Source organism: Bufo bufo, chromosome 1, assembly GCF_905171765.1.
Source record: "Bufo bufo chromosome 1, aBufBuf1.1, whole genome shotgun sequence".
NCBI lineage: Eukaryota > Metazoa > Chordata > Amphibia > Anura > Bufonidae > Bufo > Bufo bufo.
Window position 1 is genome coordinate 253420024 of NC_053389.1, and position 144179 is coordinate 253564202.

At 45.4% G+C, this 144179-nt stretch overlaps 5 protein-coding genes across 6 annotated transcripts in view; 3 read left to right on the forward strand and 2 right to left on the reverse strand.

The window, feature by feature from the left end:
- LOC121005778 (E3 ubiquitin/ISG15 ligase TRIM25-like) overlaps positions 1–14469 on the forward strand; it is a 965623-nt gene extending 951154 nt beyond the window's left edge. The window contains exon 3 of the transcript XR_005779960.1: positions 14129–14469. The gene's annotated coding sequence lies outside the window, so the exon portion shown is untranslated. The remainder of the gene's footprint in view (positions 1–14128) is intronic.
- On the forward strand, positions 12111–13894 carry LOC121005793 (E3 ubiquitin-protein ligase TRIM11-like). Its single transcript, XM_040438560.1, has 2 exons — positions 12111–13813; positions 13850–13894. The coding sequence occupies exon 1, from the start codon at positions 12138–12140 to the stop codon at positions 13728–13730; it is 1593 nt and encodes a 530-aa protein (XP_040294494.1). The 5' UTR covers positions 12111–12137; the 3' UTR covers positions 13731–13813; positions 13850–13894.
- Positions 14470–39293: 24824 nt separating the features above from the next.
- Positions 39294–49859, reverse strand: NDUFB2 (NADH:ubiquinone oxidoreductase subunit B2). The gene is made up of 4 exons (XM_040438710.1): positions 49717–49859; positions 45985–46129; positions 45273–45358; positions 39294–39358 (listed from the first exon to the last, which is right to left on the reverse strand). Exons 1-3 carry the CDS (start codon positions 49803–49805, stop codon positions 45284–45286), a joined length of 309 nt encoding a protein of 102 aa, XP_040294644.1. The 5' UTR covers positions 49806–49859; the 3' UTR covers positions 39294–39358; positions 45273–45283.
- A 303-nt stretch (positions 49860–50162) lies between these two features.
- Positions 50163–102835, forward strand: LOC121005888. The gene is made up of 12 exons (XM_040438699.1): positions 50163–50231; positions 63301–63518; positions 65409–65735; positions 68551–68648; positions 69676–69841; positions 69956–70184; positions 72349–72830; positions 74211–74292; positions 78790–78953; positions 83792–83952; positions 84674–84923; positions 102236–102835. The coding sequence occupies exons 2-12, from the start codon at positions 63318–63320 to the stop codon at positions 102452–102454; spliced, it is 2379 nt and encodes a 792-aa protein (XP_040294633.1). The 5' UTR covers positions 50163–50231; positions 63301–63317; the 3' UTR covers positions 102455–102835.
- A 17431-nt stretch (positions 102836–120266) lies between these two features.
- LOC121005902 (E3 ubiquitin-protein ligase TRIM11-like) lies at positions 120267–122241 on the reverse strand. Of its 2 annotated transcripts, none has more exons than XM_040438731.1 (2): positions 120861–122241; positions 120267–120609 (listed from the first exon to the last, which is right to left on the reverse strand). In XM_040438731.1, exons 1-2 carry the CDS (start codon positions 122239–122241, stop codon positions 120395–120397), a joined length of 1596 nt encoding a protein of 531 aa, XP_040294665.1. In that variant the 3' UTR covers positions 120267–120394. The 2 variants fall into 2 exon arrangements, with proteins under 2 accessions (XP_040294665.1, XP_040294655.1); XM_040438721.1 differs by having other exon boundaries at positions 120267–120597; positions 120849–122241.
- Positions 122242–144179: the final 21938 nt, after the last annotated feature.

Here is a 144179-nt window from a genome sequence, read left to right on the forward strand (position 1 = left end):
TCTCACGCATGGCTTCTCCCTTTTAGTGTTACATATGACTCCGCCATTAGTGTCTCTCACGTATGGCGTGTCCCTTTTTAGTGTTACATTTGACTCCGCCATTAGAGTCTCTCACGCATGGCGTCCCCCCTTTTTAGTGTTACTCATGACTACGCCATTAGAGTCTCTCACGCATGGCTTTGCCATTTAGAGTCTCTCACGCATGGCTTCCCCCTTTTTAGTGTTACATATGACTCCGCCATTAGAGTCTCTCACGTATGGCTTTGCCATTTGAGTCTCTCACGGATGGCTTCCCCCTTTTTAGTGTTACGTATGACTCCGCCATTAGAGTCTCTCACGTATGGCTTTGCCATTTGAGTCTCTCCCGTATGGCTTCCCCCTTTTAGTGTTACGTATGACTCCGCCATTAGAGTCTCTCATGCATGGCTTTGCCATTAGAGCCTCTCACGTATGGCTTCCCCCTTGTTAGTGTACATATGACTTCGCCATTAGAGTCTCTCATGCATGGCTTATCCCTAGGGTCACATATGACTCCGCCATTAGAGTCTCACGCATGCCTTCTCCGGTTTAGTTTTTCACTTATGACTCTGCCTTTAGTCTCGCATGCATGGCTTCTCCGTTTTAGTATTGCACATATGTCTCCGCCATTAGTCTCTCACGCATGGCTTCTCCGTTTTAGGGTTACACATGTCTCTGCCATTAGAGTCTCTCACGCATGGCTTCTCCATTTTAGTCTTACACGTATGACTCCACCATTAGTCTCCCACGCATGGCTTCTTCGTTTTAGTGTTACACATATGTCTCCGCCATTAGTCTCTCACGCATGGCTTCTCCGTTTTAGTTTTTACACATATGACTCCGCCATTAGTCTCAAGCATGGCTTCTCCCTTTTAGTGTTACACATGTTTTGCCATTGGAGTCTCTCACGCATGGCTTCGCCATTTGAGTCTCTCACGTATGGCTTCTCCGTTTTAAAATTTACACACAACAAACGCCAGTCGATGCCGGCTGCGTGGTCCTACAACAAGTAGTTCCATGTTGTTTCTGTCCTCAGACCCGCCCGCATGGCTCGGTCATCTGTGGCTCGCACGTGTGACTTGTGCCATTAGAGTCTCACTCATGTTATTGTTTTCTCTGACTTTTATTTTCTAGGTTGTTGGGTCTTCATGGTTTTCATTATAAGCAGTCATCCCAAGCCTGCCTTTGCGGGCATCATCTTCTCCCAGGCATGCTTTCGTCAACTACAAACTCGGGCTGAGGGTGTTGGTGTCCGGCCTAAGTCCTGGGTGTCGGTCCATCTTCCAGTAGGAGGTACAGTAATAAGGCGCAAGTTTACGAAGTCTGTCGTGTCTTCGGACACGGCAGGGCCTATCACGATTATAGGCGCAGCATATATAGTTTATCACGACCTTAAGCATTTTCTGTCACAAATGCAGGTATTGGGGCACGTTCTGTCCTTATTACAGGCACATTAGCTTGTTAATCTTAATAGCCATGTATTCCTGTGGATGGTTCCCCAGGCCTGGTGGGTTTACTCTTCACTGAATTTACTACTACGGTAAGACGGCAGATACCATGTTCTGACTTTTTGGCCCTTAATAGGAAGTGTGGCCTGGGGAATAAGTAGAGGTAAGTATTTTGCCACCAGGAACAGTTGGTGCCCGATCAGGGCCCTTGGCGGATGGTTGGGGTTCATCGGGGCCGGGGGTCTCGGGCTGCGGCCCTCCGGCCAGTGCGGGGCTGCGGCTCCCGCGGTGCCCGGACAGCCTGCAGGTATCAGCCTGCAGCAGGGCGTTGTGGGGGTTGTGGTTGCGGTGGCTGGGGGGGCCGCGGTTTGGGATGCCTGTTTTAGGCACTTCCAACAGATTCACTATTGTTTGTTTCAATCTGCAGCTCTCAGGATTCAGACCTTCTCGTAGTATGGTCATATGTTAGTCAACACAGGAATAAATCGTTCCTGGTTCCAGACACTTTTCAATTGCATCAGCATTTAACCATCTCCAAGAACGATGTGGCGGTACGAATGACAAGGAGGTAAGGTAGATGGAAGTCACTGTGATATAGACGGTATATTCCGCACCTCCATCGTGAAGGGTCTTGTCGTTCAAAAACGGGTGTCGTAACGGTATGTATAAATTTGCTCTAAACAGGGTCTGCTCCACTCCTTTCGTGTTGGAGCGGCATCTAGGCACCAGATGCCTCCTCAGGTTATCAGGTGCATGGGACGTTGGAGGTAGTCGTATTGTTTCTAGATGTGTTCCAAGTCCTCAATCAGAGATCCGTGATGCTTTCTGTTCACTTGCCCTGTAACGGTGCAAAAAGTGTTGACGGTATGGTTGGGTCTCCTTTTTGGCCCCTTTTAGGCCTATCCTCGCTACGGGCTCCCGGCATTTCCCAGCCAGAGGTTAGCTCTAGTTCCTACGTCCAGGGGCCGTCGCCCTGACCACAAGTAGGTAAGGCTGCCGTGCAGCCTGTATTTGTGGGAGGGGCAGAGGCCACGCCCCTTGGATATATCAACCCCACGAAGTTCAAGGGACGGGACGTGCGGCCAGGTACCCCTCCCTTTCTTCCCTTTTCTTAGCTCTTCCTTAAGGATAGGCCCCCTTTTAGGCTTATCCTCGCTACGGGCTCCCGGCATTTCCCAGCCAGAGGTTAGCTCTAGTTCCTACGTCCAGGGGCCGTCGCCCTGACCACAAATATATATATAATTATATATACACACACAGATATAGATTAGCAGTGCAGAGAAGGATGGTGGGGGTGGGAGAGTGATACAGCAGGTGGGCAGACTTAGTGGTGTGGCAGGGCGAGGCTTACTGGCGCAGTGGGCAGGCCAAATTGATTTGACAAGTCTGTAAAAAAACGGAAAAAGGCGTCAAGGGCGAATTCATTGAATTGTTTTGATTAATTGCCTAGCCATAACTCGACATGCAAAAAAAAGTCATCCTTTTCACCCAGGAGAACAATGTTAAGCAGAAAATTGTTGGCAACTTTTTTAAAGAGGACCTTTCACCGATTCTTACCCTATGAACTAAGTATACATACATGTGGAGCGGCGCCCGGGGATCTCTCTGCACTTACTATTATCCCCGGGCGCCGCTCCGTTCTCCTGCTATGCCCTCCGGTATCTCCGTTCCCTAAGTTATGGTAGGCGGAGTCTGCCCTAGCGCTGGCCAATCGCATTGCAGAGCTCACAGCCTGGGAGAAAATAACCTCCCAGGCTGTGAGCTCTGCGCTGCGATTGGCCAGCGCTAGGGCAGACTCCGCCTACCATAACTTAGGGACTGGTATCTCCGCCTACTATAACTTAGTGAGCGGAGATACCGGAGGACATAGCAGGAGAACGGAGCGGCACCCGGGGATAATAGTAAGTGCAGTGAGATCCCCGGGCGCCGCTCTACATATCTGTATAGTTAGTTCATAGGGTAAGAATCGGTGAAAGGTCCTCTTTAAAGGGGTTGTCTCACTTCAGAAAATGGTATTTATCATGTAGGCAAAGTAATTACTAGGCACTTACTAATGTATTGTGATCATCCATATTGCATACTTACCAACATTTCAGTTGGTCCAATCAGGGCATATAAGCCACTTATGGGTGGGGGTTGCTTTAGCCCCACTTATTTTTTGCTCGGGACATCTTGAATTTGCCAGGAGTGTCTCTTTTGCAACTATGATATTGCATCCTTGCTGGCTTGATTCATTTTCCCATCACATTATACACTGCTCACTTCCACATTTACGACCCTGTAATCCAGCAGCAGTGGCCGTGCTTGCACACTATAAGAAAGGGCACCAGTCCCTCTGGTGGCCATAACTGCAGGAGTGCACTTAGACAATCACAATACATTAGTAAGTGCCCTGTATTAACTTTCTGTACATGATAAAGGCCATTTTCTGAAGTGAGACAACCCTTTTAAGCCTGTAAATACCATCTGAAAGAGGTAATTACAAAATGTGATACATAGTAGCCAAATAGTATACTATAAAATATCTTGCTTCCCAAGAGTAGGATTGAGATAATAAATTGGTGCATCAATACTGTCATAAAATACATTCCAACAACTAAACAAGACATTTAACATCTAAGACTTTATAGTGTGTCTGCATTTAGCATTCATGAGTGTCCGTATATGTAGACATGCAGGTTATTTTAATTGATTGCAGTATCTTTGGTTCTCAATCCATTATATTCTATTATATTTTATTATTGTTTTATCCGCATTATATATTGTACACAGCCTGTGCATGGATTGTCTCAACTCTCTCTCCATAAAATAACATAGCATTAAAGTACCCAGCTCTGGGGTATTGTAGATGCTGCAATGTGTGTCCTACCTTTATATTGTTGGTTATATAGTGTATATACAGTTTAGGGTAGTCTGTAAAACCTATATTATTATTATTCACAATCTTTTTTAACCTGTGAGTTTAGTAGTCATTTGTGATATGTAGGGGTAAACTAGGATCGGCTTTAAGCAATCTCTTGATCTTTCCTTCATATCTTCCTATTTCGTGTTTCCTCAGTCTCACATATTACGTCATTTCTATATTAGGGTATTTTCACACTTGCATTGCTGGAATCCGGCAGGCAGTTCCGTCGCTCTGTCTGCAAACGGATCCCATTTGTAGACGGATCCAGATGCGGATCTGTCTCACAAATACATTGCAATACCAGATCCGTCACTTCGGTGTCATCCGGAAAAACGGATACAGTATTTATTATTTTCGCATTTTTAAAGGTCTGCGCATGCGCAAACCGGAAGAATGGATCCATCAATACGGCAATTTTAATGGCACTAATACATTTAAATGGAAATTAATGCCGGATCCGGCATTCCGGCACGTGTTCCATAATTTTGGTCGGAGAGAAAAATGCAGCATGCTGCAGTTTTTTCTCCGTCTAAATACCGTGAAAGGACTGAACTGAAGACATCCTGATGCATACTGAACGTAATGCTTTCCATTCAGAATGCATTAGGATAAAACTGAGACCCGAGGACGGAACTCAATACCGGAAAACTTTAACGCAAGTGTGAAAGTACCCTTACATCTCAAAAACAATTAGTTCTGACAAATATGCATAAATATAAGAAAGCAGGAAAACCAGTTTCTAGCTAGTTAGGATTTCATACTGGAATGGCCCTATGCCTGTTAAAGTAACCATTGCCTCTGACCTTGCTGACATCAGCCCTGCCCATGGCAGCCATATTTTCTCATAGTTCCGCAGCACATCTTATCCTACTGACATCCAAACTATTGGCATCCCTGTTACATTCAGCATACCTCCCAAATAACCAAGATCTGGCGGGAAGTCCTAGATTTCAGTCAGTGTCCCATGGTTCCAAGACATCTGAGGTATGTCCTGCTCTCAACTGTCTCTGTGTCCTTAGGAGACAGTTGATTGCAAGGGTGAAGCAGGGAGCTGTCTGCCCCCTGCTTCACTTTTCATCTCAACTGCCAGCGCTCCCCAGCAGACACGATACGGTCACACATCACACCTGCTAGGCTGTGTAGGAGGAGAGTACAGGCCTGGGAATCAGCTGGTGTGCTTCTCCTACACAGCCTAGCAGGTGCGTTGTGTAAACGTATCATGGCTGCTGGAGAGCACAGGGTGTGCTCCGATCATCGGGTGAACGCCTAGGTGAGTATTTAGTGTTTTTTTTATTTTATTAACAGTACAGGAGGCCAGTACTGAAAGGGGGGCATAACTGCTGTGAAAGGGGCACAATGTGGGCACAACTACTGTGAAGAGGGCACATATCTTAATATAACTACTGTGAAGGGGAACAATGTGGGCCTTATTAACCACCTCAGGACCGCCGTACGCAGGATTGCGTCTTTGCGGCGGCCCTGCTCTTCTGGGTGGACGCGCCGGTGCGTCCTCTCGCGAGACGCGAGATTTCCTGTGAACGCGCGCACACAGGCGCGCGCGCTCACAGGAACGGAAGGTAAGAGAGTTGATCTCCAGCCTGCCAGCGGCGATCGTTCGCTGGCAGGCTGGAGATGTGTTTTTTTTAACCCCTAACAGGTATATTAGACGCTGTTTTGATAACAGCGTCTAATATACCTGCTACCTGGTCCTCTGGTGGTCCCCTTTGTTTGGATCGACCACCAGAGGACACAGGTAGCTCAGTAAAGTCCCACCAAGCACCACTACACTACACTACACCCCCCCCCCCGTCACTTATTAACCCCTTATTAGCCCCTGATCACCCCATATAGACTCCCTGATCACCCCCCTGTCATTGATTACACCCCTGTCATTGATCAACCCCCTGTAAAGCTCCATTCAGATGTCCGCATGATTTTTACGGATCCACTGATGGATGGATCGGATCCGCAAAACGCATACGGGCGTCTGAATGAAGCCTTACAGGGGCGTGATCAATGACTGTGGTGATCACCCCATATAGACTCCCTGATCACCCCCCTGTCATTGATTACCCCCCTGTCATTGATCACCCCCCCCTGTCATTGATCACCCCCTGTAAAGCTCCATTCAGATGTCCGCATGATTTTTACGGATGCACTGATAGATGGATCGGATCCGCAAAATGCATCCGGACGTCTGAATGAAGCCTTACAGGGGCATGATCAATGACTGTGGTTATCACCCCATATAGACTCCCTGATCACCCCCCTGTCATTGATCACCCCCCTGTAAAGCTCCATTCAGATGTCCGCATGATTTTTACGGATGCACTGATAGATGGATCGGATCCGCAAAACGCATCCGGACGTCTGAATGAAGCCTTACAGGGGCGTGATCAATGACTGTGGTGATCACCCCATATAGACTCCCTGATCACCCCCCTGTCATTGATTACACCCCTGTCATTGATCACCCCCCTGTAAAGCTCCATTCAGACGTCCGCATGATTTTTACGGATCCACTGATAGATGGATCGGATCCGCAAAACGCATCCGGACGTCTGAATGAAGCCTTACAGGGGCATGATCAATGACTGTGGTGATCACCCCATATAGACTCCCTGATCACCCCCCTGTCATTGATTACCCCCCTGTAAAGCTCCATTCAGATGTCCGCATGATTTTTACGGATGCACTGATAGATGGATCGGATCCGCAAAACGCATCCGGACGTCTGAATGAAGCCTTACAGGGGCGTGATCAATGACTGTGGTGATCACCCCATATAGACTCCCTGATCACCCCCCTGTCATTGATTACACCCCTGTCATTGATCACCCCCCTGTAAAGCTCCATTCAGACGTCCGCATGATTTTTACGGATCCACTGATAGATGGATCGGATCCGCAAAACGCATCCGGACGTCTGAATGAAGCCTTACAGGGGCGTGATCAATGACTGTGGTGATCACCCCATATAGACTCCCTGATCACCCCCCTGTCATTGATTACACCCCTGTCATTGATCACCCCCCTGTAAAGCTCCATTCAGACGTCCGCATGATTTTTACGGATCCACTGATAGATGGATCGGATCCGCAAAACGCATCCGGACGTCTGAATGAAGCCTTACAGGGGCATGATCAATGACTGTGGTGATCACCCCATATAGACTCCCTGATCACCCCCCTGTCATTGATTACCCCCCTGTAAAGCTCCATTCAGATGTCCGCATGATTTTTACGGATGCACTGATAGATGGATCGGATCCGCAAAACGCATCCGGACGTCTGAATGAAGCCTTACAGGGGCGTGATCAATGACTGTGGTGATCACCCCATATAGACTCCCTGATCACCCCCCTGTCATTGATTACACCCCTGTCATTGATCACCCCCCTGTAAAGCTCCATTCAGACGTCCGCATGATTTTTACGGATCCACTGATAGATGGATCGGATCCGCAAAACGCATCCGGACGTCTGAATGAAGCCTTACAGGGGCATGATCAATGACTGTGGTGATCACCCCATATAGACTCCCTGATCACCCCCCTGTCATTGATCACCCCCCTGTCATTGATCACCCCTCTGTAAGGCTCCATTCAGACATTTTTTTGGCCCAAGTTAGCGGAATTTTTATTTATTTTTCTTACAAAGTCTCATATTCCACTAACTTGTGTCAAAAAATAAAATCTCACATGAACTCACCATACCCCTCACGGAATCCAAATGCGTAAAATTTTTTAGACATGTATATTCCAGACTTCTTCTCACGCTTTAGGGCCCCTAGAATGCCAGGGCAGTATAAATACGCCACATGTGACCCCATTTCGGAAAGAAGACACCCCCAGGTATTCCGTGAGGGGCATATTGAGTCCATGAAAGATTGAAATTTTTGTCCCAAGTTAGCGGAACGGGAGACTTTGTGAGAAAAAAATAAAAAATATCAATTTCCGCTAACTTGTGCCAAAAAAAAAAAATTTCTATGAACTCGCCATGCCCCTCATTGAATACCTTGGGGTGTCTTCTTTCCAAAATGGGGTCACATGTGGGGTATTTATACTGCCCTGGCATTCTAGGGGCCCCAAAGCGTGAGAAGAAGTCTGGTATCCAAATGTCTAAAAATGCCCTCATAAAATGAATGTGGGCCCCTTTGCGCATCTAGGCTGCAAAAAAGTGTCACACATGTGGTATCGCCGTACTCAGGAGAAGTTGGGGAATGTGTTTTGGGGTGTCATTTTACATATACCCATGCTGGGTGAGAGAAATATCTTGGTCAAATGCCAACTTTGTATAAAAAAATGGGAAAAGTTGTCTTTTGCCAAGATATTTCTCTCACCCAGCAAGGGTATATGTAAAATGACACCCCAAAACACATTCCCCAACTTCTCCTGAATACGGCGATACCACATGTGTGACACTTTTTTGCAGCCTAGGTGGGCAAAGGGGCCCATATTCCAAAGAGCACCTTTAGGATTTCACAGGTCATTTACCTACCTAACACACATTAGGGCCCCTGGAAAATGCCAGGGCAGTATAACTACCACACAAGTGACCCCATTTTGGAAAGAAGACACCCCAAGGTATTCCGTGAGGGGCATGGCGAGTTCCTAGAATTTTTTATTTTTTGTCACAAGTTAGTGGAAAATGCTGATTTTTTTTTTTTTTTTTTTTTTATACAAAGTCTCATATTCCACTAACTTGTGACAAAAAATAAAAACTTCCATGAACTCACTATGCCCATCAGCGAATACCTTGGGGTCTCTTCTTTCCAAAATGGGGTCACTTGTGGGGTAGTTATACTGCCCTGGCATTCTAGGGGCCCAAATGTGTGGTAAGGAGTTTGAAATCAAATTCTGTAAAAAATGACAAGTGAAATCCGAAAGGTGCTCTTTGGAATATGGGCCCCTTTGCCCACCTAGGCTGCAAAAAAGTGTCACACATCTGGTATCTCCGTACTCAGGAGAAGGTGGGGAATGTGTTTTGGGGTGTCATTTTATATATACCCATGCTGGGTGAGAGAAATATCTTGGCAAACGACAACTTTTCCCATTTTTTTATACAAAGTTGGCATTTGACCAAGATATTTATCTCACCCAGCATGGGTATATGTAAAAAGACACCCCAAAACACATTCCTCAACTTCTCCTGAATACAGAGATACCAGATGTGTGACACTTTTTTGCAGCCTAGGTGGGCAAAGGGGCCCATATGCCAAAGAGCACCTTTCGGATTTCACAGGTCAATTTTTACAGAATTTGATTTCAAACTCCTTACCACACATTTGGGCCCCTAGAATGCCAGGGCAGTATAACTACCCCACAAGTGACCCCATTTTGGAAAGAAGAGACCCCAAGGTATTCGCTGATGGGCATAGTGAGTTCATGGAAGTTTTTATTTTTTGTCACAAGTTAGTGGAATATGAGACTTTGTATGAAAAAAAAAAAAAAAAAAAAAATCATCATTTTCCACTAACTTGTGACAAAAAATAAAAAATTCTAGGAACTCGCCATGCCCCTCACGGAATACCTTGGGGTGTCTTCTTTCCAAAATGGGGTCACTTGTGGGGTAGTTATACTGCCCTGGCATTCTAGGGGCCCAAATGTGTGGTAAGGAGTTTGAAATCAAATTCAGTAAAAAATGACAAGTGAAATCCGAAAGGTGCTCTTTGGAATATGGGCCCCTTTGCCCACCTAGGCTGCAAAAAAGTGTCACACATCTGGTATCTCCGTACTCAGGAGAAGGTGGGGAATGTGTTTTGGGGTGTCATTTTATATATACCCATGCTGGGTGAGAGAAATATCTTGGCAAAAGACAACTTTTCCCATTTTTTTATACAAAGTTGTCATTTGACCAAGATATTTATCTCACCCAGCATGGGTATATGTAAAAAGACACCCCAAAACACATTCCTCAACTTCTCCTGAGTACGGGGATACCAGATGTGTGACACTTTTTTGCAGCCTAGGTGGGCAAAGGGGCCCATATTCCAAAGAGCACCTTTCGGATTTCACAGGTCATTTTTTACTGAATTTGATTTCAAACTCCTTACCACACATTTGGGCCCCTAGAATGCCAGGGCAGTATAACTACCCCACAAGTGACCCCATTTTGGAAAGAAGAGACCCCAAGGTATTCGCTGATGGGCATAGTGAGTTCATAGAACTTTTTATTTTTTGTCACAAGTTAGTGGAATATGAGACTTTGTAAGAAAAAAAAAAAAAAAAAAAAAAATCATCATTTTCCGCTAACTTGTGACAAAAAATAAAAAGTTCTATGAACTCACTATGCCCATCAGCGAATACCTTAGGGTGTGTACTTTCAGAAATGGGGTCATTTGTGGGGTGTTTGTACTGTCTGGGCATTGTAGAACCTCAGGAAACATGACAGGTGCTCAGAAAGTCAGAGCTGCTGCAAAAAGCGGAAATTCACATTTTTGTACCATAGTTTGTAAACGCTATAACTTTTACCCAAACCATTTTTTTTCTACCCAAACATTTTTTTTTTATCAAAGACATGTAGAACTATAAATTTAGAGCAAAATTTCTATATGGATGTCGTTTTTTTTGCAAAATTTTACAACTGAAAGTGAAAAATGTCATTTTTTTGCAAAAAAATCGTTAAATTTCGATTAATAACAAAAAAAGTAAAAATGTCAGCAGCAATGAAATACCACCAAATGAAAGCTCTATTAGTGAGAAGAAAAGGAGGTAAAATTCATTTGGGTGGTAAGTTGCATGACCGAGCAATAAACGGTGAAAGTAGTGTAGGTCAGAAGTGTAAAAAGTGGCCTGGTCTTTCAGGGTGTTTAAGCACTGGGGGCTGAGGTGGTTAATGTGAGGGGCACATTATGGGCGTAACTATGAAAGGGGCACAATGTGGGCATAACTAACTACTGTGTAGGGCAGAAAAGGAGAATAATTACCATTTAGGGTCACTAAGGGGACAGAGTCCAATTGGATATGTATAAATAGACATTAGGCGGAGTTAGAGACGTGGCTTAGTATTTTTTTAAAAATGCACACTGTTGCTATTGTCCATTTTTTTGCTATTCAAAAGTTGGGAGGTATGCATTCAGAACATTAGCTAACCTTGCAGAATTATATATTCATGCATGTTCATATGCTGTATGGAATGTATCCTATATTTCACGCTCATGTTGCACTGTAATACATTACCCCCCTGACTTAGACCTCTCATCCAGTTAAGCCAGTACTCTCTGCTCTGCACTGATGAGGGGCAATCACCCCGAAACAGCTGTCTGCAGATGAGATGCTGGCTTATTTAATATCCGAGTCATGTCTCTGGTTCTATTTAAAGGGTCGAGCATTGACTTATAGGATAGCTGCCTTACATCAGGTAGCATCAAAGGCAGAGCTTGTTAAGAGCTCATTTGCATCCCTTTCTTTACTGCATATTGCCATGTGCTCATTCACTACAGTAAGTGCATTCTTTCATTTCTTTCTATTTCTCAGTTTCACCCTATCCTTATAATAAAAGTTGAAGCTGGATTTACTGCAGTGTAAATGAATTATTGGAAGGGAGATTAGTTACCCGTCTACTATATATTTTTCACATATAGTTGATTTGTCCAATCAGAAGTTCTTATACAAATGAAGAAAACCTGCTAATTGGAAAAATCTGTTCTGTCATCTCTATAACATACCTAACGTTCAGCCGCACCCTGAGTATAAGTATTTAAACCCACCCTGTGGAATTTGAACCTCAGGGAACTGAAGTTTTGTTTCTGTCTTCCTCTGTCAGCCATGGCGTCTGCTGATCTGAGAGCTGAGCTGGACTGCTCCATCTGTCTGGACACCTATACAGATCCTGTAATGCTGAGATGTGGACACAACTTCTGCCGGGTCTGTATTGATCGTGTACTGGATACACAGGACGAGTCTGGAGTCTATACCTGTCCTGAATGCAGAGAAGAGTTTCAGGAGCGGCCTGCACTGATGAGATGCTTAGCTCTGTGTAACATTACGGAGAATTTATTGGTTACTCAACATAAAGAGACGGAAACTGTGATCTTCTGCACTTACTGTGTGGACTCTCCTGTACCTGCTGTTAAATCCTGTCTGATGTGTGAGGCTTCTCTGTGTGAGAAACACCTGAGAGTTCACAGCAAGTCATCAGAACACCTCTTATCTGACACCAGCACTTCCCTGGAGAACAGGAAATGTTCTGTCCATAAGAAGATCCTGGAGTATTACTGCACCGAGGACTCTGCTTTTATCTGTGTGTCCTGCAGTTTGGCTGGAGAACATCAAGGACACCGGGTGGAGATGCTGGACGAGGCCTCTGAGAAGAAAAAGAAGAAACTACGACATGTTCTCAGGAAACTGACTGCAAAAAGACAGAAGACTGAGAAAAGAGTCCAGAACCTGGAGGAACGCTGGAGAAAAGCACAAGAAAAAGCATCTGGAGAAGCAGAGAGAGTCACTGCCCTGTTTACAGACATCAGGAGACAACTGGACGACCTGGAGAAGAGGGTCCTGAGTGAGATCTCCAGGCAGGAAAAGGAAGAATCACTTTCATTCTCTTCTCTGATCCAGAAGCTGGAAGAAAAGAAGGACGAGCTGTCCAGGAGGATGAGACACATTGAGGAGATGTGTAACATGACTGATCCACTGACTGTCTTACAGGAACCAGATACAGGTGACCTGTGTGATCCTGAGGAGGAAGGAGGTGATGAAGACATAAATAGATGTCTCCATGATGAAGATGATCTGGATGTGGCTGTGATCTCAGACAAATTACACACATTATTTGACATAATAACAGATATAAGGAGAGGGATCTATGTGGAGGGTCCTGGAGACATATTACTGGATGTAAACACAGCTGCTAATGACATCCTTATATCAGTCGACCTGAAAACTGCATCCCGTACAATATATAATCAGTATCATCCAGAATCAGCAGAGAGATTCCTGAATAATCAGGTGATGAGCAGCAGGGGATTTTCCTCAGGGCGACATTACTGGGATGTGGAGGGCAGTAGATCAGGGGATTGGATGGTGGGGATGTGTTATTCCAGTACAGACAGGAGGGGAGAACGGTCATACATTGGGGATAATAACAAGTCCTGGAGTTTGATGAGGTATAGTAATAATCAGTATTCAGTGAGACATGACTGTAAAGAGATCCGATTATATGACGAGATCTCCAGTGATAGATTCAGGATATGTCTGGACTATGAGGCCGGGCAGCTGTCCTTTTATGAGCTGTGTGACCCCATCAGACACTTACACACCTTCACTGCCACCTTCACCGAGCCCCTTCATGCTGCATTATTAATATGGAGCGGTTCTGTAAAGATATTAGGGAAAAGCCGCTACTGGGAGAAACCATAATCTATTAAGTCTGTCTAGAGACTGGTGATGTTATGGAGAGCTCCATGATAAGGATAGACAGTGATGGTCAGTTCGCAGTGTTCGCCAACGAACACATGCGGGCTGCCATCTTGACTCACCCGTCCGGCGATGCACAGGTAAGCCCTTACCTGTGCCGCAAGCCGATCTGAAATCAAATGCGGTCACCGGGAGCAAGGCAGTTCTGAGAACAGCCCAATGAAGGCCCCGGCGGCTGTTCTCGGAACTGCCTGCTCCCGGTGACCACATTTGATTTCAGACCGGTTCCCGGCACAGGCACAGGTAAGGGCTTACCTGTGCATCGCCGGACGGATGAGTCAAGATGGCAGCCCGCATGTGTTCGTTGGCGAACACTGCGAACTGACCATCACTGAGTATAGATAGGATAAATGACCAGGTCAGGTTACATCTGGGCTTTCTCAGTTTTACACCTGATATAAATGTTTTCTGGGATTACACATAATAACCAATGTACAGTCTATAAGGGTCGCTACACACAGGAATTTGCAAAGGTGTGTTTTTACCACAAACAAAACTCCATAGACACCGGCTATATTTCTTACCATAATGTATGTGGGGGTTTTTTCAGGTGTTTTTTTTTTTTGTAAATGACTGCATGAGCCAAGTTTTTCCCCAATAGAGATATCCAGAAAAAACAGCAAAGGCTTCCGCATGGTGGATTTTTCAAAAAACACCAGAGAGCCAAAACACGGCACCTAATTAATATAAATGGCAGGAGCAAAAAAACTTTTTATAGTATAACCTGCATTTCATAGTTTCCATAGACCTTCAGCTCACAATAGAGATATCCAGAAAAAACAGCAAAGGCTTCCGCATGGTGCATTTTTCAAAAAACACCAGAGAGCCAAAACACGGCACCTAATTAATATAAATGGCAGGAGCAAAAAAAACTTTTTATAGTATAACCTGCATTTCATAGTTTCCATAGACCTTCAGCTCACATTTGAAGCTGTAAAAAAAAAAACAGCAAGTCATTATCATATACAGAGGGCTAATGAAAGACTGAATCTATAAAATACCCAATGCTGGGAGTTGAAGTCCACAGTTTATAATTCTGGTTTATGCTTCTGGCTTTAGCTTCAAAAACCAGAATAGGGTCAGGGCCGTCTTTAACAAGGGGCAAAAGGGGCAGCTGCCCCGGGCCCAGTTGCTCCTGGGGGGCCCAAGGCAGCTGCCTCTTGAGCCCTGCTAGCCACTGCCCCGGGTGTCAGGCTGTCAGCTACACAGGGGGTGCTGCTATGCCATGCCTGCCAGCACTCCAGGTAGCGTGCTGTGATTCTCTAGGACCTAAGAAGACATCATCATCATGTGACCAGTAACCTAGCAATATTACTGGTCACGTGGCTATGAGGTCATCAAAGGTCCTACCAGGAGTGTTGCTGTAGAAGTTTGCCTTAATTGTGGAGCTTTTTTTGTGAAGATTACATCAGAAAAAGGTGACAGGGGCTGTTATGCTAATATACTGTAAACTACTGTATAGTGGGGTGCTGTATAGTGTTGGGGCCTGTATACGGTGGGGGGCTGTATACTGTGGGTGCTGTATATTGTGGAGTACTATACTGCTGTACTGTATACTGTGGGGGGCTGTATACTGTGGGTGCTGTATATTGTGGAGTGCTATACTGCTGTACTGTATACTGTGGGTGCTGTATATTGTGGAGTGCTATACTGCTGTACTGTATAGTGTGGGGTGCTGTATCGTGTATAGTTTGGGGTGCTGTATACGGTGAGGTGCTATACTGCTCTACTGTATACTGTGAGGTGTTGTATACTGTGGGGTGCTGTATACTGTGGGCTGCTATACTGCTCTACTATATACTGTGGGGTACTGTATAGTGTGTGGTGCTGTATACTATAGGGTGCTATACTGGATACTGTGGGTTGCTGTATACTATTGGGTGCTACAGGGAGTGCAGAATTATTAGGCAAGTTGTATTTTTGCGGATTAATTTTATTATTGAACAACAACCATGTTCTATATGAACCCAAAAAACTCATTAATATCAAAGCTGAATATTTTTGGAAGTAGTTTTTAGTTTGTTTTTAGTTTTAGCTATTTTAGGGGGATATCTGTGTGTGCAGGTGACTATTACTGTGCATAATTATTAGGCAACTTAACAAAAAACAAATATATACCCATTTCAATTATTTATTTTTACCAGTGAAACCAATATAACATCTCAACATTCACAAATATACATTTCTGACATTCAAAAACAAAACAAAAACAAATCAGTGACCAATATAGCCACCTTTCTTTGCAAGGACACTCAAAAGCCTGCCATCCATGGATTCTGTCAGTGTTTTGATCTGTTCACCATCAACATTGTGTGCAGCAGCAACCACAGCCTCCCAGACACTGTTCAGAGAGGTGTACTGTTTTCCCTCCTTGTAAATCTCACATTTGATGATGGACCACAGGTTCTCAATGGAGTTCAGATCAGGTGAACAAGGAGGCCATGTCATTAGATTTTCTTCTTTTATACCCTTTCTTGCCAGCCACGCTGTGGAGTACTTGGACGCGTGTGATGGAGCATTGTCCTGCATGAAAATCATGTTTTTCTTGAAGGATGCAGACTTCTTCCTGTACCACTGCTTGAAGAAGGTGTCTTCCAGAAACTGGCAGTAGGACTGGGAGTTGAGCTTGACTCCATCCTCAACCCGAAAAGGCCCCACAAGCTCATCTTTGATGATACCAGCCCAAACCAGTACTCCACCTCCACCTTGCTGGCGTCTGAGTCGGACTTGGGCTCTCTGCCCTTTACCAATCCAGCCACGGGCCCATCCATCTGGCCCATCAAGACTCACTCTCATTTCATCAGTCCATAAAACCTTAGAAAAATCAGTCTTGAGATATTTCTTGGCCCAGTCTTGACGTTTCAGCTTGTGTGTCTTGTTCAGTGGTGGTCGTCTTTCAGCCTTTCTTACCTTGGCCATGTCTCTGAGTATTGCACACCTTGTGCTTTTGGGCACTCCAGTGATGTTGCAGCTCTGAAATATGGCCAAACTGGTGGCAAGTGGCATCTTGGCAGCTGCACGCTTGACTTTTCTCAGTTCATGGGCAGTTATTTTGCGCCTTGGTTTTTCCACACACTTCTTGCGACCCTGTTTACTATTTTGAATGAAACGCTTGATTGTTCGATGATCACGCTTCAGAAGCTTTGCAATTTTAAGAGTGCTGCATCCCTCTGCAAGATATTTCACTATTTTTGACTTTTCTGAGCCTGTCAAGTCCTTCTTTTGACCCATTTTGCCAAAGGAAAGGAAGTTGCCTAATAATTATGCACACCTGATATAGGGTGTTGATGTCATTAGACCACACCCCTTCTCATTACAGAGATGCACATCACCTAATATGCTTAATTGGTAGTAGGCTTTCAAGCCTATACAGCTTGGAGTAAGACAACATGCATAAAGAGGATGATGTGGTCAAAATACTCATTTGCCTAATAATTCTGCACTCCCTGTATACTGCAAACTGTGAAGTGCTGCGGTGCACTGTAACACTAGGGTGAGCCGAGCCCTGGTCTCCTTCCTGCAGAGCAGTGCCCACTTCCAGCCTGAGCCCAGCTGCCCAAAGCACTGATCCTGAGCCGCTGGACTCTTCAGAACTGGAAGTATTTACAGTCATTCACTGTACTCTACCAGATGTGTGGATGTTTTGTGTGTGTGTGTGTTGTGGTGGAGGCGTGATTGCCTGCTAAGGTGTGGGAAGGCGGGATCCAGGGGGCCCAAGTAAATTTTTGCCCAGGGTCCAATCAATATTAAAGACGGCCCTGAATAGGGTAATCCAGCCTGAGGCTAGTTTCAGAAGAGCGTGTTCGGCCTGGGAAGCATTGTCCATGTGACCAGACTGACCAGGGCTAATCTGACCAAACTTTCGGCATCATAGTGATTTATGATGCTGTGAGTTACAGGCCACACACAGGTCTACTATGCCATTCTCACTGAATCTTTTGAACACAGACCAGTAGCCCCTCAGGCTAGAATTCACAGTGAAATAGATCACTATGATGCAGTGAATTTGGCTCAGACAAATCGAGGTTGGTCTGGGAAATGTGGCTGTCAATCGGACGGTGTTTCACACACTGTCTGTAACCGGCCTTACGTAGTGACATAGTCGATAAGGTTAAAAAAAAAAGACACAGGTCCATCAAGTGTATTCTGTAATACTACTATGTTGATCCAGAGGAAGGCAATAAAAATAAAAAAAAAAGCCTCATGTGGTGAATGCCAATTGCCTCATGGCAAACATGGCAATCAGAATAAATCTATCTATGACAATAGCAAACCTTCTTCCCTGTAGGCATATAGGGGATGCCCTCTTGTCATGGTTCTAAGCCTAGGTGTAACTAGATTAGAAAGATCTCCACACTGTCCATTCATATATTTGCACACTTTAATTGAGTGTCACTTCTAAAGGTACCTTTACATAAGGCGATTATCGGGTAAATTATCGATAAATCAAGCGAAACTGCACAATTATGAAGCAGTGTAAACGCAATGAACGATAGAGCAACAACCAACAATCGGTAGATTTCTCATTGGTTCGATAGTTTGTGTGGGCACAAAAATTATCGTTGGATGTTAACGATTTCATACGTAAACAGGAATCGTTCACTGCACGCACTATTACAGACGATTACACCGTAGTTGTGATTAAACACAAGTTATCGCTTTGTGTAAATGCAACTGTCTGCTTTACAAACGATGGAATATGTGATCAAAATTAAAATTTTGTGAACGATAATCGGCGCCTATAAAGGGTCATTGTTGAAACGTTCACTACACCAAGAAACAACTCGTTCGTCATTCAATCGTTCCGATCATCTACTCGTGTAAAGGTATCTTTAGCTGTCTTTTTTCCAAACGGAAAAACCCCAAGTCTTTTTACTGCAATCCACTTTTTTCCTTAAAGGGGTTGGCCACTTTCCTATAAATATAATGCATGAGATGTACATTGTACAACCATTGAGGTATACTAATTTAATATTGCACCCATAACATAGATCTTACTAAACTATAAGTCAATGTAAAGAGAACTATTATATACTACCTTAGAGGTCCCAAATCTTTTGTTTGTCACGAGCCAAAATATGAACGGACAGTGTTGAGCCACCATAGGTGTTAAAAAGGGAAGGCATGGTAAGGCTCAGTTCACACCTCAGTTATTTCCATCAGTTATTGTCAGCGGGACAAAAACACAGAACAGGAGCAGATCTTTCCATATTAGCCTATCTCTGTGTAGACCTTACTCCTGGTTTTGGCTCACAATCATTAATGGAAATAACTGACCAAATAACTGGTGTGAATTTAGCCTTATGTCGCTCTTAACCCAATGGTATCTACTAGTTTTGATGCTAATATTAAAGGCTATAGTCACATTTGGAGCCATTTTTTATTATTGACCTAGATATATTAGGAGCTAAAAATATTTATGATAGATTTTTATTAGACATTTTGCTTCATTTGGATCCTGTAGCTTCTATGTTTCACAGTACATAGTACCTGCAAACAGTCGTTCAGTAGAAGGACTGAAGACCAAGCTGTCAGTTTTACAGATTTAACAGCATTCTGAAGCTTGCTTGTGTACTGTGAAACATAGAAGATGCAATAACCTAATAAAGCAAAATGTCTAGAAAAAAAAACATTTTACAATGTTTTAGCCCAATATATATATATATATATATATATATATATATAAATAAGACAAAAGATCGGACTGCACTCCAAGCATTTCTTCAAAGAAGTTAGTTTTTATTCACCCATAAGGTGGCAAAAGCGACGTTTCGGCTCAAGCATGAGCCTTCCTCAAGCATTGGTGAACAGTGAATAGCAGGTATATAAAGGTGTGCCAATACATACAATCAAATAACATAATTGGTACTTTAAAAATAATACATGTATACAATGTGCAAAAACCGCATAATGGTCATGATTATTAAAGTGACTAATGCATTCCATACAGTAAATCTCCAAAATACAACAAATTACATGTAAAAACACCATAGGACATATAATTGGTTACATCTGTAACTCATCAATACATCATTCATGCATCAACTGTAATAGTGCACATGGGCAAATAAGGAAGACTAATGAATTACTACCTGGGGGAGTGATGGCGCCCACATATACAATAGCGCTGATCCGCGCGTCCTCAGGAGACCAGCGCGCATGTCCCAATCGTTTCATGTCATCATGGGAGACCGACCGATGCATAACAGTGCCGCCTACTGATGACATCAGCGGCGCACCCGATAGCATGTCTCCGCCTTCTCCCATCGATGACTCCACATAGCGGCGCATGCGCAATAGTTCCGGCAAGCTGTTTTCCGCCATATTGGATAAGGGAATCAGAGCAAAGAAATGATCATACACCCGTCGCTTACTGCCCTATTCGTTCTGCATATTCAGTTATTGTGGTTGAATGCCACCATGCTGCAGGGTGAATGAGTGACCATCTTTTCCAAAATGGTACACTCAAATCCACTCGTCACCCCAATACCAGCGGCACGTCAGTGTCGTCAGCATTGTAGGATCATATCCTGCTTCAATATACAACTGTGAGGGTACTCCTCATTGTAACAGAACGATTAAAGACAAGCGACAGTGTACACTAGAAAAAAAGGTATAAGATACTCAGTGTCAGCTACAGCAAGGAAAATATAAATCGCTCATTCCCAATTTTTTGTAAATTCATCTTGACGGGACATACGCATGGAATCCAGAGAAAAGAATATCTCAACACAATTATTTTTTCATGGGCTCATCATCCACCAATCAGGTTCATCAGTTTTCTGAGGTGCCATCTGTGCAGGTGTATCTGGAAAGATAATACAAAAGTGTCAGTGTCATAAATTAGTAAGATTACCCATTACATTTATGTTAAAATCAATTTGTTACTCATAATTATGTGTTTACATTTTTTCTTTTTCTTTTTTTAAAACCAATGAATCTGTCAACCACAGGAGGTGTTGTGGAGCCCACACCAATGAAACACAGGGGCAAAATAACCTCCTCACAGACCTCCACCATATCTATAGTCTATATTTAAGCCTTTGGGGTGCAGACTTTGTAGTGTCTGGATCCAATGCATTTCTCTTTTTTTGAGTAGAGATACTCGATCTCCACCCCTCCGTGGCATTGGAACTTGATCCAGGATCCAACATCTAAGATCTTTTTCTTTATGTCCCAGTAACCCAAAATGTCTGGGCACTGGCAAATCTTTGCGTCCCTTTCTGATTGTGTAACGGTGATTATTCAGCCTAGTCTTGAAATCTGTGGAAGTTTCTTCTACATACAGAAGTTGGCATGGACAGGATAGGACATAGACCACAAAAGGAGGAATCACACGTTAAGTGAAACTTAATGGGGTAAATTTGTCCCGTGTCAGGATGTGTGAATGTCCTAGATCTACAGATCAGGCTACAGTTGACACAATGCAGGCACGGGAAACAACCCGTGCCAGATGGTGCCAACATTGTCTGCCTGACAATGGACCCAGGTCCCACATCCGCTCTCACCAGTTGGTCTCTTATATTTTTACACCTACGGTAGGCACATAGGGGAGATGTTCTAAATTCTGGTACCGTTTTTAAGCAGCTACCAAGTATTGTCCAGTGTCTTTTCAGGATCTTATTGATCGCGCCGCTGTGTTCTGAATAGGTGAATACAAACGTAATTCTTTTTTGCGTCTTCCTGTTATCCTTACCCTGCAATAGGGAATCCCTATCCACAGCCAGCGCTTTTTGTCTCTGCTCCATGAGCAGTTTCTCCGGATATCCCCGTTGTTTAAACTTAACAACCATGCTATCAACCGTATTTTCCAGGGCTTCATTGTCAGCTACAATTCGCCTAGCTCTTAGAAATTGTGAGTAGGGCAAATGCTTTACCATGCTGCGTGGATGGCAGCTCTCAAACCTCAGCATCACATTCCTGTCAGTGGGTTTAGTGTATAGTGATGTAGATAGCATTCCATTCGTAACCACGACATTAGTATCAAGGAACTGAACTGAGGTATCTGAGTAAGTCACCGTGAACTGTAGCTCACTATCCGCACCATTAAGGTAACCGTGAAAATCCAACAACTGTTGTTCAGTTCCTGTCCAGATGAGGAAGATGTCGTCTATGTATCGCCACCATCCCAAGATGTATTGGGCATGGCGGGACACATAGACGACATCTTCCTCAAAGCTGCGCATAAAGATATTGGCGTACGCCTCACCCCATTACCCCAGTAATTTATGTGTTGCCAAAGGTGCATAAGACAATGGTGGACCCACCAAGGCGCCCCATTGTCTCCGGCACCGACTCAGTGTTTTGTCACATTTCCATTTTTTTGGACAAAGTGTTACGGGATTTTTCTACAGGGGGATTATCTTACATCAAAGATACGTCAGATTTCTTGACAAAATTAAGTAAAGTCAATTTTGAGGATGTGGGTAAGATCACATTGGTTTCGTTTGATGTCATATCCTTATATACCTCTATTGATCACAAAAAGGGTATAGCTGCTGTACAAGGTATGTTGGATATGTCATCAATGACACCTGAGGCTTGCACCTTTGTTATCTCGCTTCTTACCATTGTATTGGAATACAACTATTTCCTTTTCCAAGACACATACTATGTCCAGAAACGTGGCGATGGGGTCCAATGTGGCCCCAACGTACGCCAATATCTTTATGCGCAGGTTTGAGGAGGATGTCGTCTATGTGTCCCGCCATGCCCAATACATCTTGGGATGGTGGCGATACATAGACGACATCTTCCTCATCTGGACAGGAACTGAACAACAGTTGTTGGATTTTCACGGTTACCTTAATGGTGCGGACAGTGAGCTACAGTTCACGGTGACTTACTCAAATACCTCAGTTCAGTTCCTTGATACTAATGTCGTGGTTACGAATGGAATGCTATCTACATCACTATACACTAAACCCACTGACAGGAATGTGATGCTGAGGTTTGAGAGCTGCCATCCACGCAGCATGGTAAAGCATTTGCCCTACTCACAATTTCTAAGAGCTAGGCGAATTGTAGCTGACAATGAAGCCCTGGAAAATATGGTTGATAGCATGGTTGTTAAGTTTAAACAACGGGGATATCCGGAGAAACTGCTCATGGAGCAGAGACAAAAAGCGCTGGCTGTGGATAGGGATTCCCTATTGCAGGGTAAGGATAACAGGAAGACGCAAAAAAGAATTACGTTTGTATCCACCTATTCAGAACACAGCGGCGCGATCAATAAGATCCTGAAAAGACACTGGCCAATACTTGGTAGCTGCTTAAAAACGGTACCAGAATTTAGAACATCTCCCCTATGTGCCTACCGTAGGTGTAAAAATATAAGAGACCAACTGGTGAGAGCGGATGTGGGACCTGGGTCCATTGTCAGGCAGACAATGTTGGCACCATCTGGCACGGGTTGTTTCCCGTGCCTGCATTGTGTCAACTGTAGCCTGATCTGTAGATCTAGGACATTCACACATCCTGACACGGGACAAATTTACCCCATTAAGTTTCACTTAACGTGTGATTCCTCATTTGTGGTCTATGTCCTATCCTGTCCATGCCAACTTCTGTATGTAGGCGAAACTTCCACAGATTTTAAGACTAGGCTGAATAATCACCGTTACACAATCAGAAAGGGACGCAAAGATTTGCCAGTGCCCAGACATTTTGGGTTACTGGGACATAAAGAAAAAGATCTTAGATGTTGGATCCTGGATCAAGTTCCAATGCCACGGAGGGGTGGAGATCGAGTATCTCTACTCAAAAAAAGAGAAATGCATTGGATCCAGACACTACAAAGTCTGCACCCCAAAGGCTTAAATATAGACTATAGATATGGTGGAGGTCTGTGAGGAGGTTATTTTGCCCCTGTGTTTCATTGGTGTGGGCTCCACAACACCTCCTGTGGTTGACAGATTCATTGGTTTTAAAAAAAGAAAAAGAAAAAATGTAAACACATAATTATGAGTAACAAATTGATTTTAACATAAATGTAATGGGTAATCTTACTAATTTATGACACTGACACTTTTGTATTATCTTTCCAGATACACCTGCACAGATGGCACCTCAGAAAACTGATGAACCTGATTGGTGGATGATGAGCCCATGAAAAAATAATTGTGTTGAGATATTCTTTTCTCTGGATTCCATGCGTATGTCCCGTCAAGATGAGTTTACAAAAAATTGGGAATGAGCGATTTATATTTTCCTTGCTGTAGCTGACACTGAGTATCTTATACCTTTTTTTCTAGTGTACACTGTCGCTTGTCTTTAATCGTTCTGTTACAATGAGGAGTACCCTCACAGTTGTATATTGAAGCAGGATATGATCCTACAATGCTGACGACACTGACGTGCCGCTGGTATTGGGGTGACGAGTGGATTTGAGTGTACCATTTTGGAAAAGATGGTCACTCATTCACCCTGCAGCATGGTGGCATTCAACCACAATAACTGAATATGCAGAACGAATAGGGCAGTAAGCGACGGGTGTATGATCATTTCTTTGCTCTGATTCCCTTATCCAATATGGCGGAAAACAGCTTGCCGGAACTATTGCGCATGCGCCGCTATGTGGAGTCATCGATGGGAGAAGGCGGAGACATGCTATCGGGTGTGCCGCTGATGTCATCAGTAGGCGGCACTGTTATGCATCGGTCGGTCTCCCATGAGGACGTGAAACGATTGGGACATGCGCGCTGGTCTCCTGAGGACGCGCGGATCAGCGCTATTGTATATGTGAGCGCCATCACTCCCCCAGGTAGTAATTCATTAGTCTTCCTTATTTGCACATGTGCACTATTACAGTTGATGCATGAATGATGTATTGATGAGTTACAGATGTAACCAATTATATGTCCTATGGTGTTTTTACATGTAATTTGTTGTATTTTGGAGATTTACTGTATGGAATGCATTAGTCACTTTAATAATCATGACCATTATACGGTTTTTGCACATATTTGTACATTGTATACATGTATTATTTTTAAAGTACCAATTATGTTATTTGATTGTATGTATTGGCACACCTTTATATACCTGCTATTCACTGTTCACCAATGCTTGAGGAAGGCTCATGCTTGAGCCGAAACGTCGCTTTTGCCACCTTATGGGTGAATAAAAACTAACTTCTTTGAAGAAATGCTTGGAGTGCAGTCCGATTTTTTGTCTTCTATAAGTGGGTAAGCACCTTTTATCGTACTTGGACATTGCACCCGTCTATTTTTCCTTACTACCCAGGGTGGTGCTGCCAGTGTTTTTTTTGCTATATCTATATATATATATATATATATATATATATAGCAATGATAAAAAAGACTCCAAATGTGTCCCTAGCCTTTAGTACAAGAGTCAAAACCATAACGCTGGCAGTAACCACTGGGGTAAGAGCCATAAGAAAGAAAAGGTGTCTATAGATTAGACTGACATCCCTGGTGTCACTTGAGCTAAATGTGTTATGTAGCTGCCAGGTTAGGGGCCACATGCTGGGGGTCTGAGAACCATATGTGCCTCCCAACCTACTGGTTGGGAAACACTATTACAGGGATATAACCTGGACTTTTGTTTCATGTTTCTTCCTGGGTTTCATCCTCAGAGTTCTTCAGTGTCAAGTGTCCTTTCATATACAATATACAGAAGTGTCAGTATCCAGTGACTAATCTTTAGAACTCATCAAAGATCCTCCTCCATGTTGTTTTCGTGTCTTAGTTCTCACATATGTCCATCTGCCCTATTGAGGTATATAGATGTAATAGAGATAGCTAAGGACCTCCGCTATTAGCCAGAAAGAAGAGACAGTCATCTAAATGTCCACCAGGTTTTACCACATTTCCCCTGTATCAGCCTCTGCCGAGGAAATGTAAGGCAGACAGCATATTCTCCCCAACAAAATCATCTGTTTGCTGGGTGCGCTGAGAGCCACTGGCTCCAATCTGTAAGGGGTTGTAGATTGGACAACTTTTGTATTCATGGTATCACTGCTTTATTCCAATGTCTATGTTAAGCCTTAAGCCTCATTCACACATCAGTGTTTCCATCAGTGATTTTGAGCCAAAACCAGGAGTGGAGGCTACACAGACATAAGGTATGAAGGAAAGATCTGCACCTGTTCTGTATTTAGAGCCACCCCTGGTTTTGGCTCACAATCACTGATAGAAATCACTGACCAAACACCTACGTGTGAATGAGGCCTTAAAGAGGACCTTTCACTAGAATAACAAATCTAAACTAAGTATACAGACATGTAGAGCGGCGCCCAGGGATCTCCCTGCACTTACTATTATCCCTGGGCGCCGCTCCGTTCTCCCGGTATAGGTTCCGGTATATTCATATGTTCGGCTCCACCCAGTTGAGCCTGCCAGCGTCTCCTTCTCCCATGCTGTAGCGCTTTTTTTTCTCTCTCAGGCTATGAGCTAAGCGCTGCGATTGGCCAGCACTCCAGCCTGGGAGAAGGAGACGCCGGCAGGTTCCACCCAGTTGAGCTGAACATATGAAGCTACCAGAGCCTATACCGGGAGAACGGAGCGGCACCCAGGGATAATAGTAAGTGCAGGGAGATCCCTGAGCGCCGCTCTCCATGTCTGTATACTTAGTTTAGATTTTTTATTCTAGTGAAAGGTCCTCTTTAATGTAACAATTTAAGAAATCAGAAGAATGCACAATTCTGACCAGAAAGAATAACTTGGTTTCTAATTATATTAATGGACAATGGTTGAAGTGGCAAAGATCTGGTCCAAACAAAACAGTATTCACCTGAAGGAGGCCTGGTGTAATCTCAGCTTCTTTCATGAGTTCAAATAGCTCCTATTATATGTACATGGACACCTGAATAATACCAGGGAATCAGAACCTCCAAACAGGGGTGTAGCTAGAGGGTGGTTAGAGTGGAATGTGGGTGCCAGAGGGTGCTAATGAGCCATTCTGTCTTGGCCACAATACTTTGATATAGGACTGGAGCAGCAAACTGGATCTTCAGCCTCAGGTGACTGGTCCCATGAGGATAAGCTGATCATAGGGTGTACATTTTGCAGGAGTCCAGTAGTCCTCTAGGACAAGAGATGTTCTTTATAACCATGAATAGCTCACGATAACCGATGACATGTGAATGAATATATACTATATAAACATGACATGATTACATGTGAACAAATATGTATTATATGAATATGCTGTAATGATATATATATATATATCTTGAGAAAGGCTGAATCTGAAACATTGAAATTTCAGTTTGGCCTAATAAAATTGATTGCATGGTGAGCTGATGTCTCTTCTTGTTGTATAATGGACAGATCTTATTTGACAAAAATCAATACAATTTATAACATTATTTATGAATATTGGTGAATAGCGTTAAAATAATACAAGACAAAAACTGTGGCAGAACTTTTATTAATTCTTCCCATATCATGAATTAATATCACTCACATTACAGCTCGGCCCAGCCATAATAGGGCTTCCATAGGTATCTATGGAACTCTCTGTACCAAATTCACCTACAGCATAGTGTAGTTTTCTCTGTTGGATTCTGTGAGACTCTGTGAGAAAAAACTCATGGCATCTAAGTGAGAATGTCTCTGTGTGCCACCATACCAATTTCTGTACATGGCTATGGCGTATGCAGTAGGCCTTATTCTGTGTCCGGTACAGAATATGGTACCTGACCCCTTTGTGCATTTTTTCCACACTAGGCCATGCCTCTAACAAAACATAACTATACACCTAATCCCGCCCAGTCCCCTTTATGCCCCCACATAGTAATTATTCTCCCTTCATGCCACCGCACAATATTTATGCCCACAGTGTGTCTTAACAGAATTATGCCCAGATGTGCCCCCAGTAATATGCCCAGCTGTGCCCCCCAGTAATATGACCACATTGTGCCCCTCAAAGAAAAAAAATAAAAACGCCACATACTAACCTTCTTCCAAGCAGCAGCAAGACATCGGCTGCTCTAGTCTGTGAAGGAGGCGGAGCCGAGGCTGCCAGCCCCGCCCCCCACACAGACCAGAGGCAGGGGGGAGGAATGATGGAGCCGATGCCAGCTCTCTACTTCATCATAATACAGGCAGCTGTCTCTATGGAGGCAGAGACAGCCGACAGAAAGCGGGAGACACCTCCCCCGTACCGGGACAGCCACTGCAATCTGGGACTGTCCCGCCGGATTCGGGACGGTTGGGAGGTATGTAATTTTACATAAGTGATACAGAACGTTCAATTTCTGTCAGGCCTTAGGCCTTCACACAGTGGAGTTTGACAATCCACCTCCAAAATCAGGGTGGATTCCAAGCTTTTTTGGCGCCTTTTTTAACCAACGGATGTTTACTGCATTTTCCGTTTGCGGTTTTTGCACGGACCTGCTCCAAAAACCAAGCTCCAAAGATTGTTCCCATTCATTTCAAGGGGAGTTTCAGCGAGGTAGGCCATGCTGCTTCTTTTTTCCAGCACAGTTTGAATCTCACCGGGAAAGAAAGCCAATGCTATATCCCATTGAAATGAATGGGAGGCTGTTTGAAGTTGTTTTTTGGCGCCGATTCTGACGTGGAAATCAATGTTTGTGAGCCAAAACCAGGACTGGAGTCTACACAGAGACAGGGTATGATGGAAAGATTTGCTCCTGTTCTGTGCTTTTGACCTTGGTTTTTGCTCACAATCGCTGATGGAAATCACTGACATCAATTAGGGCTCATGCACTTGACCATATCTGTTTTGTGGTCATCAAAACACAGATCCTGGCCGTCTGCATGTCACCATTTTTTTTTCAAAATTCTGTAGAAATGACCTATTCTTGCAGACAAGAATAAGACATGTTCTATCTTTTTGGAGGTGCTGCAGAGCAGACATATGGATGCGGACAGCACATGGCACCTTATGTGGCCCCATTGAAATTAACAGGTATGTAAGCAATGAGCTAATCACAGCTTCAAGTTTACACCTCCCTCAGTTCGACTCCCAATCCCTAATCTACAGGGTGGGCCATTTATATGGATACACCTTAATAAAATGGGAATGGTTGGTGATATTAACTTCCTGTTTGTTCTACATTAGTATATGTGAGGGGGGGGGAAACTTTTCAAGATGGGTGGTGACCATGGCGGCCATTTTGAAGTTGGCCATTTTCAATCCAACTTTTGTTTTTTCAATAGGAAGAGGGTCATGTGACACATCAAACTTATTGGGAATTTCACAAGAAAAACAATGGTTTTAACGTAACTTTATTATTTCATGAGTTATTTCCAAGTTTCTGACCACTTATAAAATGTGTTCAATGTGCTGCCCATTGTGTTGGATTGTCAATGCAACCCTCTTCTCCCACTCTTCACACACTGATAGCAACACTTCAGGAGAAATGCTAGCACAGGCTTCCAGTATCCGTAGTTTCAGGTGCTGCACATCTCGTATCATCTGAAGGCAATCGTCTATGCTGTGAAGATACGAGATGTGCAGCACCTGAAACTACGGATACTGGAAGCCTGTGCTAGCATTTCTCCTGCGGTGTTGCTATCAGTGTGTGAAGAGTGGGAGAAAAGGGTTGCATTGACAATCCAACACAATGGGCAGCACATTGAACACATTTTGTAAGTGGTCAAAAACTTGTAAATAACTCATGAAATAATAAAGTTACGTTAAAACCAAGCACACCATTGTTTTTCTTGTGAAATTCCCAATAAGTTTGATGTGTCACATGACCCTCTTCCTATTGAAAAAATAAAAGTTGGATTTAAAATGGCCGACTTCAAAATGGCCGCCATGGTCACCACCCATCTTGAAAAGTTTCCCCCCTCACATATACTAATGTGCCACAAACAGGAAGTTAATATCACCAACCATTCCCATTTTATTAAGGTGTATCCATATAAATGGCCCACCCTGTACATTGGCTCCGCTCACCATGTCCACTTGTTGCTCTGCCTGATCTTAATTATGGATCCCCCCATGTACATGTTTTGCCGTAACATCCTATGAGTGTTGTGCTTGTCTTTCATCTGTAATCCAGCCTGAGGAAGGAGCCTTTGTGCCCTGAAAGCTTGCAATATGGATGTTTCTGGTTAGTGTCTCACTCCCAATACTTTTGTATTTATTAATGCAAAAGTATTCAACGTCACACCTATTGTACCAGAAGATGGACAGAGCCTAAATCATGTCAGCACTAGCAAGTAGTGCTGAAAATACAGCAGAGTCATCACAACTAGGCTTGAGCGAACCAAGCTTCGGATCATAGATTGGCAGTCGATTTGTTCAAAAACCTCATTTTTTTATGTTGTTTTCGTACAGCTTAAAAATGTATTGGCTTAGTGGAGCCAAAGTTCACATCGCCCAAAGTTGCGCGAGACTTCGGTATTCCTATCTGCATCTTTAAAAACATTTTAAAATAGGAATCTCAAGAGGGCTTTGTTACAGAGGTACCAGCTAGTACCAAAGCCCACTTTGGATTCCTATTTTAAAATGTTTTTAAAGATGCAGATAGGAATACCGTAGTAATTCACCAAAGTCTTACATGACTTTGGAAATAAGACCTCTGGCTCCACGGAGCCAATACATTTTAATGATGTACAGAAACAGCATTAAAAACGGTGTTTGAACAAATCGACTTTGGATCTATGATCATATCATAGATCCGAAGCTCGATTCGCTCAAGCCTAATCACAACGGATTAGGGCAGCGATCCATGCGACTGCCAGGATGGACAGACAGACTGCAACCCCCCCCCCCCCCCTCCTCCCAGTACAATATGTTGGGAATGTGGGAAACATATGGAAAACAATTCAAGTGTACCTGAACTTTCATATAACTTTCTTTAAATTTATTCCAAATGGCCTAGAAATCATTTCTGTAAAGCAGATCATTCGTTAATTAATTTTACCTTCATCTTGCAAAAATAGTACCCTGAAGTTCCAGCCAAAGCTTTTTTTCCACCCAGATGCACACTTTTATGTTGCCATGTATGTAGCGTATGGATTCCAGTCTCTCAGAGTATGAAGGGGAAGCACCAGTTAAATGCACAGCTTGTAGAGAAATAGACGCCATGATCAGCTCGGTACTGGCATGAGCACACAGCGCTGCTCCTGTCTATGCCCGCTATGCTGCACTAAAGGCCCAGAACATAGGTGAAGTAGAATTAGTAATTCTCATGCACACAAAACTGTTGCGAGCATGAAATGCTGCTCCTGCCTGTGCCTGTTACTCTCCACTAACAGCATGGCATAGCACATTGGTGAGGGAGATTTAGTGATCCGCCTGCACTCAGTTCTGGAGTAAGAAGTCGGCGCTGCTCCTGCCTGTGCCCGCTATGCTGCACTAAAGGCCCAGCACATCGGTGCAGTAAAATTTGTAATTCTCATGCACCCGAAACTGGTGCAAGCATACAGCGCTGCTCCTGCCTGTGCCCGTTACTCTGGAGTGAGAAGTACTGGAGTGAGAAGTCGGCGCTGCTCCTGTCTGTGCCCGCTATGCTCCACTAAAAGCCCAGAATAGCACGTTAGTGGAGGAGATTTTTCCTGCACCATGTGCTACACAGCACTTTTAATGGAGCGTAAACCTCTACATCACTGCTGCAGCCTTATACACAGGTGGATGACTGGGGCTCTGCGGCTGGAAACAGTGGGGGAGAAATAGGGGAGTATAGGCTGATTATTTCATGACATTTGGTGCCTTTTGTGAAGTTTTTAACTCTGACAAAGCCTTTATTCAATGCGGGATAGTGGAGTGAAGCCAAGATCCAGCTAAGATTCTAGCAGCTGATAATGTGAAGCTTCAGTTTTATTTTCCAGCGGCTGATGCAGTAGATGCTACATCAAAAGGACTAAGCTATCCTGGAGATCTTGAGCGCATACAGACCTCCCTTCAGATAATAAGGAGGTCGTTCTTATTGTATCATTGTACTCATATGTACTTTTGCTAACTGTAAAGTGCTATGAAATTATCCTACTGTATAAATCATAATCTGGACCGTCTCATAATAATCATAAGAATACTCATACCTGTCATCTAGATGGTTAGTGACAATTATGGAAGGGAATTCGTCAAGCCAGACTTGTTCAGCTTATTTGTGCAAAACTTTTACCACATTTTGCACTTTTACACCATTTACTCCAACTGCAACGTCTTAAAAAGTTGCAAATATTGTTGCGATCTTACTCCGGTACAGCGGTGGCATAGAAAAGGGAGTAACATCTCAAGATAGAAAGAAGTGTTAGATTTTAGTCGCACAACAGCTGACGCTGCCAAAATTGCAGTGGGCTCAATCGAATTTTGCAGTTCTAGGGTCACAGTCACTGGACATGTGCGAGTCGTGCTGCAACCTCATTCATCTCTATGGTGGCACTGCTACACTGCGGCCCTTGGCTACGACAGCTGTTGAGCGACCAAGATCGCTGTGTAGATGTGCCCTAGAGAGACACTTCTATTAGAAAGGGATATTTTTTTCTAAACTGAACACCATCTCTATACTTAGGTAATCCATTGTCAGTTTACTGCTGCTGTGCAGTGAAGATGTTATCTACTAAGTCCACAAGATAATAGTAGGCGTAGAATTGGTATAACAGTTCTATTGTTCTCGAAAGGTGTATAGATGCCCACAGGAGAGTACTGCACTTATCAGTGTAATGTGTGATGCCCTAATTGAGTCACTCACCTGCTTCCTTCTCTGGCTAGTGAATGGTCTAACTGAAAATCTGAGACACCCCCTCTGTGCTAAAAGTCCAAAGAAAGAGGAAGATAAAGGTCTATTTTGGTTGTTAAACATTATGCACTATCCACAAATAGCCGAGCGCTGTACTTGGCCGTCCCTCCCCGATTTTATAACTATCCCCTATTTTGTTGATAGGGGCTAACCTTTAATAACTGGAATAACCCTTTAAAGGGCCATGATAGGAACTATAAAGTAACCTACACTGAATGACTTCAAAAGTTTATATCATTCACCTATATATATATATTTTTTTTATTCATTAAGTATTCATATAAAGGGGATTTCAGAGACTTCTCTACTGATGACCTAGTCTCTGGATAGATCATCAGTACATGATAAGTGATGGTGGTGGTGGGGAGTCTGACACATGGGAACCCTGTCGATCAGCAGTTTGAGAAGACACCGATGCTTGCAGTAGCATCACAGCCTTCTCACATCTTTCCCTAGGCCAAGTGATGACATCTTTATCGGTCACATGGCCTAGCTTAGCCCCATAGAAGTGAATGGGGCCGAGCACGATACCATGCACAGCCGCTATACAATATATGGCCCCTGTACTTAGTGAGCAGAGAGAAGGCCAAGGCACTCAAACGATTTATATGTAAAAATATTTTTGCTTGTTCAGCTACTAGTCCTAGAACCATCTACTGATCCTTACAGTTAATGCATCACTAACTTTGTCAGAGAACTATCAAAAGTTTTGGTTTCTTGGTGGTGTGAGTGCAGAGACCCCCACAATCTCTATAATGAGGGGAGAGAAGTGCAAGCATATAGCGCTCTCTCTCTCTTTGCTGCTCAGGACACAATTGAGACAGGCCTGTCTTGTGCAGCAATGAGAGAGAGCACAATATGCATGCACTTCTCTACCCCTCATTATAGAGAATGTGGGGGTCTTAGAACTCAGACCCCAGTGATCAATACTTTTGAAAAATTTCTTTTTGACATATCAAAAGTTTTTTTTTTTAAAGTTAGTGACCCTTTATGTTTTTCCTACACCAGATGGCTGTACAGTGCCTGGCGTACAGAATGTAAAACACCAGCTATGTGCAGACACTGAACAAAGAGGAAATGCAAAACGGTAGCTCTTGCAGCCATTACTGTTCTAGAACTTGCCATGTCAGACCTGATGTCTAATTTGCCACACATTAGCAGTTGGATTACGGTCACAAATCTTGGCCCCACTGCAGGTCTAATGACCAGAACCAATATCACTATAAAGATTTATGATGCTGTTAGTTCTGCCTATGGGCAAGAATATGTGGCAACAGTATAGATACTAAAATGAAGATACATTATGGCCATCTAATTGAGATCCAAGAGGTGGGAACTGTGAAATTTCAAAAACCAATACATATAGATAGTACTGCCTGTCCCTATAAACGATGTAGGAACATGTAGTCTATGTATATAATGTAGGTGAGACAGTACTACCTCTCTATATATAATGATGGTATAGATAGTACCACCTCATTGTATACAATGAGGTGGTACTGAGTACTGCATCCCTGTACGTAAAGTAACAAATAGTTAAGGCTGCGTGCAGCCTGTAATTGTGGGTGGAGCGACCTCCCCTATTTAAACCCCCTAGTACAAGCAGGAGGGCGCCCGTTTCTTGCCTTAGCATCACCTGCGCCTGACGTCACTTCCGGTCGCATCTTCAGACGTGTCTTCAGTCCTCATCTCGGTTCGTGCAGCCAGCCGCATCGCCTCCCGCGAGTTTCACCGCTCTGCGGCCGGGCAGACGCGCCTGCCACGGGCACCTCGTGTTCCCCCGATTCACAGCCCGGCCAGAAGCTCCACGCTGGCTCCCGGCCTCATGACTGCTACCGGAGCATGCATCACCCAGACGCCTCCCCCCTCCAGCTTCCGGGGCCCTCCGGCGCACGCGCCGCAAGTTGGTGCGGCGCGGCTCGGGAGAGAGGGGGGCAGGCGCGGACGGCGCCGCAGGTATGAATGATGAGGCTGTGGTTCTAGGCGCTATCCGGCGACACCTTGCAGACGCCTGCAAACAAACTAAGTACCTTGAGTGCAACACAGTAATTTAAGTCATCTGTTGGCCAGTTCTGGGTGGTGGCTGCAAGGGAAGGTTAGCACCGTGACGTTCATGCCGTCTTCCTGCCTATGTTGCTCAGTGCGGGGGTCCGAGCGGCAGGACCAGCAGCACAGCCGCCCTATCTGCAGGGGGCTCCGCTCCTCCGTGCGGGCGAGTCGCCGCCTGGCTGTTGGCCTGCTGCCTCTTTTAACCCCCGCACTGCTGTAATAATAAAAAAAAATTTTAAAAAGGGGAAATTGTGCATTAATACCAGGTGCAGGCCCCGGTCACCCCGGGCTCCTAGGCCAAATCACGCTATTACGTTGTCAATACTCACCCCCTGGGTGGCTGTGGTATTCCGTGAATTCAGGGGTCAGGTTCCTGAACCTCTCAGGCGTTACGGCTGCCCTTAAATCGCCCAGGGTCCCGTCTTCACTGAATCGCTCAGGTTACGTCATTCCTGATACCGCTCAGGTGTCATTTGTTCCCCGATCCGCTCAGATGTTAGGTCGTCCCTGTAACCACCTGGTGTCATATGTTCCCTGAATCGCTCAGGTGTAATGTCTTCCCTGTATCGCTCAGGTGTAATGTCTTCCCTGAATCGCTCGGGTGTAATGTCTTCCCTGAATCGCTCGGGTGTAATGTCTTCCCTGAATCGCTCGGGTGTGATGTCTTCCCTGAATCGCTCGGGTGTGATGTCTTCCCTGAATCGCTCGGGTGTGATGTCTTCCCTGAATCGCTCGGGTGTGATGTCTTCCCTGAATCGCTCGGGTGTGATGTCTTCCCTGAATCGCTCGGGTGTGATGTCTTCCCTGAATCGCTCGGGTGTGATGTCTTCCCTGAATCGCTCGGGTGTGATGTCTTCCCTGAATCGCTCGGGTGTGATGTCTTCCCTGAATCGCTCGGGGGTAATGTCTTCCCTGAATCGCTCGGGGGTAATGTCGTCCCTGAATCGTTCGGGGGTAATGTCGTCCCTGAATTGCTCGGGGGTAATGTCGTCCCTGAGTCGCTCGGGGGTAATGTCTTCCCTGAATCGCTCAGGTGCAATGTCTCCCCGAATCACTCAAGTGTCATGTTTTTCCCTGAATCACTCAGGTATTGTGTCTTCCCGGATCCCTGAATCGCTCAGGTGTCATGTTTTCCTCAGATCGCAGGGGTCATGTTCCCGGAATCACAGGTGTCATATCTTCCCTGAATCATTCAGGTTTTGTCTTCCCTGATTCGCTCAGGCGTCGTGTTTTTCTCCAAATTGCAGGTGTCATTTTACCCAAGAACCGCATGTGTCATGTCTTCCCTGAATCGCTCAGGGTTATGTTTTCTCCAATTCACAGGTGTCATGTTCCCAAAATCGCATGTGTCATTTCTTCCCTAAGTGACTCAGGGGTCAGGTCCCTGAATCGCTCTGGTGTTATGCCTCCCTTAGTCACTTAGGGGTAAGGTTCCCTGAATCGCTCAGGTGTGGTGTGTTCCCTGAATCGCTCAGGTGTGGTGTGTTCCCTGAATCGCTCAGGTGTGGTGTGTTCCCTGAATCGCTCAGGTGTGGTGTGTTCCCTGAATCGCTCAGGTGTGGTGTGTTCCCTGAATCGCTCAGGTGTGGTGTGTTCCCTGAATCGCTCAGGTGTGGTGTGTTCCCTGAATCGCTCAGGTGTGGTGTGTTCCCTGAATCGCTCAGGTGTAGTGTGTTCCCTGAATCGCTCGGGGGTGGTGTGTCCCTGATTCGCTCAGGTGTCATGTTCTCCCTGATTCGGGTTTTGTTTTCCTTCCTCTTCCAGGTCGGTTGTTCCCAGGTTGCATATTTTCCTGAACAGTCTGGTTATGTATTCCCCTGATTCACGCAGGTCAGGTTGGCCTGATTCGCTCAGGCTTCTGTTTTTCCCTGCTCTCCCAGGGAGTAGGTAGTGGCCAGGTCCAACCAGATTCAAGGTACTGCCTCACCCTCCCAGATGTCCGTCATCTTCATGAAGATGCATGTAATTGCCTGCGTTGCTTAGGATTCCATGTCGCCTGAACCGCTCAGGAGTCAGTGCATCGCCCGAATTACGCAGGTTCCATGCATCAGCCTGTAACGCTCAGGGATTTGTTCAGCAACGTCCGGCTGGTTCCTGGTTACCCGATTCGTGTCCTGTGTGTCTGGATTTCTGTTTCCGCAGGTTTGTTGCATGCGACGCGACTTCGGGCTCTGATGCTGGCTGTCCAGGGTCACCCAGCAGTTGGCCATGACGCCCAGGCTGCATCCCGGTTCTCCATCGCCTCTTTCCAGTGCCACCAGATCGCACCTCTCTCCGGGTCTCGTACCGACGCAAGCTTATTTTTTCTTGTAAGCAGGGCCTCAGGCCACCGGGATGTCGATCCATCCTCAGTTATATCGCAGGGCTCCTCCATGCCCGGTCACTCCACGGTGCCGGGTTTCAGGTAAGTTCCAGCCGAGTGGCGGCGTGACGCTTCTCCGCAGCTCAGAGCCTTCCTTCATTTATCACGAGCCACCATTCCTAGGTCTTCAGTATCACCGGAGAGTTGGCAGCGCTGTCCGTTGATTCGGTTAGGTTGCGATCCTTTCTATACCATGTTCATTTCTGTTTCCTTCTGAAACTCAGGTTTCATGTATTTCCCGGATTAGCTCAAAATTCACGTTTTTGCCCATTCACCCAGGTCTAATTCCCGGAGTCGCGCGGGTTTACGTGTTTCCTGGATCGCTCGGGTCCATGCATTTCCCTGGGTCGCTCGAGTTCATGTATTTACCTGAGTTCCTCGGGTTTATGTTTCCAGAATCGCCCGGGTTCATGTTTTCTGGGTCGCTCGGGTTATGTATGTGCCCAAGTCACTCAGGTTTTACATTTCCCTGAATCGATCAGGTTTAGGTATTTCCCTGAATCGCTCAGGTTTTGTATTTTCCTGTCTTTCAGGTTGCCGGTATCTCCAGGTGGTATGTTTTCCTGATTCACCCAGGTTACGTATTTTCCGGAATCACTCAGGTTTTGTTTCCTCTCTTCAGGTTGGCGGTATTTCCAGGTTGTGTGTTTTTCTTGATTCACTCAGGTTACATATTCCCTGAATCGCTCAGGTCTTTTTTCCCACAGGTGGTTCGCATTTGCCTGAATCGCTCAGGTCTTTTGTCCCACAGGTATTACGCAGTTGCCTGAATCGCTCAGGATCCGATATATTTGCCTGGAACGCTCAGGGTTTTTCCAGCAGTATCCAGTGGCTTTCATAGCCCATTGCCACACGCACCGCTACCTGTCATTTGACACCATCAAGCTGTATTGGCCGGCATTCAACACCATCGGATGCTCGGCGAGCCCTCTGCCAAATCCATTTTCGTATCAGGCCATTAAAGCCACCCTGAGGGTTAGCGCGGCGGTCCAGGTGCGTAGACAACCAGTGTCAGGCGAGCTTTTCCGCAGATTGGCCGTAGCCCTAGACGGTCTCCCTTTGGGCACTCAGCAAGCATCATCACCAAAGCAGCCATGTACCAAGGGGTTCTATGGGCTCTTAGACCCGGGGAGTTCACCTGCGGCACGGTCAACCGAGCGACCCTGCTCAGGCGACCCTGCTCCACTTCATACGGTCCATCCTAGCCACCGAGTCCAATCAGGCTGGTCCTCCCACCGAGGTAGAGTTCTTCCCTACGGCCAACTGTTGGTGTCCCGTCAAGGCGCTCCAAGAGCTTCTGGCCTCACTCCAGTCTCCCGCGTTAGACGACCCGTTGCTCCCAATTAACGGTAGGCCCCCCTTCTTCGGCCCAGTTTGTCTCCAATGTCCGCACCCTGACGGCAGGGTTGGGGTTCAACCCTAGCATGGTATCCGGGCACTCCTCTCGCGTAGGGGCCGCTTCCGCGGCATCCAGTAATCAGGTACCGGCGCACGTCACCCGGAAGGGGGGTCGTTAGCGGTCGTCCTGCTACGCAAGGTACATTCACAATCCGCGAGTTGAGATTGTCAGAGCCTTTCGTTCTTTGGGCTTTATGGGTTCCATGATGCTCCAATAAATACTTTGCACCCTACTCCGGGCCGGTTCTCTTTGCCCACTTATCTAGGCCTTACCTCGTCACTGGCACCGGGCACACTCCAGCCAGTTGGTTCAGGGCAGTACATAGGCATGCCTACTCTGTTCCTCGATTAGCTCCTACCACAAATAGTTAAGGCTGCGTGCAGCCTGTAATTGTGGGTGGAGCGACCTCCCCTATTTAAACCCCCTAGTACAAGCAGGAGGGCGCCCGTTTCTTGCCCCTCCCTCCCATCCCCTTTTTCATTCACTCCTCCTGGGTGGCCCACTTATCTAGGCCTTACCTCGTCACTGGCACCGGGCACACTCCAGCCAGTTGGTTCAGGGCAGTACATAGGCATTCCTACTCTGTTCCTCGATTAGCTCCTACCACAAATAGTACTGCCTCCGCCGTTTCCTATACATGATATAAGCACAGATAGTACCGTCTGCCTGTATTTAATGTAGGCACAGATAGTACCTCCTCTCCAGACCCGCACCTATCAGACAATGGGGGCATATCCTAGCGATATGCCCCCATTGTATGTGATGGGAATAACACTTTAAGGCACAGAACACCCATATTTCTGGTGAAACAAGCCTAGGTCACCCTAGGATTCTCTATGGTGATGTAGGCTGGGAACCACAGTGGGGTCTGGATTTTGCACCTGTAATATATGGGCATATTACAGCAGACTGAATCCAAATGTTGCTATTGAGACGGCAATATCCTACTTCAAGTATTTCAAGAGGATTAGAAGATTTTCTTATGGAATAAAAAATAATCCACAGGATACATAAATAGATTTCACCTTTATTTACAAGCATCTCGAAAAACACATTATAGGGAAGACCCAGCATACCTGCAAAAGAGAAGAAACGTGTTACGACACACACATGGGCATATCTACAATTCCCATGTTCTAGGCATTACCACCATACCCCAGTCATACCTGGTGCAAATTCGGATACAAAGGTGCCGTAATAACGACCACTGTAAGCAATGGGCACAAGGCAAACACACACACAGATGGAGATTTATCAAACTGGTGTAGAGTAGAACTGGCTTAGTTGCCCATAGCAACCAGATTCCATCTTTCATTTTCCAAAGGAGCTGTGAAAAATGAAAGGTGGAATCTGATTGGTTGCTATGGGCAACTAAGCCAGTTCTACTTTACATCAGTTTGATAAATCTCCCCACGGTATGAAGGGGCCTTAAAGCTTATACTAGTACCCAAAATCAGAAACTGGAAAGGGGGATAAAATTATGGAAAACAAGAAATTTTAAAAGGGGTAGTCCAGGATTTTGATCTATGATGGGTGGGGGTCCAACACCCTGCAGCCTTGCCAATCAGCTGTTACCTCAGCTGATCAGCCTGGCTGACAGGTGTTAGACCACCGCTGCTCTGATATTGAGGGCCTGTCCTGAGGATACGCCATCAATACCAAAATCCTGGACATCCCCTTCAAAAGCTTTACGCAACCCTTAGCTATAGGCTGTATGTATATGGATATTACAGAGGGCATTCCATTCCCACATACAGTTAAGTCCATATATATTTGGACACTGACACTATTTTTTATTTTTTTTTACCAGTTTACTAAAACAGATTCAAGTTATAGTTATATAATGGACATGGACATAAAGTCCAGACTTCTAGCTTTCATTTGAGGGTATCCACATTAAAATTGGATGAAGGTTTTCAGAGTTTCAGCTCCTTTACATGTGGCAGTTTTTAAAGGGACCAAGAGTAATTGGACAATTGACTCAAAGGCTGTTTCATGGGCAGGTGTGGGCAATTCCTTCATTATTCTCAATTAAGCACATAAAAGGCCTGGAGTTGATTTGAGGTGTGGTGCTTGCATTTTCAAGATTTTGCTGAGAAGTAAACATGCGCCTGAAAGGAGCTCTCCATGCAGGTGAAACAAGCCATTCTTCATCTGCGAAAACAGAAACAAACCCATCCGAGAAATTGCTACACTATTAGGGGTGGCAAAATCTACAGTTTGGTACATCCTGAGAAAGAAAGAAAGCACTGGTGACCTCAACAATGCAAAAAGACCTGGACGCCCAAGGAAGACAACAGTGGTGGATGATCGCAGAATAATTACCATGGTGAAGAGAAGCCCCTTTACAACAGCCAACCAAGTGAACACCACTCTCCAGGATATAGGCGTATCAATATCCAAATCTACCATAAAGAGAAGACTACATGAAAGTAAATACAGAGGGTTCGCTGCACGGTGCAAGCCACTCATAAGCCCCAAGAATAAGAAGGCTAGATTGGACTTTGCTAAAACCAGCACACTTCTGGAAGAACATTCTTTGGACAGATGAAACCAAGATCAATCTCTACCAGAATGATGGAAAGAAAAAAGTATGGAGAAGGCATGGTACAGCTCATGATCCAAAGCATACCACGTCATCTATAAAACACGGCGGAGGCAGTGTGATGGCTTGGGCATGCATGGCTGCCAGTGGCACTGGGTCCCTAGTGTTTATTGATGATGTGACACAAGACAGAAGCAGCCGGATGAATTCTGGGGTTTTCAGAGACATACTGTGTGCTCACATCCAGCCAAACTGATTGGTCAGCGTTTCATAATACAGATGGACAATGACCCAAAACATAAAGCCAAAGCAACCCAGAAGTGTATTAAAGTAAAGAAGTGGAATATTATTGAATGGCCAAGTCAGTCACCTGATCTGAACCCAATATAGCATTTCACTAAACTTCAGCCAGAAAGACCCACAAACAAACAGCAACTGAAAACCACTGCACTAAAGGCCTGGCAGAGCGTTAAAAAGGAGGAAACTCAGCGTCTGGAGATGTCCATGAGTTCAAGACTTCAGGCAGTCAGTGCCAACAAAGGGTTTTCAACCAAGTATTAGAAATTAACAATTATTTACAATTATTTAATTTGTCCAGTTACTTTGGAGCCCCTGAAATGAAGGGATTGAGTTTAAAAAATGCTTCAGTTCCTCACATTTTTATGCAATCATTTTGTTTAACCCACTGAAGTAAAGCTGAAAGTCTGAACTTGAGCTGCATCTGAATTGTTCTGTTCAAAATCCATTGTGGTAATGTACAGAACAGAAATTAGAAAAATGTTGTCTCTGTCCAAATATACATCGACCTTACTATCTGTACACTACACGGACAATCCATTCATATAAATGGGCATTGTGTAATGCCAAGGGTCACCCTATACATTCAGCCTTCATTTCTGACCCCGAGTGCTACGCTAAAGGAGTATTCTACCGATGGGACTCCCACTGATCTGTTGCTCCACTGATCTCTATGGGGGTTCCAGAAACAGAAGAACACTGTACTCTGCTGCAGAGGTCGTGCTATATTTTTGTGGGAAGAGTAAAAATACTCCTCTTACCATTTTTGAGGAGTATTTTTAGCTATGAGTACGAAAGTTACAGTAATTCAAATAGTTAATACGAAGTCCTACATAACATTAAGGGGTTGCTATTTATGCATGAAAACCATTACTAGTATCTAGAACTGTCTTCCATGCATAAATAGCAAATTTAGACAATTTTAAATTTAGCTGACATATACTAAACATAAGACCACTGCCACCAGTTCTTGCCGGTATAGATGCGAACAGTAGACTATTTATTAGGCGTTGAAGGAATGACTAAAGCTGGGGACACTGTTAGGGTCCATTCACATGTCCGCAAGTGTTTTGCGGTCCGCAAATTGGAACTTTAAATAGAAATGCCTTTTCTTGTCCGTGTCTGCGGCCCCATTAAAAAAGAATGGGTCCGGATCCGTTCCGCAACGTTGTGGAACGGATCCAGACCCATTTTGCGGACGTGTGAATGGACCCTTACACTCAGCGGAAATGGAGTTTAGGGGCAACTTGTTACAAAGCACCGCGCTCATGAGAGCTTCCCCCTCTGCAGTGGTCTCAGATTGGATGCTAATGCTATGTAGTCTTAGGATGGCATAGAGAGCTCTGCAGGGTCAGGTTGGCACAGTATGAGGCTATGTAGGCTTAGGGTGGCACAGAGAGCTCTGCAGGGTCTGGGTGGTAGGCTTAGGGTAGCACAGTGTGGTAATGTACTGTATGTAGTGCACATAGAGGGATGTAGTGTGATAGTGTACCGTTATAGTGTGATAGTGTACCATTATAGTGTACTGTTATACTGTACATAATGTGATAGTGTACTGTTATAGTTTTATAGTTTACATAGTGTGATAATGTACTGTATATATTTTTATAGTGTGATAATGTACTGTATAGTAGCTAATAATGTACTAGTAGCATCCGTGTAGCGGGTGGACAGATAGAGGAGCCTGGCTGCAGCATTTAGGACAGACTGAAGGGGGGAGAGTTTAGTGAGAAGGAGACCGATTAGTAATGCGTTGCAGTAGTCAAGACGAGAATGAATCAAGGCAACAACAAGAGTTTTTGCCGTTTCTACCGTAAGAAAAGGGCAGATTATGGCGATCGGATTGCACAACGGCTTCAAGGACTGAAACAGAGGAACCTAAGTATACTTTTCATCCATTAGTGTACTGTTATACTGTGATAATGTACTGTTATAGTGTGATAATAATAAAAATTTATTTATATAGCGCCACAATATTCCGCAGCGCTTTACAAGTTCATAGGGTTCATATACAAAACAAAAGTAACTGGATAATATGCAACTGAAACACTAGGAGTCAGGGCCCTGCTCGCAAGAGCTTACAATCTATGAGGAATTGGGGGTGACACATAAGGTAGTCGATTGTGATAAGTAGGATTTGAGCCATTATTGAACTGAAAGGAGTGGTGCCGGCCGATATGCTTTGGGTTTGGGACTACTAGAGGATCGAGTTTAGGCCAGAGGAGTTGGTGGGAGGAGGTTTAGTCGGGGAATAGTCAGTTTAGGTAGCTTGATAAGCCTGCATGAAAAGATGTGTTTTTAAGGCACGTTTGAAGGTGGAGAAGTTGTGGATTGACCTAGTATTCCGGGGCAGAGTATTCCAGAGAGTAGGTGCAGCTCGAGAAAAGTCTTGAAGACGGGAGTGAGAGGTACGAATTATGGAGGTTCCTAATCTTAGGTCGCTAACAGAACGGAGAGCACAAGTAGGGTGGTAGATGGAGATGAAGGAGGAGATGTATGGAGGTGCAGCACTGTGGAGAGCTTTGTGGGTGAGGGTGAGAAGTTTGAACTGTATTCTGTTGTGGATAGGCAACCAGTGAAGTGACTGGCACAGCCTAGTAGCATCAGTATAGCGGGTGGACAGATAGATGAGCCTGGCTGCAGCATTTAGGACAGACTGAAGGGGGAGAGTTTAATGAGAGGGAGACCGATTAGTAATGCGTTGAAGTCAAGACGAGAATGAATCAAGGCAACAACAAGAGTTTTTGCCATTTCCACCGTAAGAAAAGGGTGGATTATGGCGATCAGATTGCACAACGGCTTCAAGGACTGAAACAGAGGAACCTAAGTATACTTTTCATCCATTATCCCTTAGTGTACTGTTATACTGTTAGTGTGATAATGTACTGTACATAGTGTGATAATGTACTGTACATAGTGTGATAATGTACTGTACATACTGTACATAGTGTGATAATGTACTGTATATACTGTACATAGTGTGATAATGTACTGTATATACTGTTATAGTGTACATAGTGATACAGTATATAGTGTGATAGTGTCCTGGACTATAGCGCACATAGTTTAATAGTGTACGGTATATAGTGGGACAGTGATGCTTTTCCTTGGTCACTACTGTCTGTGTGTGAACCCGACCCTGCCCCTCATGCAGCCTCCTGTTCCATGGTGCTTGCAGGATTAGCACTGGCAATGAGAGTAGGGGTATCTGTAAGTCAGTCATGCTGTGACATCTGTGTATCAGCCAGGCTTGTGCTGGGCCCCGCACGGGGTACACAGGCACATCACAGGGTGCTGCATCTATAAGCTGCTCCTCCTTTATTTTTCTGGCTACAGGACAATAGAATGACCTGCCCTGAGGGTCTCCCTCCCGTGTCCTTGCTGTCTGCAGCAGCTGGCAGTCAGACCCAAGTCTGAGGTCGGTGTTGCTTGCTGCTGGTCTCCAGTTGGCGTTGAACAGGAGTCTGAAGCGCTTAGCCACTTTTCCTCACTCCTGAGCGGGGTAGTGAAGACGGTCCCCTAGACCTTCTATTGAGGCCATCTTCACTACCGCACTCAGCAGGGAGGAGAGACGGCGCTCGGCTGAGCACTTCAGACTCATCATTCTAGAGAAAAACAAGGCGCTCAGATTTGGGATCCCGGCTAAATTTTACTACACAGCAAGGCCACTTACCCCGCCAGTGACGATCGTGCGCCTCCTTCCTCACTTCAGAGCGGCGTGCCATAAGTTCAAACTGACCAATCACTAAGCTCCTTACTGTAAAGAGCTTTGTGATTGGTTGTTTCAGGCAGCAGCAGCATCGCTGCGCCGTTCACAGCGCTCACTGCGCTGATGAATGGCAGGGAAAAGTCTAGGGCGTGTCGGTACGCCTTAGAATTTTTCCAGAGAGTAAAATGGCCTGAACAGGCGTCTGACGCTGGTACAGGCATTATTGCGACCTCTGCTCTGCTGTCTCCAGAACGTCCGTACAGATGAATGGTGCGGCAGTGCACATGTCCGACCTGCCTCTGCTAATTTTGGGGGAGGGGGGTGTTCTCGTGATCAGTTGGATACCATTGATCTTATCGTTATCTCCTACCCTGTGGAGAGGGGATAATCTGTCTTTAAGGAACTGCATTGCAGATTAAGAATTTTGTGTTGTTCTTACTGTGAAGAGCTTCATTCTTCATCTTCGGGGGATATTCCCAGCTCCTCATCAGTCCACTGTGAGGGGTCCGGATAGGGAAAGTGACCCTACAAAAGAAAACAATATTATAGGGAAACACATGTTTTTTCATGTGAATTCTCATCTGTGATAATTATGTGTCACCACAGTCTCTGGTGGGTTTCTGAATGGCAACACATCGAGCAGAATGGTCCACGGCCTTTGCATAGCAACAATCAGAGAATACACTAGATTAAAGCCCAAAATCTTCTTAAACCTCTAAGTTTTCCTGTTGGCACTGATCCGCCTGCTTCCTGATGTACGGCTACTGCCATCTCGGCAGTAGCATTGGGCACATTGCCTGTGACATGCTGCACGGGGCTCAGTCTGCAGCTCTAGCTCTCCAGCATCCTGCTCACAATCAGAAAGGATCTACAGGACATTAGCTTCTGCTACATAGGACTAGACCACACTTCCTATGTGACACCTGCCTAAGGCATCATGGGACATGTAGTTACCAGAGTTCCTGGCTGCACTGTCTGTGCAGGGGATTTGGAGCTCCGTATCAGAAAAACAAAGCTCTGACCGCTACAAACACATATGAGATTAATCAGAAAAAAAACAGCGGACCCCAGAACCAAACATTGCTCCTTCGTTACACAAACAGTGGCCCCAAGAAACGTGTAAATCTGAAAATAAAACAGCAAATACTTACGAAAACGGCATCTGGTTCATGCCAAAAATGCCAAAGGATCCAAAACCACATGAAGCCCCCGAGCAGCTCGGCCTGAATGTTCTGGGACTTGGTCACTTCCACCATCTGTCTGTAGCGTGGCTCGATGTGAACCTCTCCACCGGCACTATGGGACAGGAGGAAATGGATTATTAAAAAAATCATACATATATAGAAATATTGCACTGATGCCCATTAAAAAACAACAACTTTGCAAATCATTATGATTAAAAATATTCAGTTTTTGGTTCAGTTACCATTGTTACAGACTATACTGAAACCCGGTGTAGTCTGATCGTGCATCTGCTCCTCTTCTACTTTCTGTTGGAGTAGCACAACTGCAGGATCAGACAACGAGAGGTTTGTTTGTAGTCTGTAACCATGGTGACGCAAGTCTACACAGGAGTTGTATATGCAAAACGGTTGGAGACTATGAGCAAACTTGCTTCATCTTTGGAGCAACAAAAACAATTGCAACCCCCCTCCTATCCATCAACGGTATCCTAAAGGGTTAACTGTACCCTTTTAACACTTTTTGGCTTTGCCTGTCTATTGGACCTGTGGAGGGAAGCATACTTACTTTCTCTCCACCGCTTGGTTCCAGCTCTTTTTCGGTCTACCGCTGCATTTTTAACGCTCCAGATCCCACGTGTAAATTTCCGGAATGGATGGGCGTCAAATCAGCCAATGACTGGCTGCAGCGGTGATAGGCCACATGCCACTTAGGGGACACATCACCGTTGTGGCCCCTGCAGCAGCACTCAAGACCCCTGACAGTGTTGTGCGTTAAGAAGCGGGGTCCGGAGTTTGGTCAACTCAGTGGTGGAACGAAGGAGCCAAAATGAAACAGCGGGAGCAGGTAAGGATGCTTCTCTCCACAGGTCCAGGGGGAGGGGGTAGCAAGAAAGTGTTAAAAAGGTGGAATAACCCTTCAACACTCCCACACCCACCCATGGGGGGTACCCACAACCTCCTACCCCTTAACCAGTACAGAAAACTATAGTAGCTAGGAATTAGGGCTGCACGATATATCGCAAAAATAATCGAATCGCGATAATCGGCAAATGCGATTTGGCGATTCGGCCGACCCGAAAATGCAGCGATTATATATGAAGGGGCCCCTATTGATAAAAAGTCCTCTGTCCTATTGATAACAGGTCCAGCCTCTGTACTTACTTTCACGATGAATGCACTGCAGCGAGCGGCCGGCCGGCGCGTGACTGACGTCACTTAGTCACGCTCCTGCTTCCTGAATTAAGTGGGAGGAGCGTAACAATGACGTCAGTCACGCGCCGGTCGGCTCGCTCGCTGACGCTCTCTGCAGTGCATTCATAGTGAAAGTAGGCTGAAAGTAGGCTGGCCATTTTATGAATAGGAGAGTTATGTGAGCAGTTTAGGACACATGAAGGGACACATAGGGCCATGAGGGGGACCAGCATAAGATGCTATATGTGTGTCTTATGCTGGCCCCCCCTCGTGGCCCCATGTGTCATAGCACAGGTCCCCCATAACAGCGTCCTCCGCAGGTCCCCCATAACAGCGTCCTCCGCAGGTCCCCCATAACAGCGTCCTCCTCAGATCCCACTTAACAGCGTCCTCCACAGATCCCCCACTTAACAGCGTCCTCCACAGATCCCCCACTTAACAGCGTCCTCCACAGATCCCCCACTTAACAGCGTCCTCCACAGATCCCCCACTTAACAGCGTCATCCACAGATCCCCCACATAACAGCGTCCTCCACAGATCCCCCACATAACAGCGTCCTCCACAGATCCCCCACATAACAGCGTCCTCCACAGATCTACACCTCCACAGATCCCCCACTTAACAGCGCCATCCACAGATCCCCCACATAACAGCGCCATCCACAGTTCCCCCACATAACAGCGCCATCCACAGTTCCCCCACATAACAGCGCCATCCACAGATCCCCCATAACTATGTCATACCCAGCCGCGTCAGCGGCTCATATGGGAAAATCCAAGCAAATAGACCTCTAGCACAATTCCCTTTAAAATATCGCATCGCATATCGTTATCGCAATTTTTAGGGCCCTAATCGCAATCGCACAAAATTCCCATATCGTGCAGCCCTACTAGGAATATATAACTCATAATCCTTGTAAAGTCCAGCAACTTCCCAATATACTTCAAGTACGATTTACCATTTTCAAGATCTCTGCTTGCTGCCAGTGAATGGTAAATTCCTCATCATGTATAGGATGGACATATAACCTGGATGCCATAATGATACAAACATCTGCGGTAGACTACCAATTGTTTCCCAGACCAACTCTACCATTTTACACTTTTTGGCATACATCTGTCACCAAACATGAGGGGAGAGAGGTTACCCCTAGGGCTCATTCACACGACCGTGGTTTTGTTCCGCATCCGAGATGCATTTTTTGCGGCTCGGGTGCGGACCCAGTCACTTCAATCTGACATCCGCATCCGTTGCGCCGTTCCATAGCCCCATAAGAACTATGAGTCATGTCATATTCTTGTCCATTTTGCAGACAAGAAGAGGCATTTCTATAATGGGCCTCCTGTTCCGTTCCGCAAAATGCGGAAGGCACACGGGTGGCATCCGTGTTTTGCAGATCCGCTATTTGCGGACTGCAAAACAAGGCACGGTCGTGTGAACAAGCCCTTAAAGGGGTTATCCTGGAAAAGCTAATGATGACTTAACCTCAGGAGAGGTCATTATTATATCAGCAGGGGTTTCAGGACAGCGCCATACACTGTATAGTGGCTGTGCTTGGTATTGCAGCTCAGCCTCATTGACTTCAATGGAGCTGGGCTTCAACTGAACCATGTGACCGATGTACAGTGATGTGAATGGCTTAGAAAGAGGCTGCAGCGCTCAACGCCTCTTCTAATAACTGATCAGCAAGGTACTGGGTGTCATCCCCCCAGATCTGATACTGAGGACCTTTCCTGAGGATATTTGATTTGATCAATTATATGCGCAAAGAGCTTCTAACTGCACTTGCAGTAAGTATGGCCACCAAGCAGCTATTATTTTTTCAGTGTTTGCTTATATCTTTGTGCAATTGACTAGCAGAGTGCTGTTACCTGTAGTTCTACTAATCCTTTCCTGAGGATAGTCATAAATATCTTCTTGGTTATACCCTTTAAAGGGGTTCTCCGGGCTTTTACTATTGATGACCTATCAGATCGGTGGGGGTCAGACACCCGGCACTCCCGCCATCAGCTGTATGAGGCGACAGCGCGCGCAGTGTGCACGTGCCGTCTCTCTTCCTGCTACGTCTATGGCAAAGCAGCAGCAGGAAGAGAGACGGCACATGCACACTGCGCGCGCTGTCTCCTCATACAGCTGATTGGCGTGGGTGCCGGGTGTCTGACCCCCACCGATCTGATATTAGGGGTCCGACACACTGATATTGGGGGGTCATCAATATTAAAAGCCCGGAAAACCTCTTCTTAACTGGTTTTCAGCCTCTGGGTATAATTAAGCTTTCACTGACAGCAACCAGAGATCTTGAAGATGGTTGAGAGATGAAACACAGACTATATAAAAAGATTGCAGACGTTGTCATTATAGGAAAACTTTCATTTCTATAAAAACGGGAAACCCCCTTTAATTTCTCCATTACCCAGCATTCCTAGCACCTCATCTTACCGGGCACGACCCCAGAAATCCAGGACAGACCCTCGGAAATATCTCCCCCCTCCCCCGGGCTCACTTACTTGCGCACCCCGGTTCTCCTCCGCACTACTCCGCCAAAGAGACGACTTCCAGCCCTCAGCGCTCCCCCGAGCCGCCCCAGCGACGCCATGACACCGGAGCAATGTCACCTTCCGGCAGAACAGCTAATCCGCCGCTGATTGGCTAGAGGAATAGAGAGCTCTCGCGAGAACTGCACCGTGAGCGGACGCGTCCATTTGCGAAATGTGGGGGTGTTTATCGCTGTTGAATAAACACAGTTTATCTCTACAGTACTTAAAACCTGTATAATAGCCCATGAAAGCACTCTTGACCTTACCGTTATAACGGCACAGCGTAAATGAGCGATTTCCATTAAATATAAATAAACTGACTGACTGGGTAACTTAAATGACTATTAGGCCGTGCTGTCAGAATGTAGTGCACCCCTGTAAATGTGATTGGAACATGCGGTTGGCATAGTGTCTCAGTAAACATTGCTTAGTACACAGAGCACATGTCCAGGGTCCTAGTGCCGGTGGTCAAGACGCTTGGGCAGGTGAGTGGAATGCTGAATTGTGCTACAGTATATGAGGCGCTATTATCCAGGGGTCCAGGCTCATGGTGTGAGCGCAGGATCTCTCCCTTGCTCTACCTTTGCAGTTTAAAGGGATTGTATGGTTTTGAAAACCCATTTTTTTATATCCTGTTAAGGAGATAAAGGGGTATTTCCATCTCATAAAGTGGTGGCATATAGCTAGGATATGCCGTCAATTAATGACGGATGGACGTATCTATCTTGGCTGCAGTTCCCGCAGTATCAGCGATGTGGCCCCTTTATTCTCGAAATCGGTGAAGGTGCTTAAGATCATAAAGTGGCGGCATGTCCTAACGATTGGGAGTACCTCTTTAAAGGGGTTTTCTGATACTTTTATACTGATGACCTATCATCAGGAAAGGTCATCAGTACCTGATAGGTGGGGGTCCGACACCGGGGACCCCTGTTGATCAGCTGTGTGAGAAGGCACCGGCTCGCACGGTAGCGCTGCGGCCTTCTTGCAGCTTTACCTAGGCCATGTCATGTCACATTCATCGGTCACATGGCCTAGTCTCAGCTCGGCCCCATACAAGTGAATGGGGCTGAGCTGTGATGTTAATCCACGGCACTCCAAGAGATTTGTGCAAAATACATTTTCACATTTAATTCTTAGTTTGCAGAATATCATTTGTGTACATCCAGTGCAATTCATTTATGCATCATAAGTATTATGCCATATCAGACAAAAAATTCCCGGACGTTTCGGTCTGTGCGACCTTATAGATATATAGAGAGATCTCTTCTATATGTCGACTAAAGATATATAGAGAGATATAATGTGCATACAATGTAATCACAGAAGATTTTTTGAGTATTACAGAGATTCTGCTAGAATTTAGAAAAATAAAGGGGAAAAAAGGAACTTAAGGGGAGGGTTTTAGTCCTAATAGGGGCTCTAAGGAGAGAGAGAGAGCGTGTATAAATCACAGGGTAGGGGTTAAAAAGCGAAGACCCTAGCTTCCAGTGGACTGGGAGGTACAATCTGGTTGATATCAAAATGAAAAGAATTCCAGAGATCTCATATAGCTTACTCAATATCGATTGTATCATACATATAATGGTTCTATTACCAGTTCCAGGGATGAAGCTGATGAGAGTTCTTACATACCTTAAGGCAGAGTAGGAAGGCTGGCGCTGGATGTGATCTGCATGTAAATCTGGCGCCCTTTTAAGGTGGCCGGCCGTGTAAGCTGGCGCTCGGGGAGATGATGTAATTACGTCTTGTGCCTGCAATGAGTGAACGCACGCGCTGTGATTATGTGATCGGGATGGCACGAGGGGCGCTCAATGATGACGTAATCACGTCTCATGCTGCCCAGGAGTGAACGCACGCTATGTCCGGGCGATCGGGAGATGGTGCGGGGGTCAATGCGTCACGTCGTGTGCGCGCGCATGCGCACTCTCCCTGTAGGTTTGGTGTGGGCAAAAAAGTGAAAGAGATGCCAAAGGGAGGAGAAAAGTGGGGACGAGGGGGCCAATCACACGAGGATATTAAATTGATGGTATTGGGGGATTAATTAAGAAGAAAGGGTAAAGAAGAAGGGATAATTACAATTCTGTGGTAATTTAGTACCAAATACATATGATCATAACTCAGCATATACACTATGTAATAGGTCAGTGTAATAAACGTTGGCGATGTAGATATACAGATATGTACAGAAAGGAGAATAATATAATGAGCAACAACAGATTGACAATAGATAATTGATAATAGATAATTGATAAGACATAGGATGTTAATATTAGAGAAATCCAGGAAAAACTGCTAGCATGGGATGAGATGGGAGAGGAGGGGAAGGTTGCGGGGAGGGAAGGGAGGGAAGGTGGGGGGGGGGTTTATTCTCACCCATGTTCGCCTAGTCCCCATCAACGAGCCTAGAACAGAGAGACAAAGAATAAATTATAATCATGATAATATGCGAAAGTCACATTCCCTGTTTTAGACCTTTCGGTTCAAGTGTGTCCAGTTTATGAATCCAATACGATTCCCTTTGCTGTAGAAGCGCGATCCTGTTACCCCCGCGTCTTGGTTGGTGTACCTGTTCAATGACCTGGAACCGGAGTTGTGCGATTTGGTGTTTATGTCTTTCAAAATGTGCCGGTAGAGGTAAGGCTACTTTCACACTTGCGTTCAGAGCGGGTCCGTCTGATGTCTCCTCAGACAGATCCGCTCCTATAATGCAGACATTTGGATCCGTTCAGAACGGATCCGTCTGCATTATAACTTAGAAAAAATTCTAAGTGTGAAAGTAGCCTGAACGGATCCGTCCAGACTTTACATTGAAAGTCAATGGGGGACGGATCCGTTTGAAAATTGAGCCATATAGTGTCAACGTCAAACGGATCCGTCCCCATTGACTTCCATTGTAAGTCTGGACGGATCTGCTTGCCTCCGCACGGCCAGGCGGACTAACGAACGATGCAAGCAGCGTTCAGGGGTCCGCCTGCTGAGCGGAGCGGAGGCTGAACGCTGCCAGACTGATGCATTCTGAGCGGATCCGCGTCCACTCAGAATGTATTAGGGCAGTACGGATCCGTTCAGGGCCGCTTGTGAGCCCCTTCAAACGGAGCTCACAAGCGGAGCCCCGAACGCTAATGTGAAAGTAGCCTAAAAGGAGTTGTTTAGTCCGTATTGTGGATTTGTGTTTACAAATGCGGTCACGGATGTGTTGGGTAGTTTCCCCGACGTAGACTAGGCCGCATGGACATTTGATCATGTAAACGACATGTGAAAAAATCCTTGATATGGAACTGTTTGCCTGTTCGTGGATGTGTGATTGAATCGCCTTTCAAAATATTGGAGCACTGAGCACAGTGCAAGCATGGGAAGGTTCCATGTTTAGGGTTTTGCAAGAAACGTTGTTTGGGGATCTTTTGGATCCCTCCAAAATCCGCCCGGATGAGTTTGTCTCTTATGTTGGGGCCTCTTTTGTAGGGTTTTTTCAAATTCTTTAACTGAAGGGTATGCATTTTGTAAGATGGACCAGTTCTGGCGCACTATACTATGTATCTGTCACAGCCAGACAGCTGAGAAACGCTCACAGGAGCTTCTCAGATCCTCCTCCTTGAATTTCTTTGTTTTGGTTTAGTTTCTCATCTCGTTAGTCTATCTCAGCTGTCATGCAGTCGGACTGATTGCTGCCCTTTAAATGCCTCCCCATAATGCAGTAGTGTGCGGCTGATACAACTTTCTGGAGTGTGCGTGCATGCTGTTTCCAGTCCTCAGTCCTCAGTCCTCAGTCCTCAGTCCTCAGTCCTCAGTCCTCAGTCCTCAGTCCTCAGTCCTCAGTCCTCAGTCCTCAGTCCTCAGTCCTCAGTCCTCAGTCCTCAGTCCTCAGTCCTCAGTCCTCAGTCCTCAGTCCTCAGTCCTCAGTCCTCAGTCCTCAGTCCTCAGTCCTCAGTCCTCAGTCCTCAGTCCTCAGTCCTCAGTCCTCAGTCCTCAGTCCTCAGTCCTCAGTCCTCAGTCCTCAGTCCTCTATTTATGATTTTGTCTTTTCTGGATCCAGGAGACCCTGACTCCCTCCGTGTCAGTGTAGGGAGCCGGTGGTCGTGTCCCTTCACTATTGTAGGGTCTTCAGGTAATAGATAGCTGAGGAACGTGGATATGCGCCCATCCACCTTTGGGGTGTTCGCATAGGCTGAGCAGTGAGGGAGAGCGGCAGGTCTATTGCAGGGGTCTCCCTTTGTTCCCTAGTTGTGGATCCAGAGAGACATTGTTTATTTGGTATTGTCTTGTCTCCTGTACACCATCCGTGACATTATCAGCCGCCTAAACCGTCTCAAGCATGGATCCGGTTTCACTTTTGGCTGAACGCTTTCAGGGTCTTTCTTTGGAGGTAGCTGATCTCCGTAAGACTTTTTCTCAGTTTCAAGTGACCGGTTCAGCTTGCGTTCATGGAGTTTGTGCTGAGCCTAAGATCTCGCTCCCGGATACGTTCTCCGGGGGTAGTGAGAATTTTGTGCGTTTTAGAGAGGCTTGCAAACTCCATTTTCGCCTTCTTCCCCATTCTTCTGGTGATGAAGAACGGAGGGTGGGGATCATTATATCGCTGCTCAGGGATAACGCTCAGACCTGGGCCTTTTCGCTGCCGGTGGGGGCACGGCCCCTCCGTTCAGTGGATGAATTCTTTTTAGCCCTGGGTCAGATATATGATGATCCGGATCGTATTGCTCTGGCTGAGTCTAGACTACGTCTGTTATGCCAGGGTAAACAATCCGCAGAGATATACTGTTCAGAATTTCGGAGATGGGCAGCAGATACGGGTTGGAATGATGCTGCACTCCGAAGTCAATTTTGCCATGGTCTTTCAGAGGGATTGAAAGATGCATTTGCCTTTCATGAAAGACCTACCTCCTTGGATTCTGCTATGTCTCAGGCTGTTCGTATTGACAGGCGTCTTAGAGAGAGAGGAGAGATCTCTCCTTCCTGTCATACTCAGTCCCGGGACAGTTCAGCGGTCTCATTCTGTGCACAGGGGTCTCAGTCGCTGTCAGCCCCTTCTGAGCAGGAGCCCATGCAGCTGGGGTTGATTGCCTCTGACAATAGAAGATTCAGCCCGCAGGGGAGAGTTTGTTTTTGTTGTGGAGGTATAAATCATCTGGCAAATGTTTGTCCCTCTAGGAGATTCAGGCAGTTTTCTGGAAGTAATAAAGAGACAAAAAGGAAAAAATCTTTTAAAAATGTTCCGTCTGTTACTATTGGCAGGGTTGAGGCGGAAATTGAAGGTTTTCCGTTTGCTTGTAGTTCCCGTTTTGTCCTGCCTGCTAGGGTGGCGCTAGAGAGCAAGAGCATTTTTTGTGAGATTTTTGTGGATAGTGGAGCAGCTGTCAACCTCATTGATAATCAATTTGCAATAACTCATGGTTTCCAGGTATGCACTTTGGGAAAAGATATTCCTGTTTTTGCTATTGATTCAGCTCCACTTTCTCAGAAATCATTAAAGGGCATAGTTCACAATATCCGTTTAATTGTGAGTGATGCTCATGTTGAGGATGTGTCATGTTTCGTCCTTAGCGGTTTGCCTACTCCTCTAGTGTTGGGGCTACCCTGGCTCACTAAACATAACCCCACCATTGATTGGCAAGCGAGGCAAATAAATGGTTGGAGTAACTTTTGCAGAGAGAATTGCCTCATAACATCTGTTTCTGAGGTTTCTACTAAGACTGTACCACCTTTCCTCTCTGAATTTTTGGATGTCTTCTCTGAGAGTGGAGTTCAGGGTTTACCTCCGCACAGGGAGTATGATTGCCCTATTAATCTCATCCCAGGCGCCAAGCTGCCTAAATCTCGTTTATACAATCTCTCCCAACCTGAGAGGGTCGCTATGCGTGCTTATATCTCTGAGAGTCTGAGAAAAGGACACATACGACCCCCGAAGTCACCTGTTGCCGCTGGTTTTTTCTTTGTTAAGAAAAAAGATGGTTCTTTAAGACCTTGTCTGGATTTCAGGGAGCTGAACAGTATCACTATTCGTGATCCGTATCCGCTTCCTCTGATCCCGGACCTGTTTAACCAGGTTGTTGGGGCTAAAGTATTTTCCAAATTAGACCTAAGAGGGGCATACAACCTGGTTAGGGTCAGAGAAGGAGACGAATCGAAGACGGCTTTCAATACCCCTGAGGGCCATTTTGAGAATTTGGTTATGCCTTTTGGTTTGATGAATGCCCCAGCCGTTTTTCAGCATTTCGTCAACAGCATTTTTTATCATTTAATGGGAAAATTTGTATTAGTGTATTTGGATGACATTTTGATTTTTTCTCCTGATTTCAAGACTCATAAGGAACACTTACGTCAGGTCTTGCTCATCCTGCGGGAGAATAAATTATACGCGAAACTGGAAAAATGTGTGTTTGCGGTTCCAGAGATCCAATTTCTGGGGTTTCTTGTCTCCGCTTCTGGTTTTCGCATGGACCCCGATAAGGTCCGCGCTGTGCTTGAGTGGGAGCTTCCTGAGAATCAGAAGGCGCTGATGCGTTTTTTGGGCTTTGCTAATTATTACAGGAAATTTATTTTGAATTATTCCTCTGTTGTTAAACCACTCACTGATATGACCAGAAAGGGGGTAGATTTTTCTCCTGGTCGGTAGAGGCGCGTAAGGCCTTTTCTAATATCAAGGAGAGTTTTGCTTCCGCTCCCATCCTATTACAACCTGATATTTCGTTACCCTTCATAGTTGAGGTTGATGCTTCTGAGGTAGGGGTGGGTGCGGTCTTGTCTCAGGGTTCCTCTCCTGGCAAATGGCAACCGTGTGCCTTTTTCTCAAAGAAACTCTCCTCCGCAGAGAGAAATTATGATGTGGGAGATAGGGAATTGTTGGCCATCAAGTTGGCTTTTGAGGAATGGCGCTATTGGCTAGAGGGAGCCAGACACCCTATTACCGTGTTTACTGACCATAAAAATCTGGCCTACTTGGAGTCAGCCAAGCGTCTGAACCCGAGACAGGCCAGATGGTCTTTGTTCTTTTCAAGGTTTAATTTTGTTGTTACGTTCCGCCCTGGGGTTAAGAATGTGAAGGCAGATGCCCTGTCACGTTGTTTTCCGGGAGGTGGGAATTTTGAAGACCCGGGTCCCATTTTGGCTGAAGGTGTGGTGGTCTCTGCTCTTTTTCCTGAATTGGAGGCAGAGGTGCAGGCAGCCCAGTCAGAAGCTCCTGATCTTTGTCCTCCTGGGAGGTTGTTTGTGCCTCTCGCTTTGAGACACAAGATTTTTAAAGAACACCACGATACGGTCCTTGCTGGGCACCCGGGGGCAAGAGCCACACTGGATCTCATTGCTCAGAGATTCTGGTGGCCTGCGCTTCGTAAGTTGGTTGAGGGTTTTGTGGCAGCTTGCGAGACTTGCGCTCGTGCCAAGGTCCCTCATTCACGGCCATCAGATCCTCTCCTTCCTTTGCCCATTCCTTCCCGTCCTTGGACACATCTGTCCATGGACTTCATAACGGACTTGCCTCGTTCCTCGGGGAAGTCTGTGATTCTGGTGGTGGTGGACCGTTTTAGCAAAATGGTGCATTTTATCCCTTTTCCTGGTTTGCCCAATGCTAAGACGCTGGCGCAGGCATTTATTGACCACATTGTCAAATTGCATGGGATTCCTTCAGACATAGTCTCTGATAGGGGCACGCAGTTTGTTTCCAGATTCTGGAAGGCTTTCTGTTCTCGCTTGGGGGTTCGGTTGTCATTCTCTTCTGCTTTCCATCCGCAGTCGAATGGCCAGACAGAGCGCGTCAATCAGAATCTGGAGACATATCTGCGCTGTTTTGTGGCGGAGAATCAGGAGGATTGGTGTTCTTTTTTGTCCCTTGCTGAGTTTGCTTTAAATAACCGTCGTCAGGAGTCCTCTGATAAGTCACCATTTTTTGGTGCATATGGGTTTCATCCGCAGTTTGGGACTTTCTCGGGAGAGGGCTCTTCTGGTTTGCCTGATGAGGACAGATTCTCCTCGTCTTTGTCATCTATTTGGCAAAAGATTCAGGATAATCTAAAGAGCATGAGTGAGAGATATAAGCGTGTGGCGGATAAGAGACGTGTGCCTGGTCCGGACCTGAATGTTGGTGATCTGGTGTGGTTGTCTACCAAGAATATCAAATTGAAGGTTCCCTCCTGGAAGTTGGGTCCTAGGTTTATTGGGCCTTACAAGATCCTGTCTGTCATCAATCCTGTTGCCTACCGTCTTGATCTTCCTCAGACTTGGAAGATCCATAATGTTTTTCATAAATCCTTATTGAAACCTTATGTTCAACCTATTGTACCCTCGCCTTTGCCTCCTCCTCCGATTATGGTTGATGGAAATCTTGAATTTCAGGTCTCTAGGATTGTGGATTCTCGTCTTGTCCGCGGTTCCCTCCAGTACCTTGTTCATTGGGAGGGTTATGGTCCTGAGGAGAGGATGTGGGTCCCAGTGACGGACATTAAGGCCTCTCGTCTCATCAGGGCTTTGCATAGGTCCCATCCTGAGAAGGTGGGCTCTGAGTGTCCGGAGTCCACTCGTAGAGGGAGGGGTACTGTCACAGCCAGACAGCTGAGAAACGCTCACAGGAGCTTTTCAGATCCTCCTCCTTGAATTTCTTTGTTTTGGTTTAGTTTCTCATCTCGTTAGTCTATCTCAGCTGTCATGCAGTCGGACTGATTGCTGCCCTTTAAATGCCTCCCCATAATGCAGTAGTGTGCGGCTGATACAACTTCCTGGAGTGTGTGTGCATGCTGTTTCCAGTCCTCTGTCCTCAGTCGTCTGCAAGATAAGTGCTGGTTATGTATTTATGATTTTGTCTTTTCTGGATCCAGGAGACCCTGACTCCCTCCGTGTCAGTGTAGGGAGCCGGTGGTCGTGTCCCTTCACTATTGTAGGGTCTTCAGGTAATAGATAGCCGAGGAACGTGGATATGCGCCCATCCACCTTTGGGGTGTTCGCATAGGCTGAGCAGTGAGGGAGAGCGGCAGGTCTATTGCAGGGGTCTCCCTTTGTTCCCTAGTTGTGGATCCAGAGAGACATTGTTTATTTGGTATTGTCTTGTCTCCTGTACACCATCCGTGACAGTATCTTGGGCATGAGGGGACGGTATGTGGTTACACAGGGGATGCGCGGTGCGTCTATCTTGGGTATTGTAGGTGGTTGTTTACTTTTCTGTTTTGTTAATTCGGGTGGATATCCCCTGTTTGTGAATTTTTTGCTCATTTCTGAAACCCTCAGTGAACGTGTTGTTGAGTCTGAGACTATTCGTTCTACCCTAGTAATTTGTGATAGTGGGATCGCTCTCTTGGTGGTGTGGGGGTGACAGCTAGAGTAGTGAAGTAAGCTGTTCCTGTCAGTGGGTTTAGTGTATAGGTCAAATTGGAGCTGTTCTTGGTGTCTTTCTGTACTAATGTGTCTAAAAAACGGACTTCTTTGTAATCAATGTGTATCGTGAAACCTAATTCCGGATAAATGTTATTAAGGTCATTATAGAATGATTCCAGGTGGACTTTGGGTCCGTCCCATATGAGAAAAATGTTGTCTATAAAACGCAACCATACTTTCGCATGGTGTTGGTAAAGGGGATGGGTGTATACAAACCTGTTTTCAAAATCGGTCATGTAGGTATTAGCGTACGGCGCCGCCATGTTAGACCCCATCGCGGTCCCGTGTTTCTGTACGTCGAAATTGGTCGCCAAATAGGAAATGGTTCTCATTGAGAACAAGTGACAAGAGTTGTATACAGAATTCCTGTTCTGGTGCAGATAACTGTGACTGTGATGTTAGAAGTGATTTGGTGGCTTCAATGCCTTTCTCATGTGAAATGGAGGTGTACAGGCTATTGACATCCATGGTTGCAAGTAAGGTATCTGGTGTCACTGTAACATTCTGGAGTTTGGTGATAAAGTCATTAGTATCTAGAATAAATGACTGTGAGGTTCTGGTGAGCGGTGTAAGTATACGGTCTAGAAAGATGGATAATGGTGATAGAATTGAGTCAGTGGACGTCCTGGGGGGGTTCTGTAAATTTTTGTGGATTTTTGGGAATATATAAAAGACAGGGGTAATAGGATGTTGCTTAGTGAGGAAGGTTACTGTGTTGTCATCAATTGTATTGGTGGATTTATAATGGTCAAGTACTTTTGGAATTTTAAGTGCAATGGCCAATGTGGGATTTGATTGTAAGGGCTCGTATGTTTGTATGTCTGAGAGTACTGGCCATCCACCGCACTAGACGTGTCTAATACTCAGCCTTAGGCCTCTTTCACACTTGCGTTGTCCGGATCCGTTGTGCACTCCGTTGCCGGAAGTGCCCGCCGGATCCGTAACACCGCAAGTGAACTGAAAGCATTTGAAGACGGATCCGTCTTCAAAATGCGTTCAGTGTTACTATGGCAGCCAGGACGCTATTAAAGTCCTGGTTGCCATAGTAGTAGTGGGGAGCGGGGGAGCAGTATACTTACCGTCCGTGCGGCTCCCGGGGCGCTCCAGAATGACGTCAGAGCGCCCCATGCGCATGGATGACGTGATCCATGTGATCACGTCACCCATGCGCGTGGGGCGCCCTGACGTCACTCTGAAGCGCCCCGGGAGCCGCACGGATGGTAAGTATACTGCTCCCCCGCTCCCCACTACACTTTACCATGGCTGCCAGGACTTTAGCGTCCTGGCAGCCATGGTAACCATTCAGAAAAAGCTAAACGTCGGATCCGGTAATGCGCCAAAACGACGTTTAGCTTAAGGCCGGATCCGGATTAATGCCTTTCAATGGGCATTAATTCCGGATCCGGCCTTGCGGCAAGTGTTCAGGATTTTTGACCGGAGCAAAAAGCGCAGCATGCTGCAGTATTTTCTCCGGCCAAAAAACTTTACGTTCCGGAACTGAAGACATCCTGATGCATCCTGAACGGATTTCTCTCCATTCAGAATGCATTAGGATAAAACTGATCAGGATTCTTCCGGCATAGAGCCCCGACGACGGAACTCTATGCCGGAACAGAACAACCCAAGTGTGAAAGAGCCCTTAGCCTAATTTTTCTGGATGGAATAATAAATAAAAATTGTTTACTCAATTCGAGTGCCGCGGTCCTATATATATTACATATTGATTGTCTTTACCGCTGAGCACCGGAACTTAACTACAGAGTGCCGTCCAAACAACCTTTAAATTGTATGTCTGAGAGTGACATCATTTCACTAAGGTACATGGACTTATCCATCACCACGATCGCCCCGCCTTTGTCCGCTGGTTTCTAGATAATCTCTTTATGTGTCTTAAGAGAGTTAATTGCCATAATTTCTTCAGGGGACAGGTTGTTCGTGTGGCGGAATTTGCCTTGATGGTGCATGTTAAGAACTTCTTGGATGGATTTCTGTGTGAATGTGATGTAGGTCTCGGCGGGATGGTAGGATCTCAGTGGCATGTATGTGCTCTTGAGTCTGAGTCCTAGTGTTTGTAATAATAAGGGGTTTTGGGAGGGGGGATTGGTCTTACTTTGGTTACAAGAATCAGAGAAATGGGCTTTCAATCTTATGGTTCTATAGAACCTCTGCATTTCTTGCTCTAGGAGAAAGGTATTTAGTGGACTGGAGGGACAGAATGAGAGGCCCTTTTGAAGTACTGTTATCTGTGCTGAGGAGATATTGATCACTAGGTTGTCTATTGTACCTGGGAGCGTGTTTGTATCCGTGTGTCCTCTTCTCTTTCTCCCGCCTCTGGGTGTCTTCCTCTGCCTGGTCTGTATCGGCCCCGTCCACGGCCTAAAAAACTAGATGGTTTCGTTGATCTGTCACTTTCTGAGCCAGACGTGCTTGCTCCTTGGGAGTGGTAGTGTTGTTGGTAGCCCCTTGGTGCAACAAAATTGGGATCCCGCCACTTATAGACTTTGTTGAGTCTGTAGTCTTCGGCGTCTCTTATAAATTTGTATCTTTTTGAGCTGTGATAACAAGCAGAGCCAATTTACAATGTACGGCGCTGTGCTTGGTGAGCAGAGAGAAGACCACGCCGCTCACAGGGGCGACGGTACCTGCTCATACAGCTGATCGGCGGGAGTCCCAGGTGTCACACCCCTACTGATGATCTATCCTGACTGAGGATAGGTCCTCAGTATTAAAGTCTCAGAAAACACCCTTCTGTCTCTCCTCAATCTCTCTTTCGTACACCATATGGCCTCATGCACACAACCGTTGTTCTGGTCCGCATACGAGCCGCAGTTTTTACGACTCGGGTGCGGACCTATTCACTTCAATGGGGCAGCAAAAGATGCGGACAGCACTCCGTGTGCTGTCCGCATCCGTTGCTCTGTTCCGTGGCCCCGCCCAAAAAATATAACCTGTCCTATTCTTGTCCGTTTTGCGGACAAGAATAGGCATTTCTACAAGGGCCGTCTGTTCTGTTCCGCAAATTGCGGAAGGCACACGGGTGGCTTCCGTGTTTTGCGGTCGTGTGCATGAGGCCTATGTCAGTGCATTACACCGTCCATTGAGGGGAAATGAACACTTGCTGTTGGGGTTTGTCACATGTTATAGTTGATCATTGGGGATTCCAATAGTGGATTGGTGGACAGCCCCTTTAAAGACGACCGGTCGCCTCTCCGAGATGGCTGTTCTAATAATTACTCACATTTCCCATGTAATAATTCTGGAGCATCTATTCTTATGGCTCTATGTTGAGTCATTCCATTATTATTCCATCTAGACGTTATGAATGAATCACTAGCAGTTTTCAATGAAGGTCCAGATGGGTATTACCAGTGGGAGGAGGGGGATGGGGCAGTCTAATACTATCCAATCAGTGCTGCCAGTGTCAGACAGTACAAAGACGCACCCACCACTGGTAGCACCCATCTGGACCTTCCTTCATTACAAACTGCTTGTAATTCATTCAAAGCTTCTAGCAGGAATAATAGAGGGATGACACAACATAGAGCCATACAATAGATGCTCCAGAATTATTATTACATGGGGAATGCAACGACTTACTAAAATAGACATGTCAGAAGAGGTGACAGGTCCTCTTTAACGGGGATGTCTCATGAGAGTGACCTGTTCTGTACATAGATCTGCCACCACAGTGAGGCGTTACAGTGGATCTAGCTCCTGGAGCCCCTATTATGGTGAGGTGAACTTTCAACCATACCGTGTCCCTATAGCGCAGAGGAATGTAGTATTACATGTTGGTGATTCAAAGAAGTGGCCGACTGTATCTTACATAGATAGGCCTGGCTCACCAGATTTGAAATCGCTCTTATTGTGGCTCTTACATAGTTGAGTGACCCAAGAAAAAATTATAAAATGAAAAAAAAAGTTTTTATTAAAAAATTCGCAATGACAATAGCCAATGATTACTGTATGCAGTTTTCTTTTCCACCACTAGAGGTCACCTGTGATCCGAGTAATCCCTGTAGTAGTGTGTCCAGGATACTGTATCCAAATAATAACACTGACAGGTAGCGCGGCCCCATTCACCATTATATACTTATCTCTATGTACTAAGGAAGAGGAGAAGCAGGTTGTCGTGTGTGTTGCTATTTTCCTTACGCCCTTAGAAACAACTTTGCTCTTATGTGCTCTTATCAGGAGACACCACATGAAAGATGTCCACTCTCCACCATGCCAGCTGTTTCTGCTCTCAATGTCCTGGAAACCATGCCGGAGCTGTGACATTTGTGGTGGGCGCATTGGATGGGGACCCCGTGAAATTAAACCTTCTGAAGGATTATGTCTCCAGGGCTCTCTACAACTTGGTCAGCAGCTTCAGAGTGTCATCATTCAATGTCATCTACTTCTCTGAGGAGGTAGGTGACATCCCCAACAAGTATAATTCCTCGCGTGGTCTTCCTCTATCAATCTGTTCCCTCATTTGTCTTCAGCAATTATTTAATTGTATCTATTTTTTTTTCTGGAAAGCTGGGTGATCACCAGGGTTGGTAGGGTCTCAAAAGATTCGGGGCCCAGGCCCCAATGAATATGGCCCAATTTTCCAAGTCGACCCTTCCCCCGCACATCGCATATCACTGTACTTGCTATACAGCAGCACATACCTGTCACATGCAGTGCCTCCCAGGTGACGTCTCCTCTAATATAGATCTTCTCAATTTGGTCTGTTCAATTTCTCTCAGCCGCCTCTTCTCTGCAGAGTGTGACACATAGACATCTTAGCATCCTGACTATCATCATCCCCCAACCTGGAGTCCCCACAGTGTTATCCTGCTGCTCGCTGTGCTCCCCAATACCCCCAAATACTATCCTGAAGAAAAATGAGTGCCCCCCATAGTAATAGTGCTCCTTAAAGTCCAACCAATAGTACCGTAATTCCCTTCTAGAATGCCCTCATTGGTAATAATACTGCCCCCTACGGTGCCCCCAACAGTGATAATGCTCCCAAGAGTGCCTCCATTAGTAGAAGAGCCCTCCAGTATTAATAAAGCCCCCCTATTGTTCCCCCAGTGGTAATAAAGCTCTCTACAGAGCCCCTCAGTAGTAACGAGACCCCCCACAGTGCTCTTAGTCACTCCTATAGAGCCCCCAGTAGTAATAAGAATGCCTAGAATGTCCCCAGTATTTAAAATGCTCCTACAGTGCCCCCAGTATTTAGACTGCCCCCTGCAGTGCCTCCTGTAGTTATATTACTCCCTCCACCATACAGTCCCATGTAAATAACATTATTTCCCTTCCTCGCCATGGAATCCCATGTAAATAACATCACACCATCTCTCCTGCCCCCTCCAAAATACAGTCCCATGTAAATAACATCACTCCCTCCCCAGCCACCTCCAACATACAGTTCCATGTAAATAACATCACCCTGCCCCAGCCACCTTCAACCTGCAGTCCCATGTAAATAACATCAGCTCCTCAACATTCAGTCCCATGTAAATAACATCACTCCAGCATGTAGTCCCATGTAAATAACATCCATCCCTTCAGCCCTAACATACAGTCCCAGTTAAATAACCACAACTCCCAGCATTGCTCTGCCTGTCACACTGAGAATCTACCCCTTCACTCCTCTCCTCATGTAGCACACCCGACCACAGCTTCTTCCCCAGGCCCAGGCCCTGAATGTTTTAACCTAGCAACACCCCTGGTGATCACCAATATGGCTTTCCTGGAGTCCTGTTTAGTTGGGCAGATTGAAAAACTTCACCATCCCGAATCAGGAATGCAGGGTCCTGTCCCTGACCCTAACATTAATGCTGAACCTAGGGCACTGGCAGCACCAGTGGGGTGCACGCAAGTTTCATATCAACGTTTCATTTTCCGTTCTTCCGATCCTGTAAAAAAATCTGATCCTGTACAAAAAAAAAAAAACGGAGCCAGAGCATTCATTATGCACATTTTGCATTTGTTTATGACCCCATTCACATGACTGTATGGTCCCATGACGACACCGGGCTCACTGCTGGACGGAAGCCTCTGCCTGGCAGTCCCTATGGAGAGCCCGGTATGTCACCGGATCGCCTGAAAATGCCATTGCCCTGCGCGATTCAGTGCAGTCAAAGGAGAGCATCGGAGCATGGGGCAGGGGGCTGCCTGGGTGAAATTGTGGGTGTGTCCGGGTTCAGCTCTGAACTCGGACCCCCTTTGAAATACACAATCTTTGATGGATCAGAAGAACTGAAAATAAAACGGTGATGTGAACCTACCCTGAGTATCTAAACGCGTCTAAACTCGCTTTCTCTTAGATCTATAAGTGGTGTGACCGCACGGTGACATGGACTCCGCAGACCGCCAATCAGGCCATTTCATGGATCCGGACACTTGCCTGCGAATCTGGTGCTGAGCCCACTGAAGCCTTGGCTGCAGCATTCGAGGACCCATCATGTCAGACAGTGTACATGGTGATGGACGCTCTACCGCCCCGAATTCTACAGAATATCTACGACTTTCTCGCCAGAGATGAGAATACATGCTCTGTGAATGTGGTGTACCTACTGGAAGAGCCGCATGATTGGAAGAGAGAAGGTTCCTTCCGCACAATTAATCTAAAGCCGCTCGGATCTTCGAATAAGGTACAAAATATTCATAGCTGGGACATTGTGAACTGCCTTATGTAATAACATATCTGTACGTGCCTTGTCATGTCTCCACACAGTGCCGTTCAGCCCACATATCTCAGGTTATAACCCCTACAGCACAAATAGAATGTACACGTAACACACAGATAACACTCATACAGCCCAACCGTACACCCATAGTGTGCCCAACCGTACACCCTATAGAGGACCTGCTCATTCCCCATCCAGGACACCCGCAGCATCCACACAGCGCATGCACAGAGGCTACACAATGCTTACACATTCTACGTTGTTCATACAACATCCACTCTGCAAAACCAGGCCATAATATGACTAATACAGAACCTACACAATGCTTGTACATTCTACACAGTCAAGTCACATTATTATGACCACCGGCTAATATCCAGAGTAACCGCAGCACGAACAGCAGCTAGAGGGGCTTAGAGATACTCAATAAGGTCCTGGTAGGTTGTCACAGGTATCCGGAGCCATGGTGACTGCAGTGTATCCCACACCGTGGGGGGGATCCATAGTGAGAACATGACGATCAAAGTGGTACCACAGATGCTCAATTGGGTTCAAGTCTGGGGAATAAGAAGTCATGTTCTTCCAAGCAATGTCGGACGTTTCTAGCCGTGTGTCCTGCTGGAAGATCCCATCTGGGTGTACATCATACATGGCACACCAAAAATTGCGGTATCTTTATTTATCCAGCCATGAATAATGCAAGGTTTCAGGCCTCAAGGTTATAAGGCTCTTTTTCAAGCTGACATTACAATCGTAGTAAAAAAGAGAGGAATAAAGTGCATATTATAATATATTCTAATACATCACATAAACACTCACTCATGATAGTACGGAGTGATATCATATATGTGGGCAGCATGGTGGCTTAGTGGTTAGCACTGGTTCCCTTGCAGCGCTGGGGTCCTGGGTTTGAATCCAATGAAGGACACCATCTGCATGGAGTTTGTAGGTTCTCTCCATGTTTGTGGGGGTTTTCCTCCAGGTTCTCCGGTTTCCTCCCACACTCCATACTGATAGGGACCTTAGATTGTGAGCCCCATTGGGGACAGTTGGATGCTAATGTCTGTAAAGCGCTGCGGAATATAGTAGCGCTATATAAGTGCATAAAATAAAGAAAAATATGCCAATGTCGGCTGGTCGGTAATGCGACCTGTGCTGTAAAGTAATATTCACACTAGATGTTAGAATAATATGTCCCAGTAGTGCTTTACGTAAACTAAAGATATGAGACCGTGAAATACGCCTGTGCAGTGAATGTGGTCATTGCATACCGCCATATTATATAAAAGATAGGCCCAAGCCATGGAGTAGTTCCATCTGATATTTTGGTGACACAGTAAGCTGTAGGGAAGCTACATAATGAATAAAGTACTGTCAATAAGCCTATGCACAGTCTATCCAAAGTCAAGTAACGTGTGGGGCAGACAGTGGTAAAAAACAGCTTGCTAAGGGATATAAACTAACCATAACCCGCCATGTGTGTGTGCACTTCCAATTGACGGCTGCCGCGTTTCTAAAAGTGTACGCACCAGCTTAAATGGCATCGAGGCAGCGGAGCGCTTGTAAGGCTGAGTTCACATCAGCGTTCAGACTTTCCATTCTCCTGCTCCATTATAGGGGCAGGAGAACGGAAAGGACGGATTCGGCACATAACGGAGCCTACAGACCCCATAGACTATAATGGGGTCCGTTAGGTTTCCGCTGAGAGGAAGGTTTTTGAAACGGAGACAAAAGTCCTGCGCGCACAACTTTTATCTCTGCTTTAAAAATCTTCCTCTGAGTGGAAACCTAACGGACCCCATTATAGTCTATGGGGTCTGTAGGCTCCATACAGAGTGATGGGTGAGATCTGAGGTCTAGAAAGGGTGCTCATGGAGGACAATAGTCAAAGCAATTGTTTAAGAGATTCTGTGGCACACCAATTAAAGTTTTATAATGCTTTTAATCCATTGTGTAAATGCTTAGATCACTTAGTACAATTAATCCATGTCCAGAATTTCCACATGTATGCAGAGATTGATGAATGAGACGGCCCCCTTCCCCAGCCACACCTCTCCGCCTTTTCTTGACCTGAAAGTGGCGTAAAAGTCGCCATCCTGCGACAAAACCTTTAGTGGCGTATATCAGTTACTAAAAGAGCCCCATGGGATGTATACACTGCTCATACACTGCACAACAAAGCATACATAAAGTTTACGTAACAATTTATCAAAAACTTTATGCCACTAGTGGGACTGGGTGTCTCCCCTCCAGACCAGGCACCATATTTAATGACCTGACATCGGTTGTACATGTACAATGGATGTGGGAAGTGGTTAAAGTGCAGTGGTCAGGTTTTCTGCCACATCTTTTTTGCTAAATACTTGTTTTCATCACACAGGAGAGCTGATAGATCCTCTATACTACACCACACAGGAGAGCTGACAGATCCTCTATACTACACCACACAGGAGAGCTGACAGATCCTTTATACTACACCACACAGGAGAGCTGACAGATCCTCTATACTACACCACACAGGAGAGCTGACAGATCCTCTATACTACATCACACAGGAGAGCTGACAGATCCTCTATACTACACCACACAGGAGAGCTGACAGATCCTCTATACTACACCACACAGGAGAGCTGACAGATCCTTTATACTACACCATACAGGAGAGCTGACAGATCTTCTGTAATACGCTACACTGGAAAAATGATAGATCCTTTGTACTACACTGCTGAAGCTTTTTAAACGTCAATATTTAAAATTCTATGCATCTTTTGTTTTTTAGACCAGGATTAATGCGTATCAGAGACCCAGCCAGTATTGTCCATCATCATCCTCATCTTCTTCATGCACATTCTCTACAGTTGTCTCCTCTGAACCTCAGTAAGTTTCACTACCATAGCAGTTTTACCATTCACAGGCAGTATGTTATTCTAGACAGATTATCATGCACACCTCTAAAGACCAGCGACCATGCCCATGAGTCTCTCCCTGACTAAGTCCTACATTTGGCAATTTCTGTCCCTTTGCTTGGCTTCTTTAGGGTACTTTCACACTAGTGTTTTTCTTTTCTGGCACTGCGTTCCATCAAAAGGGCTCAATGCCGGAAAAGAACTGATCAGGTATATCCCCATGCATTCGTAATGGAGAGTAATCCGTTCAGGATGCATAAGGATGTCTTCCGTTCAATTTAATTTTGACTGATCAGGCAAAAGAGAAAACCGTAGCATGCTACGGTTTTATCTCTGGCGAAAAAAACTGAAGACTTGCCGAATCAAAATACCGGATCCGTCCTTCGCGTAGACCGGTAAAAATGTAAAAAAAAAATACAAGACGGATCCGGCTGTCCGCATAACAAGCGGAGAAACGGATCCGTCCTTGCAATGCATTTGTGAGACGGAACTGCATCCGGATGCGTCTCACAAAGGCTTTCAGTCACATCCAAATCGGCGGATCCGTCAGGCAGTTCCGACGACGGAACTGCCTGCCGGATCACACTGCCGCAAGTGTGAAAGTAGCCTTAAAGTGTAGATGTACTTTAAAAAAACTTTTAATATCATAGTGATTAAGGTCTTGGTTGATGTGGGACCGAGTACCGAGACACCCCCAGACCACTAAAGCAAGAAGACAGAAACAGTCACACAGAGCACTGTGTCTCTGCTGAAGACAGGCTCTAGTACCTACCCAGGAACAATTATTGTTATATGAATGGTGTCAAAATGATTGGTGTTGGTGTCCATGATTCATAATGGAGAAGATCATTCCTATGGCAGGAAATATCTATTCATAAATGCAACCCTGTACCAAAAAATAATGTAACCTTTGTTGGGTTTTGGTCAGATGTGTCCTGTGTGTGGCCAAGTTTAGTTGTACCACCGTCATAATTGCCCTTTGGTCTTCTGCTTCACAGGCTGGAACCAATTAACTGTTGTGTTCATCCAAAAGAATCTCCATTTAGTTCAATCCCTGTGCACTTAGCACCAGAAGCGCTGAGTCTGTTGAGAGGTACTAGGGTACTGGCTCGCAGAGGTACCGATGGACTTTACTACATGGGTCACATTGCCCGAGAGGTAGAGGTAAGTAGCAATGGTGAGAAAGAAGCTTTTCAGTCACACCCTATGTCTTGAAGATTCTGCAGAATTCCCATCCTCTCTCTAGCCAGATTGTGTCTTGCTTCATTATTACCTCAGGGCTCCAGTGACCGGTTCCTTGTGGAGTTTGAGAAAAGCCACTCATTGAAAGGCAAAAGTCAGTTTCGTATGCAAGAAACACCAGTTTGTGATATCATCCACTATGAAGATGCAAGATGGAGACCGCTAGTTCCAGGAGACCATGTTCTAGCACCAGTAGATGCCAAAATGGAGCAGTATGGACCTGGTACTGTTCTCCAAGGAACAGAAACCCGAGCCCGTGGCTTAGGTATTATCATGTCATAAAATTTCATGATCATCTTGCATTTGAGGACTAATATTACTAGTAATTGAACATAGTCTTCAAAATACACTGAAAGTGCTTTCTGGGAATACAATGATCGATATTCAGGATAGGTCATCAATATCTGATTGGTAAGGGCCCAGCACCTGGCATCCTCACCGATCAACTGTTTTGATGAGGCCACGATGCCCCAATGAGCACTGTGGCTTTCTCTTGCCATATCACATAGAGTGTTGTACATTGTACAGTGGATGTGCATGGTATTGCAGTCCAGGCCCATTCTCTTGAATGGGACTGAGCTGCACATAGGCCATGTGACCTATGAATGAAATGTGACTGGCCTAGGAAGAAGCTACAGTGTGCACTAGAGTGCCGCAGGCTCTTCAAAAAGCTGATCAGCAAGGGTGCCAGGAGTTGGATAACCAGCAATCAGATATTGATGACCTACCCTCAGGATAGCTTGTCAATATTCCACTCTCGGAAAACCCCTTTAAAGTGAATGCTCACCTTTGAACATAGATCTAGATTAACAGTTGTTACTTATGCTGAACATGAGTTACAGCCTGTATAGTATTACAAAGCCGCATTCAAAATTCCGCTGGTTGTTTCTAGAAACTCTCAACAAACTTGTTGATATACACAACCCTAAAAGCTTAGATGGATTCCCGTATATATTGCCGTAACAGGTGACTGTACAGACATGATGTGAAGACTTCACTTCCCTGAATGCAAATCAACAGAATAAGCCTTCGGGTTAGCAAACATGCTGGGAGAATTCAGCTACGAAGCCTGCAGAATTGTGAATGGGATAATTACTGTATGTACACAGTGACTCCAGCAGCAGAATAGTGAGTACAGCTCTGGAGTATAATACAGGATGTAACTCAGGATCAGTAGAGGATAAGCAATGTAATATATGTACACAGTGACTCCACCAGCAGAATAGTAAGTGCAGCTCTGGAGTCTAATACAGGATGTAACTCAGGATCAGTAAAGGATAAGTAATGTATGTACACAGTGACTCCACCAGCAGAATAGTGAGTACAGCTCTGGGATATAATACAGGATGTAACTCAGGATCAGTACAGGATAAGTAATGTATGTATGCAGTGACTCCACCAGCAGAATAGTGAGTGCAGCTCTGGAGTATAATACAGGATGTAACTCAGGATCAGTACAGGATAAGTAATGTATGTATGCAGTGACTCCACCAGCAGAATAGTGAGTACAGCTCTGGAGTATAATACAGGATGTAACTCAGGATCAGTACAGGATAAGTAATGCAATGTCTGTACACAGTGACTCCACCAGCAGAAAAGTGAGTAAAGCTCTGGAGTATAATACAGGATGTAACTCAGGAACAGTACAGGATAAGTAATGTATGTATACAGTGACATCACCAGCATAACAGTGAGTGTAGCTCTGGAGTATAATACAGGTTGTAACTCAGGATTAGTACAGGATAAGTAATATAATATATGTACATAGTGACTTTACCAGCAGAATAGCGAGTGCTGCTCTGGAGTATATTTCAGGCTGTAACTCTGTAATGCCATATACAGTAAACCCCTAGTATTAACAATTTTCTTTACTAGTCATCCCATTTATTACATCATCTTTCTTAGTATCACAGTGCTTGTATTGAAGTAACCTTAAACCAAAAAACACAACACCTTTCTGGTTCTACTTGAAAAATCCTAAATATTCCCGCAAAATCTGACATCAATACTTGGAACTACTGCCTTTTTTTATCACAGAGATGGGCATACTATACATTTTTGAGGAAGCTCGACTAGCAAGATTAAAATGTTGGCTTCTACATAGATTTGTAATCATAATCCTCAGGCATTGCATAGCATTACCTCGCCCATCCTCACCAGATGACAATTTCAGAATCTGTAATCAACATTTAGGAGAAGCTTAGTACACTATGGGGGTCCACAATTTGGGCACCGCAGTGGTTCCATACCTTCTCGGTGCACCTCTGCATGCTGGCCTTCTGATCAGGTTTCCAAGATCCACAAGACTGTGTGGTGCAGGCTTTGAATGTCATCTGATCTGCTTGGCTACAACTTTATATTAATGAAAAATATTCATCCTCATACTTTGCTAATCAGTACATGAAATGTTGTTATCTCTTCCATATCAGCTTTTGACAGCACAGGAGTCCTAGTGACTTTCTGGAATGGGAGGACTAAGCAAGTTCCTCCTGGACTGGCCATATTGATCCCTCAGATTTTGAGTGACCGTATTACCTTGGAGCTCTATATTCCTCCTGAAACCCATAAGAAGCTGATAGAATCCTGCACCAGTTTCCCCTTTATGGGCACTAGCAACAAACATCAAGATTATCAGACAGAAGAGAAATATGGTGGCCCGGAATCTCATATGTGTCTATATTGTGGACCCAATACTGGTGTTTGCCAAAAATGTCATGTGCCTGAGGAGCTATGGGTTGCCCTCAGGAATTCACTTAACCACATCAGTCAAATCACATCGACTAAAGAAAAATCTTTCAAAAAGGTGGACAAAGCTTCTAGAAAAGATTTCCAATTAGATCCTGTCAAGGAGAAGTCGAAACCTCAGAAGAGGAGCATACAGGACCATGGAAGCCACCAGATAAGTAGACATGTATGTTAGGTTGTATTGCAATTAATTTGATAAAATATATCTTAAAAAAGTTCTTCCAAACGCTAGCGGATATAGCCAGAGATGCTAGGTAATTGGTGTAGGGCGTACCGTATGGTGTAGGGCGTCTTATAGGGATGAATGTCCATAACCAGGGGCTGAATACCAGTGGGATATCCTCACTGACACTCATTGGATCAATGTAATTCATGGAGTCATTCTTTGTCATTTTCACACGTGAGGACCCATGGGCTAACCTGGAGAAGGTGGAAGGTGAGGGAGTTTCCTGGTACTTGAAAACTTTCCTGAGCAGTTTAGGAGAAAACATTCTCCCACCTCCAGAAGAAGACCGCTGTATAGTGATTTATTCAACTAATAGCCTGTTCTTAGGATAGGCAGTGAGGGTATGTTAGGTGGGGGTCTGAGCATGATATTCCCACTGATTAGCATAGTGGAATAGTATCTGCACAACTTAAAAAATGTGTGATGTGATGCATGTAGAAAGTATTATCGAGGAAAGGAGGAGAATTTAACGTTGTCATTTACTGGACACCAGTAGCAGGAGTTGTTTGGGATTTGGATATTGATGTCCTGACCTCAGGATACATCATCATTATCTGATCAGTTGGGATCCGACTCCCGGTACCGCTGCCAATCATCTATTTCAAGAGGCCAAGGCACTCCAGTAAGCGCTGTGGCCTCATCTTAGGCCAGTGATGTCACATTCATAATGGCCTGAGATGCAATACTGAGGACAGCCACTATATAATGAGTATAGGTCATCAATAGTGATGAGCAAAGCGAGCTTCGGATGCTACATCCGAAGTTGCTTCATTCAAAACTTTGTATTAATACTGTATGGAGATCTGTCTCTGTACAGTATTAAATTGAATGGGCTTCGATGAGCTGAAGTCAGTTATTCGCAAAGTCGCGCAAGACTTCGTTGAATAACTTTGGTAATTGATTTTTAAAGTGGAAAACCACTTTAAAACTTGGAACCAAACTCAGATAACTCAGTAACTTGGAACGTAACTTTTATCACTAATATAACACCCTCTAGCATTGCCATATTGTAAAATAGGCTTTTTATGTTAACCTCTTCTAGATGTTATTTTTTTCATTTTCTGATAGTGTATTTAGAAACCCTCGTTTAACAATTCCCCCAGATCCCCCAACTGAGCTTAGAGGGATCAAACTGTTACTCTTTTACACTGGCTGCAGTGTTACATAGGTTGACAAAAGGACATACTTTATGTACATCAAATTCTTGATGGACATTGAGTTTGGGAATCTAAACTATTCTACAAAACATCATACAAATAGAAGGTAGCAGATCTAGTTTGGTTGCGACTAACAAAAATTATCTCCTTGACCCTGTTTCAGAAGGAACCTCTCGTCTATAGTAAAGACACGCAGACTGAAACACTCAACACTCCGGAAATATCTTATAACAAAATAAGCAATGGTAAGAGATCCTGTACTACCATTAGACATGTCATTGGCAAGTGTCAGAAGATAAGATTGGTCTAGATTTGTCAGCCCAAAAACAAAAAGTTCATGTTGTCAGCTCCCAGTGTGATGTGGGGGTTTTCCAAACACAACTCTTAAGGACATTGGGAAGTAGAACCACAGACATTAATGGATATTGCAGTCTCTCCAGCCAATACAGGGAGTGCAGAATTATTAGGCAAGTTGTATTTTTGAGGATTCATTTTATTATTGAACAACAACCATGTTCTCAATGAACCCAAAAAACTCATTAATATCAAAGCTGAATATTTTTGGAAGTAGTTTTTAGTTTGTTTTTAGTTTTAGCTATTTTAGGGGGATATCTGTGTGTGCAGGTGACTATTACTGTGCATAATTATTAGGCAACTTAACAAAAAACAAATATATACCCATTTCAATTATTTATTTTTACCAGTGAAACCAATATAACATCTCAACATTCACAAATATACATTTCTGACATTCAAAAACAAAACAAAAACAAATCAGTGACCAATATAGCCACCTTTCTTTGCAAGGACACTCAAAAGCCTGCCATCCATGGATTCTGTCAGTGTTTTGATCTGTTCACCATCAACATTGCGTGCAGCAGCAACCACAGCCTCCCAGACACTGTTCAGAGAGGTGTACTGTTTTCCCTCCTTGTAAATCTCACATTTGATGATGGACCACAGGTTCTCAATGGGGTTCAGATCAGGTGAACAAGGAGGCCATGTCATTAGAGTTTCTTCTTTTATACCCTTTCTTGCCAGCCACGCTGTGGAGTACTTGGACGCGTGTGATGGAGCATTGTCCTGCATGAAAATCATGTTTTTCTTGAAGGATGCAGACTTCTTCCTGTACCACTGCTTGAAGAAGGTGTCTTCCAGAAACTGGCAGTAGGACTGGGAGTTGAGCTTGACTCCATCCTCAACCCGAAAAGGCCCCACAAGCTCATCTTTGATGATACCAGCCCAAACCAGTACTCCACCTCCACCTTGCTGGCGTCTGAGTCGGACTGGAGCTCTCTGCCCTTTACCAATCCAGCCACGGGCCCATCCATCTGGCCCATCAAGACTCACTCTCATTTCATCAGTCCATAAAACCTTAGAAAAATCAGTCTTGAGATATTTCTTGGCCTAGTCTTGACGTTTCAGCTTGTGTCTTGTTCAGTGGTGGTCGTCTTTCAGCCTTTCTTACCTTGGCCATGTCTCTGAGTATTGCACACCTTGTGCTTTTGGGCACTCCAGTGATGTTGCAGCTCTGAAATATGGCCAAACTGGTGGCAAGTGGCATCTTGGCAGCTGCACGCTTGACTTTTCTCAGTTCATGGGCAGTTATTTTGCGCCTTGGTTTTTCCACACGCTTCTTGCGACCCTGTTGACTATTTTGAATGAAACGCTTGATTGTTCGATGATCACGCTTCAGAAGCTTTGCAATTTTAAGAGTGCTGCATCCCTCTGCAAGATATCTCACTATTTTTGACTTTTCTGAGCCTGTCAAGTCCTTCTTTTGACCCATTTTGCCAAAGGAAAGGAAGTTGCCTAATAATTATGCACACCTAATATAGGGTGTTGATGTCATTAGACCACACCCCTTCTCATTACAGAGATGCACATCACCTAATATGCTTAATTGGTAGTAGGCTTTCGAGCCTATACAGCTTGGAGTAAGACAACATGCATAAAGAGGATGATGTGGTCAAAATACTCATTTGCCTAATAATTCTGCACGCAGTGTATGTATGCCATGTGCACATTACCAAAATCAGTGTAGAAGAAGTAAGAGGACCAGGACTTGCAGATCCCAACGCACAGCTGGCTTTATTCCCCACATGTGCAGTCTTAGGCTATATGGCTCCACGTGAGAACTGTGTTTTAGCGTCTTCTCCCCACTTCCTGCCCGGATAAAGATAAAACAACCAAAGAAACCCCAACAATTGAACGTGTGTACCTCAATAGCACCACCAATAAATTGGACCTATCACAAAAAAAGCCTATGGTATAAATACTTAAATAAATACCTATAAAACAGTACCAGACCGCTTGCAAATCAATACAAAGTTTATTAAAAGAATTAATACATGGTTTAAGAGATATCAGAGCAGGGAAAGACGACATCAACTGGAGGAAGACACAGCAGATACAAAGTTCAAAATTGTCCACATACTTGTATATAGAAACAATAAAGTAAAGTGCAAGTGCATAAATGTATCAAAAACATATAAAGGACAAAGAACAATTACCCATGCTGTGTCCCCACCAGGATGGCGCCAGCCCCGACTCGCGTTTCAGCGAACCTTCGCGACCCCCAGACGAAGGTTCTCTGAAACGCATGTCGGGGCTGGCGCCATCCTGGTGAAGACACAGAATGGGTAATTGTTCTTTGTCTTTTATATGTGTTTGATACATTTATGCACTTGCACTTTACTTTATTGTTTCTATATACAAGTATGTGGACAATTTTGAACTTTGTATCTGCTGTGTCTTCCTCCAGTTGATGTCGCCTTTACCTGCACTGATATCTTTTAAACCATGTATTTAATCTTGTAAAAAAGTTTGTATTGATTTGCAAGCGGTCTGGTATTGTTTTATAGGTATTTAATCGGATAAAGAAAAGTATTTCAGTGTCCTCTTTCAAACAATGGGGGGAAAGTTATTGACTAGCAGTAATCTGAACACCACAGTTATTAGAGCATGTCTCTTGATAATTGTGGCACATCTTGGTCAGTCCATGTGGCAGAACTAAAATCTAGGTTTCGGGCATTACTTGCTCCAGAAAATTGACATAAGAAATGGTAAATGTGTCAGGTTGCTTACGGGGCGTAAGTGTGACCTAATTAATTACACCGGTGGTAACCCCTCCTGATCATACCCACGAGCATGGCAGAGAAAGGGGCAGGGGGCTTGATAAATCTACCCCCATGTATATATGTCAATATAGTACATTTTCACCTAATTTTTTGGGCACAACTTTGTTGAGATCCATCCAGTTCTGGGAGAATTTGGGTAAATGATGAGGATGGCTTCCTTTGGTGCTGTATGAGGGGGGGGGGGGGGGCACTGGGAATCTGCTTTCTACTGCACACTGGGTATTACAAATTTCTCAAAGCTAGAAGTTTGTGGCAGGTTGGGATTGCCGATGGGAAGTCTGTGGATTCAGATCTACAGCACCAGCGTGAGGCCAGGAGAGAAACAGATGAAGTGAAGTTCATGTGAGCTGCAGAGAAGACCTTGCACCCTTTACTTGGCAAGCATAACACACCTTCTGCCAGCACACGGGTCGCACACCTCTGTCTGGTGCTCTTATTTCTTCTACTGTGAAGTGGATGTGTTGTGGTAAAATTCCACTCCTTTAAAAAGGTGCTCTGAATTTTGTTAGAAGATCCCCCTGGAAATAGATCGATCACTAACCGGGGCAGACTGGCCATAGACCCCACAGGGAAATTTCCTGTTGGGCTGAGGCCCACTGGGCCACCAGAGCCCTCCTTACGGCTGTCAGACAGGTACATAACCACCTTATGCTCTCAGCATTAATTAATGCTAGGGGCATCAGATACTTGTGCACCTGGCCAGTGGACGCAGGTGACCCCCTGAATTCAACTGTACCATCGTCCTCAGGATGGTAATACAGTTAATTACTGCAGGTGGGGCGGTGGTATTTTGTGCTGCACTGTGATATTTGGTTCTTCTGGGGTAGTATTTTGTGCAGCTCTATGGTATGTTTGGCCCCACCAGCTGCTGTTGTTGCTACATTTTTGTGTTCCCTGAATTCCATCAATTAGGACCTGCCTACAGCAGGGGCCACTTTTGGATTTATTTCCAGAGCCACTTTAAAGTGTAACTGTTGTCTTCATTTAAAGAGTCTTTTATCAAAGCTGTAACTAAGCATTATTAAGGAGAGTCTGTGTTTTACTGAGCATTAAATATGTCTGCCAGATAGGTAGTGTGATGGACAGTGATAGTTAGGCCACGTCCATAGTCAGGGACTGGGACAGTGACAAGAGCCGGCTACACGCAGGAGTCTTCTGAAGACTGATTCTTCTTAGCAACACTTTTACAGCTTTGCTAAGAAGACTCTTTACATCCTATTTTCTAGTAGTAAGAAACATCTTCCCCTAATAAAGATATTACAAAATGTTTAACATACTCTTTAAGCCCCCAATACGCCCCTTATCACAGGGTGTCAGCTGTTAGGGTCCCAAGATCACCCGTTGTTTGTGAAGGAAGTCAGCGTTAAGTGTTCCGTGTTCCTGCAGCAGCACCACAGGGGAATGAACTTATTACATGTGCCCAATATAATCAATGGGTCGTCCATGTAATGCATGGATGTGCTGGATCCCACATGCTACTTTATGGAGGCCTCAAATTAGAGAAAACTCTCTATGAACTGAAGAATGCCCTTATAGGGTGAAAATGTGAAATACTGTCTTATTTAGTAGATAAATGTGTTGATTCTTATTATCTCACATAAGGTGATACACTGGGATCATCATATAAACCCTCAACTTCAAGTCTCAAAAACAGGAGTCATCTCCAAGAAACTTTGCAGCGCATTGAAAAGGCAATGAAAGAAGATCGCAAGGCGATGGAGTCTGTAATTCTTGAACGGAGGCCACGCTCTGTTCCTCTGAAACTAGTAAGTAAAAGTCATAGATGCGACAAATGCATCTACAAAAACTGGTTCTATCATCAACTCTCAGCCCCAACACCCTCATTTGCTGCAGAAGATGGCAAGATTCTGACTTATTAGTATGGAAGATTCCTTTCAGCTACCAACTACCCCCTTCATTACCCAACTAAATAATACTCAGAGACTTACTTCTTGGTGTAAGGCCGTCGCAGCCTTTTTATTAATAAAATAAATTACAACAGTATAAAACCTCTTTAATATAAGGCAGTAAACACACATAATAAAGTGCAATAACATTACAATCCAACATAAGCCAACCTACCCATTATTATAACCTCCCGTATTTTGGAAGGATCCTAGAAGGCAACCCAAGCAAGCTACATACTTCAATCACAACCTCCACTTGTATTGCAACTAGGGATGAGCGAATCGACCTCGGATGAAACATCCAAAATCGATTCGCATAAAACTTAGTTCTAATACTGTACGGAGCAGGAGCTCCACTTGGAACCGAACCTGAGTTCGGGAAATATTTTTTTACAGTACAAATTAGGCTACTTTCACACTTGCGTTCGGTGCGGATCCGTCTGGTATCTGCACAGACGGATCCGCACCTATAATGCAAACACTTGCATCCGTTCAGAACGGATCTGTCTGCATAACAGTTTTTTCAGATCTGAGTTTTCACATCGTGAAAACTCATATCCGACAGTATATTCTAACACAGAGGCGTTCCCATGGTGATGGGGACACTTCAAGTTAGAATATACTAAAAGAACTGTGTACATAACGTCCCCCTGCTGCCTGGCAGCACCCAATCTCTTACAGGGGGCTGTGATCCGCACAATTAACCCCTCAGGTGCCGCACCTGAGGGGTTAATTGTGCATATCATAGCCCCCTGTAAGAGATCAGGTGCTGCCAGGCAGCAGGGGCCAGACCCCCCTCCCTCCCCAGTTTTAAATTCATTGGTGGCCAGTGCGGCCCCCCTCCCTCCCCAGTATTATATTCATTTGTGGCCAGTGCGGCCCCCTCCCTCCCTCCCCAGTATTATATTCATTGGTGGCCAGTGCGGCATCCCCTCTGCCCCCTCTCCCTAATTAAAATCACCCCCCCCCCATCATTGGTGGCAGCGGAGAGTTCCGATCGGAGTCCCAGTTTAATCGCTGGGGCTCTGATCGGTTACCATGGCAACCAAGACGCTACTGCAGTCCTGACTGCCATGGTTACTTAGCAATTTTAGAAGCATTATACTTACCTGTGCTGTCTGTGTCCGGCTGGGCGCTCCTCCTACTGGTAAGTGAAAGGTCTGTGCGGCGCATTGCTTATAGTACAGACCTTTCACTTACCAGTAGGAGGAGCGCCCGGCCGGCCACAGACAGCGCAGGTAAGTATAATGCTTCTAAAATTGCTAAGTAACCATGGCAGCCAGGACTGCAGTAGCGTCTTGGCTGCCATGGTAACCGATCGGAGCCCCAGCGATTAAACTGGGACTCCGATCGGAACTCTCCGCTGCTACCAATGATGGGGGGGGATTTTAATTAGGGAGAGGGGAGGCCGCACTGGCCACCAATGAATATAATACTGGGGAGGGAGGGGGGGCCCACTGGCCACCAATGAATTTAAAACTGGGGAGGGAGGGGGGTCTGGCCCCTGCTGCCTTGTAGCACCTGATCTTTTACAGGGGGCTATGATACGCACAATTAACCACTCAGGTGCGGCACCTGAGGGGTTAATTGTGCAGATTACAGCCCTCTGTAAGAGATCAGGTGTTGCCAGGCAGCAGGGGGCCGTTATATCCACAGTTCTTTTTATATTCTAACTTGAAGCGTCCCCATCACTATGGGAACGCCTCTGTGTTAGAATATACTGTCGGATCTGAGTTTCACGATCTAACTCAAATCCGATGGTATATTCTAACATAGAGGCGTTCCCATGGTGATGGGGACGCTTCAAGTTAAAATATACCATCGGATTGGAGAAAACTCTGATCCGATGGTATATTAATAGGGACTTCTGACTTTACATTGAAAGTCAATGGGGGACGGATCCGATTGCAATTGCACCATATTGTGTCAACGTCAAACGGATCCGTCCCCATTGACTTGCATTGTAAGTCAGGACGGATCCGTTTGGCTCCGCACGTCCAGGTGGACACCAAAACGCTGCAAGCTGCGTTCGGGTGTCCGCCTCCTGAGCGGAATGGAGGCGGAACGGAGCCAAACTGATGCATTCTGAGCGGATCCATATCCATTCAGAATGCATTGGGGCTGTGCGGATCCGTTCGCGGGCCACTTGTGAGAGCCTTCAAACGGAACTCACAAGCGGAACCCCGAACGCAAGTGTGAAAGTAGCCTAAATTTATGAAGAGACTTCGCAAAACAATAACTTCGGCTCATCAGAGCCAATACGTTCTAATACTGTACGAAGCTCCTGCTCCGTACAGTATTAGAACGAAGTTTTATTCAAATCGACTTTGGATGTTTTATCCAAAGTCAATTAGCTGATGCCTAATTGCAACCCTCCCCGATGGCGTCTATATAAGAAAATTAAGCCGAACAGTGCTCTGACGCCTTCTTCCCTACCACACTTGCTAAAATAGCGAACGCCTACAACCAATTCATAAAAGTGTGCGTAATCAGCCGATACCGCCGCTTCTCCTCTTCCTCCTTTTTACTCTCATCCGGATTAACCCTATCGAAATTAAACTCTAACGGAAGCAACAAAAATATCTCAACATATTCGTCCTTCCAAATCTTCTCCTTAACCTCCGGCTTCAAGTGAGCCCCTAAAGGGCCCTCAAAGCAGACATACACTTCTCCCCTTGCTGCATCAGCAAGCCTAACATCTTCCCCAGCTGTCCATTTTCCGAACCGGGGGGGTCACCTCTGGGCTCAAACGCTCAGGAGGGATGGACCTCCTGGCACATGTCCTGCTATCAGGGACTACTGGCTGGAAGGTCCTCTGCAACCATTCTGACCCATGCTGTTAACTCCCGCCCTAACAGCCGCCATTAACTGCTCCAAGGATGCCATGCTGCACAATTCTCAAGGTACCAACTGCACTGAAAAGACCCCCCCACACTAGTTTATGTATAGCCCACCAAACCCCTTAACTGACCTAACGCCCTTACAACCAATCAGACACCTAACCTTAACTTAAACCACATTAACCCTTTCCTGCCTTCTAACTTCCCCCTTAAAGGGCTTCTGTCACCCCACTAAACAGTTTTTTTTTTTTTTAATGCAAACAGGGCCAGCAGAGAAAGATCCCGTCCGCCGGCCCTGTCAATCAACATGCGGAGGGGGCGTCTTTAGGATAGGAGGATGCGGCTGCTACCAGCAAGTAGCCGCCCTACTTACTGGTAGCAAGGTAATTTGTATATTTTAAAAGTACGTTTTTAACAGAATCTGCAGAACCAAAATGATTAATTACAGTATGTAGGCATAAATCGCAGTATAGGTATTATAAGTAACCAAAAAAAAACTGTTTAGTGGGGTGACAGAAGCCCTTTAAGTCAAGCCGCACTTCGCTATGGCTGCGACCCCACTCCATTGCTCTACTTCTTCGTTTCCTTTCCACTGGTATCCTTGTGTTCCTTTGTATGCGATGATGTGTGCCATAGTCACATCCCATGTGATTTTTGAGGCCAGTCAGTGGCTAAGGAGTTCACTGTACAGATCACAATTAACCTTTTAAAGAAGTTAAACACTTTCTGATTCAGTTTCAGAAATTGCATAAATTGTATGTAATGGCATATTATACCTTTACAATTCCTTGCGGCATGCACGCTGAAACTCACCTGCTGCCCATGGGCCCCCTGCGTAAATAGTGGACCTGGTGTCCACCGCGCCCACAGCTTCTCAACTGTTATGTAATTTACCCATCAGACTTCCTTCCCGGCTGCTTCCTCTTCTGCTGTGCTGCTGAAAGCATTCAACTCATGTGCAGATACATGCATCATAAGCTCCTGTAACTGCGCGTGTGCTGAATTCTGTGCCCTCTTCTGTAGTGCTGCTGAAAAAGTCCACTACATGTGCAGATATAGGCAGTATAATTTCCTTTATTGTATACTGTATATAATTTTTTTTTATTAATTTACAAATTAATTTAATAATGTAATTTAATTAATACAGAATTAAAGGTGAACATACCCGTTACTAATTACTAGAGAAAATACTTACTAGTGACTACCTGATTCATTCTTTGCCATTTCTACAAGCACAAGAAGCACAGATCTGCACTTGAATGCAATGAACCTGCAAACAGCAGCATCAATCTAAGCTTCCTGGATCCCTGTGTTTATTCTTTATTGCACAGTAGTTAATTGAATCTAAATAAGGGAGTTTCTGGTTAAAGGAGTTGTTTATCTGTATGACCTTTTGTACAGACCCCACCGCGTGGTCAGACCTGTGGTGGTAATAATACTTACCTGATCTCCGCACTGGGTTTCGGCTCCATCGCTGCCCCGGCAGCTCTTTCAGGCCTGGTGCACTGGTTTGATGTGGGGCACATGACCACTGCAAGTCTGCATCCAACTACTGGTTGCAGCGTTGACATGTCACCCATGCAGCACGTGACCTATGGGTGACACTTAACTGCTGCATCAAGTCAATAGCTGCAGTGGTCACATGCCCTACATCAAACTGGATGTTGACGTGGGGAGACCCCCGAACTGCAGTGCTGATGCAGCCGGGACCCAGCAGCGGGGATCAGGTAAGTAGGATTACAACTGCAGGTCTGGCTACACTGTAGGGTCTGTACAAAAGGTCAAAAAGGTGACAACCCCTTTAAGGTTAATCTCTACCCTTTCAGTCTTAGCACTAAATATGTTTCATCTCAACAGAATTATGAAGCTAAAGTCAGGAGGACTCAGGAGCTGAGAGAACAAAAGGAACTGGTAACAGCAGAACTGCAGAGGATGGGAGTAGAGGAGAGACAGAAGAGACGGGTAGAGAAGATTCAGGACCTGGAACAGCGGGAACTGATGCTCCAGGATAGCAGACGGTATAAAAGTTGGATATAAATGACTATGAGCAATTCTCTCAATTTTAGGACTTTCATAATACTGCCCCCTATGTACAGAAACAGATCTACTATAATTCTGCCCCTATGTACAAGTATATAACTGCTATAATGCTGCTACATACCAGATTATAACTACTATAATACTGCTCTCTAATTACACAAATATAACTACTACAATACTGCCTCCTATGTATAAGACTATAACTACTATAATACTGTCCTCTATATACAAGAATATACTACTATGATACTGCCCCTATATACCAGATTATAACTACTATAACACTGCTCTCTAATTACACAAATATAACTACTACAATACTGCCTCCTATGTATAAGACTATAACTACTATAATACTGCCTCCTATGTATAAGACTATAACTACTATAATACTGCCCTCTATGTACAAGAATATAACTACTATAATGCTGCCTCCTATGTACAATAATCTAACTACTATAGTACTGTCCAATGTACAATAATATAACTACTATAATATTGTCCACTATGTACAAGAATATACAGTACCATAACTACATTGATACTGTCCCCTATGCACAAAAATATAAATGCTATAATACTACCCCTATGTACAAGAATGCAACTGCTAAAATACTGCCCTCAATGAACAAGAATATAGTACATTTATACTGCCCCAATGGACAACAACTTCTATGGTTGGTCACGTTATTTTTTCAGGCTGCGTTCACAACAAAGAATCTTGCTTGACTTGGAGAAGAAACAAGATCAGAAGGGATTGGAGGCTCAAAAATCTGAATCCCGCAGAGCCGCAGCCGAAGAGAGGAGCCGTAAGCAAGATGAAGACTTGCGGAATGAGTGGAGGAAAGAAGATCAGAAAATCCATTTCTGGAAGGACCTTAGGATGCAGCGAGAGAATCTGTATGAGGAGGAGATCCATAAACAGCAGGAAAAAGAAGAGAAGCATAAAGTGAGTACACATTTAATGACTATAAGACTAGCTATCATTAGTAAGTCTTAAAGGGGTTTTCCACTTTTTTTCTATTGATGACGTATCCTCAGGATAGGTCATTACTATCAGATTAGCGGGGGTCCAACACCCCCGCCAATCAGCTGTTTGAAGAGAAAGCAGCGCTCATACAATCACAGCTTTCCCTTCATTGTTTACGTGCTCGACATCACAACCACAGTGGCGAGCAGTATAATTACAACTATGGCATCCCCATTCACTTCTATGGGACAGTTCTGTAGTATTCACTTGAAGAGACGGGAGCCGTCCTATAGAAGCGAATGGGGACACCCGAGTTGTAATAACACATGCTCACCGCTGCAGTGGAGACGGTAAACAGAAAAGAGAAGGCCACACTCATACGAAGGCCACGCTGATCGGTGGAGGTCCCAGGAGTCAGACCCCTGCCGATCTGATATTGATGACCTATCCTGAGGATAGGTCATCAATAGTAAAAAGCAGACAATCCCTTTAAAGAGTAAATACCATTATACCAAACCTCTGATGTCATAGTGACAAATGAGATTTGGAGATGGCAGCATTCCTTCATAAGGCTGGGTGCATGGTGCTCGTCCTGGGGGTCTCACTGTCTGGACCAATAGCAATCCACAGTATACCAGTTAGGACAGCACACAGTTAGGTTGATGCAGCATAGAAGACTTTATTAAAGGGGTTTTCCAATCTAAACATTTGTGGCAAGTCACTAGGATATGCCACAAGTGTCAGATAGGTGCGGGTCTCGAGAATGGCGCCCCAAAGTTAAGGAGAGCACAACCAGCATGCGCAGTGTGATCTCAATTCACTGCTGTGAGACTTCTGAAAATAGCCAAGCGAGCATGCTTGCCTGTTTTCGGAGGTCCCATAGCAGTGAAAACGCAAGCACAGCCACTGTTTCATTCACCACCATGGGACTGCTATTTTCAGAATTCCCACAGCGGGGAAAGGTGGCCACACATGCACAGCTGCTCTACCTTCACTTTGAGAGCCCCTTTAGGTGAAACCCACACCTATCTGACATTTGTGGCACATCCTAGTGGTTTGCCACCAATGTTTAGATGGGAAGACCCCCTTATGGCTCCAGTGTAAACATGTAGCAACGTTTTGGGAAAATGCCTTTATCATGCCGTTGCATGTCTCTGCTATACCACCAGTTGGCTTGATAAAGGACTTTGCCCGAAATCTTGTCGAATGTTTACTTCATAAAGTCTTTCATACTGCGTCAACCTTAGTGTGTACTGTCCTAACTGATATACTGCGGGTGTCATAGTAATGTGTCTGGTGAGAGCCTGGATGCTCAGAACTCCACACATTTCTAAATCAAGAGGGCGCAGCACTCAGCTAAGCTCTTTTGCCTTTGTTACACAAAGTTATGTGGGCATAATAGACCTCAAAGTATATGAAATAGCCATCAAACATCAAGTAAGCATGTAACAATAGAGCGCAGGCATCAGTGAGTAAAGGTAGGGCGCATAGAGGCAAAAAGGAGCCCAGGCGATCCAACTCTTTTATAGAAGGCAAGTGAACCCCCTTAAGGCTCGTCCACATCAGCGATAAAAAAAATTAGAATTTGAAAAAAATGAAAATAACAGAAGCGGTGGTTCTATCTCATGACAAACATAAATGGCACCCAGCAGACCATAATCAGTATAATGGAGTCCGTTGGGTTCATGCGATTCAGCATTTTGCCGGACAAAATAGTGCAGCATGGCGCGCTGTATTTTTTACATTATCTGCAACGGGGGTCCCTAGCAGACCAACCCAGTTGTGAATGGGGCTTTACTATTGATTAGCAACCGGGTAGGTAAAGTGGACAGGTGACCCCATCCCATCCCAATATTAATGGAACAACCATAATCAGAATGGGAACAAGCACCATCGGTACGAAACAGGAGCGTAATGTGGAAGAACCTCCATTTCTATATTGATTACTAATGCAATGTGGTGTTCTCCAAAAGCTATGTAACTGGCAAAAGATGTTTCGATTAAGGAGGCGAGGTCGGAAATGTGGGTTTTATTGGTCCTTGTATATAATATAAAGGTAAAAAGCTTTAAAATTGATAATGAGATCTGCCATTCAGTAATCTGTGGAAAACTAGAATGAATAGAATGACTTAAAAAAAAACCATTTGGGTAAATTAACGCCTTAGGGTGGGTTCACATCACGTTTTTCCCATTCTTTTAACGATTACAAAAAACATATACGTTAAACGGATGCGTCGGACTGACTGTCGGCTAGACAGTGGCATCCGTTCACCATAGAGTTCTATTGTAAAAAAAAAGTATAACATTTTTTTACCGGACTGTGCAGGATACAAGAACATGGTGTGCTGCGTTTTTGTATCCTTTATTTTTTTGTAACGTATACATCAAACGGAGGGCATTAAAACGTGATGTGAACCCACACTAAGTGACCACCAATACTTCTTTTTATGACAGGTCCCGGGTTTCTCTTGCAGCAGAGCACGACTCTCCATGAGAGCTGTACTTCTGCTCTAATGGCCCGGGCCAGCAGAAGCACCAATCTGGGACATTTAACCCCTTAAAGGCCATAGTCAGTATGCCGGCATGCGGACCCCCTCTACCTCCGATCAGCACCCCATCAATGAGAGTGAGGGTCCCAAGCCTGCTTCCAGTGTGTTCTAGCATAGTGGAAGCAGGGGAAGTGGCTGCTACAGGGCCCGAACTCAGAAGGGGCCCCCTCGAGAGGAGGACTGAAAGATTTTGTTGTCAGAGCCCCCCTATCAGGCCTCTTGCACACGAACGTGTGCGCCCCATGGACGTGCTGCAGCCCGCAATTTGCAAGAACACCGACCTTGGGGCAGCCGCAGTGGATCGCTGACCCATTCACTTTAATGGGTCCGCGATCCGGCTGTTCCGCAAAAAGATAGGACATGTTCTATCTTTTTGCGGAACGGAAGTTCGGGACGAAACCCCACGGAAGCACTCCGTAGTGCTTCCGTAGGGTTCCGTTCCGTGCTTCCGTTCCGCACGATTCCGCATCTCTGGATTTGCGGACCCATTGAAGTGAATGGGTCCACATACGTGATGCGGGAATGCACACGGAACGTTGCCCGTGTATTGCAGATCTGCAATGCGGTCCGCAATACGCCACGGAGCGCACACGTTTCGTGTGAAAGACGCCTCAGTACAATGACAGTATATACAGTGACATGACATGCAGTATATACATGTAGGAAATAGACGAAGCGGCTGCTGTGCCTGGTCTGAGAGAGCGATCTTGACTAGCTGCAGGAGTGAGGGTTGCTTGGGAGGAGGGGGCTGCTGTGGGGCCCAGTCAGTTGAAGTTACATCACTGTACAGTATTTTTAGAAGCGATCAAAAGCTTATTATAGACCCCATGTGGGACTATTAAATGATTTTAAAAAGTTTTATGTGATAAAATAAATTCAAAGTAAAAAAATACAACTTTTTTCCATTCCAGTGGTTTTCAATGCAAAAATAAAATCTCCACATATTTGATATTGCCGCTTTTACTTATTTTTACCAGAAAAACAAAAAATCAAGCCCTTACAACACCTCGTAGAAAGAAAAATAAAAAAGTTATGGGTCTTTGGATGTGGTGATGAAAAAAAATATTTTGTTCTTTTTTTTAAAAGAAAGGGGTTTTTATTGTGCAAAATTGGTAGTAAAACAAAAAAAACTGTATGTGTTTAGTATCGCGGTAAACGTACTGATCTAGAAAGAGAATTAACCATGTTATTTATGCCAAAAAATGAACACTGTATTGCTGTTTTTCCCATCCCCATCCCACAGTGAATAAAACTTAATGATCAAGTTTCTGTTTACTCTAAAATGGTACCATTAAAAAAAGACAACTTGTCCACAAAAAACAAGCCCTCATACGGCTACATCGACAGAAATTTTTAAAAGTTAATAGCCTTGGAAGGAGACGAAAAAATTCCTTGGCCATTAAGGCCCCAAATAAGCTGGTCACTAAGGGTTAAAACTTGATAGTGTCTGACCTAAACATAGGTCACACAGGTTATTAATGGGGTCTGCAAACCCGGACATGCGGGTGCCGAACGGAAGCACGGATCGGAACTCACAGAAGCACTACGGCATTGCCCGTGCATTGGGGACTGCAAATTGCCGTGTGAATGAGCCCTAAGCTAAACAAATAAGCCAAGTTGCCTATCTATCATGCCCTAGTGCACTTCTGCACATATTATAGTAATTGTGCATCATCAGGGAAAACTTAGTCAGAACAGTACAGCACCTGAGGTGCTAAGGTAGTTAAACCCTTCAGGACCGAGACATTCTTCACGCTTAACAACCAGGCTAAATTTTGGAAATCTGACATGTCATGTGCTTTTATTTATCCAACCAATTCTGAGAATGTTTTCTCGTGGCATGTCATACTTCATTTTAGTGGTAAATTTGAGTTGATACTGTAATTTTTTTCCCCCTTCATTTATAAAAAAATTAAAAAAATTACCCAAAAATTTGGAAAAATTCACAATTCCCTAAATTTTTAATCTCTACTTTTAAGACATATAGTAAAATGCACTTCACTATTTGTTGTCCATTTTCTCCTGAATATGATAACACCACATATGTGGTCATAAACTGCCATATGGGCACACTCGCAGGGCTCAGAATGAAAGGAGCGCAATATGGTTATTGGAGGGAAGATTTTGTGGAATGATTTTCGGGTTGCAATGTCAAATTTGAAGAGACCCTGAGGTACACTTAGAAAGGAAACACCAAAAAGTGACAAAACTTCCCATTTTGGAAACTACACCCTCAAGGAACTGATCGAGTGGTTATAGTGCGCACTTGACCCAACAAGTTTTATTTCCAATAAAATGTTGCTTAGCCCCAAATTTTTCATTTTCACAAGGCATAACAGCACAAAATGCATCCCATACTTTGTTTATGCATTTTTTTTCCTGAATACGACAACACCCCATATGTCGTCATAAACAGCTGTTTGGAGGCACGGCAGTGTTCAGATTGGAAAGAGCAGCATCTGGATTTTCTAACATGGAATTTACTGAACTGTGTGAGGGTTTGTTTGATGCAGGACAGGTGGACAAAAATTGCAATTCAGTTTTTTATTTTTATGGGGTTCCTCATGCAAATATGTATGTAAATATGATTATGACAGTTTTATTCTGTGGGTTGATACAGTTATGGCGATACATAATTATATATTTTTTATGTTTTACTACTTTTTCAGCATAAAATCACTTTTGTATTAAAAATTTATTTTATTTTGCATCGCCATATACTAAGATCCATAACATTTTCATCAGGTTGTTATGTGGCCGTACCAATTATGTGTAGTTTATTTTATTTTTTTTTTTCATTTTTTTTTTTTTTTTTAACTCGTTTTTATTGAAAGAGAGTAACAAGGCCATATTCGTGGTACAATCGTGTAGACAAAATACAAAGACATATTACAGGTCAGATCACGTTGAATGGTAGTAATACATACATAAACAATTCGATGGAAAGAAGACACAGGCATTTCTATTGCGTATCATTAAATAATACAATAAACGAGTTGTGCAAAGTTGAGCGTAAGACTCGGAATGTGTTAGTCCTATCAAGGGCCTATAGAAACCGCTGACCTCTCCGAAGCCGTTAAATGTGACTCGCACCATAGATCCCATACCTTCTGGAATTTATCAGGGCATTTTCTATTGACATATAACACTTCTCAAAAGGAATTACTTGATTAACAACCTCTTCCATGTCCCCAGAGTTGGTAAATCATCCGCCATCCATTTGAGAGCAATAACTTTGCGGGCTAAAAATAGAAATTGGCTAAAAATATCTTATTATAGTGGGTCCAATTATCAATATCCAGGACCCCTAACAGACATACCTTGGGGACAAAGTGGAATAGGACCTAAGCCCAGTGATGAGAGTACCCCCAGTACCATTTGCCCAGTATGACTTGATGTACACACACTCCCACATCATATGCCAGAAGTCCGCGTTATTATGTGAGCATCTCAAGCAATTGATTGGGGAATCTCTCCCATCCTGTGTACCTAGTGGGGGGTTAGGTAGCTGCGATGTAACATAAATAACTGGATTAATCTATTGTTGATCGAGGGAGATACCTTAGTGACTGGCCTTCTACGCCTCTGTCCAATCCTCCGCTGAGAGATGCGGAATGTTCCCTCTCCATCTGCCTCAGCTAATATGGGTTGTGCTGACATGTGATTCTCCAAAAGATGAGTGTATAGTACAGATACTATACCTCGGGGTCCTTGTGATTTAATAACTCCAATAAGGGGATAAGAAGAGATGGCCTTATTTCCGTCTCTAAACTGTTCCTGAAAGGCGTGCCTAATCTGTAGATATTTTAAGAATTGGGTACGTACTATTCCAAATCGTTCCTGGATTTGAGAGGAAGGAGCGTAGGGACACCCTCGCTATACAAATCCCGCAAAGTGACAATCCCGACGCTGCCCATGTATGTGTTCCTTCTATCCCTTTTTTTTTCATTTTTTTTTATGAATTAAAAATGAGTGAATATGGGAAAAGGCAATTTATTTTATTTACATTTTTAAGTTTTTATTTTATAAGTTTCATTTTTTTTATCGGCCCACTTTTATCTTGAAGATCCAGTGGGCCTGATGGCTAATAGTGCACCACTGCAGGGGTCTGTCAGGCTTAAATACATGGCAAGCCTGGATGCCTTTGTAATGACGTCCATTTGCCATTGTAACCATCAGGATGCTGACATTGCAGTGTGGTGGCCGATGGGTGGAGAGGGAGCCCCCTCCCTCTGTTAACCCAATGGCTGCCACAAGTGGCTACTGACCGTGGCATCTAAGGGGTTAAAACAGCAGGTATTGGTGCCAGCACTGATCTCAGCCATTGCAGTTACAGTTTACACATGCTGCATTGGCCGTTCGGCCATCCTGATACTGGAGGACGGGCACTGCAGGGGCACATTGAGGCCGATTCGGGCACATTAGAGGGTGAAGGGGAAGGATCAGAGCACAATGGGGCTACAGGAGGCTGCAGGGAGGCCATTTATACATTTCACCAGGTTTTGATCCCCACAGTCCACAGTCAAAACCTTAAGCCCGCATTAGAATCCTCTGATTGTCTAGTCTATACAGACTAGGGTTACACCGGGTATCAAACTTTTGATACCGAATCAATTTCGCAATTCCGCATCCTAGTATCTTTTAGAGAGCAAGGGCGGCATTCACCATGTACATATCAACCAACACAGTGGAGAAGTCCCTCCCTCCCCACTGTGACGCGGCCGTCACTGCCACCAATGAAAGGATTAAGGGGAGGGGGCTGTGAAGCTGCCGCTGACCACCAATGAATATAACACTGGGGGGGGCTGTTGGCCACTGCACCACCAGTGAATATAATTAACCTCTTAATACAAATTGTAGGCGGCGGTTGTGGCACCGAGGGATTAATTGACTGGGTTTTGCAGGATCGCTGTTCCCTGTCATTGACCAGACGCCTACATTTTATTTAGGGGCTAATTATATTCATTGGTGGCACAGTGGCCACCCCCTCCTCAGTATTTGCATTGGTGACAGTAGCAACCAGCAGTGAAATCGCGGGGCTCTGATGGGTTACCAGTGGCAACCAGGACGCTATATTGTAAGCTCCATGCTGGCTGTGTGCAGAAAGCACAGGGCAGCAGGGACAGTGTAAAATCCTATTCACCCGAATAGATCTCTATTAGGTGAATAGGACAAGAGTTCTAGCCTCCTAAGGTGCTAATAGTTATTAAATTAAAAGTAAAAAAAAAAAGAAGTTTAAAAAACCCCACCAAAATAGTTAAAAAAGTTTAAAGGCACCCCCGTTCCCAATTTACATATAAAAGTAACATAGTACATAAGGCCGTTGATGCAGAGGAAGGCAAAAAAAAAAGACTGTGAGGTAGAAGCCAATTTTCCCCACTTTAGGGAATAAATAATTCCATCCCGACTCCAATCAGGCAATCAGACTAACTCCCTGGATCAACGACCCCTCTCTAGTAGCTATATCCTGTAATATTATTAAGGCTCAGAAAATACGTCCAGGCCCCTCATGAATTCCTTTATTGTACTCACCATCACCACCTCCTCAGGGCAGAGAGTTCCATAGGTCTCACTGGTCTTACCGTAAAGAATCCTCTTTCTATGTTTGTGTACAAACCTTCTTTCCTCCAGACGCAGAGGATGTCCCCATCGTCACAGTCACAGTCCTGGGGATAAATAGGTGATGGGATAGATCTCTGTACTGACCTGATATATTTATACATAGTAATTAGATCTCCCCTCAGTCGTCTTTTTTCTAAAGTGAATAACCCTAATTTTGATAATCTTTCAGGGTACTGTAGTTGCCCCATTCCAGTTATTACTTTAGTTGCCCTCCTCTGGACCCTCTCCAGCTCTGCTATGTCTGCCTTGTTCACAGGGAGCCCAGAACTGTACACAGTACTCCATGTGTGGTCTGACTAATGATTTGTAAAGTAGTAGGAATATGTTCTTATCACGGGCATCTATGCCCCTTCAGATGCAACCCATTATCTTATTGGCCTTGGCAGCAGCTGCCTGACACTGTGTTTTGCAGCTTAGTTTGCTGTTATTAAAATTCCTAGATCCTTTTCCATGTCAGTGTTACCGAGTGTTTTACCATTTAGTATGTACGGGTGACTTGCATTATTCCTTCCCATGTGCATAACTTTACATTTGTCCAGTGTTAAACTCATCTGCCACTTACTGCCCAAGCCTCCAATCTATCCAGATCCCTCTGTAGTAGTATACTGTCCTCTTCAGTGTAAATTATTTAAACAGTTTAGTGACATCTACGAAAAGTGATACTTTACTATGCAAGGCTTCTACAAGATCATAATAAATATATTGAAGAGAATAGGGCCCAATACTGACCCCTGAGGGTACCCCCACTAGTGACAATGACCCAATCTGAGTGTGTACCGTTAATAACCACCCTCTGTTTTCTATCATATTGAGCCAGTTTTCTTACCCACAGACAGACGTTTTCACTCCCAGTCCGAGCATTCTCATTTTATATACTAACCTTTTATGTGGTACAGTGTCAAATGCTTTGGAGAAGTCCAGATACACAACATCCATTGATTCGCCGCTGTCAAGTCTAGAACTTACCTCATTATAGAAACTGATTAAATTAGTTTGACATGACCGATCCCTCATGTAGCCATGCTGATATGGCGTTATTTGCTTATTTTACGTAAGATGCTCTAAGATAGCATCTCTCAGAAAAACCTTCAAACAGTTTACCCACAACAGATTGTTTAAACTTACCGGCCTATAGTTTCCAGGTTCTGTTTTTGGACCCTTTTGAATATGGCACCACATTTGCCATGCGCCAATCTGTGGGACATTCCCAGTCAGTATAGAGTCTGCAAATATCAGAAATAAGGGTCTGGCTATGACATTACTCAATTCCTTTAGGATACGGGGGTGTATGCCATCCGGTCCCTGGTGATTTGTCTATTTTAATCTTTTTAAGTCGCTGATGTACTTCTTCCTGGGTAAGACAGGACACTTTAAATGGGGAATTTATTTCACATTCTGCATGTCATCTGGACAGTTTATTTTCCTCAGTGAATACATTGGAGAAAAAAATATTTAACAGCTTTGTTTTCTCCTCGTCGCTCTCTGCGACTCCCCCTCATTACTCTTTAAAGGAACGACACCTTCAGATTTATACTTTTTTAACATTTATATAATTGAAGAACATTTTAGGGTAAGTTTTACTCTCTTTGGCAATTAATCTCTCTGTCTCTAGTTTGGCCGCTTTTATTTTTTTTTACATGTTCTTTTTTTTCCTTATAGTTTTTCAGTGCTTCCGTGCTACCCTCCTGTTTTAGTGATTTATATGCTTTCTTTTTGGCATTTATTGCTTTCTTTACAGTTCTATTTATCCACATTGGTTTCTTTTTGTTCCTTAAGCTTTTATTCCCATATGGTGTGTACCTCTCACAATAAGATTTTAGGATGCTTTTAAAGATATCCATTTTGTCCGCTGTATTTTTATTTTTGAGGACTTTGTCCCAGTTAGTTAGGCCTATGGGCCTCTCTTAGTTGGCTAAATTTAGCTTTTTTGAAGTTTGGTATTTTTGGTTCCTCCCTTTAGAAACGTTCTTTTGAATGATAATTGGAAGGTTATTACTTTATGGTCACTATTTCCAGGTGTCCTGCAACCTGCACGTCTGTAGTTCTGGTCAGGCCTATTTGTTAATACTAAGTCAGTATGGCCGTCCCTCTAGTCGGGTCCTGAACCAGTTGGGAGAGGTAATTGTCTTTGGTATATTGCCAAGAACCTGTTTCCTTTATGAGAGATACAAGTTTCAGTTTCCCAGTCTATATCTGGGTAGTTGAAGTCCCCATAATAACCACCTCATTATGATTGGCCGCCTTGGTCTATCTCGTTTAGTAGTTAGATTTTCTGTGGACTCTGGTATCTAGGTGGTTCATAGTAAACTCCTATTAGTAATTTATTGTGTTTTTAGCTCCAAGTATTTCTACCCACAGTGACTCCACATGTTCATGTCCCTCACTTATATCTTCACGGAGTGTGGGCTTTAGAACAGGACTTTACATAAAGGCAAACCCCTCCCCCTCTCCGTTTTTGACGATCCTTTCTGAACAGACTGTAACCTTGTACATTAACCGCCAGTCATAGCTATCATCCAGCCATGTCTCAGTTATGAAATTTGTTGAGAGATCCGCTCACCTCTGTTACCCTCACGGTAGGTGCACCAAACAAAATTGAGATCACCCCTCAAAAATTGGTTGAATGTAAAGTAAAGTATGAATGGAGCACTCTATAAGGAGGTATAGGGACACAATTTATTACTAAAAAATTATTGATGCTAAAAAATACAAATACAATTTCAATTTCAACATAAAATGTTCTTCTGGAAAGATAAAGAGCAATCAATTCTGATTGTTGGCCGTGGCTGGTACTTCAATCATCCACACTATAATTTCTGATAACAACCTTGTTATAGGAAAGGGGGTGACTGATAGCCAACCTCCGCCTAATCAGATAGTGATTCTCTGCAGTTTAATACATAAAAACACATAGACATAAAATGATCAACAAATTTGGCCAAGCAAAATAAAATACTGCGTTATGGTCCATATGGAAAAAATGCACAGTGGGTGCTAATTTGCGCTGGGTGGTTAATGTTCCGGAATGAAACTCCACATATATGACAGTCTCTGTAGAAAAGAAACGCTTCCTTTTATGTCCACAATGTTGTTACAATTGTGACAATGTTCAGTCTTAGAATGCAGCTCTTTATACTTTTTCTCCTGGTGTCTTGATATTATTGTTTCATAAGTTTTGACCCACTATGTGGGCTTACCTTGGCCGGCGTACCTCTGCTTGCTGGGTGGGTTCGCACTCCACAACATGCGCCGGCGTCCCCGCTCTGGAGTTAGCCGCGTCCCACGTGTCTCTCAGCTAGCTGCAGGGTATGACTCACTGTGAGGATCGTATACCTCTCCGGCACAGGTTGATGACGTCTTCAGGTCCTTGTTCCTGGGAAGCGATGAAAAACCTTTTCTTCACAGTGCACTGTTATTTGTCAATGATGAGGTGTTTGATTCAGGGTATTCCGCCAGACGCGTTTCGGGGAGACGCTGTCCCCTTCCTCAGTGGCATACCCCAAATCTTTCAACATTCTTAATTTATACTCTCTGTCGGTCTGATTCAAAGGCCGATCTGGACTTTGGTTATTTTTCAAAAACCGGTCTGGATTCTAATTGTGTTTTAAAGACCGATCTGAATCTGGCTTTACTATATCATCTTTTATTTGCGTTTTTGTTGCGGTTTATTTTCTTGCAGAGTCGTCTTTTATCATAAACTTTCTTCTGAACTTATAATGGTGATCAGTTTATCAATATTTCAGAATCATTTTTTGTGTAGATATTCCATTTCTCCAATATATAGGCTATTATCTCTTCCCTTATTGTTAAAAACATACAATATCACTATATAAAAATACATATTAATTAAAATAAATAAATAAATAAATACAGGTTTTTACAGCTTTTGTATTGAGGGGGTATTCTCCCTTGATTGGCAGGTATTCATACATTCATTTGCAGAAAAAAACGCATATGCGGTTTTGTTGCGTTTTTTAAAAAATTACCTGCATTTTGCTTTTTAACATTATTCTTGGGGTTCCTGGATTGTTAAAATTCATAAGGGTCCACTTCAAGTATTTTGTACACCAACTTTCATACGTATTTTCTCCCTAACTTGTAAGGGTATGGATTAAAAGAGTGGCCTATGTGGGGTAGAGGGAGAGTTGCAATGCTGGTAAACAGCCAAAACTTGCAACTCTCCATCGACACCCACACAGACCACTCATATCTTATATAAAGCCGAATATCTCTAACTCAGCATTTAGGCCTCTTGGTAGCATGCTACCGAATTCGTAGATTTTTCTCGATTCTGCCCGCGATAGTCTTTCAATTTGATTTCCCCCCCGCCAATGTTTTTCAACCTTTTCCAGTGCCATGAAGGAGAGACCCCTTGGGTCTTGATTATGCGCATCCTTGAAGTGTCTGGACAGCGAATGTTTGTCATAACCTTTAGTGATATTGTTCAGGTGTTCCGCTATCCTGACCTTCAAGGTGCGTTTTGTTCTCCCTATGTATTGTCTTTGGCATGGACACTGGACCAGGTATATAACATTGTTGGAATTGCAGGTGAGAAAGTGTTTGATTGTCATTGAGTGAGAATTTTGTGTGGAGACGGGCTGATGTGTTTTTTTGGGAAATTTGGTCTTCTTACATCCCAAACATTACCACATCTAAAAAAACCTTTGGGTTGAAGCCATTGGTAGTTATACATTTTTTACGTCTCTCTTTTACTGAAGGGGCTACTTTGTATCCCTAAATTTGGGGCCCTTGAGTAAATTATTTTAGGTCTTAACGGCATAACATCCCTTTGTTTTATCATTGTATAGATGGTGCCAATGGGACCTTAATAATATGTTTCCACATGTCTCGCCTGGGATATTGTATGCAAGATAATCCGGGAAATTTAGATCTTCCTCCTGTTTTGTTTTCTGTACTGGGTTTGGAAAAAGATATTTTCTATCCAAATTTTTTGCCTTTTTCAAGGGCATCATTTATAATGGGGTTCTGGATATTCTTTTTCTCTAACTGGTCCCTCATAACACTTGCCTCCTCCACAAATGTATCATCTTCCGTGCAGTTCCGCTTTAATCTTCGGAACTGTCCGAAAGGGACATTTGTTAGCCACCTTGGTAGGTGGCATCTTGTAAAGGGGATGTATCCATTTTTTGCTGTGGGTTTATGGAATGTGTTACATATATACTTATTTTCTTTCCATGTAATCGCAATATCCAGAAATTCTATTTTTTCACAGCCAATGTTGGAGGTAAATTTTAAGTTGCTTTTGTTGTCATTTATTTTTTTGACAAAATTTTCAAGATCTTCTCTTGTTCCACCCCAAATAAAAATGATGTCATCTATATACCGCCGCCATAGGACCAGGTCCGCCCCCAGTTTGGGATCAATGTTGTTAGTTTCCCAATGCGACAAAAATAAATTAGCATAACTGGGGGCAAACCTGGTACCATGGCGGTGCCTCTCTTTTGTAAATAAAATTGTTCGGAAAACATTTTCCGTTTGTGTATGTATTTCGCCATAGTGATGTGCACCTGCAGGCAGGTTGTGCGGACTCAACCCCTTATATTTTTTTCTTTGTAGCATATATTGGAGGCGTGGCGATCTCCTTTGAGTCAAGCACACCTGACCAGTTAATCTGTCCTGGAGGCTGGTTTTAAAGTCAGTATGAAACTGAGTCTGCTTATAGAGAACCTACCATTAGCCATCTGGCTCCAGGAGAAATATATGGTGGGTTCAGCATGCATGTTGGTACTTGCATCCCTGGATCGATGAAAGCTGTAATGGCACCGGACGGGGTTACAAGCAAAGTGTACTTGGCTTGCATGCTGACCTGCATTCCCTGGATTTTATGTGGCTGTCATGGCCCATGAACAGGTGGGAACAAAAGTTAGGGACCACTCAATTGAGACGACCTTGACGCGGTGAGTGGCTTACTATGCTTTGGCCAAAATATAAACCAATGTCTCATCCAGCATGGAGGGCAGAGTGCTGGATGTAGTGTGCGATCACATTTGCATTTTCCGTTTGTGTATGTATTTCGCCATAGTGATCTGCACCTACAGGCAGGTTGTGCTGACCCAACCCCTTATTTTTTTCTTTGTAGCATATATTGGAGGCGTGGCGATCTCCTTTGAGTCAAGCACACCTGACCAGTTAATCTGTCCTGGAGGCTGGTTTTAAAGTCAGTATGAAACTGAGTCTGCTTATAGAGAACCTACCATTAGCCATCTGGCTCCAGGAGAAGTATATGGTGGGTTCAGCATGCATGTTGGTACTTGCATCCCTGGATCCGATGAAAGCTGTAATGGCACCGGACGGGGTTACAAGCAAAGTGTACTTGGCTTGCATGCTGACCTGCATTCCCTGGATTTTATGTGGCTGTCATGGCCCATGAACAGGTGGGAACAAAAGTTAGGGACCACTCAATTGAGACGACCTTGACGCGGTGAGTGGCTTACTATGCTTTGGCCAAAATATAAACCAATGTCTCATCCAGCATGGAGGGCAGAGTGCTGGATGTAGTGTGCGATCACATTTGCATTTTCCGTTTGTGTATGTATTTCGCCATAGTGATCTGCACCTACAGGCAGGTTGTGCTGACCCAACCCCTTATTTTTTTCTTTGTAGCATATATTGGAGGCGTGGCGATCTCCTTTGAGTCAAGCACACCTGACCAGTTAATCTGTCCTGGAGGCTGGTTTTAAAGTCAGTATGAAACTGAGTCTGCTTATAGAGAACCTACCATTAGCCATCTGGCTCCAGGAGAAGTATATGGTGGGTTCAGCATGCATGTTGGTACTTGCATCCCTGGATCCGATGAAAGCTGTAATGGCACCGGACGGGGTTACAAGCAAAGTGTACTTGGCTTGCATGCTGACCTGCATTCCCTGGATTTTATGTGGCTGTCATGGCCCATGAACAGGTGGGAACAAAAGTTAGGGACCACTCAATTGAGACGACCTTGACGCGGTGAGTGGCTTACTATGCTTTGGCCAAAATATAAACCAATGTCTCATCCAGCATGGAGGGCAGAGTGCTGGATGTAGTGTGCGATCACATTTGCATTTTCCGTATGTCTCAGTTATTCCCACTATGTCATAGTCCTCCTCACACATCACTAATTCCAGTTCCCCAGTTTTATTAGTCAGGCTTCTGGCATTAGTATACATACATTTGAGAGGTTTATGTATATTTTTTACCCTACACCTTTCCTTCTGAACTGTTCTAGTCCCTCCTTCCATTCCTCCCCCAGTCCCACTACCTTGCCCCCGGTCTCTATCTGCACTATCTTCCCCTTCTATAGTGTAATTACCCTCCCCCCCCAGTCCCTAGTTTAAACACTCCTCCAACCTTCTAGCCATCTTTCTCCCCAGCACAGCTGCCCCCTCCCCATTGAGGTGCAGCCCGTCCATACGATAGAGCCTGTAGCCAACAGAGAAGTCGGCCCAGTTCTCCAGGAACCCAAACCCCTCCTTCCTACACCAGTTCTTGAGCCGCTTGTTAATCTCCCTAATCTCCCCCTGCCTTTCTTGTGTGGCTTGTGGTACACGCAGTATTTCGGAAAATACTACCTTTGAGGTCCTTGCCCTAAGCTTTTGACCTAAATCCCTGAAATCATTTTTAAGGACTCTCCAGCTACCTCTAACTTTGTCATTGGTTCCGATATGGACCATGACCGCTGGATCTTCTCCAGCCCCTCCCAGTAATCTGTCAACCCGATCCGCGATGTGTCGAACTCTAGCGCCAGGAAGACAGCACACTGTTCGGTGATCACGGTCTTTGTGACAGATTTCCCTATCTGTTCCCCTAATAATGGAGTCTCCCACTACCAGCACCTGTCTGGCCTGCCCTGCTCTCCTGGTCCCCTGCTTACCGGAGCTGACATTCCCCTGACTGGCAGAGGAAGTGTCTGGCTGCAGCAGTGCCGTCCCTGGACTGACATCCCCCTCATCTGCCAAACGTGCAAACTTGTTGGGGTGTGTCAGATCAGGGCTAGCCTCCCTGGCACTCTTCCCTCTACCCCGCTTTCTAACTGTTACCCAGCTAGCTACCTTACTTTCCTCATCCTCCTCTCTGTCACCCTCCCCCTCATCTACCCCAAAGAGTGCTTGCTCGGTGAGAAGCAAACTCTTTTGAAAATTGTCAATGCCTCTCAGTGTTGCAACTTGCCCGTTTAGAGACTCGATTTGCGATTCCATATGTTTTATAACTATAAAACAATAAACATATCAGGTATCGTCACATCTGAAAAAGTCCAAACTATTAAAATATAAAAAAATATCTCCTATTTGGTAAACGCTGTAACAGAAAAAAATAAATAAAAAACACGCGATTCACCATTTTTTTGTCCCCTTGTCCCCTCCAAAAATTGGATAGTACTGTACTATTATGGGCTAGACGTTCCATAAAATGCAGAATGCACACAGCTTTTTTGGTGTTTTATTTTTCTTTCTCATGGTATCGAGTATCGCAATACTTTTTTATGGTATCGAAATGGAATCAAAATTTTTGTATCGTGACAACCCTAGTACAGACTAGCCAATCAGAGCGATCCCCGGCTCGGGACCGCCCTCATTGGTCCCTGGCCGGTTAGCTGAGATCCCTGGCTGTATGTAACAGCCGCCATCTCAGCACTGTCACCATGTGTATAGACAGACATGATGACAGTTTAGTGCCATGATGAGTATGTTCGTCATGGAGCACTAAGTAGTAGTGCTCCATGATCAGCATATACGTCATATAGCATTAAGGGGTTAAAGTTATAGGACAACATTTATCATACAGATACACCACTGCCCACGGCAATGACAAGTGCTGTTACCCCATCACATTTATCAACTTTTATGCTAGTTCAAGTAGATTTCAGTTCAAGCGCACGGATTGTCGGATGCTGCGCCTAATTACACATGCTGCGTATTTATGATGTACGCCTTGTCATAAATCAGGAGCAGCATACGGCAGTGCACCAGTCCGCCGTTCGCCACTGGATTATGATAAGTCTGTTCTGGCAGAAAGGGTGGAGGAATTTGAATATCCATCTGCCAACCTGAATTATTTGACATTTATGGAACTGAACTTTAAGCAATTTTTAGATGAATTTTACCATTCTCATTGTGATTCCAGGAGCTGCTCCACAATCAGATGATTACACAACAACGAGAGGCAGATTTCCCAGACAGAAGAGGAAACCAGCAACTGCAGAAACAGTCCAAGCACAGGGTCTCGAAGAGACTGGAGCAATTCTATCAGCAGGCTGAGCAGCAGTCTCAGAAGGACAAGGATTTACAGCAGTATCTTAAGGAGCACAATCTGAAGGCTCCTCGATCAGCCATGGTTCTTTGAGAACTGCAATATGAGGACATCTGCTTTTGTTCTCTTAAAGGGGTAAAACACATGAATATATTACTGTTTTTTAACAGGTATATACAAAGTGCTGCTGTATAGATGGAAAAGCTAGAAAGAGAGCGTCCTCAGTTGTGGATAACTTATAATGATGACAAATAGCAAACCTACAAGACTACCTGGGGCTCTTCATCAGGCATACTGTAGATTAACACCGTTCAAAAACACAATAAAAACCGCGCTGCTCTCATTTAGCAGGAACAGGTTCAATCAGTCCAAAGTACATGGAGAGTCTCTTGACGTAGTCAATCCCTGGTTAACAGAAGTGGACTCCAAACAAATCTCTGCCCCTATATCCTATATTTAACCAGAAAAGGAGCACGAAATAGTGAAGTACCACAAATATTTTCAGATACCCAGCATTTATTCTACTTACAAAACGTCATAAAATCACAAGCATGTAATAAAAACCAGTTTCCTGTCATGTGTCTGACCCAGGTTTCACTTCTGCTTCTTCAGGGGCAGAGATTTATTTGGACTCTTGGAGTCAAGAGACTCTCCATGTACTTTGGACTAATTAAACCTGTTCCTGCGAAATGGGAGCAGCACCGTTTTTATTGTATTTTTGAACATTGTGTGAATGGGACCCACTTCACCTGAAACCTGCAGCGCTCACAGTAGGAGAAACTATTTGGAACAGTTTTTTTATTATGGATTAACACAGTATCCAAGGGGGTCACATATTTATCTACAAAAGGATATTGGAATTGGATGATAATTAAGACAAGTGATATAAATCAGAACCATTGATATGAATAATAAACAGCAGTATATATTAGAGAAGTTCATAGTTAAGTGTGAAACTTTTATTGACCTCTGATCCATGGTTTCATTCATGGTTTATGATGCCTCCACGGAGTATGAGGGACACATTCCTTAAACGGTTGTCCAGGACTTTAATAAACTTAGAATAGCCATCAATATTAAATTGGTGGGGGTTCGTCTCCTGGAACTTTTGATCAGCTGTATGAGGGGGTTGCGGCTTCTTCATACTGCAGCTCTGTCCCATTCTAGTGAATGAGAACTACATGTAGTAGCATGTACAGCCACTGCCTGTAGCACTTGAGTGCGCTGCCCCAGCTGATTGTGGGAGCGGCAGTAGTCAGACATCCACCATTGAGCTAGTGATGGCCTATCCTAAGGATAGTTCATCAGAATTAAAAGGGTTTTCTGAAACTTTCATACTGATTAACTATTCTCTGGATAGGTCATCAGTATCTGATGGGTGGGGGTCAGACACCTGGGACCCCCTCCGATCAGCTGTTTGATAAGGCACCGGCGCTTCTGTGAACACAACAGACTTCTCCGTGCTCACCAAGCACAGAGTCGTACATTGTATAGCTGCTGTGCTTGGTATTGCGCTCAGCCCCATTCACTTCTCTGGGGCTGAGCTGCGCCTTGGCCAAGTGACTGGTCAATGTGTCGTCATCTGGCCTAGGGAAAGCAGTAAGATGGCCAATGCACTACTGCGGGTGTCGGACCTCCACCGATCAGATACTGATGACCTATCCAGAGGATAGGTCATCAGTATTAACATCTCAGAAGACCCCCTTTAAAGTCCTAGAAAACCTGATAAAGTAGAATGAGAAATCGATGCGGCACATTCATGTTGTCATGAGTTTGCACTTCTATGCCTGAAATTACTTTTTAATATCAATATTTTCATGTCTGTGATGTCGTGGTCAAGACCACAAGAATGTTTTGCCACAGGTAGACCTTTTTTTACTTTTATTGTATGAGTCCTTATTCTCTTTCTAAGTTTCTGTCCTGCTTCACCAACACAGAGATCCCCACCTGGACATTTTGTACATACAAATACATAGACCTCATGTGTTGTGTGCTGAGAATCTGTATCTTGTCGTTATGTATGGACATGCTTTACATTTTGTCTGGTTCTGCAGTAAATTTTCCTATTGGAGAGGACAGTGAGCTCCTGACAATAATGTTTCTCAGATGAGGGGGCTCTCTATAACCGAGAGAAGTCCGGAAAATGTGAATTGTTTTTTTTCTTGTAATATCAGATATGTTTTTGGTGTAGCTCTCCTCAGCATCTAAAGATGCCAAGGGCACCCAATGCTTTTCTTGCTTTATTGCTGGAGCTCACTTCTTGGTGTTCCAGTGGCTCTGGCAATTTGATTTTCTTTGGTTGTTTGATGGCAACACTGATTCAATATACGGTTACAACATATGTGTTACATCGAATAGCCTGACTGTAGACAATTAAAGTGTAACTGCCCTTCTATTTTTATTTGTGTAATGTATAGGGGCAGTGATACAGACAATTTTTGTAATATACTTGTAATATACTGAAATCATACATTTCTATTAGAAAAATAGCTCTAAAGTGGCCCATTTGAGCGTTAGCAAAGCTCCTCTGTCTTCTGTTTACATAACAGAGGAGACTTGCTAACACTGACTGCGTTATGTACACAGGAGACAGAGGAGCGTTGCTAAGGTTTAAGATGGGCCACTTTAGAGTTATTTTTTAATAGAAATGTATGATTTCAGTAATTACAATTCTATAAATTACAAAAATAAAAATAGCATGGCAGCTACGCTTGAAGTTTTGTACTGTATATGTTCTGAGGTAATATGTTGGGTGGTTGAGTTCTGGTACTGCAATGTCTCTGTTTTATTGATTGTGATGATTATGCCCAGAAAGTTTATTTCGGGTAAAGGAGTAGATGAATGTCCCTGCACAGACTGATTCTATCCAATCGGTGCTGCCATTTTCAGACTGCAGGTACACACCCAACTGGTAACACCCCTCTGTACCCTTACTGCAGACTGCTAGCAATTCACTCATAACTTCTAGTAGAAATAATAAAGGAATGGCACAGCATAGAGTCATAAGAATAGATGCTCCAGAATTGTTATTACATGGGGAATGCATGACGCTATTAAATCAGACATGTCAGGAGCGGAGACAGGTCCTCTTTAAGGGTACGGCCACATGGTCAGCATTGAATAAAATAAAAAAAAGAGAAGCTGTATCTGTCCTTTATATTTTCTCTCCTTTTATGATCCACTCCTGATTTTGGCTTCTAAAAGGAAACCTGACTGTGTGGCCGTCACCTAACGTAAACGCTTTCCAATCAACTCATGGAGAGGTAATTAGCACAGAGGTTCACATATATATATTTTTTTTTTCTCTATGCATTGCGGATGTTACTCGATGTGCTCAATAAAATGCAAGAAATGTACAAATGTTTCTGTGTTATTAGTTTATTTAGATTGTGTTTGTCTGTAATTTTTCAGAGAATAATAATTACAACCCCATTTTAGCCTGTATGTAATGGAGGGATCCTCTAAATCAGTGTTCCCCAATTCCCCGGGGCCTACCTGCCGGTCATGATTTGAGAATATACCACAGAATGATACTGTACCTGTGGTACATCCTGATGCATTGACAGTAATTATATCACCTGCTCAATACTAAGGAAATCCTGAGAACATGACCGGCTGGTGGTCCCTGAGGACTGGAGATGAGGAACCCTGCTCTAAATAATTGATGTAATACCATGATATTGGCTTTGTCTTTCCTAATACGATGCTGGGGTAATATAAAACCACAGATTCCATCCCTAGACCAGTGTGAGGACCCATGTGGAACCTAGGGAAAACCTGTACGTACAGATGTGTCCTTCCTTACCTTTCTTCTTGGCTCCAGATATCCTGAGATGAGTGAGATTACAAGCTTTGAAGAAGCACTATTTTGTTTTGCTGACAATGTCAGAGAGAGTAACGTCATTTTTAAAATGTATTTCACATCGTTACATAACTTGAGCAGAGAGGAAAGACACATCTGTAGTACTTAAGGTATACTTCTGGTGGTGTTACCTAGTGGCCAAACTGTATTAGTAACTGTCTCAGTGCTGTTGAGATCACTGATGGTACGGCATGGCGTCTCTCCTGGTGTAACTAGGGTTGGGCTATATATCGGTATCATGATATACCACGGTATTAAAAAAACGGCGATATCGCAGTTTCCTAATTACCACAGTATTTTGTGACGTCATAGAAGCGGTCATGATGTGTGCAACAGACTAATGGGTCCTACAGTAGGTGGCCACGCTATTTAGATATATAGCAGAATTTTTCAAGGGTCATGCGACCAAAGCGTAGCTTGAATCACCTACTGACTGACTTTTTATTTTTAATACATAAAACTTATACTTTTATTATTTCTATTTAAAAATGAACACTCTAAATTGATATTTAAAAATCCTCAGGATGAGCGGTGAGAGCTGGTGTACAAATTATGTATACCTCTACTCAGTATACATCACTGTATGGGAAACCTCCGTTCTCAGGGCTTTCCCAGATTCCTAAATCTTTACAGCAACTTTATGTTTAGTTGCATGTGTGTCTCTGCTATGGAGACTCTTAGCGCTCATCTGACTCTAAAATGTAAAGTGCTCCTGCTCCCCTACATGTTTCGCCGAACCTTCGGCGTCCTCAGGGGATATGCAGGTCCCCTGAGGACGCCGAAGGTTCGGCGAAACATGTAGGGAAGCAGGAGCACTTTACATTTTAGAGTCAGATGAGCGCTAAGAGTCTCCATAGCAGAGACACACATGCAACTAAACATAAAGTTGCTGTAAAGATTTAGGAATCTGGGCAAGCCCTGAGAACGTTATCAGGAGCTATCCCATACAGTGATGTATACTTAGTAGAGGTATACATAATTTGTACACCAGCTCTCACCGCTCATCCTGAGGATTTTTAAATATCAATTTAGAGTGTTAATTTTTAAATAGAAATAATAAAAGTATAAGTTTTATGTATTAAAAATAAAAAGTCAGTCAGTAGGTGATTCAAGCTACGCTTTGGTCGCATTACCCTTGAAAAATTCTTCTTCAGAAGCGGTCATGTGCGCTGACCGCTTCAAAATCTGCGGCCGCCCGCCCCAACATGATTCTATACCAATTGCTGCCCGCAGCAGCTACCCCGGCTCCTCCATGCAGGCTCCCATAATGCAGTCTCAGCCCACTGACGTCGGAATCAGATCACAGGCAGGAGCACCACCAACACTTCTGCTTACAGCCTGCAATACACCTTCTAGTAGGAGATGATACACAAGATTTCTATAAACTAGGGATGTCCTGATACCGATACCAGTATCGGTATCGGAACCGATACTGGACATTTGCAGAGTACTTGTACTTGTGCAAATGTCCCCAATACCACTGCCGATACCTGCAGTTGGGCGTGGGGGAAGGAATTCTGTGACTCGCATTCCCGGCACCGACCTCTGAGAGGACACTGTGATCCGCGCAATTAACCCCTCAGGTAATGCTATAAGCATTAGCAATGCGCCGCACAGACAGAAGAAGGAGCGCCCCCGGTGCACGTGAGTATAATGCTGCTCACTAACATACCATGGCAGCCAGGACTTCAGTAGCGTCCTGGCTGCCATAGTAACCGATCAGAGCCCCAGCATTACACTGCTGGGACTCCGATCGGAACTGCCCACTGCCACCAATGATGGGGGGGGGGACCCTGTGGCCACTGCCACCAATGATTAATACTGGGGGGGAGGGGGGCGCACTGCCCACTGCCACATGATGGGGGAGGGGACCCTGTGGCCACTGCCACTAATGATTAATACTAGGGGGGGGGGGTTGAGTTACCAGAGGGGGCTGATAAGAGGGAGAGGCTGGGGGGCTAATCAGAGGCTGGGGGGCTGATCAGAGGCTGGGGGCTGTTTTTTGGACTTCTGGTTGGTCACAAAATAAATGTGTTATTTATTTAATTGTTATAATTGGTATCGGTAATTGGTATCGGTGAGTACTTAAATAAGAGTATCGGTACTCGCACTCGGTCTAAAAAAAATGGTATCGGGACATCCCTACTATAAACCACTCGTTCTGGTACAGAATTAACCCTGTAATGTTTTTGATGTTACTAGAAGTCAATTGACTAGTTACAGATACCCGAAATGGTGAAAAATGACATATAAAAGTATAACAATTAACGTCTCCTTGTGGCTGCCTGGCTGTCCCCATACAGTATAATGTCTCCTTGTGGCTGCCTGGCTGTCCCCATACAGTATAACGTCTCCTTGTGGCTGTCCCCATACAGTATAGTGTCTCCTTGTGGCTGTCCCCATACAATATAATGTCTCATTGTGGCTGCCTGGCTGCCCCCATACAGTATAACATCTCCTTGTGGCCCCAATGCAGTATAATGTCTCCTTGTGGCTGTCCCCATACAGTATAATGTCTCCTTGTGGCTATCCCCCTACAGTATAATGTCTCCTTGTGGCTATCCCCCTACAGTATAATGTCTCCTTGTGGCTGTCCCCATACAGTATAATGTCTCCTTGTGGCTGCCTGGCTGCCCCCATACAGTATAATGTCTCCTTGTGGCTGCCTGGCTGCCCCCATACAGTATAATGTCTCCTTGTGGCTGCCTGGCTGTCCCCATACAGTATAACGTCTCCTTGTGGCCCCAATGCAGTATAATGTCTCCTTGTGGCTGTCCCCATACAGTATAATGTCTCTTTGTAGCTATCCCCCATACAGTATAATGTCTCCTTGTAGCTATCCCCCATACAGTATAATGTCTCCTTGTGGCTGTCCCCATACAGTATAATGTCTCCTTGTGGCTGTCCCCATACAGTATAACGTCTCCTTGTGGCTGCCCGCATACAGTTTAATGTCTCCTTGTGGCTGTCCCCATACAGTATAATGTCTCCTTGTGGCTGCCCCCATACAGTATAACGTCTCCTTGTGGCTATCCCCCATACAGTATAATGTCTCCTTGTGGCTGTCCCCATACAGTAAAATGTCTCCTTGTGGCTGCCTGGCTGTTCCCATACAGTGTAACGTCTCCTTGTGGCTGCCCCATACAGTATAACGTCTCCTTGTGGCTGCCCCCATACAGTGTAACGTCTCCTTGTGGCTGCCCCATACAGTGTAACGTCTCCTTGTGGCCCCCATACAGTATAATGTCTCCTTGTGGCTGCCCCCCATACAGTGTAACGTCTCCTTGTGCCTGCCCTCATACAGTATAATGTCTCCTTGTGGCTGCCCCCCATACAGTATAACGTCTCCTTGTGGCTGCCCCCATACAGTATAATGTCTCCTTGTGGCTGCCCCCATACAGTAGCGTCTCCTTGTGGCTGCCCCATACAGTGTAACGTCTCCTTGTGGCTGCCCCCATACAGTATAATGTCTCCTTGTGGCCCCAAGTGTTTTTTTCTTCTAAATGGGCATTTATTGCGATATATATCGTTATCGCGATAAATTTCTTAAAGGAGTTGGCCACCATAAGTATAAAAAACAATAAAGTGCCCCAGACAATAACTAAAGCCAAGAAGAATTTGTATCATGACAGATATACTGTATATATATCATTTTTCTACTGCATTCGGCATAGCATGCTCTTATTAATGAGAGGCTGTGTGGGCTACAAAGTGAAAGTAAAAATCCCAGCATGCATCACAGCAAAGCGTCTCCAGGGGAGCAGTCACATGACATCTCTGCCTACTTGTGATACCATAGTGACAACAGCACCTTAGGTGTCATTTCATCAGTGCTTTAGCATACCTCCCAACTTTAGAATAGAAGTAAGAGGCTACTTTCACACTTGTGTTTTTTGCGGATCCGTCATGGATCTGCAAAAACGGTTCTGTTACCATAATATAACCGCATGCATCCGTCATAAACGGATCCATTTGTATTAGGTCTTTTATAACCATAACGGATCCATCTTGAACACCATTGAAAGTGAATGGGGGACGGCTCAGTTTTCTATTGTGCCAGAGAAAATGGATCTGTCCCCATTGACTTACATTGTGTGCCAGGACGGATCCGTTTGGCTCAGTTTCATCAGGCGGACAGCGTTTTGGTGTCCACCTCCAAAGCGGAATGGTGACTGATCGGAGGTAAACTGATGCATTCTGAGTGGATCCTTTTCCATTCAGAATGCATTAGGGCAAAATTGATAAATTTTCGACATACCTCCCCCGTACCAGGACCGCCACTGAAATCTGGGACTGTCCTGCCGGATACTGGAAGGAGGTATGGCTATAGGCCTCATGCACATGGCCGTAGGCTGCCTGTGCCTGTATTGTGGCCAGCGAACAGGGGGTCTGCAATATACAGGCACCAGCCGTGTGCGCACCGTATCAAGTGATGGGTCTGAAATCCGAAAGATAAGGTTTGGTCTGGAATGGAAGTGCAGATCGGAAACCTATGGCGTGCATCCATGGGTTTTCTGTCTATGCCTCCGCACTGCGAAAAAGTACTGTCGGATGCAGATTGCAGACCCCATTTAAATGAATGGGTTCATGTCTGCAGACAGTGGACACACTGTCGGCGCCCATGCATTGCAATGTATACACACACATGTGTGTATATACACTCACCTAAAGAATTATTAGGAACACCATACTAATACGGTGTTGGACCCCCTTTTGCCTTCAGAACTGCCTTAATTCTACGTGGCATTGATTCAACAAGGTGCTGATAGCATTCTTTAGAAATGTTGGCCCATATTGATAGGATAGCATCTTGCAGTTGATGGAGATTTGAGGGATGCACATCCAGGGCATGAAGCTCCCTTTCCACCACATCCCAAAGATGCTCTATTGGGTTGAGATCTGGTGACTGTGGGGGCCATTTTAGTACAGTGAACTCATTGTCATGTTCAAGAAACCAATTTGAAATGATTCGAGCTTTGTGACATGGTGCATTATCCTGCTGGAAGTAGCTATCAGAGGATGGATACATGTTCTCATTCTGTTTACGCCAAATTCGGACTCTACCATTTGAATGTCTCAACAGAAATCGAGACTTATCAGACCAGGCAACATTTTTACAGTCTTCAACAGTCCAATTTTGGTGAGCTTGTGCAAATTGTAGCCTCTTTTTCCTATTTGTAGTGGAGATGAGTGGTGCCCGGTGGGGTCTTCTGCTGTTGTAGCCCATCCGCCTCAAGGTTGTGGGTGTTGTGGCTTCACAAATGCTTTGCTGCATACCTCGGTTGTAACGAGTGGTTATTTCAGTCAACGTTGCTCTTCTATCAGCTTGAATCAGTCGGCCCATTCTCCTCTGACCTCTAGCATCCACAAGGCATTTTTGCCCGCAGGACTGCCGCATACTGGATGTTTTTCCCTTTTCACACCATTCTTTGTAAACCCTAGAAATGGTTGTGCGTGAAAATCCCAGTAACTGAGCAGATTGTGAAATACTCAGACTGGCCCGTCTGGCACCAACAACCATGCCACGCTCAAAATTTCTTAAATCACCTTTCTTTCCCATTCTGACATTCAGTTTCGAGCTCAGGAGATTGTCTTGACCAGGACCACCCCCCTAAATGCATTGAAGCAACTGCCATGTGATTGGTTGACTAGATAATTGCATTAATGAGAAATAGAACAGGTGTTCCTAATAATTCTTTAGGTGAGTGTATATGTATATAAATATGTATATATACATATGTGTATGTATATTCATATAAATATAAATATATATATATATATTTATATGTACACATACTTAGGCTCCATTCACACATCCGCAATTCCATTCCGCATTTTGCGGAATGGAATTGCGGACCCATACAACTCTATGGGGCCGCACGACGTGCTGCCCCGATCCGGAATTGCGGACCCGCACTTCCGGGTCCGCAATTCTGATCCTGAAAAAAATAGAACTTGTCCTATTCTTGTCCGCAATAGCGGACAAGAATAGGCATATTCTCTTAGTGCCGGCAATGTGCGGTCCGCAAAATGCGGAACACACATTGCCGCTGTCCGTGTTTTGTGGATCCGTGGATCCGCAAAACACACACGGATGTGTGAATGGACCCTTAGACATAAATACATACACAAACATACATATAGATACATACACACATATATACACATACGGTCAGTGCCCATGCAATGCAGACCGCAATGTATATACACATATAAATATATTTAACACGTGTGTTATATTTTGTGTATCAATAAATATGTATGTGTGTGTATATATATATATATATATAAATAAAGCAAAACAACAGCACTCTCATTAGATGAAAATAGGAAAAAGATTATTCACCCATGTGGACACGATGTTTGTGTATATATATATATATATATATATATTCCAAAAAGCAGGCAGCACTCCAAGGTAAAGCTGTATGTATATACACTGCTCAAAAAAATAAAGGGAACACAAAAATAACATCCTAGATCTGAATTAATTAAATATTCTTCTGAAATACTTTGTTCTTTACATAGTTGAATGTGCTGACAACAAAATCACACAAAAATAAAAAAATGGAAATCAAACTTTTTAACCCATGGAGGTCTGGATTTGGAGTCACACTCAAAATTAAAGTGGAAAAACACACTACAGGCTGATCCAACTTTGATGTAATGTCCTTAAAACAAGTCAAAATGAGGCTCAGTAGTGTGTGTGGCCTCCACATGCCTGTATGACCTCCCTACAACGCCTGTGCATGCTCCTGATGAGGTGGCGGACGGTTTCCTGAGGGATCTCCTCCCAGACCTGGACTAAAGCATCTGCCAACTCCTGGACAGTCTGTGGTGCAACGTGACGCTGGTGGATAGAGCGAGACATGATGTCCCAGATGTGCTCAATTGGATTCAGGTCTGGGGAATAGGCGGGTGTCACGAGGGTGTCAAGAGCCACGCCTGACTCCGTTATACCCGGGGTCAGGAAGTCGCAGCGGGTGGCTGCGCGCTCTATATAGAAAGATTGTGCTATTTCTTAATGGTAGCTTTCTGGGTTTGCCTTGCAACCCTTTTTGGCTCACTCAGTGATCCGTAGCTCCTTCTCCTCAGCTGTTTCTTGTCCAGCACTCCCAACCTCCTTATATTCCCCTCTCCCACTTCTCTGGTTGCCAGATATAGAGCTTCCTGCCTTGACTTCTATACTGACCCACTGGAGCTGTGTAACTGTGTTCCCTAGTTGTTGTTCCAGAACGTTACCCTCCGGATCCCTGTTGAGCCTTTGTGGTCTGCTGTTATCGCCCACCTGGGATTATATGTTTGTCTGTATTGTCTGTCCTCTCCTTGGTGTTTTCCTCTTAGTGTCAGTGGTGCGGACTAGGGATTCCACCGCCCCGTTCACTACATAGGGCTCATCTTAGGGAAAGCCAGGGTTTAGGCACGTGATCGGCGTACGGGTGAGGAACCCGTCTAGGGACGTCAGGGCAGTCAGGTGCCAGCCGCAAGGTGAGTCAGGGGTCACCACCTTTCCCTCTCCCTTGGACAGGGCCTTCCTATTTACCTCCCTTTGCGTGACGCCGGTCATTACAGCGGGCCAGTCCATAGCATCAATGCTATCGTCTTGCAGGAACTGCTGACACGCTCCAGCCACATGAGGTCTAGCATTGTCTTGCATTAGGAGGAACCCAGGGCCAACCGCACCAGCATATGGTCTCACAAGGGGTCTGAGGATCTCATCTCGGTACCTAATTGCAGTCAGGCTACCTCGGGCGAGCACATGGAGGGCTGTGCGGCCCTCCAAAGAAATGCCACCCACACCATTACTGACCCAATGCCAAATCTGTCATGTTGGAGGATGTTGCAGGCAGCAGAACGTTCTCCACGGCGTCTCCAGACTCTGTCATGTCTGTCACATGTGCTCAGTGTGAATCTGCTTTCATCTGTGAAGAGCACAGAGAGCCAGTGGCGAATTTGCCAATCTTGGTGTTCTCTGGCAAATGCCAAACGTCCTGCACGGTGTTGGGCTGTAAGCACAACCCCCACCTGTGGACGTCGGGCCCTCATATCACCCTCATGGAGTCTGTTTCTGACCGTTTGAGCAGACACATGCACATTTGTGGCCTGCGGGAGGTCATTTTGCAGGGCTCTGGCAGTGCTCCTCCTGTTCCTCCTTGCACAAAGGCGGAGGTAGCGGTCCTGCTGCGGGGTTGTTGCCCTCCTACGGCCTCCTCCACGTCTCCTGATGTACTGGCCTGTCTCCTGGTAGCGCCTCCATGCTCTGGACACTACGCTGACAGACACAGCAAACCTTCTTGCCACAGCTCGCATTGATGTGCCATCCTGGATAAGCTGCACTACCTGAGCCACTTGTGTGGGTTGTAGACTCAGTCTCATGCTACCACTAGAGTGAAAGCACCGCCAGCATTCAAAAGTGACCAAAACATTAGCCAGGAAGCATAGGAACTGCAAAGTGATCTGTGGTCACCACCTGCAGAACCACTCCTTTATTGGGGGTGTCTTGCTAATTGCCTATAATTTCCACCTGTTGTCTATCCCATTTGCACAACAGCATGTGAAATTGATTGTCACTCAGTGTTGCTTCCTAAGTGGACAGTTTGATTTCACAGAAGTGTGATTGACTTGGAGTTACATTGTGTTGTTTAAAGGGCTTTTGTCACCCCACTAAAGTGATTATTTTTTTTTGGGCTAGTTAAATTAGTTATATTGCGATATATGAAAATATAATGGTGTTACTTACTTTGATCCAGCAGTTTCTTCCAAAAACGAACTTTTATAATATGTAAATTAGGTCTCTACCAGCAAGTAGGGCGGCTACTTGCTGGTAGCTGCTGCAGAAAAACGCCCCCTCGTCGTGTTGATTGACAGGGCCAGCCGGGATCTCCTACTCCGGCCAGCCCTGTCGGCATTTCAAAAATCGCGCGCCTGTGTTCATTCGGCGCATGCGCTCTGAGATGAGGAGGCTCGTCTCCTCAGCACTCCCTCAGTGCGCCTTCTATTTCGGTGATGTCATCGGCGCAGGCGCACTGAGGGAGTTCTGAGGAGACGAGCCTCCTTATCTTAGAGCGCCTGCGCCGAATGAACACAGGCGCGCGATTTTTGAAATGCCGACAGGGCTGACCGGAGGAGGAGATCCCGGCTGGCCCTGTCAATCAACACGATGAGGGGGCGGTTTTCTGCAGCAGCTACCAGCAAGTAGCCGCCCTACTTGCTGGTAGAGACCTAATTTACATATTATAAAAGTTTGTTTTTGGAAGAAACTGCTGAATCAAAGTAAGTAACACCATTATATTTTCATATATCGCAATATAACTAATTTAACTAGCCCAAAAAAAATAAAATCACTTTAGTGGGGTGACAGAAGCCCTTTAAGTGTTCCCTTTATTTTTTTGAGCAGTGTATATATATATATATATATATATATATATATATATATATATATATATATACACACACACAAAATTATAGTTCCTGGCTAGATGTCCTGCTTTCCCTCTTGGTTGCAGGGGGCGTGGCCTAACAGAACCGGTGGGTGTGGCTTAGCAGGTCGGCTGTGTGGTGATAGTCAATCCCCATCCCCCCTGCACTAAGTGGCTTCTGCAGTAGGGACTCTGCAGGTTTCTCTCACAGCCAGCTTCTGACAGGAATCAGCTGTTTGTAGAGAGGGAACAAGCAGCTGATTCCTGTCACAGTTGGAGCGGGCAGCAGGGAGCCGACCACTGACAGGAGCAGACTGCACATGCGCATGGACGAGCTTCCTCTCAAGCTCCTCCATGTCGCGTGCAGCCATGGACGAACTCAGCTGCAAGGTAGAGCAGGACTTAGGGGCAGTGGCTTATAACTGAAAGAGAAGCAGGCAGAGGTGTTTAATAAAGTATATTAGGAACTTCATTTTTTCCCTGCCTGCCTCACTGTAGTGGAGAGTATTTAAAGAGTGGCCAACCCCTTTAATATCGTTATTGTGGGAATATTTTTGATATGGTCCAACCCTAGGTGTAACTAGACATGTGCCCAAGGACTGTAGAGGTGGGATGTCGCTATGCCGCTGACATTCTACTAGGCAGGGATATGAGGGGATATAAGGGACAGCCAACTGATGTTCTAGGGCACATGCTGTAAGGATACCACCACATAATGCGGTCATGCTGCACTTTGGATCCAACACTCTATGGTCGAGTGCCACGTGACTGTACGAGTCACAGCTGCATCCTATTCACTAATTACAACTGTATTGTATTTTCTGTCTTCATTGTTAACGACCACGGTCTAACCAGAAACACAATACGGCTCATACAACCGCGCAGTACTCGTCTGCAGGTGGTCGCACCCCAAGCCCAGCACACCACTCTAATTGTATACCCTTATTGGGCCGGTTTCTTAACCAACCAGAGGATCTGATGACGATCACGGCTGCCGCTAAGAAGCGTTAGGCACTGAAGATGGTGATAGGGGCGCCTTGACTTGTATCTGATTGCCTAGCAGAAACTGTTAGTTGAATTATTTGCAACGTGGAATGAACTGTGTCCCTCTGCAAGACATAATTGTGTCTTTCTAATACCAGATACTGGCTGAGAGTGCCGCCCTGTTGATCCGCAGTTTATTCCGTAGACTTGACTGTGTTACCGCATTGTACTGTGTCAGTGCCATCGTTCTTATTGCAACCCCACCTGAGCCACACTGCACACTGACATTTGGGGAACAGCCCTTGGCCTGTTCTTACAGTCCGTGGATGACTTCTGGTGGCAGAACATATGCACAGACCACATAAAACAATACTAGAAAACGTGCTGTGGGGTACCCAGGGGGGGTATTTTCAATTATCAATAGAAATTCACTCAATTGAACAGAAAAGAATTAATATGCAAGAAAATGTCTGTTTATTATACATGGCGAGGTATTAGTTCATAGGGTGCGGAGGTTGTAGTGCCATCTAGGCCCTGGAGCCATTCAGAACTCTAGAACAGCTTAGTGACAACCCCTGTGGCACTTGTAAGAGCAGTTATAAAGTTAACCAGCTTTCCTAAAGTCTAAAGTATTTTAGTGGAAAAAGTAAAAAATAAAAAAAAATAAAAACATTTTTACCCAGCATACTAATTTAAAGTGAAACCCTATCTTCAATTAAATCAATGTATATATAATTGTACAGCTGTTTGTCTTATTTGTAACCATTAATATTCTCACCTGTTGCCACCTACAAACTGCCAACAAGAACATACTGTCAGATTGTATCATGTTGAGCTTTTTCAAGGGCATAGACAGAAATAAAAGCCCCCCCCCCCCCCCCCCCATCACTAAACACTCTGCCCAATGTACTAATATTCATTAAATTTTCAGTCCTAAATCCTGTTCTGATTAACCTTATAATATATCTGTGTCTGTTTTGTAGATTTGACATATAATTCTATCTACATGAAACCACCACCAGCAATCAGCTGCAAACTCACGGTGGAGATTTAACAAAAATGGTGCCCATAACAGCCAATCAGATTACACCTTTCAAATTCCAAAGGAGTTCTGAAAAATGAAAGGTGGGACCTGATTGGTAGCTATGGGCGACTAGGCCAGTCTTCCTTTACACCAGTTTTGATAAATCTCCCCCTAGTTTTCCCAACCCCCGTCTATCAGTTGTTACTGCTGGAGAAACCACTTCTGGCCTGATAGTTGTTGCGTTAGGCCATATCAAGGGTCTTGGTAGCGGGAACCTTCATAGTAATAATGGTTCTGAGGATTAGAACAGTGGATCATGATGGGTCACAGATCACCAGAAATCATCCTAGAGTTTTTTAAGCAAATTAACATAAAGTGATATGTACCATAATTGTATCATATATTTAGGTCCTGCTCTCACCACGCCCCCTCCTGTCCTGCTCTCACCACGCCCCCTCCTGTCCTGCTCTCATCACGCCCCCTCCTGTCCTGCTCTCACCACGCCCCCTCCTGTCCTGCTCTCACCACGCCCCCTCCTGTCCTGCTCTCACCACGCCCCCTCCTGTCCTGCTCTCACCACGCCCCCTCCTGTCCTTCCCTCCCCACGCCCCCTCCTGTCCTGCTCTCACCACGCCCCCTCCTGTCCTGCTCTCATCACGCCCCCTCCTGTCCTGCTCTCACCACGTCCCCTCCTGTCCTGCTCTCACCACGCCCCCTCCTGTCCTGCCCTCCCCACGCCCCCTCCTGTCCTGCTCTCACCACGCCCCCTCCTGTCCTGCTCTCACCACGCTTCCTCCTGTCCTGCTCTCACCACGTCCCCTCCTGTCCTGCTCTCACCACGTCCCCTCCTGTCCTGCTCTCACCACGCCCCCTCCTGTCCTGCTCTCACCACGCCCCCTCCTGTCCTGCCCTCCCCACGCCCCCTCCTGTCCTGCACTCACCACGCCCCCTCCTGTCCTGCACTCACCACGCCCCCTCCTGTCCTGCCCTCCCCACGCCCCCTCCTGTCCTGCTCTCACCACGCCCCCTCCTGTCCTGCTCTCATCACGCCCCCTCCTGTCCTGCTCTCACCACGCCCCCTCCTGTCCTGCTCTCATCACGCCCCCTCCTGTCCTGCTCTCACCACGCCCCCTCCTGTCCTGCTCTCACCACGTCCCCTCCTGTCCTGCTCTCACCACGCCCCCTCCTGTCCTGCCCTCCCCACGCCCCCTCCTGTCCTGCTCTCACCACGCCCCCTCCTGTCCTGCTCTCACCACGCTTCCTCCTGTCCTGCTCTCACCACGTCCCCTCCTGTCCTGCTCTCACCACGCCCCCTCCTGTCCTGCTCTCACCACGCCCCCTCCTGTCCTTCCCTCCCCACGCCCCCTCCTGTCCTGCACTCACCACGCTTCCTCCTGTCCTGCCTCACCACGCCCCCTCCTGTCCTGCTCTCACCACGCCCCCTCCTGTCCTGCTCTCACCACGCCCCCTCCTGTCCTGCTCTCATCACGCCCCCTCCTGTCCTGCTCTCACCACGTCCCCTCCTGTCCTGCGCTCACCACGCCCCCTCCTGTCCTGCTCTCACCACGCCCCCTCCTGTCCTGCTCTCACCACGTCCCCTCCTGTCCTGCTCTCACCACGCCCCCTCCTGTCCTGATTATGGCCCCTCTGCTCTGTGTTCTCATCACAGACATGATATTACAGCCAGACCAACAGTTCAGGAGCTTTAACCCCTTCTGAGCTGTCAGTATGGCCGAGGTCAGTGATATCAGCAGCAGTCACTGGTCTCACCATCTATGTGTGCCTTCTCCTTCCTGCACTCTGTATATGGTGATATGTGACCCCCCACCACTGCATATAGAGGTCCGTGACCCCCTGTACACTGTATACAGTGATCCGTGCTAACTGTAGCCCACGAGTGCCGCCGGAAGTCCGCTCCGGCCCCATTTACTTTAATGGGGAAAGGTTGGAGATGCAGCCACAGCACGGCAAACATGCCCAGAGACGGATAGACAAAAAATGCAGCGTGCTGGGCATCAGTGAATGTGAATGGGGCCGGAGCTGACTTCCAGCGGCACTCGTGGGCTAGCGTTAGCACGGATCTGGCAGGGGAACAGCCTGCCGGACCCTGCTAACGCTAGTGTGAAAGTAGCCTTAGTCGTGTGAGGATAGACAGCAGGCGCCTCTCTATGTGAGCTGATCGATTTGTACAAATGTATTCATCAGAGTTCTGCAACAAAGATCTGTCCCCCCGCTCAACAGCCCCCCTCCTATGGCGGTCCATGCACCTAAACAGAAATCTATGACCGCCCAGAGCTGCCGTAGATTTCTGGCTTCATTTTAGTCAGAAAACTGTCAAAAATGAACATACATTTTTTGGGCCGAATGGTCACGCCCCCTCCCTGCCATTGTGACGCCCTTTTTTTTTTTTTTTAAAGGTTGGGCTATTGTCTGGGGCACTTTGGATTTTTGATACTTAGAGTGGTCAACCCCTTTAACTAATAATCTTCAACGACGAATGTTCATAAGAACTATATCTATGTGCATGGGATTAAAAATGATTCTACCAAATACACACAATGCAGCATGAAGGGGCTCGGTGAAGGTGGCAGTGAAGGTGTGTAAGTGTCTGATGGGGTCACACAGCTCATAAAAGGACAGCTGCCCGGCCTCATAGTCCAGACATATCCTGACTCTATTACTGGAGATCTCGTCAGATAACTGGATCTCTTTACTGTCACCAGTCTCTGGGCAGATTTCATAGGTTATGAAGGTTTCTCCCAGTTTCTGCTCCCCCCTGATATCTTTATAGAACCTCTCCATAGATATAATGCAGCATGAAGGGGCTCGGTGAAGGCGGCAGTGAAGGTGTGTAAGTGTCTGATGGGGTCACACAGCTCATAAAAGGACAGCTGCCCGGCCTCATAGTCCAGACATATCCTGACTCTATTACTGGAGATCTTGTCAGATAACTGGATCTCTTTACTGTCACCAGTCTCTGGGCAGATTTCATAGGTTATGAAGGTTTCTCCCAGTTTCTGCTTCCCCCTGATATCTTTATAGAACCTCTCCATATACATATTGCAGCATGAAGGGGCTCGGTGAAGGTGGCTGAGAAGGTGTGTAAGTGTCTGATGGGGTCACACAGCTCATAAAAGGACAGCTGCCCGGCCTCATAGTCCAGACATATCCTGACTCTATTACTGGAGATCTTGCCAGGTAACTGGATATCTTTACCGTCATGTATCACTGAATACTGATTACTACACCTCCACAAACTCCAGGACTTGTTATTATATCCAATGTATGACTGACCTCCTCTCCTGTCTATACTGGGATAACACATCCCCACCATCCAATCCCCTGATCTACTGCTCTCCACATCCCAGTAATGTCGCCCTGAGGTAAATCCCCTGCTGCTCATCACCTGATAATCCTGGAATCTCTCTGCTCTTCCTGGACGTTTCTGATTATTTTGTGTCCCGGTTGCAGTTTTCAGGTCGTCTGATATAAGGACATTATTAGCAGCTGTGTTTACATCCAGTAATATGTCTCCAGGACCCTCCATATAGATCCCTCTCCTTATATCTGTTATTATGTCACATAATGTATGTAATTTGTCTGAGATCACAGCCACATCCAGATCATCTACATCATGGAGACATCTATTTATGTCTTCATCACCTCCTTCCTCCTCAGGATCACACAAGTCTCCTGTATCTGGTTCCTGTAAGACAGTCAGTGGATCAGTCATGTTACATATCTCCTCAATGTGTCTCATCCTCCCGGACAGCTCGTCCTTCTTTATTTCCAGCTTCTGGATCAGAGAAGAGAATGAAAGAGATTCTTCCATTTCCTGCCTGGAGATCTCGTTCAGGACCCTCTTCTCCAGGTCGTCCAGTCGTCTCCTGATATCTGTAAACAGGGCAGTGACTCTCTCTGCTTCTCCAGATGCTTTTCCTTGAGCTTTTCTCCAGCGTTCCTCCAGGTTCTGGACTCTTTCCTCAGTCTCCTCTCGCTTTGTGGACAGTTTCTGGAGAATATTTCTCAGTTTCCCTTTCTTCTTCTCAGAGGCCTCATCCAGCATCTCCACCCGATGTCCCTGATGTTCTCCAGCCAAACTGCAGGACACACAGATACAAGCAGAGTCCTCGGTGCAGTAATACTTTAAGACCTCCTTATGGACAGAACATTTCCTGTTCTCCAGGGAAGTGCTGGGGTCAGATAAGACGTGTTCTGATGACTTGCTGTGAACTCTCAGGTGTTTCTCACACAGAGAAGCCTCACAGTGTAGACAGGATTTAACAGCAGGTACAGGAGAGTCCACACAGTAAGTGCACAAGATCCCGCTGATCTCCACTGGATCTGGCTGAGTAAACAGGAAATGTTCAGCTACATTATGAAGATTTATGTTCTTCATCAGTGCAGGCCGCTCCTGAAACTCTTCTCTACATTCAGGACAGGTATAAACCCCAGACTCGTCCTGTGTATCCAGTACACGATCAATACAGACTCGGCAGAAGTTGTGTCCACATCTCAGCATTACAGGATCCTTAAAAATACATAAACAGATGGAGCAGAGCAGCTCGTCTTTCACATCAGCAGACGCCATGGCTGAGAGAAGAAGGAAGAAATGAAACTGAAAGTGCTTCACACTGGATGTAAGTTATTGTCACACCCATTCACTTAACCCCTTATGGACACACCAATTTTTTTTTCTGAGAGCCATAACTTTTTTTTTCTATCAGTGTAACCATATGAGGGCTACATTTTTTGCAAGGCAAGTTGAATTTAATAAAGCCACCATTTCCTGGTACATATGGTGCATTGAATAACTTTTAGATTTTTTAGGGATGGGGAACGGAAAACACTAAGGCTACTTTCACACTTGCGTTCAGAGCGGATCCGTCTGGTGTCTGCACAGACGGATCCGCTCCTATAATGCAGACGATGGGATCTGTTCAGAACGGATCCGTCTGCATTATAGTTTAGAAAAAATTCTAAGTGTGAAAGTTGCTCAGACGGATCCGTGACTTTACATTGAAAGTCAGTGGGGGGCGGATCCGTTTGAAATTGAGCCATATTGTGTCAACTTCAAACGGATCCGTCCCCATTGACTTACATTGTAAGTCTGGACGGATCCGTTTGCCTCCGCACGGCCAGGCGGACACCCGAACGCGTCCACTCAGAATGCATTGGGGCTGTACGGATGCGTTCGGGGCCGCTTGTGAGAGCCTTCAAACGGAACTCACAAGCGGAGCCCCGAACACTAGTGTGGAAGTAGCCTTAGGCTACTTTGCCATTTTGCAATTTTGCCATTTTGTTAAATCCATTTTTACAGCATTGAACATTTGATATTTAAAGGGGTTGGTAACATACAGATATGGTAATAGTCATCTTGCCAGATTATCACTGCTTTTACCTTAGATGACTTTCCACTGTGCAGCCATTCCACTCTCTTTCCCTGCTGCTCCGGATAGAAACATCTAGGGGGAGATTTATCAAACTGGTGTAAAGTAGAACTGGCTTAGTTGTCCATAGCAACCAAACAGATTCCACCTTTCATTTTTCACAGCTGCTTTGGAAAATGAAAGGTGGAATCTGATTGGTTGCTATGGGCAACTAAGCCAGTTCTCCTTTACACCAGTTTGATAAATCTCCCCCCTAGTTTTCTTCCTTTCATTCACCACAGCACGTCCATGTGATGTCATTTTATGGCGAGGTCACCTGACCAGCCCGTCCTGTTCTGTTGTGTGCGTGCTTCCGTACTTGATCATGTATTGCGCATGCTCAAGATCCAAGGTCCAATGCGTGTGCAGCGCCCGCAACTTCTCCTACCGGCCTTCAGTGCTCCACTGGGCTTCCTCACTGTAAAGACCCAATCATTGGCCGCAGCGGTGACCGGCTCCCCTTATGTCATGACAAATGGTCACATGATGCAAGAGGAACCGGTCACCACTGCAGATGTCAATACAGATGGAAGCGCTCATTGCTGTCACTCACTGACTGCAGCTCTCAGCTCCCCGCACTCCTTCTCTTCTTCAGGCTGGCGCGCACTGAATGTGAAGTAGGAAGCCTTCTGCTCCACCATTCACCCTGCAGACACAGATTGTGCTGCCAGGCTGTGTGGGAGGAGCCTGCAGCCCGGGACTCTGCCTATGCTCCTCCCAAACAGTGCTGCAGAGCGATCTGTGCCTGCAGAGGAGAACTGGATGTGAACTTCAGGAACGGAACAAGGTGGGGGCACAGAGGGCATTACTACTATGAAGGAGGCACAGAGGGCATTACTATTACGAGGGGGCACAGAGGGCATTACTATTACGAAGAGAGCACAGAGGGCATTACTACTATTAAGGGGGCACAATGGGCATTACTACTACAAAGGGGGCTCAGAGGGCAATACTACTATGAAGGGGATAATGGGCATTACTACTAGAAAAGGGGGCACGGAGGGCATTACTATTTTTAAGGGGGCACAATGGGCATTACTACTATGAAAGGGGCACAATGGGCATTACTACTATGAAAGGGGCACAATGGGCATTACTACTATGAAGGAGGCACAACGGGCATAACTACTGTGAATGGGGCACAAAGGGCATTACTACTGTGAAGGGGTCACAGAGAGGGCATTTTACAATTGTGAAGGGGACACAGAGTTCATTACTAATGTGAAGGGCACAGAGGGCATTACTATTGTGAAGCGGCATAACTGTAATGGGTGCACAATGAAGGGCATAACTACTCTGAAGGGGCAAAGAAAGGGCATAACTACTCTGAAGGGGCACAGAGAGGACATAACTACTGTGAAGGGGGACAAACAGGGCACTACCACTGTTAAGGGGCACAGACAGGGCATTACTATTGTGAAAGGGGCAGAGAGAGGGCATAACTACTGTGAAGGCGGCACAATTAAGGGATAAGGGGGAGGAGCCACCCTGGGTGCCAAACACCTTAGGCACACCACTGGATCTGATGCTCTCAGCGGTAATTAACACTGGTAGCATCGGATTCTCATACTTATGGGGCGAATACTAATGAGTACAGGAAGACCGGGAATGCAGCACTCACCACTTCCTGCTCTTCCTCGGCCGATGGCTGTGATAGGACTGTGCACAGTGTGAGGACGTCAGCGCGTTCTGTGACCTGACACTGTGCAGTGTCGGGTCACAGTACAGTGCGCAGCAGGAAGAGCAAAAAGACTATAGATGTCAGGAGCGGCAGTGGCGTCCGGAGCAGTGGAGGTAAGTTGATATTTTCTTTTTTTTTGTCTGTTCTGAACAGGGCTGTGGAGTCGGAGGCAATTTTGGGTACCTGGAGTCGGAGTCGGCAAAAAATGAACCGACTCCGACTCCTACTAGATTTAAATTGGAATAAAAAAAAAAAAGCAAGTTTAAATGTCCGAATTCACAAAAAGTTATAATTAATTACCGTATTTTTCGCCCTATAAGACGCACCTAGGTTTTTGAGGAGGAAAATAAGAAAAAAAAAAATTTTAACCAAAAGGTGTGCTTTTGGTGGGTTTTGAACTAATGGTGGTCTGTGGGTGACACTATTATGGGGGATCTGTGGATGGCACTGTTATGGGGGGGATCTGTGGATGGCACTGTTATGGGGGCATCTGTGGATGGCACTGATTTGGGGACATCTGTGGATGGCACTGTTATGGGGGCATCTGTGGGTGGCACTGTTATGGGGGCATCTGTGGGTGGCACTGTTATGGGGGCATCTGTGGGTGGCGCTGTTATGGGGGCATCTGTGGGTGGCACTGTTATGGGGGCATGTGTGGGTGGCACTGTTATGGGGGCATCTGTTGGTGGCACTGTTATGGGGGCATCTGTGGGTGGCACTGTTATGGGGGATCATTGTGGGGGCATCTGTGGATGACACATATATAGCATCTTATCTTATGTGTCATCCACAGATCCCCCCATAACAGTGTCCCTGTGTAGTGAATGGGGGCCGGCATCTGTTTCTGTAATGGCAGCGGGGCCCGGTGCCTGCTTCATTCATAAAGTGGGCAGAGCCGGCGCGTGACGTAGTGAGCTACGCTACGAGCACCCACCCGGCCTCCTGACTGCCAAGAAGTTAGTAGTAAGTAGTACAGCGCTAGATTTAAGATGATTGGAATACTTTAACAATACCCACAAGTTAGATATGATTACCGTATACTACAGTGAGCGGGGCCCGGTGTAGTAGAATACAGTGACTGCACCAGGCCCCGCTGCCATTACAGAAACAGATGCCGGCCCCCAGCACCTCCTCCCTCTCAGCCTATTCACCGGACGGTCGCAGCATTCACCCCATAAGACGCACTGCTATTTTTCCCCCACTTTTGCGAAAAATACGGTACTTCTCTACTGTAAGAATAAAGGCCAATGCATGCAGTGCGTCACGTTACCGTAAAACAAACACGTTAAGTGACCATTAAGAAGCATGCCTTTCATATGCTTCACTATATGGTACGCAACGCACAGTTGTGTTCTGCTGTTACAGGGAACGCAACGCCCATGGTTAATCTAGCCTCTCACTGATAACTGATTAAGTAAATATGTTTTTTGCAGGACAAGACACTTGTATAAGTGAAGGGAATGGATAGTCAATAGTTCAAGACTGAAGCTGTAAACAATTTGAAAAACTGCTGTCATTCAGCTAAGGCTATAAAACCTTGTAAACTCAGATTGTTAGCTGAAACTTTAAACATGACTATGGAATTCTACTAGGGAAATCGTGTTTTACAATAAATGCCCCTTCCTGGATCCTCCCACTGCCCTATCTTCAGCAGAAGATCAGCACACAAAGGAGAAGGCAGCAGCTTCCTAGCCAGTAGTTCTGTGGTAATGACATGTATGTTGCCTTTCTTTCCTGCAAGGAATGTATAAAATACATTCGCATATTAAATACAGAGGAGTCGGAGTCGGGGAGTCGGAGTCGGAGTTAGAGTCGGAAGTACCAAAAACGGAGGAGTCGGAGTTGGACCATTTATCTACTGACTCCACAGCCCTGGTTCTGAACATGGTGTTCTGATCTGTGGCCTACTTGGGGGGTCATTCACATTGGGGCTCTGATCTGAGGCCTGCCTGGGGGGTCATTCACTTTGCGGGTCTGGTCTGAGATCTGCTTGGGGGTCAATTCCATTGGGGGTCTGAATGGGGGATCTTTTTCACATTGGTGTCTGATCTGAGGTCTGATTGGGGGTCTTATGAACATTTCGGTTATGAACTGAGGTCTGATTAACATTGGGGGTCTGATTGGGGCTCTAAGCTGAGGTTTGATATACATTGGGGTTCTGATTGGGACTCTCAGCTGAGGTCTGATAAAAAATACCTTTTTTCTTATTTTCCACCTTCTATCAATTTAGACTTGCCTACAACATGGAGGCCACTTTTATTTTTTTTTCCAGGGCACTTTAACTTCCCAGTCCGCACCTGCAGGCTGTTCAAATCAGACATTCACTGCACTATTACTCCATGGGCTCTACAGTCCATGAAGATTAGCGCCGGCGGAAGCGGAGAAAGAAAATCGCTTACCTGCCATGGAAGAGCTGCTGCAGAGATTGATCCTGCGTGCCGAGGGAAGAGGTGGGGAGGCGTGGCTTCGGCACTGTTTGGCTGACGCTCCGTCAGCTGAAGATGAGGAGGCGGGGTCACATGCTGTGGCTCCCAATAATGACGTCATCGGAGGTGCGACGCCGGCTTCTGGAAGATCAAGCAGCGCAGCCCGGATCACTGCAGAACCAAGCCAGGTCTCCAGGAGAGCTAAGAAGCCAAGAAGATCCTACTCCCCTTCAGAAACTTCAGGTGGACGAGGTGGCAGCAGGAGCTCCTCCCCCAGACGAGCTGCATCGCAGTCGGCCTCCAACTCAACCGAACGGGACCCAGCTCAGGATCCAGGTGAGACGACATGTGGGAAGAGTCTCTCTTTGCCCACCAACATAGGGTCTAATGATAAAAACTTGCTGCTTAGCCTTGCTAAGCTATTCACCCAATGGGCTTCAGCATCAGTGCCATTACAGGTTTATCAGCCTGCAGCAGTGTGGTGTGAATCACCTGCTACTGCAGTGGCTGATAATGGTCGGAATAAGTCATTTAAGGATTGGGGTATCTGAAACTTACCTGAAGGAGGCCATGACTTGTGATGGTTCTCCTTTGGGGTTTCATTTATCTCAATCAGTTAAAGAAAAAATTTGGAGAAGGGAATATGTAGATATTTAGTCTCTTCTCGCTTCTGCCAAAGAATCTTTCAAAAATGATAAAAAAGCAGAGGACAAAGAGGAGGATGGGAGAAGGTCTGCACCGTGGTCGTTCAATAATTGGCTGCAGGCCTTCTGTATCTACTCCTTTATGCGCAAAACACCCACAACTTTGTGTTGGTTTGTTTCAGCATATGGATTCCATCCTAGAGGCTTATCATAATTTCGGAGGCCTCACATGGTTTTCATATGATGACACTTTCCGCCAGAAATTGGCAGTTCATGCTAATATGAAATGGGGATCTAAGGATGTTGGCCTTTGGCTCAGCTTGATGCTACCACAACGAGCGACTTTTCAGGTTAAGCTAAATTTTTCACCAGCGTCTGGCGCAAACTTAAAGAAAGGGATTTGTTTTGCGTATAATGAATCAGCTTGTAAATGGCTGAGTAATTGTAAATATCGTCATGAATGTTCCTTTTGTTCAGGAGTGCATCCAAATTTTCGATGTTTTAAAAAAGCAAATCAGTTGCCAGTCCAAAGCCAGAATATTAGGGAGTTTTCAAAAGGCACAGACGCCGGTGAAATGGGAAAGATTGTTACCTTGGCTAGAATTATTTCCAGATCGTCAGATGGCGGAAATAATCCTTAAAGGTTTTGCGGAAGGTTTTTATGTACCTAGATTCACGGGTATAGGCTGTAAGTTATTTGATGATTTACCGTCAGTCAGAAGACATTTGCTTATAGTTAAGGAAAAAATTACTAAAGAATTAAGAGAGGGTAGAATTGCAGGCCCCTTTGATGTTCCACCTTTTTTGCAGACTTTAGGATATCTCCTTTGGGCTTAGTCCCTAAGAAGAATCCTAACGAATTTAGATTGATACACCATTTGTCTTACCCTTTAAATGATTCACTTAATGATTCTTTGGATAAGGAAACGGCATCAGTTTCTTATGCATCGTTTGATGATGCTGTTTCTCTATTGCGTTTAGCAGGTAAAGGGTGTTTTATGGCAAAAGCCGACATTAAGGCGGCTTTTCGCTTGTTACCAGTACACCCAGACGGTTTCAATTCTTTAGGTTTTCATTTTAATGGTCAGTTTTTCTTTGATAAATGTATGCCAATGGGTTTGTCTTGGTCTTGCTTCTATTTTGAAACATTCTCTTCCTTTTTAAATTGGGTGGTGTCTAAAGAGTTAGGTTTAGGTAGCATTTTACATATTTGGACGATTTTTTATTTATAGGTTCATTTGTTGATTGTTCACGTTTGTTAGATGGTTTTATTAAGATTTGTCAGTACTTCGGTGTTCCTTTACCGTGGGAGAAAACAGTTTGGCCTTGTCAAGAAATTGAATTTTTAGGTGTTATTATTGACTCTGTTAACATGGAATTTAGACTGCCTATTGATAAAGTGGAAAAGACAGTGATAGCCCTCAGGAAAATGAGTCTAACAAAAAAAATCCCAGTTAAAAGATATACAAAGTTTGTTGGGTTTATTAGCATTTGCTTCTAGAGTCATACCAGTTGGCAGAGTTTTTTCTAGAAGGTTATACATGGCGACAAAGGGATTGAAGTCTCCTTACGCGCATGTTAGAATAACAAAGAGTTTGAAGGATGACTTGGCAGTATGGGAGGAATTTTTATTAAATTTTAATGGCCGCAGTGCTTGGCAGGAAGATTTTGTTGAAGCGGGTGCCCTGGGCCTTCATACGGACGCTTCAGGTTCATGGGGTTATGGAGCCTTTTTAAACGGTCAATGGTCAGCAGAAGCATGGCCTGATTGGTGGAAGGAGCAAGGGCTGAATAAAAACTTGGTTCTGTTAGAATTATTCCCTATAGTGGCTTCACTGATAATTTGGGGTGACGTGTTTAAGAATAAGAGAGTTCTTATTTTTTCGGACAATAAAGGGGTTCTTTTCACTATTAATTCTTTGTCATCTCATAGTGAAAAAGTAGTTAGAATATTACGTTATTTAGTGCATTGTTGTTTAGGTCTGAATGTCTGGATTAAAGCGAAGTATATTGCCAGTAAGGAAAATGTTTTAGCTGATTCTCTTTCCCGCGCTCAGTGGGAAAGATTCTTTTCCTTAGTGCCTCAAGTGGAGAAAGTGGGAATTCCATGTCCGGAACAGGTTTGGAATCTCATCCGGGAGTAATCAGCTGGTTCATTCAGAGGTCTGTTGCTCATCGAACATGGGATGGATATTCGTTAGCATGGAAGAGGTGGTATCAATTTTGTTTAGTTAGGAATGTTTCCTGTTTTTTGTTTGATTTAAATGAGTTTTTTCAGTTCTTGTGTTCGTTATTAGAATTAGGGTTGGGTTATCCGGTTTTGGCGAGGACGGTTTCAGGTGTTTCCTTCTTTTTTAAATTAGCAGGTCATCAATCTTTTTTCGAATCAGTTTGTAGCAAAACAATTTCTGAAGGGTGTTAGAAGATCCCTTAGCCAGGCTGATAAGAGACGGCCAATTACGTTTGAGCTGTTGGGCAGCGTAGTATCAGTTTTAAGATTTTCAAAGTTTTCAGCGTATGAAGCAATGTTGTTTAAAGTGGCGTTTGTTTTTGCCTTTTTTGGAGCGCTACGCATAGGTGAATTGGTAGCGGCCAATAGGAAGACAATTTCACCTTTGAGGTGTGAGAACGTTAAGTTGATCAATAAGGCAGTTTTAATTTTTATTAGGAAATCTAAAACAGATCAGTTGGCTAAAGGGTCATGGGTTAAGTTAGCAGCATTTTCGGAATCAGTTTTGTGCCCGGTTAGGACAGTTAAAGAATTTTTAGAAGTTGGACCAAAAGTGGGAGTGTCCTTCCTGAGTCACGAAGATGGGTCAGGAATGACAATATACCAATTTAATACAATACTGAAGAAATGTTTAGCGTGTTTAGATTTGCCTGTAGATCAGAACTCATCTCATTTATTTCGTATTGGGGCGGCTACTGTCGCTGCCAATCTGGGGTTGAATGAGGCCATAATTAAAAGGATTGGGCGGTGGGAATCAAATAGATATAAAAGTTACGTTCGGCCTAATTTAGTTTTATAATTGTTATCAATCTTTTTTAGGTCCAAGCCAATTGATTGTTTGGATTCTGGGTTATTCTTTTGTCTTTTGGGCTGAAAGAAGGTCTGCAGAGCGCAATTACTCTTTAAGTATGGGTATTGGTTCATTATTTACTACAATTTTTTGGTTGGGTTTTAGGGGCCTTAGATGGAAGCAAATCATACCAATTTTGAGAGGAGAGCTTCAGTCGTTACCCCGGCCTGATGTTTTAATTATTCACGCTGGGGGGAACGATTTAGGAAAAATTAGGACGGTAGAGGTGATGGATCAAATGAGATTAGATTTAAAAACTATAAAATCTTTGTTGCCCGAAGTTACGTTGATTTTTTCTGAAATTATTCCTCGTATGGTTTGGAAGAGTGATCAATTTAGTTTCATAGACAAAGTTAGAAAAAGAGTGAATAGAAACATAGAGAAATATCTTCCAAGCCTCAAGTCTTTTAGGCATACTGAACTAGAAGGTTTAATTCGGGGCTTATATCGAGATGATCTAGTGCAGCGGTCCCCAACCGCCGGGCCGCGGCCCAGGACCGGGCCGTGGAGGATTGTTAGCCGGGCCATGGCGATCAGGGCAGTCTTTAACTCTGTACTAATGAAGCGCTTCCATTATGGAAGCGCTTCATTAGTACAGAAGGACCAGGGAGCGGTGAAGGATCTGTACTCACCGCTTCCTGGTCCTCGGCTCGGCTATCGGCTGTGCAGGGCTGCGCACAGCGTGAGGTCTCTCTGTGACCTCACACTGTGCGCCGCTATACACAGCCGACAGCAGAATGAAGAGGATCGCGATGGTGACCAGGAGCAGGAGAGGTAAGTGTACGGCATACATATTAGGACATCGTCAGACATCATCCACAACTCCATCCTTCGTCAGGCAAAACTCCCTCCTACCTCAGACTTTAGACAAAACTCCGTCCTCCCTCATCCAAAACTCCATCAGACCTCAGACAAAACTCCGTCCTCCATCATCCAAAACTCCGTCCTCCCTCAGACATCAGCCAAAACTCCATCAGACCTCAGACATCAGCCACAACTCAGTCGTCCCTCATCCAAAACTCAGTCGTCCCTCATCCAAAACTCCGTCATCCCTCATCCAAAACTCCGTCATCCCTCATCCAAAACTCTGTCGTCTCTCATCCAAAACTCTGTCGTCCCTCATCCAAAACTCTGTCGTCCCTCAGCCAAAACTCCGTCGTCCCTCAGCCAAAACTCCGTCGTCCCTCAGCCAAAACTCCGTCGTCCCTCAGCCAAAACTCCGTCGTCCCTCAGCCAAAACTCCGTCGTCCCTCAGCCAAAACTCTGTCGTCCCTCAGCCAAAACTCCGTCAGACATCAGCCAAAACTCTGTCAGACCTCAGACATCAGCCAAAACTCAGTCGTCCCTCATCCAAAACTCCGTCGTCCCTCATCCAAAACTCCGTCGTCCCTCATCCAAAACTCCGTCGACCCTCAGCCAAAACTCCGTCGTCCATCAGCCAAAACTCCGTCGTCCCTCAGCCAAAACTCTGTCGTCCCTCAGCCAAAACTCCGTCAGACATCAGCCAAAACTCTGTCAGACATCAGCCAAAACTCCGTCAGACATCAGCCAAAACTCCGTCAGACATCAGCTAAAACTCCGTTCTCCCTAACTCAAAATATGCCCTACTACACACACTCTTCACCTGACAGAGCTGCTAGCTGCTGGAGAGGCAAAGGACCTATGATGATGTCATGACCATGTGACGAGTCACGTGTGTGGGAGGGGTCAGATGTGCACAGCAGCTGGTAGAGTGTACAGAACTGTAGCCATCAAATAGAGCTCTGTACTAGAGATGTGTGTGTAACCTGCATGTAGCAGTGTTGTGTACTGTGTAGCAGAGCTGTATGTGTAACCTGCATGTAGCAGAGCGGTGTACTGTGTAGCAGGGCTGTATGTGTAACCTGCATGTAACAGAGCTGTGTACTGTGTAGCAAAGCTGTATGTGTAACCTGCATGTAGCAGAGCTGTGTACTGTGTAGCAGAGCTGTATGTGTAACCTGCATGTAGCAGAGCTGTATGTGTAACCTGCATGTAGCAGAGCTGTGTACTGTGTAGCAGAGCTGTATGTATAACCTGCATGTAGCAGTGCTGTGTACTGTGTAGCAGAGCTGTATGTGTAACCTGCATGTAGCAGAGCTGTATGTGTAACCTGCATGTAGCAGAGCTGTGTACTGTGTAGCAGAGCTATATGTATAACCTGCATGTAGCAGTGCTGTGTACTGTGTAGCAGAGCTGTATGTGTAACCTGCATGTAGCAGAGCTGTATGTGTAACCTGCATGTAGCAGAGCTGTGTACTGTGTAGCAGAGCTGTATGTGTAACCTGAATGTAGCAGAGCTGTGTACTGTGTAGCAGAGCTGTATGTGTAACCTGCATGTAGCAGAGCTGTGTACTGTGTAGTAGAGCTGTATGTGTAACCTGCATGTAGCAGAGCTGGTTACTGTGTAGTAGAGCTGTATGTGTAACCTGGATGTAGCAGTGCTGTGTACTGTTTAGCAGATCTGTATGTGTACCCTGCATGTAGCAGAGCTGTGTACTGTGTAGCAGAGCTGTATGTGTAACCTGCATGTAGCAGAGCTGTGTACTGTGTTACAGAGATGTGTGTGTAACCTGGGTACTATAAAAAAGTGTAAAAAAATAAATAAATTAGATCACCCCCCTTTTCCCAAAATGAGAATAAAAGAACTGAAAAAATATCCAGTCTGCTACACATCATGGGTGTCGCAATGTGTAAAAACACCCATTGTATAAAAATATATTCCCCATACGGCAAACAGCAAAACAGAAAAAAAAAAAGAGTCCAAATGTCCGATTCGTCGTTTTTGGTCGCTTCATTTGCTACAATTTTTTTTATAAAAAGTGATCAAAAAGTCTTAAACACCCCAGAATGGTATCAGTGAAAAGTTCAGATTGCCCTGCAAAAAATGAGCCCCACCCAGCTCCGTACACATAATTACAAAAAAGTTATAGGGGTTGAAATAAAAAATAAAAAAATAAGATTCTGGAAATCTCCTGTCACTCCGAGTTACTCAGAATTGGTAACCCTAATTAATAAATACATGCAACATGAATGTATATATGCCGCTTCACACAAAACTAGATCACAAGTGTTAGGCCTCTTGCACATAAACGTTGTTGGTCCATTCCGTGCATTAGGGACAGCAATTTGCAGTCCCCAATGCACGGGCAACGTGCGTGCAGCAGCCGGGACAGATCCAGACCCATTCAACTTGAATGGGTCAGTGAACATGTTCTACTTTTTTGCTGTGCGGAGGCACGGCCATAAACACCACGGAAGCACTCTGTAGTGCTTCTATGGGGATCCGATCCGTGTTTCCGTTCCGTTCAAGTGAATGGGTCGACATCACGGATGTGGGATGCCCACGGCTGGTGCCCTGTGTATTGCGGAACTGCCGTATGTGGTCCACAATACAACCACAGGCACACAGCGGCCATGTGCAAGAGGCCTTACAAAGATGGGATTTATGGTGCACATCCTCTTATGCTTCCCATATTCCACAGATTTATATCACACAGCTACATACAGTTGTGCTGATAAGTTTACATACCCTTGCAGAATTTATGATTTCTTAAAGGGGTATTCTCATATTCCCTTTTTTATACTTGCCTTTCTTGAGCGCGACGTTCACTTCCTGGATTCTTCTCCTGGCCGGGCCGTGCTTGCGCAGAAGACTGAAGATTTTCTCCCGGTCGGGGCGCTCAATGTCCTGAACGCGCACGCCGCCACGCATGTGCCATGGTGACTTATTCCTGGCCTGTATAGTATAGAGTCGGCGTGCGCGTTCGCGGCTCTGTACTATACTGGCCAGGAAGAAGTCATTATGGCGCATGCGCGGTGGCATGCGTGTTCAGGACATTGCGCGGCCCGGCGGGATTCGACAGGAGAGGTGGCCGTAACCAGGGGAGACCAAAGACAACATCAGGTAAGAGGTGACTTATTTTCAAAAAAAGGGTGGGAATTGGGTAATAAAATGTATTTAGAAAAATGATCACTGTCAAATCATTAACAGATTTAACAGTGATCATTAAGATGAGAATACCCCTTTAACCATTGTTCAGAGAATATGAATGATAACACGGACACTTGTCTCTCGCTCATGGTTAGTGGTCGGCTGAAGCCATTTATGTCAAACAACTGTGTTTACTCTTTATAAATCATAATCACAACACAAACTCCCCAAATTACCCTGATCAGAAGTTTACACACCCCAGCTCTTAATACCATGTATTGCCCCCTTTAACATCAATGACAGCTTGAAGTCTTTTGTGGTAGTTGTGGATGAGGCTCTTTATTTTCTCAGATGGTAAAACTGCCGATTCTTCCTGTTGAAAATAAAAAAGCAATTCCACCACAGTTTTACAGGATTTTTATTTACGACATTCGATGTGCGATAAAACTGACTGGTTACTTTTATTCTACAGGTCAGATCGAATCCGGCGATACCTTATATGTATAGTTTTTCTTGCGTTTTAATAGTGATAAAAAAAATAAAAAAAAAATCTGATTTATTTTTTTGTCGCCATATTTTGAGCCCTATAACTTTTTTGCAATTATGTGTACGGAGCTGGTGGGACTCATTATTTGCGGGGCAATCTGAACTTTTCACTGATACCATTCTGGGGGGTTTAAGACTTTTTGATCACTTTTTATTGAAATTTTTGTAGCAAATGAAGCGACCAAAAACGTCGAATCGGACATTTGGACTCTTTTTTTTTCTGTTTTGCTGTTTGCCTTATGGGGAATATATTTTTATACAATGGGTGTTTTTACACTTTGTGAAACCCATGATGTGTATTTTTTTAGTTCTTTTATTTTCATTTTGGGAAAAGGGGGGTGATCTGAATTTTTATGTTTATTTTTTTTTTTACACTTTTTTTATAGTTCCCAGGTTACACACACCTTTCTGTAACACAGTACACAGCCCTGCTACATGCTGTTAGACACACTTCTGTATATACACAGTACACAGCTCTGCTACATGCAGGTTACACATACAGTTCTACTACACAGTGCACAGCTCTGCTACATGCAGGTGTCATGGTCACCTTCTTGCTGTTCTCCTTCGTTTGACATGTGCTGGCGGCCATCTTGGTTTCTGGGTTTCTTGTAGCCTTCCACCCTGCGGCTCCTCCTTCCCACTGGGAGGAGCTGGATGCCTAGCTCATATATATAGGAGGTCTGTGGCTTCAGTTCCTTGCTTGGTCCTCTTGTGTTCACATGCTTCTAAGACTGCTGCTGCTTCTGGTTCCTGATCCTGGCTTCGTCTGACTACCCTACTGGTTCCTGATCCTGGCTTCGTCTGACTACCCTGCTGGTTCCTGATCCTGGCTTCGTCTGACTACCCTTCTGGTTCCTGACCTCTGGCTTCGCAAAGACTCTGCTCGGTTTCACCATCCGTTTGGACTTTTGCTTTACAGCTTTATTTTCAATAAAGCCTTCTTATTTTCTCTTATCTCTTGTTGTACGTCTGGTTCATGGTTCCGTGACATTAGGACCAAGCCATGAATTCTGACGGTACAGGGCCATCCTCGCTACCCACGCTGGTTGCCAGACTTGATCAGCAGGATCACCTGTTGGGTCGGTTCGCTGTGGCGTTGCAAACCCTGCTTGAACGCACGGCTCATTTCGCTCCCGTTGCCGATGGGTCGGTTGTCGCTCCTGGGCTCGCTCCTACTGCCGCTCCGGTTGTTGCGCCAGAGTCTACCCCGACACCTGTTGTTGCGCCTGCGGTGTTTCGGGGTATGACCGGTTCTGCCCCTCTTCCACAGCGCTTTGGGGGAGAGCCAACTCAGTGCCGAGGTTTCCTTAACCAGGTGGGCATTTATTTCGAGTTGCTGCCACATGCCTTTCCCACTGAGAGATCAAAGGTGGGCTTCTTGATCTCGCTGCTCTCGGACAAGGCCTTGGCCTGGGCCAGCCCTTTATGGGAGAACAACAATCCGGTGGTTGCCGAGTTTTCCGGTTTTGTTGCTTCTCTTCGGAAGGTATTCGATGTGCTGGCTCGTGCTGCCTCTGCTGCGAAGCTCCTTATGTCCATCAGACAGGGTTCACGATCCGTAGCTGAATACGCCATTGAGTTTCGTACCCTGGCAGCAGAGGTGGGCTGGAATAATGAGGCTCTGGTCGCTGCTTTCTCTCATGGTCTCTCGGATGCCTTGAAGGATGAGGTTGCAGCTAAGGACCTACCAGTTGAGCTCGAGTCTCTTATTTCTTTCCTGATTTTGATTGACACCAGACTCAGGGAGAGACCTTCCTTTAAGGAGAACCTGCGGAGGTCTTCTAACAGATTGGTGCCTACGTTTGCTGTCCCACCCGTGCCTCCCTCTCCTCCCACGCCTCCTGGGGATGACTTGTCTGGGGGTGAACCCATGCAGCTGGGATTTGCTCGCCTGTCCGAGGGGGAGAGGGCACTCCGGAGACGCGAGGGCCGATGCATGTACTGTGGTCTCGGTGGGCATTTTCGGTTGGCATGTCCGAACCGTCCGGGAAAACGCTCGTACCTGAGATCCTGTCGGGGGCAGATCTTGGGTGGAGTCTCCTCGTCCCCGGTTTCCCGTGTTGACAAACCACTGATCACTGTTGTCCTCTCCTGGGTCGGGGGCTCGGTGACGACCCAGGCGTTGGTGGACTCTGGTGCTGGTGGTTTGTTCATTGATAGTGTGTTCGCTGCCGCCAATTCCATTCCTCTGCAGGCTCGAGGTTCCCCACTGGCTCTTGAGGCGATAGACGGCAGACCCCTTCTGCCGCCACACGTGACTCATGAGACCCTTCCAGTGGGGATAGCCATTGGTGCCGTTCACAGAGAGTCGGTCTGCCTCCAGGTTATTTAGTCTCCACACTACTCGGTGGTCTTGGGGTACCCCTGGCTCCAGAAGCATAATCCGACTTTCGATTGGAGATCGGTCGAGATCCTCTCGTGGTCACCGCAGTGTGGGGCTAGTTGCATCCATGGGTCTGTCAAGTTGCTGTGTACTTCCTCGGACTCTCTGTTGCCTCGATGTATTCGATAAGGTGCGCGCGGTTGCCCTACCTCCGCACCGCCCATACGATTGTGCCATAGAGTTACAATCTGGTGCCGTTCCTCCTCGTGGCAAAGTCTATCCACTGTCGGTAGCGGAGAATGAGGCCATGGAGGAGTACGTGAGGGAGGCGCTTTTACGCGGACACATTCGCAAATCTTCGTCCCCGGCAGGGGCTGGATTTTTCTTTGTGAAAAAGAAGGGCGGTGAGTTGAGGCCTTGCATCGATTACAGGGGTCTCAATCGCATCACGATCAAGAACGCTTACCCGATACCCTTGATTTCCGAGCTGTTCGATCGCCTTAAAGGGGCCACGGTCTTTACCAAACTCGACCTGAGGGCGGCATATAACCTGGTAAGGATCAAGGCGGGCGATGAGTGGAAGACCGCGTTTAACACCAGGACCGGTCATTATGAATCCTTGGTTATGCCCTTTGGGTTGTGCAATGCGCCCGCAGTCTTTCAGGAATTCATCAACAATGTTTTCCGTGACCTGTTGCAGCAGTGTGTGGTGGTCTATTTGGATGACATCTTGGTATATTCTGAATCCATGGAGGCCAACGGTTACGAGAGAACAAGCTGTTCGGTAAGCTTGAGAAATGCGAATTTCACCGATCCCAGGTAACCTTCTTAGGTTACATCATTTCCGCTGAGGGGTTCTCCATGGATCCTGAGAAGGTTTCGGCTGTCTTACAGTGGCCCCAGCCCAGTGGTCTTCGTTCCCTGCAGCGCTTTTTGGGCTTCGCCAATTATTATCGGAAGTTCATCAGGGACTTTTCCATGCTGGCCAAGCCTCTCACGGATCTGACCAGGAAGGGCAGTAATTCCCAGGTCTGGCCGCTCGAGGCCATCCGAGCTTTTGAGGCCCTAAAGTCCGCCTTTGTGTCGGCTCCGATTCTGTCGCATCCCAACCCTGGGTTGCCCTTTGTCCTCGAGGTGGACGCGTCTGAGACGGGAGTAGGCGCCCTTCTGTCTCAGCGTAGAACACCAGAGGGTCCTCTGCTTCCTTGTGGGTTTTACTCCCGGAAACTGTCTTCCGCGGAGTGCAACTATCAGATTGGTGACAGGGAGTTATTGGCCATCGTGCAGGCCCTTAAAGAATGGAGGCACTTGCTCGAGGGTTCGGTGGTTCCGGTTCTCATCCTGACGGACCACAAGAATCTGACCTACCTTTCTGAGGCCAAGAGATTGACACCACGTCAGGCCAGATGGGCTCTGTTCTTGTCACGTTTTAATTACGTGGTCTCCTACCTACCCGGTTCCAAGAACATCAGGGCGGATGCCTTATCACGGCAGTACTCCGAGCTGTCCAGGGAGGAGTCGATTCCGACTTCGGTCATACCTCCGAATCAGATCCTGGCCGCCATTCGCACCAGCCTGACCTCTCCCCTGGGTGAGCAGATTTTGGCGGCTCAATCTGGTGCTCCCTCTGAGAGACCCAACGGCAGATGTTTTGTGCCTGAGGAGTTGCGCACTCGGTTGTTGCGAACCTACCATAACTCCAAGACCGCGGGGCATCCTGGAAAGAATCAGCTGTCCTGGGCTGTTTCACGTCTGTTCTGGTGGCCTTCCCTACGTTCCGACATCGCCGCATATGTAGCGGCATGCTCCGTTTGTGCCCAGAGTAAGTCCCCTCGGCACCTTCCGTTGGGCCTTCTGCAACCCATAGCCACCGGGGAGCGCCCATGGTCACACCTGGGGATGGATTTCATTGTGGACCTCCCTGCATCCCGAGGCCATACGGTCATTCTCCAAGATGTGCCACTGTGTTCCTCTCAAGAAGTTACCCTCTGCACAAGAGTTGGCCACGATTTTTGCCAGGGAGGTCTTCCGGTTGCACGGTTTGCCCAAGGAGATTGTGTCGGATCGGGGGAGTCAGTTTGTGTCCAGGTTCTGGCGCGCCTTTTGCTCCCAGTTGGGGATTCATCTCTCCTTCTCCTCGGCCTACCACCCTCAGTCCAATGGGGCCGCAGAACGATCCAATCAGGCCTTGGAGCAATTCCTTCGTTGCTATGTCTCCGATCACCAAGACAATTGGGTTGACCTCCTGCCTTGGGCTGAGTTTGCCAGGAACACGGCGGTGAACTCTTCCTCTGGGACGTCTCCCTTCATGGCCAATTAAGGGTTCCAACCTGCCGTGTTACCGGAGGTATTCTCTCCCCAGGATATTCCGGCTGTGGAGGATCACCTTTCCGTCCTACGTGCTTCTTGGGTACAGATCCAGAAGTCCCTTGAGGTCTCTGCGCAGCGCCAGAGACTCCAGGCTGATCGCAGACGAGCGCCTGCTCCTTCCTACCAGGTCGGAGACCGTGTATGGTTGTCCACCCGCAACCTCAACCTTCGAGTGCCCACTCCCAAGCTGGCGCCTCGCTTTGTTGGTCCCTTCCGAGTGCTTCGCAGGGTAAACCCGGTAGCCTATGCCCTTGCGCTTCCTCCTGGCATGCGGATCTCTAACGTGTTTCATGTCTCCCTGTTGAAGCCACTGGTGTGTAATCGTTTCACTTCCTCGGTTCCTCGGCCTCGTCCGGTCCAAGTGGGCAATCGTGAGGAATATGAGGTGAGCAATATCCTGGACTCACGCCTGGTCCGCGGTCGGTTGCAGTTTTTGGTCCATTGGCGTGGTTATGGTCCAGAGGAGCGTTCCTGGGTTCCCTCCGCAGATGTCCATGCTCCTGCCTTGCTCCGAGCCTTCCACGCACGCTTCCCTCAGAAACCGTTTTGTGCTCCGCGGAGGAGGGGCCCTTGAGGGGGAGGTACTGTCATGGTCTTACCTTCTTGCTGTTCTCCTTCGTTTGACATGTGCTGGCGGCCATCTTGGTTTCTGGGTTTCTTGTAGCCTTCCACCCTGCGGCTCCTCCTTCCCACTGGGAGGAGCTGGATGCCTAGCTCATATATATAGGAGGTCTGTGGCTTCAGTTCCTTGCTTGGTCCTCTTGTGTTCACATGCTTCTAAGACTGCTGCTGCTTCTGGTTCCTGATCCTGGCTTCGTCTGACTACCCTACTGGTTCCTGATCCTGGCTTCGTCTGACTACCCTGCTGGTTCCTGATCCTGGCTTCGTCTGACTACACTTCTGGTTCCTGACCTCTGGCTTCGCAAAGACTCTGCTCGGTTTCACCATCCGTTTGGACTTTTGCTTTACAGCTTTATTTTCAATAAAGCCTTCTTATTTTCTCTTATCTCTTGTTGTACGTCTGGTTCATGGTTCCGTGACAGCAGGGTACACATACAGATCTGCTACACAGTACACAGCTCTGCTACATGCAGGGTACACATACAGATCTGCTACACAGTACACAGCACTGCTACATGCAGGTTACACATACAGCTCTGCTACACAGTACACAGCTCTGCTACATGCAGGTTACACATACAGCTCTGCTACACAGTACACAGCCCTGCTACATGCAGGTTACACATACAGCTCTGCTACACAGTACACAGCTCTGCTACATGCAGGTTACACATACAGCTCTGCTACACAGTACACAGCTCTGCTACAGCCAGGGTACACATACAGCTCTGCTACATGCAGGTTACACATAGAGCTCTGCTACACAGTACACAGCACTGCTACATGCAGGTTACACATACAGCTCTGCTACATGCAGTTTACACATACAGCTCTGCTACACAGTACACAGCTCTGCTTCATGCAGGTTACACATACAGCTCTGCTACACAGTACACAGCTCTGCTACATGCAGGTTACACATACAGCTCTGCTACACAGTACACAGCTCTGCTACATGCAGGTTACACATACAGCTCTGCTACATGCAGGTTACACATACAGCTCTGCTACATGCAGGTTACACATACAGCTCTGCTACATGCAGGTTACACATACAGCTCTGCTACACAGTACACAGATTTGCTACATGCAGGGTACACATACAGCTCTGCTACATAGTACACAGCTCTGCTACATGCAGGTTACACATACAGCTCTGCTACATGCAGGTTACACATACAGCTCTGCTACACAGTACACAGCTCTGCTACATCCAGGGTACACATACAGCTCTGCTACATGCAGGTTACACATACAGCTCTGCTACACAGTACACAGCTCTGCTACATGCAGGTTACACATAAAGCTCTGCTACATGCAGGTTACACATACAGCTCTGCTACACAGTACACAGCTCTGCTACATCCAGGGTACACATACAGCTCTGCTACATGCAGGTTACACATACAGCTCTGCTACATGCAGATTACACATACAGCTCTGTTACACAGTACACAGCACTGCTACATGCAGGTTACACATACAGCTCTGCTACACAGTACACAGCACTGCTACATGCAGGTTACACATACAGCTCTGCTACACAGTACACAGCACTGCTACATGCAGGTTACACATACAGCTCTGCTACACAGTACACAGCACTGCTACATGCAGGTTACACATACAGCTCTGCTACATGCAGGTTACACATACAGCTCTGCTACACAGTACACAGCTCTGCTACATGCAGGTTATACATACAGCTCTGCTACATGCAGGTTACACATACAGCTCTGCTACATGCAGGTTACACATACAGCTCTGCTACACAGTACACAGTCTGCTACATGCAGGTTACACATACAGCTCTGCTACACAGTACACAGCACTGCTATATGCAGGTTACACATACAGCTCTACTACACAGTACACAGCCCTGCTACATGCAGGTTACACATACAGCTCTGCTACATGCAGGTTACAAATACAGCTCTGCTACACAGTACACAGCTCTGCTACATGCAGGGTACACATACAGCTCTGCTACACAGTACACAGCTCTGCTACATGCAGGTTACACATACAGCTCTGCTACACAATACACAACACTGCTACATGCAGGTTACACATACAGCTCTGCTACGTGCAAGTTACACATACAGCTCTGCTACACAGTACACAGCACTGCTACATGCAGGTTACACATACAGCTCTGCTACACAGTACACAGCCTGCTACATGCAAGTTACACATACAGCTCTGCTACACAGTACACAGCACTGCTACATGCAAGTTACACATACAGCTCTGCTACACAATACACAACACTGCTACATGCAGGTTACACACACATCTCTAGTACAGAGCTCTATTTGATGGCTACAGTTCTGTACACTCTACCAGCTGCTGTGCACATCTGACACCTCCCACACACGTGACTCGTCACATGGTCATGACATCATCACAGGTCCTTTGCCTCTCCAGCAGCTAGCAGCTCTGTCAGGTGAAGAGTGTGTGTAGTAGGGCATATTTTGAGTTAGGGAGGACAGAGTTTTGGCTGATGTCTGACAGAGTTTTGGCTGATGTCTGACAGAGTTTTGGCTGAGGGACGACAGAGTTTTGGCTGAGGGACGACGGAGTTTTGGCTGAGGGACGACAGAGTTTTGGCTGATGTCTGAGGTCTGATGGAGTTTTGGCTGATGTCTGAGGGAGGACGGAGTTTTGGATGAGGGAGGACGGAGTTTTGTGTGTAGTAGGGCATATTTTGAGTTAGGGAGGACAGAGTTTTGGCTGATGTCTGACAGAGTTTTGGCTGATGTGTGACGGAGTTTTGGCTGATGTCTGACAGAGTTTTGGCTGAGGGACGACAGAGTTTTGGCTGAGGGACGACAGAGTTTTGGCTGAGGGACGACAGAGTTTTGGCTGAGGGACGACAGAGTTTTGGCTGAGGGACGACAGAGTTTTGGCTGAGGGACGACAGAGTTTTGGCTGAGGGACGACGGAGTTTTGGCTGAGGGACGACGGAGTTTTGGCTGAGGGATGACAGAGTTTTGGCTGATGTCTGAGGTCTGATGGAGTTTTGGCTGATGTCTGAGGGAGGACGGAGTTTTGGATGAGGGAGGACGGAGTTTTGTCTGAGGTCTGATGGAGTTTTGCCTGACGGAGGATGGAGTTGTGGATGATGTCTGATGATGTCCTAATATGTATGCCGTATAAGTGTTTTTTTTATTTTTATTTGCACTGGGGGCTGATGGCTGACCTGGGGGACATGGGGCAGACATGAGGGGCTAATGGGGGCTTATGGCTGACATGAGGGGCTAATGGGGGGCTTATGGCTGACATGAGGGGCTAATGGCTGACATGAGGGGCTAATGGGGGGCTTATGGCTGACATGAGGGGCTAATGGGGGCTTATGGCTGACATGAGGAGCTAATGGGGGGCTTATGGCTGACATGAGGGGCTAATGGGGGCTTATGGCTGACATGAAGGGCTAATGGGGGGCTTATGGCTG

What these genes read in the sequence shown, in the direction of transcription:
- LOC121005793 (XM_040438560.1), top strand. Translation starts at nt 12,138, where the DNA reads ATGGCGTCTGCTGATCTGAGAGCTGAGCTGGACTGCTCCATCTGTCTG.
- NDUFB2 (XM_040438710.1), bottom strand. Translation starts at nt 49,805, where the DNA reads ATGGCGTCGCTGGGGCGGCTCGGGGGAGCGCTGAGGGCTGGAAGTCGT. An exon ending in AGGAGAACCGGGGTGCGCAA is followed by an intron (nt 46,130 to 49,716) that starts GTAAGTGAGCCC and finishes CCTGTCCCATAG; the next exon opens with TGCCGGTGGAGAGGTTCACA. An exon ending in ATGAACCAGATGCCGTTTTC is followed by an intron (nt 45,359 to 45,984) that starts GTAAGTATTTGC and finishes TTTCTTTTGTAG; the next exon opens with GGTCACTTTCCCTATCCGGA.
- LOC121005888 (XM_040438699.1), top strand. Translation starts at nt 63,318, where the DNA reads ATGTCCACTCTCCACCATGCCAGCTGTTTCTGCTCTCAATGTCCTGGA. An exon ending in GTTGTCTCCTCTGAACCTCA is followed by an intron (nt 68,649 to 69,675) that starts GTAAGTTTCACT and finishes TCTGCTTCACAG; the next exon opens with GCTGGAACCAATTAACTGTT. An exon ending in TTATAACAAAATAAGCAATG is followed by an intron (nt 74,293 to 78,789) that starts GTAAGAGATCCT and finishes ATCTCACATAAG; the next exon opens with GTGATACACTGGGATCATCA.
- LOC121005902 (XM_040438731.1), bottom strand. Translation starts at nt 122,241, where the DNA reads ATGGCGTCTGCTGATGTGAAAGACGAGCTGCTCTGCTCCATCTGTTTA. An exon ending in AGTGATACATGACGGTAAAG is followed by an intron (nt 120,610 to 120,860) that starts ATATCCAGTTAC and finishes GTGACAGTAAAG; the next exon opens with AGATCCAGTTATCTGACAAG.